At 36.7% G+C, this 144,179-nt stretch overlaps 1 long non-coding RNA gene and 1 other non-coding gene across 2 annotated transcripts; one reads left to right on the forward strand and one right to left on the reverse strand.

The window, feature by feature from the left end:
- Positions 1-54,890: 54,890 nt before the first annotated feature.
- LOC132012980 (uncharacterized) lies at positions 54,891-109,577 on the reverse strand. The gene is made up of 3 exons (XR_009402829.1): positions 109,500-109,577; positions 59,186-59,223; positions 54,891-55,358 (listed from the first exon to the last, which is right to left on the reverse strand). It is a non-coding gene; the product is annotated as an uncharacterized LOC132012980 (long non-coding RNA).
- An 18,263-nt stretch (positions 109,578-127,840) lies between these two features.
- On the forward strand, positions 127,841-127,969 carry LOC132014793 (small nucleolar RNA SNORA25). Its single transcript, XR_009403430.1, has one exon. It is a non-coding gene; the product is annotated as a small nucleolar RNA SNORA25 (small nucleolar RNA).
- Positions 127,970-144,179: the final 16,210 nt, after the last annotated feature.

Raw genomic sequence — 144,179 nt, forward strand, 5'->3', positions numbered from 1 at the left:
TCTAATTTTATCGGTATATAGACATCAAACTCTTCTAGCATCATTTATTGAGAAAGACTATGATTTTTCCATTGAATTGCCTTTGTTCTTGTTCAAATATCAGGTGAGTAGAATTGTGTGGATCTTCTTCTGAGCTGTCTATTCTGTTTCTTGGATCCACATGTCTGTTCTTTTGCTAATACCATGCTGTGTTGATTCCTGTACCTTTAGAGTAAGTTTTGAATTTTGGTCCTGTGAATCCTCCAACTTTGTTCTCCTTTGTCTTTGGTATTGTGCTGGATATTCTAGATCATTTGCTCTTCCATGTAAATTTTAGGATCATTTTTCTCAATATATGGAAAACAGCTTGCTGAGATTTTGATTAAAATTGTGTGGTCTGTAAATCAGTAGGGAAGAATTGCATCTTAATAATACTGAGTCTTATGATCCATGATCACACACTATCTTTCCTTTTCTTAGTTCTTTTGATTTCTTTATTTTAAAGTTCTGTTGCTTGACATATAGGTTTGTGTATATTTTGTTAGGTTTATTTTTAAACATTCATGGAAGCATTGGTGCTATTGTTAATGATCGTTTTAAAATTTCAAATTTTAATACTTCATTTATGGAATATTTGAAAGTAATTGACTTTTATATATTAACTTTTATATATTAATCCTGTGGCCCCAATATACTGCATATTCATTCCTGGAGGTTTTTTGGGATGCTCTATATAGACAATAATATCATCTGCAAATTAAGACAGTTTGATTAATTCCTTAGAGATTCATATAAAATTTATTTCCTTTTCTTGTCTTACTGCACTAGTAGGATTTCTAGTATGATGTTAAGTAGGAATATTAAAGAAGACATCCTTTCCTTATTACAACTCTTAGGAGGAAGCTACTTGTTTTCACCATTAAGCGTGATGTTAGCAGTGGGTTTTTCTTTATCACATTGAGGAAATTCCCTTCACTTCATTTGCTGAGACTTTTTTTTAATTGTGAATGGGTGATGAATTTTGTCAACTTCATTTTCTTCATCAATTGATATGATAATATTATTTTTTCCCTTAGCTTATTGAAACTGTCAATTACACAGATTGATTGAGTCAAATGTTGAACTAGCCTTGAATATCAGGATTAAATTCTGCTTGGTTATAGTTTCCTGATAATGAGTATCTTCATTATACAACATTGGATTTGATTTGCTCTTATCTTGCTGATAATTTTTGTATCTGTGGTCATGATATATATTGTTCTGTACTTTTACTTTCTCTAGTTCTGGTATAATGTTAGTCTACTGGAATAAATTAGGATATACTCCCTCTGCTTCTATTTTCCTGGAAGATTATAATGAATTGATATAATTTCTTGCTTAAATATTTGCTAGATATCCCAGTAAAGTGATCCTGGCCTGGTGCTATCTCTTTTGGAAAAATATAATTAAATATTGAATAGTCATATTTAGATCATCTATTTTTTTCTTATTTGATATTTGGTAGTTTATTCCTTAAGCATTGTTCCATTTCATCAAATTAATCAATTTGGTGAGCATAGAATTATTCATATTATTCCTTTATTATTCTTTAATGTTCATGGGATTCATAGTGATTACATCACTGTCATTTATGATATTGGTAAATTATGTCTACAATATGTCACCCTAACCCACAGGGAATATGTTCAAGACCACAAGTGGATGCCTGAAACTGTGGATATTTTCTCAAAATATCAATTATATTTCCTTAATTCTTTTAGTGATTGCCCTCAAATTCCAATACACATTTTTAAATAATTTAAATCTATCTTCAGATAAAACTGTACAATTCATGTGTAGTATGGGTACCTTGTCGCACAATATATGTAATACAGGTCCCTTATAACACAGCGTTTCTCATTCTGCCTCTCATTCAGTATAACATTCCTGTCAATTATTTCAATTTTCTCTATGCTATATAACCCAATATATTAAAACTATTATATTACTAAGTAAGTAATTACATATTAGACTAAGACTAAGAAAACTAAATTTTTTTACTACTTTTTTTATTCCTTCTCTGAGACATTCCTCTCTTTGTATAAATCTGAATTTCTGACTTACATAAATTTCTTTCTGCATAAAGAATTTCTTACAACATTTCTTGCAGAGCTGGTCTGCTGGTAATGAATTCTATCTGCTTTTGTCATCTCAAAAAGCCTCATATCAATTTTACTTTTGAAGTTTAATTTTATTGAATATGAAGTTCTAGGTTAGTGGGCTTTTTCTTTCAACACTTTAAATATTTCAGTTTACTATTTTTGTGGTTAAGAAATCCCCTATAATTATTATATTTGTTCTTCTACTTCTTTGTTTTGCTCTGACTTCTTTCAATATTTTCTGGTTTTGGTTTTCTGCAGTTTGAAAATAATATGTCCAGATGTGTTGTTGTAGTTGTTTATTTGTTTTGTTTTGGTTTGTTGTCCTTTAACCTGTCCTCTGAGCTTCCAGGATCTATAATTTCATGTGTATTATTAATTTTTGAAAAGTCTTGGTCATTATTCCTTTAAATATTTATTTTTTGCTCTTGTTTTCTTGTGTATTTAAATTACATGTATGTTATACTTTTTAATATTATTCTACAATTCTTGGAAGTTCTGTTCTTTTTCTTCTGCCATTCTATTTTCCTTCTGCATTTCAGATTTGAAAAGTTTCTATTGACCTATCTTTAAGTAGCCTTTCTTTGCTTCATTGTGTCTAGTCTACTGATAAGTCCATCAGAGAAAGGCATTCTTCATTTCTAAGAGTTTTTGTTTTTAGCATTTTTTAAATCTTTTTTAGAGATTCTATCTCACTTTCATCTCTGCTTTCATTACTCCACTGTTCTTGTATGTTTGTTTTTCCATTAACCACCTTAATGTGATAATAATTATTTTAAATATCTTGTCTGATGAAAATGTTGGTGTAGTTCTAGGTGCCAGTGACTCTAAATTCCTCTCCTATCTTTGCTTTCTGTCTCTTTTCTTGACTTTGGGCTTCCCTAAGTACTCTTCAGAGAACATCTGTTCTGTACAACACTTTTAACTGTAATACACTGTTATTACACTGGAAACTTGTTAGCATTGTGGTAAGATATGAGGAAAGGAGGGATATACCATAATGCTCTGGTTAAAACTCAGTTTTTTAGAGACCTGTGCATTAGGACTGTGACCTTCACAAGTGTTTCCCCAGGACTTCTTTTTCCTGACTGTATCATTCATTCCCAGTCTATTTCCTTATAGTCCTGGCATCTATTGGCTATGTTTTTTATTTTGTTTTGCTTTCTCCCTTAGTCAAGAAAAGGAAGATAATAATGGAGTCAAGTGTGAGAAATGCTTTTCCCCCACCTGTAATAATAATCCAATGAAATTTTCTTTCCTTGGAGATTTGGCCTTTGGCATGGAGGACCCTCAGGATATATTTCGCAATGATTACTCTTCCAGTCTTTTCAGTTCTTTCAGCTATAAACCATTGTTATTATACTATAGTCTTATTGATGAGGTGATAAGGTATAGGGAAGTGAAACCTTCTATAATCTTACGATTAAATTTCTGTGTTTTAATGGTACTTCACAAGTGCTTCTCCAGAGATACGGTTTTGTTTTTGTTTTTGTTTTTCCTTTCCATATAGGTGAGACAGGAAGGCTAAAGGAACTGGAGAAATGCCCTTTCCTAGCTGGAGTAAGCTTCTTATAAAGTCTTTTTCCCATGAAAGTGGGACTTTGTTTTGGTTGCATTTCACAATGATTAAAATTCCCTTGCCCCTACCATAGACTCAAAGGAACATTTCTCAGCTCTTTATCCTTAGAACCAGGAGGAGTTTTTAGAGGTAATAACTCTTGAAACTGTGCTCCCCTGCCCCAAGACTGTAGCCCCAAGGTGTTGCTCACTCTCATGCTTATTCATACTCATCTCCCAGCAACTTGTCATTTATTCATACCATTTAAGTGTTTCTAACAGTAATGGTTCCAGTATATTCTCCTTCAGGTAAACAGACCTTAGCTGTGACTCTACAGATTCCCTTGTCCCTTCAGATTTTGAGGTGGTAATTTGACCTGCAAACTTAGTTCTTTAGTGGATCCAAGAAAATAAATGGTTTTCAGTTTTTTCAGCTTTTTTTTTCCCTGGTAAGGATGGGAGCAATGCTTTCCAAACTCTTTTCATATTGGAACTGAAGTTAGAAGTCCATGGATATTATTCAGTTAACCATAAATAAATATGACCTCTAAACTCATGATTAACCTAACAAAAGAACATAGATCTTAAAAGGTACACACATTAATGTGTTAATTTAAAATGGTGACAAGTGCTATAAAAGTAAGGAATAGAGTACTACGAAGAAGAATAACAAAGGATAATTTAGATTGGTGTGCAGGGAAAGCTTTTGGGGGGCAGAAATTAAAAAACTAAGACCTGAAGAATTAAGAAGACTGGGGCACCTTAGTGACTCAGTTGGTAAAGTGTCACTAAGGTCATGGTCCCGGGGTCCTGGGATCAAGCCCCACATTAGTCTCCCTATTCAGCAGGAAGCCTGCTTCTCCCTCTCCTCAGACCTCACCTCTCTACCACCCTCTCGTGCTCTCTTTTACTTTTTCTCTCTCTCTCAAAAAAATTAATAAAATCTTTTTTAAAAAGAATTAACAAGATTTAGAGTGTGAGGGAATAGTGTGTAAGAAGGTTCAGAGATAGAAAAAAGCTGGACTCAATTATTTGTCTAATTTGTGACTAGAGCAAGAGCAGCAGTAGTTCCGAATGGGTTTAGAATAGTGGGCAGCAGTCTGAGCAGGTCTATTAGGCCGTGCATGTTAAACAGTGTTACTCTGTGTGCCATGTGCCTAAAAGAGCGATCAAAAAGCGTTAAGTATTTGTAGTGAAATGATGTCCTCATGTTAGATTTATTCTTGCTACAGTGTGAAAAACTGATTAAAGTGAGGACAACAGAAATGGAGGTACTAATTAAGAAGCCACAGTATTAGTTCAGGAAGTGGATGCTGGTGGCTTCACCCAAATTCACAACAGTAGAGAAGGAAAAATAAGTGAACTGCTTCTGGATGCATTTTTGGATATAAAACAATGAGACTGGTAATTGCCTTTTAAACAGATTATCAAGGGCCTGTTTTTACTTCCACATGTTAGAAGATTGGAAATCACAACTCCTTCCTACCAATAAATAAAAAGCTGAACAGACTGAAAAATCATCAACTCTTCCTGTATCTGTAAGGGAGAAGAGAGCATAGTGAAAGCCTCTGCTCTTAAGATTCAAGATGGAGACAGGAAAACAGAGGAAGTCATGGCTTACTGGAGCAGAGACTCATGAGTGGAAACCTCTGCAGAAACTAGTGCAGGGACAGGAAAACCTGAACTACAATTGATAAGCAGAAAACAGAATAGAACATCCAAGGACTGTGAGAGTGGACAATTCTGAGAGTTAAAATCTTCAGGGGAACCCATTGACAGAGTCTCTACATTATTGTGGGATGTACTTCTAGGAGCTAGACTTTAAGTTCACACAGTAAATATTGGAGAAACATCCCTCCAGGTTGCCTGTAGGGGAAAGGGAAAGGAGCCATTTTGATTTACACCAGAGCACTCTTTCCTTACAAGGCCAGCACTCGAGAGAAACCAATTAACCATAGCCTAACTTTCTGAGGGATTATTAGAGCCTAACTGACCTGAGAAAAGGGAAATACCCAACTCCTGCCCACTCTAGCCATTTCATGTCACCCAGGCCGGGGGGTGGGAGGAGAGGGACTGAGAAATATTTGTGAATTTTACAGTTCAAAGGCATAGACTCACTAAAAGGCTGGGACTCAACCATAAAACTACAAAATGTGTCCCCTCTTCCAACACCTTACCAACATATTACTAAAGGACTATAAAGTATTTCCTTTTACCTGGTACATTATGTTTAGCTTGTGAAAAAAATTCAAGGCCTACCAAAAGGCAAAAAAATACAGTGTGAAGAGAAGAGTAAGCATCAGAATCAGAGGAGGCAGGAATTATCAGATTAAGAATTTAAAATGATTATGATTAATATGCTAAGTGCTCTAATAAATAAAGTAGACAGCATGAAAGAACAGATGGGCAATGCAAGCAGAGAAATGTAAGTCCTAATAAAGAACCAAAAAGAAATGCTATAGATCAAAAACACTGTAACAGAAATGAGGAATGCCTTTGATGGGCTTACTAGTACACTGGACATGAGTGAGGAAAGAATCTCTGCACTTGAGGATATATAAATAGAAACCCTGGAAACTGAAAAGTAAAGAGAGCAAAGACAGAGAAAACAGAATAGAACATCCAAGGACTGTGAGAAAACTACAAAAAGTGTAACATATGCATAGTAGGAATGCCAGAAGAATAAGAAAGAGAAAAAGAGACAGAAGAAATATTTGACATAGTAACAACTGGGAAATCCCCCAAATTCATTTCAGACACCATACCACAGATCCAGGAAACTCAGAGAATATCAGTCAAGATAAATGCCCAAAAAACTACATCCAGGTATATCGTTTTAAAACTACTAAAAATCAAAGATAAAGAAAAATCCTGAAAGAACTCAAAATAATAATAGCAACAACATATTTGAATATATATGTGTGTGTATACACACACACATATAATGTTTAGGATGGTTATATCCAAGTAAAATGAATGACAGCAATGATACACAAGGGATGGGAGGAAGGAACTGTTATTATAATGTATTCAAAATACCCATTAAGTGGTATAGTGTTATTTGAAAGTAGACTTACATTAGTGGTGAATGTATATTATAAACTCTAGGAAAACCACTTTTTAAGAAGCATAACATATTCTAAGAAAGGAGAAAAAACAATCATATAAAATGTTCAATTAAAACCATAAAAGGAAGAAAAAGAATAGAAGACAAAGAGAAGAACAAAGACAAGGGCAATAAGTAGAAAACAGTAATGAATATGGTAGATAATAATCCAATAATACCAAAAGCACTGTGAACATCGATCATCTAAATTCATCAATTAAAACGCATAGCCAAGGATGATAAAAAACAAAAACAAAAAAAAACAAAAAACACAGCACTCAAGTATATGTTGTCTACAAGAAATATATAGTAAAATTTTTTTTTCCAAAATTTTAAGTCTGGAAATTAAGAGTAAATAGATGGAACACTTATCAAAAGACAACAAGAGTTACTGTATTAATTTCAGACAGAAAAGACCTCAACGCAAGGAAAATTATCATGGATAAAGAAAGAAATTACATAATGATAAAGTGGTCAATTCTCCAAGAAAACATAATACTTTTTAACATATATGCACCTAACAACAGAGCATCAAGCAATATGAGGAAAACACTGATAGAACTGCTAAGAAAAATAGATAAATTCACTATCACAGTTAAAACCTACAACACTCCTTTATCAGACATGGGCAGATCCAGCAGGAGGAAAATCAGTAAAGAAATAGTTGAACTTAACAGCATCAACAATCAACTGGATAAAGTTGAAATCTATAGATTACTTCATTCAAAAGCAGAATATTCATTCTTCTCAACCACATAGAACATTCACCAAGACAGAACACATTATAGGCCATAAAACACACCTTAAGGAATTTTAAAAATAGAAATCCTACAATGTCTGCCCACAGATCACATTAAACTTGAAATCAATAACAGATAGATAACTGGAAAAATCCCAAAATATGTGGAGACTAGAAAACATGCTTCTAAATAACATGGGCCAAAGAATAAACCTCAAGAGAAATTTTAAAATACTATAAACTAAATGAGAATTTTAAAAACCAACTAACCAAAATTTTTGGCATGCAGTGAAAGCAGTGCTTAGGGGGAAATTTATAGCATTTTCTGTATACATTAGGAAAGAAGAATAATCAAAAGTCAATCCTTTAAGTTTCACCTTAGGAAATCAGAAAGAGAAGAAGAAATTAAATTTAAAGTATGGAGAAAAGATGATAAGAAGTAGAACAGAAATCAATTAAATTGAAAATGGGAAATCAATTGAGAAAATCAATGAAAACCAAAAGTTTGCCCTTTGAAAAGATCAATAAAATTGACATGGCTCTATCAGAATATCTAAGGAAAAAAAGAGAGGGAACACAAATTACTAAGACCACAAGGGAAAGAGAGAACACCTCTATATATACCATAGACACTAAAAGACAATAAAAGGATATGAACAGCTCTATGCCTACAAATTTGATAAGTTAGATAAAAAATAATCAAATCCTTGAAAGACACAATATGCCAAAATTCACACAGGAAGAAATGCACATCTGACTGGTCCTATATCTAATAAAGAAATTGAATCCATAGTTAATAAGCAGGCCTAGATGGGTTCACTGATGGATTCTACCACACATCTAAGGATGAAATTATAATTATTCTCTATAATCACTTTCAGAGGACAAAAGCAACCTACCTCATTTTATGAAGAAGACATTGCCCTTATACATGAACCAGATGAAGACATTATCAAAAACAAAACTACAGACCAACATCTCTCATGAACATAGAGGAAAAAATTTACAACAAAATATTAACAAATTGAATCCAACAATGTATAAAAAAGAATTATACCCCACAACCAAGTGGGATTTATCCCCAATATGTAAGACTGGTTCTGAATTCAAAAATCAATTAATATAATCCACCAAATCAACAGACTGAGAAAGGAAAAATCACATGATCATATCAGTAGATGCAGAAAAAGTATTTGACAAAACCCAATACCCATTCATGATGAGAACTGTTTGTAAATTTGAAGTAAAGAAGAAATTTCTCAACTTGATAAAAATCACCTATCGAAAAAAAAAAAAAAGCAGCTAGCACCACACTTAAAAGTAAGAAACTCAAAGAATTCCACTAAGATCAGAAACAAAGAGATATCCCCTCTCACCACTCCTTTTCAACATCATATGAGAAATTTTAGCTTATCTTAAAAAAACAAGAAAAGGAAATTAAAGGTATATAGACTGGAAAGAAAAATGAATCTTTGTTCACAGACAACATGACTGCCAATGTAGAAAATCTGAACGAATCCACAAAGAAACTCCCAGGACTAATATGTAATTATAGCCATGTTGCAGGAGATGACATAATCATCTAGGTAAAAAATCTGAAAGAATCAACAAAAAACTTGCAGAATTAATAAGCAATTATAGCAAGGTTGCAGGATACAAGGTTAACATACAAAAATAAAAACTTTCCTCTATACCAGCAATGAATAAGTGGACTCTGACATTGAAAGCACTGTACCATTTACATTAGCACCCAAAGAAATGAAATATTTAAGTATAAATCTAAAAAAATATACAAGACCTATATAAAGAAAACTATAAAACCCTGGTGAACAAAATCAAAGAACTAAATAAATGGATAGATATTCCATGTTCATAAATAAGAGATTCAATATTATCAAGCTGTCATTTCTTCCCAACTTGATCTATAGATTCAATCAAATTCCAATAAAAATACCTGCAAGTTATTTTATGAATATCAAAAGCATGATTCTTAAGTGTGTATGATGCGACAAAAGACCCAGAATAGCCAATGTGATATTGAAAGAAGAACAAAGTTGGAGGACTGACACTACTCAACTTCAAGATATACTACAAAGCTAAATTAATCAAGACAGTGTGATATTAGTGAAAAAATAAACCCATTGATCAATAAAGCAGATATTAGAGTCCAGAAATAGAACCCTCATAAATACAGTCAACTGATCTTTGAGAAAGGAATGAAGATATTACAGTGGAGAAAAGATTTTCCTTTCAGCAAATGGTACTGACACAAACAGATTCCACATGCAAAGGACTAAATCTGGACATAATCTTTACATCCTTCACAAAAATTGACTCAAATGAATCATAGATGTAAATATAAACACATAGCTATAAAACCTCTTGAAGATAAGAAAAATATGAATGGACCAAATATGGTAATGACTTTTTAGCTATAACACCAAAGGCAGGATCTGTGAAAAAAGATAATAAGTTGGACTACATTAAAATTAAGAATTTCTGCTCTGTGAAAGACACTTACAAGGGAATAAAAAGACGAGCCATGGACTAGAAAAAAGTATGGGCAAAAGATACATCTGATAAAAGACTATTATCTAAAATATACAAAGGACTCTTAAAATTCAACAATAAGAAAACAAATGATTAAAAAATGGGCCAAAGACATTAACAGACACCCCACCAAGAAGATATACAGATGGCAAATAAGCATATGAAAAGATGCTCCACACCATATGTCATCAGAGAAATGCAAATTAAAACAACAAGATGTCTACTATACACCTATTAGAATGGAAAATCCAAAACACTGACAATACAAAATCCTGATGAGGCTGTGAAGCATCAGGTACCCTCATTCATTATTAGTAGGAAAACAAAATGGTACAGCCATTTGGAAGACAGTTCAGTGGTTTCTTAGAAAGGTAAACACACTCTTCCCAAATGATCCAGCAACCATATTTCTAGGTATTTACCCAAAAGAGTTGAAAATGTATGTTCACAAAAAAAAAGCAAAACAAAACAAAAAGAAAAACAACAACAAAAAAACTGCACATGGATGTCTGTAGCAGTTACACTAATTGCCAAACCTTGGGAGCAACCAAAATGTCTTTCAGTAGGAGAATGAATAAATAAATTGTGGAATTGTGGTACATCCAGACAATGGAATATTATTCAGTACTTAAAAAAAAAAACAACTAGCAAGCTATGGAAAGACATGGAGAAACCTTAAATGCATATTATCAAGTGAAAGAAATCAGTCTGAAAGATTACTAATTCATGATTCCAAATATACAACATTTTGGAAGAGGTAAAATTATAGAAAGAATAAAAAGATCCATTTTTGCCAGGGCTTGGGAGATAGGGAGGGACAAGTCCCTAAGTGGAACACAGAGGATTTTAAGGCAGTGAAATCTCTCTCTGTGATACTGTAATTTGTATATATATGTCATGGTACATTTGCCAAACCCAAAAAATGTACAATACTTTGGATGATCATAGTGGGTCACTGTAGGTCATCATTTTAACAATTGTACATTCTGATGGAGGATGTTGATAATGGTAATGCTATACAATTGTGAGGGCATATAAGAAATTTTCATAGTTTCTTCTTAATTTTTCTGTAAACCTAAAACTGCTCTAAAAAATAGTCTTTCATAAAAACAAAGGACTTTCTGACAGCTTGGTTGTGAAGGATTAGGAGAGAGAAAGGTGTTAAGGGTTACTCCCAGATTTCCACCTTCAGCAGCAAGGTGAACTGTGATGGTATTTTCTGAAATAAAGAACGTGAGGCAATGTATATGGAGGTAGGTAATTAGTGATGGAGATTGGGATCAACACATCAGTTTAAACATTAGTGTTAAGATACCAAGAAACTAGCAAAATAGAAGAGACAGTTGAAATTGCTGGCTTTTAAAATAGTGAGGTTGATGTATTTCCAGGGCTACAGAACATAGAGTAAGTAGAAAATACAAAGTAGTAAACAAGGCCCCCAAAAATCCATCATAGAGTCCTCTAGGAAAGAAACCTATTTTTTATTCCTGGTCTTAGTGATTCTCAGATTTTCACCCAGATCTAGTACTGTATATGTGCATCTAAATTCCTATTGTAATCTAGGTGCCAGATAAAATACTCTGATGCTACTTCTTTAGCTAGAGAAGATAGTTAAGGGAAACAAAATAACTGATGCACATCCACTATGAGCATCCACAGACAGTCACAAAACCCACGTCTTGGGAGTACCAGAGGAATGAGAAAGCAGTTTTGTTGTTTTGTTTTGTTTTGTTTTGTTTTGTTTTGTTTTGTTGTTTTTTAAGTACAAAAGCAGAAAACTGAAGAGAGAAGAGAGTAATAGAGAAAAAAGTAGAAGGAAAGCAGTCACTACAAAAAAAAAAAAAGGCGGAAAGCATGGGAGAGGGAAGGGGTGACTAGATATCCATGGATCTAGATCATTTTAATCATCGTCAAATCAAATAATTCTATTCTTTTTTTTTCCTGGTGTAGAATAAAACACTCTTGTCTGATTTCAATTATTGTCATTCTCAATTATCAACTATGTACCAAGATGTACAAGACAATTTTCTGACATTTAAGAGCCTATAATATCTACAACATTGACCTTTCCCTTTAAGCAATGCTCCTTAAGGGAGGTCCTGAACTAGAAGTAAACCGGTCTTTATACATGCAATATCAAGTATGTTATGAAGGTGATTTTATAGTGAGTTTATTAAAAAATAAAAGAAATATAGGGAAGAAGGGAGGGGAGGGAAGGGGAGGGGAGGGAAACTCATCCACAAGAAAGTACTGACAAACATATACAAAAATGGTAATAATGATCCTTGTGAATGGATGCTTTTCAAAAGCTGTCAGAGGGGCGCCTGGGTGGCTCAGTGGGTTAAAGCTTCTGCCTTCGGCTCAGGTCATGATCTCAGCGTCCTGGGATCGAGCCCCACTTCGGGCTCTCTGCTTAGCGGGGAGCCTGCTTCCTCTTCTCTCTCTGCCTGCCTCTTTGCCTACTTGTGATCTCTGTCTGTTCAAATAAATAAATAAAATCTTAAAAAAAAAAAAGCTGTCAGAGTCCTTTATACAAAATATACATTTGCTTTACAATTTATATATATATATAGTGATGCTCATAGTGGATGAGGGAAACACGAATTCTGCTTAAATTATTTGTTCATTTCATGTTCTGAATTATTTAGACGTGACTTTACTCTTCATTTTGTTAATATGGTGCTCACGGAAGCATTTGACAGTTAAGCCAAGTATAGAAGCTTGATACAATGTCAGAGGAAATGCTTCAATGAACAGTGTATTAATATAGATGTCATTGGTGCCTATACCTTTTTGTTGAGCAAATTAGTTTCAATTATGAACTTATATATGTAATGGTTATTACCACGTAAATCACAATTTACTCTGAAATATAAGAATTTCAGAAATTACAAACCTCTATGACTTTTTCACATGACAAGAAATGTTTGCTCTGTGAAGTCCTTTATGCTGCCCATGTGTATGTCTCTCTGTTGGTCCCCTGTTAGTGATAAGATCTGTTCTGGAAGGCTTTTCTAACAGGGTATGGCAAGAACTTACAGCTACCCTATTTCAACGACAGGCAGAAATTATTTTCTGTTACATAATTGTAAAGTCTATTCTCATACTCCATATTGACATGACAGCACAAGACAGATCGTCACGTGAAAGTTGTGGTCGAACCCATAAATGTAGTTTATAGGGTCCAAATAAGTTATGACCATGATAATGTCAGTGGTCTAAGCACTTTTCAAAGTTTTCTTTACATAAAATCTTCTAGAAACACACCTCTTGTCCAAAGTATATTGGGTTTCCCCTTCCCGTGTTATTTGTACAGGGAAGTACGGAAAGCTTTCACCCACATTTTAATCGTCTGGGTCAGGGCTCCACTTTTTACCTGGCTTCCCAGGGTTTATAGGAGCATTTTTGTTTCACCCATACATCCAGGCTCTTCGATGGTAGCTTTTAAGGAGTCCTTTTAGAAGAAGGCTAGAGAATAGTACATGACTTAGATATGAGACTGAAATCTTAAATTTTAAGCACTAATGGGAGAGCCCAATTTCTATTTCTCTTGCAAGTTTGCAAAAGAGTTAATAAGGGTCAGCTACTTTTTCAGAAAACATTTTGGGAGGGGATGAATTCTCAATATATTGCTTGAGTTATCTCAGATGTCAAACAGATTGTTATCAAGAGATGGTTTCCTAGAGCATTTTTACATACACCAACTGCTGTAGGATGAATTGCATCCCCAAAATTCCTGTGTTGAAGCTCTAACCCCCAGTACCTCAGAATGTGGCTGTATTTGGAAACAGGGCTTTTAAAGAGGTAATTAAGTTACAGTGAGGCCCTTAGAGTAGGTCTTATTCCAATTGGACTGGTGTCCTTATAAGAAGAGGAAATTTGGGTACACAGAAAGACACCAAGGATGCACAAACACAGAAGGAAGAAAATGTGAGGACACAGCAATAAGATAGCCATCTGAAAGTCAAGAAGAGAGGCCTCGGAAGAAATCAGCCCTGCTCGCACCTCCATCTCAAACTTTAAGCCTCCAGAATTGTGAACAAACACTCTTCTGTCATTTAAGCCTCCCAGCATATCGTATTGTTATTGTTTCTCTAGCAAACTAACACACTGAGTTTTTCTAGAATGATCTATATGTTAAAATATAGATTTCCAAGCCCTATTCTTGTGCCTAAATGCTGAACCTGGTATATAAGAATCTGTTCACCAGTTATCCCAAGAGTATTCTAATGCCAACTAAAGTTTAAGAAGCTCTGAGAGCAAGGTCACCTTATCATCTTTATAAATAAAAACTGATAAATACTCAGTCTTTTCTTTTTTAAAATAATGTTTTGTGATTACATTTTGGTAGTAGCAAGTTTTGAAAATGAAGATTCCAGAAAATTCACTCTCTTTCTCTTTCTTTAGCTCTGTATTAGCTGACACTTCTTATAATATCAGATTGTGTCATAATGGCCCCCAATCCTGCCTCTTACCTAGCTAGGGATGCCTGACAGGTGGCAGACAGGGAACTCTTCATTAACACAGATGGCTGATTTCATACCTACCACTTGCCAACACCTGCAGACTCAACCAAGACTTGCTCCTTTAAATAATTCTATCTTTACTCTTAAAATTCAAAAGAACATTAAATTAAAACCCAGCCACCAGATATAGAATATATGACATTTTTAAAATACAGCAATACTTGTTGAAGAAATCTTAGGGCCAAATCTTGCCCTCAGACACTCCCACTAATGTCATATGAAGGCCCTCTCACTATTTTCAACTAATTAAAGACAACAAATCTTATAAAGGTTGAAATGAACATTCTGATCAATTGTAGGGTATTTTTTTTCTCTGCTTCTACAAAAATAAGAATCCTAAATATATGCATATAAAGACATGTGAAAAGGGGGAAATGAGGGAGGAAAACATAAAATAAAATTTTTATAAAGCGTTAAAAATAGCCTAGCTCACGTCTCTAGCTCACTTTCTTGAAAAGGAGAAATTTCGTCTATCTGCTATTTTATGGCTCTGGGTTACTAGTTTCTGAAAATTATGTCTATTTTTTTTTCAGGTTTGCTTCTTGTTAGTTTACCTATACATTCTATCTTTGATACAAAATTAACAATTTGAATATTGCTTACTACTTCAGCTCCACTCAAAGACACTGATTTAATGCCTGTGTGTCAAACATTGTGTCAAGGTCTGTGATGGCACACATCTGACCCTACAGAGGGTCTTCTTTCACTGAAAATAGAACATTTCCAATGAGTGCGCCACATACAGTATATATGTGTACACGAAAATACCCGTGCATAGTGCATATTCTCCCTTCCTCCTCCCCCTCTTCTTCTCTCTCTTGTATAAATTGCAACCTCCTTGCTAGGACTGCCACTTTCTACCTGATCAATAAACGTAAAGTCAAGCAAATCCTTCTAAGTCATGGAGGAAATAGACAAGATTTTTATTCCTGTAGCCCAACCATATATTTCCATTTTCTGTTCTAACAACAATGATAATAACAATAAATTATAATATTTACTGATTGCTTATTTCTGAATTAAAAGCTATGCTGTATCATCTACATGGATTGTATGATATCACTATTGGCTCTGTTTTGCAGAGGAGACTTAGAAAGGACTGATTTTCTTAGGTTGCAAAGCTAGTAACTGGTGGGTCAAGGCATCTAACCTGGCTGTTCTGTCTCCAGAACCCATTTGTATAATGCAATATGCTACTTCTAGTTCCACTGAAACAAAAAGTCCCAATGTGGAATTCAAATGCTCTTAGATTCCACTAGGGTCATTACCAAAAACAGCCGTGTGAGGATGGATTTGCTGTCAAGAGTATTATTCTTGAAGTTACATGAAGAATGTGATAATTAATTGTTCTCAAAGTTCAGTCTCTTGTTTTTTCACATTTTATGTTGGCAAGCTATTTGGATTATGCATTTTTTGGTGCTTTTTTTTTTAGTTACTAGAACTTTCATTAATATTTTTATTTGTACCTATTATTTTAGAGAATCTAAAAGTGAGTTTTGTTTAATTTTACTCCTCATTCTTGGTTCTTTGTTCTGGGCTTGGATCTGAAGACAAAATATTCTTCTTCAGTTTTAGAAAATTATCTGAAACCATCTTTCAAATACTGTTTTTCTATTATTCTCACCTATCAAAAAGACATTATGAATATTTGACACTTAATGAAAGATCACCTTTTAATAAAACAGAAAAATCCTAGAAGCAGTACAAAAATGACAGGAAAATACAGTTAAACAATGGAAGAGGTAAAAAAATATATATGCATAGCTCAGGAAACAAATTAAAGTGACATAAATAGAAAGTCACATAGAAGTACAATAAAAGAAATAAACATACCTGAGAAAGCAGTAAGGTTCATGAAAGTTAAGGCCAAGAAAAATAAAATGGGTATGAAAAGAGTTTTTGTAATTGGCTGTTTAACTAAGGGCCCTTTTAACATAACTCCTAGATGTCTGGGTCATTGCCATTTGTTCTAGATATAAAGCTGCAAGTTCAGAATTTCATTTCACCAGGACTTGATGCCTGAGGAGTGAAGAGAGATAGGTGATAATTGAATTCATGCCTAAGTATGCTCTGTCACACTCTCATCTTATCATATATCCTATAATCCTAAAATTAGTAAGGTGTGCCTGGTTTAGATGAGATAGTTGCTAGTATATAGCCAAACTATTTTATACATAGCATTGTGTCTATAAGTCAGGGTTTGAAGGGGCCAGATGAACTAATTTAAGGACTAATATTACTCAACCTCACTCACTGAAAATGACCTTGATACTAAGTGCCAACTGATGATAAGTTGTACTCTTAGGTGGATGGATGAGAATCAAAAGGATACATCGCTTCCTGTTCATATTGTTGCTGAATTATCTGTAAGATATCATTATTCACTTAATTATTCCATATCCTTTAAAAATCAAATCATGCTTGATTTATTCAAATGATGTCTATGTCTGTTCTTTCCATCAATCTGAGATCAATTTAGAATATTTTCTTGCTGTAAAAGAGTGAAAGTGAAAATGATAGCTATGGGGGTGCCAGGGTGGCTCAGTCAGTTAAGTGTTGGGCTCTTGATTTCAGTTTAGGTCATGATCTCAGGGTCATAAGATTGAGCCCCATGTTGGGCTCAGCACTCAGCGGGGAGTCTGCTTGAGACTCTCTCTCCCTCTGACCCTCCCTGCCTGTGCTCTCTCTCTCTCTCACTCTTTCCTAAAATACATTACTAGATCTTTAAAAAAAAAAAAAAAAAAAAAAAAGGAAAGAGAGGAAAGAAAATGATAGCTATGGAGAGCAGACAATGGATAGCCTAAGCATATTTAATTGGTATCCCTGAAGAGGACAATCAAAACTATTTGATTTTAAAAATATATAAATTAAGAATACTTTTCAGGGATGCCTGGGTGACTCAGTCAGTTAAGTGGCTGACTCTTGGTTTTGGCTCAGGTCATGATTTCAGGGTCCTGGGATCAAGACCCACATCAGGCTCTGTGCTCAGAGGGGAGTCTGCTTGAGGATTCTCTCTCTCTCCCTCTCCCCTCCCCCTACTCACACACTCATGTGCCCTCTCTCTCAAATAAAATAAATAAATCTTAAAAAAGGAAAGAAAAAGAAAGAAAGAACACTTTTCAAATATAAGAAAAGATTGAACCTACTGATTGAAATCACTCATCATTATTCTAAGACAAATGTGAAGGGAAATCAATGCCAAGATATATCTTGTTCAAGTTATTGAATGTTGAATATATATAGAGAGAGGGAGAGTTACTTAGAAATCAAGGTTAAAAATAAGTTAAAAAATGATAGAGGGGAAAGCAAACTGGCTTCAGACTTTCTCATAGAAATAGTGCTAGAAATGAGTGAACATTACAAAACTCTCAAGAAAAGGGGTGATCACATAAATGCTATGGCTAGCCAAGGTGTGGTACAAGTATAAAGGTGAAAAATGACAAGTTTTAAATGTGCAAAAATTATGGTATTATAGTTTTCTTGGGCTTTTCATATATAAATGAATATAAAATCATTTAGGTCAATGCAATTATAGGAAAAAGGAGTGGGGGCAAGCATCAAATACATTTAAATGTAAGATTAAGACTTAAAAATAGGGCTCCTTCCTTCAGAACAGTCTGAAATATAAACAAATATCACCGAGGAAAAGACTATAAATGGTAGGTAAGTATGCCAATCTCTTTATCTCTTCAATCTCTTTAAAAGCTTAGATTAGTCGAAGGACATTTGGGCTCTTTCCATAATTTGGTTATTGTTGATAATGCTGCTATAAACATTGGGGTGCATGTGTCCATTTGAATCAGTGTTTTTTAATCCTTTGGATAAATAACTTGCAGTTCAATTTCTGACTTTCAGGGTAGTTCTTTCTAACTTTCTAAGGAAGCTCCATACTGTTTTTCACAGTGGCTGCACCAGTTTGAATTCCCACCAACAGATAAAGGGTTTCCCCTTTATCTACATCCTCACTAACATCTGTTGTTTCCTGTGTTGTTAATTTTAGCCATTCTGACAGGTGTGAGGTGGTAGCTCATTGTAGTTTTGATTTGTATTTCCCCAATAATGAATGACGTTGAACATCTTTTCTGTTAGCTATCTGGATTTCTTCTTTGAAAAAAAATGTTTATGCATGGCTTCTGCCCATTTCTTAACTGGCTTGTTTGTTGAATGATAAAGAAGTTGGGGTATTAGGCAAGATGGTGGAGGAGTAACAGACTGAAACAACATCAGATCCCAGGAGTTCAGCTAGGTAGGTATCAACCATTCTGAACACTTACAAATTCAACAGGACATAGAAAAGAAGAAGAGCGGCAATTCTAGGAACAGAAAATCGACCACTTTCTGAAAGGTAGGATGTTCAGAGAAATGATCTGAAGCAACGGAAAGATAGACCACGGCAGGAGGGGATGGCTTCTGCAAGTGGCAGAGCAGCAGAGCACAAAATAAGAACTTTTAGAAGTCTGCTCCACTGAGAGACATCACTCCAGAAGCTAAGCAGGAGTGGGGACCTCACAGGGACAGTGTGGCCTCAGGTACCACAGGGTCACAGAAAGTTCAGAGGTGTCTGAGAGAGGCAGAGCTGTCAGGTATCAGAGCAGGGAAGCCAGCTGCAGAGATGGAGCCAAAGAGTGAGCTTTCAGATCAGGGTTACTTAAACCATGATCCAAGGCACAGTCGGACCACTGCTCATTGAGCAGGGACCCCACAAATGGCAGATCCGGGGAGACTCGCCTTTCTGCACCAGGAGGAGCGAGTGCAGCAGGAATCTGCTGAGTTTGGAGACTCCAAATGGGGCCGAGTGCCAGAGATAGAAATGCTCAGTCACAGGCCGGGTGAGCTTGGAGCATGGCTGGAGACCAGGGGGATGGGAAGGATTGACTGCTTTTCTCTGAGGGCACACTGACGAGTGGGGCCCCAAGATCTCGGCTCCTCCAGGCCAGAGATTGGGAGGCCTCCATTTTCATTTCTGTCCTCCAAACCTCTACAGAAAATGTTCAGGGAACAAATGATCCCAGAGCGAACCTAAGCAGATTATTTAGCCCGGTACCTGGCAAGGGCAGTGCACTTCCACATCTGGCAAAGACAATTGAGAATCAGGGCAACAGGCCCCTCCCACAGAAGATCAGCAAGAACATCCAGCCAAGATCAAGCTCACTGATCAAGAACAGCTGAACACCAGAGCTAGGGGAAAGCAATGCATAGAATTCAGGGCTTTTCCCCCATGATCCTTTGGTCTTGCAAAGTTAATTTTTTTTCTTATTCTATGTTTTTAATTTTTCCTCTTTCATCTTCTAACGTTTTTAGTTTATCTTAACAATACCTTTCTTTAAAAAAAGAAATATTTTTAAACCTTCATTGTTATAGTCATATTTTATCCCTTCAATGTATTTAATCTTATTTTTTGTATGCCTATAGGTTTTTTTTTTTCTAAAAAATTTTGGGATACAATTTCTTCTAATAGATCAAAATATACCCTAATCTAGCACATGGCTTTGTTCTAGTCTTCATCCTGAGCACATTCCCTCCTCTTTTTTTCCTTTTTTTTTTTCTCATTTCCAACCAACTTATCTTATCATTTCTTTTTTTACACTTTTTTTAAAAATTTTCATCTTTAGAGTCATATTCCATCCCTTCATCATGTTTACCCTTATTTTTGTAAATATATAAGCTATTCATTCTTTAAAATTTGGGGAGGTAATTTCTTCTAAGAGACCAAAATATACCCAAAATCAAGTGGATGGCTGTTTTATTCACCAGTCTAGTTAATTTACTTATTTTTTTTTATTTTTTCCCCCTTTCTTCTCCCCCAGTTTTAGATCTCTTCTGATTTGGTTGGTGTACATTTTTCTGGGGCCTTTGCAACCCTTTTTAGTATTTTATTCTTTTGTTAATATATCATTATCTGGATAAAATGACAAGGCAGAAAAACTCATCATGAAATAAAGAAGAAGAGGCAGTACTGACAGCTAGGGACATAATCAATATGGATGTTGGTAATATGTCAGAACTATAGTTCAGAAGAACAATTCTCAAGGTGCTAGCTGGGCTCAAAAAAGTCATGGACAATATTAGAGAAACACTTTGTGGATAATAAAATCCTTTTCTGGAGAAATAAAAGAACTGAATCTAACCAAATTGAAATTTAAAAAGCTATTAATAAGGTGCAATCAATAAAAGAGGCTCTTACTGCTAGGATAAGTGAGGCAGAAGAGAGAATTAGTAATATAGAAGACCAAATGATGGAGAATAAAGAAGCTGAGCAAAAAAGGGACAAACAACTATTGGACCATGGAGGAAGAATTCAAGAGATAAATGATACCATAAGATGAAATAATATTAGAATAATTGGGATTCCAGAAGAACAAGAGATGGAGAGAGGGGCAGAAGGCATATTGGAGTGAATTATAGTAGAGACTTTCCCTAATATGGAAAAGGGATCAAACATCAAAATCCAGGAGGCACAGAGAACTTCCCTCAAAATCAATAAAAATAGGTCCATACCCCATTATTCAATAGTAAAAGTTGCAAGTCTTAATGACAAAGAGAAAATCCTAAAAGCAGCTTGGGACAAGAAGTATGTAATATACTATGATAAAAATGTTAGATTGGTAGCAGACTTATCCACAGAGACCTTGCAGGCCAGAAAGAACTGGCATGATAAATTCAGAGCACTAAATGAGAAAAATATGCAGCCAAGAATACTATATCCAGCTACATTATCACTGAAAATAGAAGGAGAGATAAAAAGCTTCTAGGACAAGCAAAAATTAAAATAACTTGCAAACACTAAACCACCTTTATAGGAAATATTGAAAGTGTTCTTTTAAGTAAAGAGAGGGCCTAAAAGTAGTAGAGCAAAAAGGAACAGAGACAATATACAGTAACAGTCACCTTACAGGCAATATAATGGCACTAAATTCATATCTCTCAATAGTTACCCTGAATGTAAATGGGCTAAATGCCCTAATAAAAAAAACACAGGGTATCAGAATGGATAAAAAAACAAAACCCATGTATATGTTGCCTACAAGAAACTCATTTTAGACCTGAAGACACCTCCAGATTTAAAGTGAGGGGATGGAAAACAATTTACCATGCTAATGGACATCAAAAGAAAACTGGGGTTGCAATCCCTATATGAGATAAATTAGATTTTAAGTCAAAGACTATAATAAGAGATGAGGAAAGACACTATATCGTACTTTAAGAGTTTGTCCAACAAGAAGATCTAATAATTTTAAATATCTATGCCCCTAACATGGAAGCGGCTAATTATATAAACCAATTAATAATAAAATCAAATAAACACATTGACAATAATGCAATAATAATAGGGGACTTTAACACGCCCCTCACTGAAATGGATGATAGTCCAAGAGAAAGATCAACAAGGAAATAAAGGCTTTAAATGAAAAACTGGACTAGATGGACATCACAGATATATTCAGAACATTCCATCCCAAAGCAACAGAATACACATTCTTCTTTTGTGCACATGGAACATTCTCCAGAATAGATCACATCCTGGGTAACAAATCAAGTCTCAACTGATACCAAAAAATTGGGATCATTCCCTGTGTATTTTCAGACCACAATGCTTGAATCTAGAACTCAATCATAAGAGGAAAGTTGGAAAGAACTCAAATACTTGGAGGACAAAAAACATCCTACTGAAGAATGGGTCAACCAGAAAATTAAAGAAGAATTGAAAAAATTCATGGAAACAAATGAAAATGAAAGCAAAACTGTTCAAAATCTTTGGGACACAACAAAGGCAGTCCTGAGAGGAAAGTATATAGCAGTACAAGCCTTTCTCAAGACACAAGAAAGGTTTCAAGTACACGATCTAACACTACACCTAAGGGAGCTGGAGTTAGAACAGCAAAGAAAGCCTAAACCCAGCAGGAGAAGAGAAATAATAAAGATCAGAGCAGAAATCAATGAAATAGAAACCAAAAGAACAGTAGAACGGATCAACAAAACTAGGAGATGGTTCTTTGAAAGAATTAATAAGATTGATAAAACCCTGGCCAGGCTTATCACAAAGAAAAGAGAAAGGACCCAAATTAATAAAATCATGTATGAAAGAGGAGAGATCACAACCAACACCAAAGAAATACAATTATAAGAACATATAGTGAGCAACTATCTGCCAGAAAATTTGACAATCTGGAAGGAATGTATAAACTACTAAATGTATAAACTACTAAAACTGGACCAGAAGAAATAGAAAACCTGAACAGACCCATAACCAGTAAAGAGATTAAGGAAGTCATCAAAAATCTCTCAACAAACAAGAGCCCAGGGCCAGACAACTTCCCAGGGGAATTCTACCAAATATTTAAAGAATTAATACCTATTCTCTTGAAATTGTTCCAAAAAACAGAAATGGAAGGAAAACTTCCAAACTCATTTTATGAGGCCAGCATCACCTTGATCCAAAAACCAGACAAAGACCCCACCAAAAAGGAGAATTAAAGACCAATATCCTTGATGAACATGGATGCAAAAATCCTCACCAAAATACTAGCCAATAGGGTCCAACAGTAATTTAAAAGGATTATTCACCACTACCAGGTGGGATTTATTCCTGGGCTGCAAGTTTGGTTCAACATCTGCAAGTCAATCAATGTGATACAATATATTAATAAAAGAAAGAACAAGAGACATATGATACTCTCAATAGATGCTGAAAAGCATTTGACAAAGTATAGCATCCTTTCGTGGTCAAAACTCTTCAAAGTACAGGGATAGAGGATACATACCTCAATATCATCAAAGCCACCTATGAAAAACCCACAGCAAATATCATTCTCAATGGGGAAAATCTGAGAGCTTTTCCACTAAGATCAGGAACACGGCAGCAATGTCCACTATCATCCCTGCTATTCAACAAAGTACTAGAAGTCTTAGCCTCAGCAATCAGACAAGAAAAAGAAATAAAAGGCATCTGAATTGCCAAAGAAGAAGTCAAACACTCACTCTTTGAAGATGATATGATAGTTTATGTGGAAAACCCAAAAGGCTCCACTCCAAAACTGCTAGAACTCATACAGGAATTCAGTAAAGCATCAGGATATAAAACCAATGCACAGAAATCAGTTGCATTTCTATACACCAACAGCAAGACAGAAGACAGAGAAATTAAGGAATCGATCCTATTTACAATTGCACCCAAAACCATAAGATACCTAGGAATAAACCTAACCAAAGAGGCAAAGAATCTGCACTCAGAAAACTATAAAGTACTCATGAAAGAAATTGAGGAAGATACAAAGAAATGGATAGCATTCCATGCTCATGGATTGGAAGAAAAATATTGCAAAACTGTCTATGCTACCTAAAGCAATCTACACATTTAACACAATCCCTATTAAAATACTGTCAACTTTTTTTTTTTTTCAAAGAAATGGAACAAATAATCCTAAATTTATACGGAACCAGAAAAGACCCAAAGGTCTTAGCCAGAGGAATGTTGAAAAAGAAAGCCAAAGTTGGTGACATCACAATTCCAGACTTCAAGCTCTATTACAAAGATAGTATGGTACTGGCACAAAAACAGACACATAGATCAATGGAACAGAATAGAGAGCCCAGACATAAACCCTCAACTCTACGGTCAACTAACCTTCGACAAAATAGGAAAGAATGTCCAATGGAAAAAAGACAGCCTCTTCAACAAATAGTGTTGGGAAAATTGGACAGCCACATGCAGAAGAATGAAACGTCCTTAAACCACATACGAAAATAGGCTCAAAATGGTTGAAAGGCCTCAATGTGAGATAGGAATCCATCAAAATCCTTGAGGAGAACACAGGCAGCAAACTCTTCGACCTCAGCCACAGTAACTTCTTCTAGAAACATTGCCGAAGGCAAGGGAGGCAAGGGCAAAAATGAACTACTGGGACTTCATCAAGATCAAAAGCTTTTACACAGCAAAGGAAACAGTCAACAAAACCAAAAGACAATCAACAGAATGGGAGAAGATATTTACAAATGACATATCAGATAAAGGGCTAGTATCCAAAATCTATAAAGAACTTATCAAACTCAACACACAAAGAACAAACAACCCAATGAAGATATGGGCAGAAAACATGAACAGACATTTCTGCAAAGAAGACATCCAGATGGCCAATAGACACATGAAAAGCTGCTCCACATCACTCAACATCAGGGAAATACAAATCAAAACCACAATGAGAAACCACCTCACACTGGTCAGAATGGCTAAAATTAACAAGTTAGGAAATGACAGACGCTGGTGAGGATGTGGAGAAAGGGGAACCCTCCTACACTGTTGGTGGGAATGCAAGCTGGCATTATCACTCTGGAAAACAGTATGGAGGTTTCTCAAAAAGATGAAAATAGAGCTACCCTATGACCCAGAAATTGCACTACCAGGTATTTACCCTAAAGATACAAATGTGGTGATCTAAAGGGGCATGTGCACCCAAATGTTTAGAGCAGCAATATCCACAAGAATTGTGGACATTGAAACAATTGAAAGAATCTAGATGTCCATCAACAGATGAATGGATAAAGAAGATGTGGTATATATATACAATGGGATACTATGCAGTCAACAAAAGAAATGAAATCTTGCTATTTGCAATGATGTGGATGGAACTAGAGGGTATTATGCTTAGTGAAATAAGTCAATCAGAGAAAGACAATTATCATATGATCTCCCTGATATGAGGAATTTGAGAGGCAGAGTAGGAGGTTTGGGGGGTGGGGAAGGAAAAAATGAAACAAAATGGGATGGGGAATGAGCAAACCATAAGAGACTCTTAATCTTACAAAACAGACTGAGGGTTGCTGGGGGAAGTTGGGGTATGGAGAGGGTAGTTGGTTTATGGACACTGGTGAGGGTATGTGATACAGTGAGTGCTGTGAAGTATGTAAACCTGATGATTCACAGACCTGTACCCATGGTGCAAATAAAACATTATGTGTTAATAAAAATAATTTTTAAAAAAGAAGTTGATATATATATACAATGGAATATCACTCAGCCATCATAAAGAATGAAATCTTGCAAATTGGAGTGATGGGGATGGAGTTAGAGTGTATTATATTAACTGAAACAACTTAGTCAGAGAAAGAAAAACACCATATAATTTCACTTATGTGCAGAATCTTAGAAATGAAAGAGAAGAACATTGAGGAAAATAAAAAGAGAGAGAGGCAAACCATAAACAGACTCTTAACAGAGAACAAAGGTGTTGCTAGAGGGAGGTCAGTGGGGATATGGGTTAAAAGGGTGATGGGGATTGAGGAGCTCACTTCTGATGAGCAGTGGGTACTGTATGTAAGTGATGAATCACTTAATTCTACTCCTGCACCTAATATTATACTATATGTTAACTCACTTGAATTTAAATAAAAACCTGAAACATAAATAAATAAATAAATAAATATTGAGATTACTTTAAAAAATGATAAATCAAGTAATAGAAGTTTAAATGTAAACTGTAGCAAACACCATTCTTTTCCTTATATGACTTTGTTTAGGCAAGAGAGATCCCTTTATCTAAGGAAGGACAGGGTCCTTTTTTTTTTTTTTTAAGATTTTATTTATTTATTTGACATACAGAGATCACAAGTAGGCAGAGAGTCAGGCAGAGAGACAGAGGGGGGAAGCAAACTCCCTGCTGAGCAGAGAGTCTGATGTGGGGCTCGATCTCAGGACCCTGGGATCAAAACCCAAGTGGAAGACAGAGGCTTTAACCCACTGAGCCACCCAGGTGCCCCAGGGAGGACAGGGTTCTAATCCAGGTATTGAGCTTAGTCTAAAATGGTTATGTCACACTTCATCCATTTGGTCATCAGTTGTCTATAAGAGCCATATAGCCAGTTCTGAACAATGATATAAGCACAAATCTGTTGAGGGAAGCTTCCAGGAAAATTTTTCTTATCCTGATTTTAAAATAAAGGACAGTGTAGCTAGAATGTGCAATTGCCCCTTCCTCTTCTTCCTTCTTTTGGCTGGACCAGAGAAATGGTAGCTGGAGCTGTAGTGACCTCCTTGTAATCACAGAGCAGCAAAAATGAAGAAAAGGATGAGAAAATTTTCACATTCATCCCGACATTGTGACACCACTAAACCCACAATGAGCAGCTTCTTGCCCACAGATGTTCTACTATATGAGACAAATAAACTTTGATTTATTTATTGTCTTATTTGGCCAAAATCATTATGCCATTACGGTGAGGCATTTTTCATTGCAAAAGATGGCATTCGACATAAGGCCATGTTTTCAAACTGTATTAAAAACAAGTAAATACCTACTTTACTCATTCAGAAAAAGAATACAAGATGAATTAGAAATAAATATTTTTAAAAAATCTTTACTACAAAACTGTGATCCCCAAAACAGCATGGTACTGGCATAAAAACAGACACATAGACCAGTGGAACAGAGTAGAGAGTCCAGATATGGACCCTCAACTCTATGTTCAAATCATCTTTGACAAAGCAGGAAAAAATATACAGTGGAAAAAAGATAGTCTCTTCAATAAATGGTGCTGGGAAAATTGGACACCTATATGTAGAAGAATGAAATCCGACCATTCTCTAACACCAAACACAAAGATAAACTCAAAATGGATAAAAGACCTCAATGTGAGACAAGAATCTAGCAGAATCCTAGAGGAGAACATAGGCAGTAACCTCTTTGATATCAGCCACAGCAACATCTTTCAAGATATGTCTCCAAAGGCAAAGGAAACAAAAGTGAAAATGAATTTTTGGGACTTCATCAAGATCAAAAGCTTCTGCACAGCAAAGGAAACAGTCAACAAAACAAAGAGGCAACCCACGGAGTGCGAGAAGATATTTGCAAATGACAGTATAGACAAAAGGTTGATATCCAGGATCTATAAAGAACTTCTCAAACTCAACACACACAAAACAGATAATCGTATCAAAAAATGGGCAGAAGATATGAACAGACACTTCTCCAATGAAGACATACAAATGGCTATCAGGCACATGAAAAAATGTTCATCATCACTAGCTTCATCACTACATTCCATCATCACTAGATTCAGATTAAAACCACATTGAGATACCACCTTACACCAGTTAGAATGGCCAAAATTAGCAAGACAGGAAACAACGTGTGTTGGAGAGGATGTGGAAAAAGGGGAACCCTCTTACACTGTTGGTGGGAATGCAAGTTGGTGCAGCCACTTCAGAGAACAGTGTGGAGATTCCTCAAGAAATTAAAAATAGAGATTCGCTATGACCCTGCAATTGCACTACTGGGTATTTACCCCAAAAATACAGATGTAGTGAAAAGAAGGGTCATCTGTACCCCAGTGTTTATAGCAGCAATGGCCACGGTCGCCAAACTGTGGAAAGAACCAAGATGCCCTTCAACAGATGAATGGATGAGGAAGATGTGGTCCATATACACTATGGAGAATTATGCCTTCATCAGAAAGGATGAATACCCAACTATTGTAGCAACATGGACGGGACTGAAAGAGATTATGCTGAGTGAAATAAGTCAAGCAGAGAGAGTCAATTATCATATGGTTTCACTTATTTGTGGAGCATAACAAATAGCATGGAGGACATGGGGAGATGGGAGAGGAGAAGAGAGTTGAGGGAAATTGGAAGGGGAGGTGAACCATGAGAGACTATGGACTCTGAAAAACAACCTGAGGATTTTGAAGCAGTGGGGGGTGGGAGGTTGGGGATGCCAGGTGGTGGGTATTATAGAGGGCACAGATTGCATGGAGAACTGGGTGTGGTGCAAAAACAATGAATACTGTTATGCTGAAAAGATATAAAAATAATTAATTAATTAATTTTAAAAAACAAATTTAGAAATCATTAGAAGAAAATGAAGATTCTATTACACACTAGAATGTACATTATTTTTATACCTCTGCACAGGCGCCGTAAACAGAGTTGAAAGACAAGTCAAAGACTGGGTATTATTCTCTAACACACACCAGATAAAGGATTAGTATTAGGAGTATAAAAAAAAACTCCTACAAACTATTATATTATCTTTTCTAATTATGTGTGTATAGGTATATATAATATGCACATACAGACCTGGATTCGAACATAGTATTCTTTTCAACTTTGACAAAGTTAAAATAAAACGTGCTGAGTAGATCTTGAGCTGTTTCTATCTCTCAAGCTCAATCTTAGAAAGATGTTGATTTACAAGTATACAAATCAACTCCAGTGAAGCAAAAACTCATTTCTAAACTTCAGTGGGATTTTTTTTTGCAGAAGGACAAAAGAAAGTAAAGAATTTTATGCAGTTAATGCAGTTCTATGTATTTGTGTGTTTGTAAAAATGTGTCATGCTGTATTTTGAAAAAAATACATAGGCTATAAAAGAAAAAGAATAGAATTCACTGGCAGTGGTATTTTTTATTAGCTGTGTAAACTTGGGTAAACAGGCTAACTTCTCCAAACCTCTGTTCTCTATCTTTGAAGTAGGTATAATGGTACCTAACTCATTTGCATGTTTTATCTAGCAAATTCATTACATAGTATGTCTGGTACAGAATTTAAGAAATATTCATTCTGTTTTCTTCCTATACTCACCTGTATAAACTGCCATTTTAAATCATTTTAAATTTATGATTTCCATGTGTTACTTTCATTCTTTAAATAAGTTCTTGTTTAAATTTTAGGTAGTTAACATACAGTGCAATATTGGTTTCTGAAGTAAAATTCAGTGATTCTTCACTTATATACGATACCTAGTACTCATTATAACAAGTCCCCTCCTTAATCCTTATCACCCATCTAACCTGTCCCCCACCCACCTCCTTCCATCAACTCTCAGCTTGTTCTCTATCATTAGGAGTTTCTTATGGCTTGTCTCCAAACATTACATACAAAAAAATAAAATAAAATACTCAAAAAGAAAACCAAATACTTTACTGCATAAATGCAATTTTAAAAGTTGAAAATTATATAGTTAACCTCATTTGTAAATGGAACATAACATTATTTCAAAACCTTGACTTTAACAGGTGATTTTTTAAATTTTACTACATCTATAAATAGAATAAGACATATAGATAGAACATAAAAGCACAAGAAAAACTATGTTTTAAAAATTATAACTAGGAGTGCCTGGGTGGCTCAGTGGGTTGAAGCCTCTGTCTTCAGCTCCGGTAATGATCCTGGGGTCCTGGGATTGAGCCCCACGTCAGGCTTTCTGCTTAGCTGGGAGCCTCTTCCCACTCTCTCTCTCTGCCTACCTCTCTGCCTACTTGTGATCTCTGTCTGTAAAATAAATAACAAAAGTCTTTTTAAAAAATTTTAAAATTATAACTAATAAAGTAAATATTAATTTTAAATCAAAACAAACAAAATAAATAAATAAGTTATTATATTTTGTATTCTTTAAAAAAACTTTTTGAGTATAGTTGACATGCAATGTTATAGGCATCATGTCAACTATAAGACATAGTTGACTAAAGCCAGATTTTTAATTTTGAGATTCAGCAATGAAGTGTAGTTCAAGAACTCTTAAAATATTTAAGACAAGACCTCTCAAAGTGCAATCAACTCACAGGAGTATTAGCAATGTATTAACAGTGTAAATTATTTCTCCTAATGTACCAGCAATCTTCATTCTACCTTACTATAAATTAACTAATTGTTAATGTTTTGATTTCTTTGTACTGAAAATATTCTTTTCCCTGTACTTTTATGTATGGCCATATTTGGATAAATTTTTCTCTCAAATTACATAGCCAATAATAATAAAATTTTAGGAAATCTACTCATATTGAGCTTCTTTTATTCTATTTATTTAAATTCACTTGATAATGAAAAGGTAACTTTTCTTTTTATCCATCCCTGGATTGGTAAATAATAATGAAACCAATAGCAACAATACCTTCCATAGTTCTTACTAGATTTTTCTGCTAAAAGCTTTACAATTTAAACTACTAAAAATGAATTTGGGATAATCAACCAGTTCTCTTTTTTTCTCAACTTCCAAGTTAAATGAAAACCAATTAATATCAATTTGACCACTTTTACCTCCTCCTCACCACCCAAACAGCTACACATTATTATTTTTTTTTTAAGATTTTATTTGTTTATTTGAAAGAGTGACAGAGACAGAGGAATGTAAGCAGGGCAGAGGGAGAGGGAGAAGCAGACTCCCCACTGAGCAGGGAGACCCCACCTGGGGCTGGATCCCAGGACCCTGGGATCATGACCTGAGCCAAAGGCAGATGCTTAAGTGACGACACCACCCCTCAAATTGAATTTCTGACTTAAGCACCGTATTGGTTAGAGTCATTAAGGCAGGAAGTTTGTCATTTTAGAGCCACGTAAGTTTATTTTTATGAAACTAAAATTTTTGGAAATGTACCATATGGTACTTCCAAGAAAAGTCTCTAAGCTGCAGACGGAATATAATGGATCAAAGAAATAACCACTTCTTCATAAACACAGTTTGGTGGGCTTACACTACACAATAAACAACAAAAAATAAAGTCCTTTTATAGCAGAAGAGTCACATGTCTTTTCCATTGATTTTGTCACTTCATCACACACAGCAAATCTCTGTCAACATGAGTGGGAAATCTCAGAGGGGAAAGAATGTACAAGTCAAGGCCATGAAAGCAGAAGATATACTTAGGAAATTGTCTATTGTGGGCATAATGAGAGGGCTTGTCTTTCAGAATAGAAGTCACAACACTCCGTATCCAAAGCCATGTTAAAGACTAGTCTTTAACTTAACACAGTTGTCTCTCAGTCAATATAAATGAATTTTTTAAGAAAGAAATATATATAACTATGTATGGTAGCCCTACTGATTAGGCATCATTGTTTCCCTAGAGTATTATTAGTTTCTTTTTGTATTAGTTACTGGGTAACAAAGTACCACAAACTGAGTAGCATAAACAGCAGAAATTGATTATCTCACAGTTCTGGAGACTTGAGGTCCAAGATCAAGGTGTCTCAGGACCATGTTCTCTCCAAAGGTGCTAGGCAAGGGATCTGTTTCAGCCTCTGTCTTAGCATCTGTGTTTCTCCATCCAAAATTTCCCTTTGTGTAAAGACATCGGTCATACTGGTTTAGCGGCCCAACCTACTCCAGTAAGCTAATCACATCGGCAATGACCCTATTCCCAAGTAAGGTCATGTTGTGAGGTATATGTATGGGTTCACAGCTGAGTGCTTAACACTTACTAATACTTGCTATTTGTTGAAACAGCTTGCAATTTTGGAAGGGAGATACACTGAAGATATACAAAGAGATGTCTAATAATCTAACACAGTAGTAAGTGATGTGGTCGAATGAATATTGCTAAGGACAAGAAATAATGGAGGTCTAGAGGATGTTTAAGCTGTACAAAAAAAGTTGTACACTGAGCAGAAATTTATGCATTAAAACATGAAAGTCGTGACTTATACAAGCATAGACACACATGTACACACAATCAGATTTTTTTAAAGGGGGAAAGTGGGTGCAAGGCTGAACTCATTTAGAGAGATCTTTATATGCTAAGCTAAAGAGTGGATTTTGTCACATAAACAATGGGAAGCCATAGAAGTGTTTAAGAGTGACATTCTAAAATGCTACTTCAGGAAAATTAATTAAGGCAGAGTTGTAAATGACTAAAGGAAGGAGTCATGGAAATAACTTACATTAAACCTCTTTAGAGAATAAACCAAAGAATGGACACTTTTCTTTCACATTTGAGAAATCCCCATCCCTCTTCCGAAAGAATTCATTTTGCCAGTCCTCTTCCTTCCCCGGCACTTCATCAATTATGAAGCAATGGAAGCCTGGAAAAACTGTAAGTGGACTTACAGCTGTACCTGATTATGGGATGCAGGATCATCGTGAAACAGAATGACAGAGTAATTTGAAAGCCCCCGCCTCAAAAAACTAGGGATCACGATTTCCCAAATCTACCAAATGAATGCAGTCACAAGACGGGAATTGAGTTGGTATTTCTGAAATATTTTAAATAGTATCGGAAGGTAATTATGAGCAGGTTCATACTGAAACTTGTTAAGAGAAGAAGGTCATTGTTATTCTGGACTGCATATGCAAAAGAAGAAAATTGTTATGGAACAGAGGAAGAGTCCCCTCTTTGTGATTCAGGAGAGACTGAAGCAGGAATATGCATTCAGTTTGGGGATCTCATTATAAGAAAAAGAGAGACAGACTGCAGAAAGTTCAGAAGAAATCAACAGGAATAATTAAGGAACCAGAGGTATTTACTCTAGAGGAAATATTAAAAGAATAAATAATATACATGCAGTTGGCTAACTAAGGGAAACATGAGAATTGTCTACAAATACCTAATGGGTGTAAACATTGAGCAGTGAAAGTCTATATAAAGCCTAGAGCAAGAAGGGAAAATTAAAAATAAGGCAATTAAATAAAAAAGAAAATTCTGGCAGAGTACAAGAGAAAGCAAGGCAAATTCTGTACAATAGTTGGCGTAACTTTTCCTAGAATATTTCAAAGCAAACTAGTCAAATAATATGTGTGTTCGGTGGGGTAAACCACCCACATAATAAATAAATAAATAAATAAATAAATAGTGTTGGCTTCTTTCCCTTTTTAAAAAAATTGAATGTTAATATTTGGTCACTAATAGAAAAATGTTATAGGGAAAGGGATTTTTGGATTAATTGGAAAATAAATACGCAAATTAACAATTTGAAATATTTGAAGATAGAATGTCATGTCTAGGAGTTCCAACCGATGTCCTCTCTTATCTGGAGCAAATTCTAAACTCCTGCAAATGTGGGCGATGAGCTGAACATTTGTGTTGTTTTATCCTTTTTCATCACCACCCCCCTTGGAAAAGAGCTGAGGGAAAAGGACTGTTTTATGAGGCTATACCGTTGCTCCCCACAATCTCCCAGGCTTCTCTTGGAACTGTTTGATCATCCCATCACCACCAAATCACACCTCCTTCTACACCTCCTTCCTGCATTTACTTAACCTGGAGTTTCTTTTATAATCCATCCAGTTTGAGGGCTCCTGCCAGTACTTCTTGAGCATGGAGCAAGACGACCAAGGGGAGACTGTCATTACCAGAAAAAAACCTCTGCTCATTATCCCCAATGACTAGTATAGTGCTGGTTTGGGATCACAGAAAATATTTGCAAGCTCAATGACTAGGTTGGGATCCCAATCCTTTCTTCATAGTGAGGAAGAAATGAGCCTCACCCTCCTTAATACTCTGCAAATGGAAAAAAAAAAAAAGTTTCTGATGATTTTGTGATCATTGCTATGGATTTGTCTTTTTCTTTGTTTTCTTTTTTTCTGAAGCATGATGACTATTTCCTCGTTATTATAGGTAGAATATTTCATTCAAAATAGTCTTCAGGAAAAGCACTCTCTGTTTTTATGCATATCTGTTTTTATGCAAAAGCACAGCTCAAACGTTTTTCTTTGTCTTAGACTTCAGGATGCTCAAAGGAGGTTAAATGGAGTGTTCTAGAACCAGGGACATATTCTGAAGTTGAACTTGCAGCTTTGTTTCTAAGTCTCAGTTTGCGTTATGTGTAAATAGGATCCACCCCTGCTTGACTTGTGTCATCAGAGATGCTGCACTTTTCCAAAGGAAGTCCCATTTAGGAAGGCAAACAGAAATGCCTTCAGAAGACCACTGCAAACTGAAGTAACTGCAAGATTTATTGACTACTTCTTTGTAGAAAGACTCAACCTTGGAAAACTGCCTCCTTACCCATCACCCCTCACAGAGTGGTTGGCATCCACTACTTTCAATTTTAATAGAGTTCCTGCTATAACCCCAGTAGTCTGGCATGTTTTCATTTCAAAATAACATCTTTATTAAACACCTAATAAAGACTTATTAATACTTTTATTTAAAAAAAAAAAACTTTAACCCAGTCTGAATTTCATCAACTCTCTATATAGAAACACTTTAACTTCAGGCCATTAAACAAAATCAAGTGACCAATATTCCGCACTTTTATACTTCAGCCAGTAAAAATGACCACTTATTCCCTGGCCTACACTAATAAAAAATTAACTCTATTAAAAACTTAAATATAAAAACACATATTCTTGTAACTTGAACTTTTATTGCTATGTAAGTTCCCTTCCACTTAAATTTTAAGAAAGTAACAGTGAGATCAGATGGGTAGTAAATTGACCAAAAGCCTATATCCCATGAATTTGAAGACATATGGAGTAACTTGGAGCTGGAGAGGGAATGTTCTCCTGGTCTAGCACAGTTCATGAAGTGAAGTGTCAAATAGGACACAAGTGACTTGGGTACAGTCATTTAGCATCTGTTCCAGTCATGTTAATTCAGGTTGGACATCATACGAAGGAAGGAACATAACATGATGCAGAAACACTTTAAAAACATAATTGCCAGTTTAATAGCTTGACGAGAAATGAATGTTTAACCTTTGCAGGCAGAAAACTGGATTTGTTTTAATAGTAAGAGTCTCTATTCCCCAGAAACCATGAAAACATACCATGAAATAGAGGTGTCCTTCACTCTAATAAAGGTAGTGGAGATCACTACTCAGTCATTTATTTATTCATTCCTTCTTTAAATCTCAGCTCAAATATGAGCTCTACTATAAAGAATGATTAGCTGTTGTAAATGGATAGATATTAGGAATAGAGATAATATCAAGTAGGAATGACTTCCCAGAATCAAAAGTAAGAAATTTCAATTTCAATAGATAGGGCATTGGTTTCTTATTAGAGAAGTACATAAGACAGTATGAGGAATAAAAACAAATTATGTGATATAAGGCATCTTGACAAAGGACTTGAAAAATATCATATATCTTAGCCAATCCTTTATATCCTGTAGCTGGGTAAAGGGAATTTTCTTCCAAATGGTTTTGCCTGGATAGGGAGAAATAAACTACACTTTCTCCACTTTATGGTGTTCTGAGACTACCATCAAAGTTCCCATTGAATTATTTTAAATGTAACAAATAAAGCAAAAAAAAAAAAAAAAGTCAATATGTTATATTCATTGACATCATATCCAATGTAAATTCAATAGTTTCATAACATTATATTAAAGAACAAGCTAAATGTGTGAAATGGAAACTTTACATAATTTTATACAGAGCTTAATAATAGGAAGGCGGCATGATTAGGGAGACAGAACTGGAGTCAGGAACTGTGGCTTCTAGTCATAGACAATAATGAATTACAAATGATTCAGTCACTATGGGCTTTAGTTTCTTCATCTATAAAATTAGTGAGGTGGACCAGATCCTTTCCATCTCTACAGTCTATTTTCAATCTGTGATCTATTATCATTAACAACAAAAAAAGTAATGGGTTTTCATTTCTAAATAAAGTTGATATTACTTAATAAACTTCAGTTTGCCCTGAGCTATACATACTGATAATGAGTCTCCATTATCACGATTACCATCCATTTCCAAGCTAGCTTGTTGAGAAGCAGCCTAAGGATAGAAAATAGAATGTTTCTCCAATTCATGCTTCTGAGTATTTTGGAAATAAGGCTCATCATTTTTGTCTCAATTACAGGCATACTTTGGAGACATTGAGGGCTTGTTTCAGACAACTACAATAAAGCAAGTATCATAATAATGCAAGTCAAATGAAATTTTTGGTTTCCCCATGCATATAAAAGTCATGTTTACACTGTACAGGAGTAGTCTATTAAGTGCACAATAATATTGTGTCTAAAAAGACAAGGTACATACCTTAATTAGAAACTACTTGAGGGGCTCCCATGTGGCCTAATCAGTTAAGTGTCTGACACTTGATTTCAGCTCAGGGCATGATCTCAGAGTCATGAGATGGAACCCCACATTGGGCTCCATGCTGGGCATGGATCCTGCTTGAGATTCTCTCTCTCCCTCCACCTCTGCCCCTACCCACCCACCAGCTCGTGTTCTCTCTCAAAAGACAAACAAATAAACAAAACAAAACAAAAAATCCTACTACTTTATTGCTAAAAAATGCTAGGCATCATCGGAACTTTCAGCAAGTTGTAATCTTTTTGGAGAAGAACCTTGTCTCAATGTTGATGGCTACACACTGATCAGGATGGTGGTTGCTGAAGTTTGGGGTAGCTGTGGATAACTTCTTAAAACAAGACAACCATGAAGTTTACCACATCAATCAACTCTTCCTTTCATGAGCAATTTCTCTGTAGCAGGAAAGGCTGTCTTCTAGCATTTTACCCACAATAGAACTTCTTTTTAAATTGGAGTCAATCCTCCCAAAATGTGCCGCTGCTTTACCAACAAGGTTCATATAAAATTCTAAATCCTTTGTTGTCATTTCAACAATCTTTACAGCATCTTTACCAGTAGATTCCATCCAAAGAAACCACTTTCTTTACTCCTCCATAAGAAGTAACCCCTCATCTGTTCAAGTTTTATCATGAGACCATAACAATTCAGTCCCATCTTCAGGCTCTACATCTAACTCTAGATCCTTGCTATTTCTACATCTGCAATTATTTCCTCCACTGTCTGGAACCCTCAGAGTCATCTATGAAGGTTGGAATCACCTTCTTTCAAACTCCTGCTAATGTTGATATTTTTACCTCTTCCCGTAAATCACAAATGCTCTTAATGGCATCTAAAATGGTGCAAGATGCTTTGCTTTTGGCCGCCTCAGCTTTTGACATTTAAATATGGAAGTGACTGTCTTGACAAGGGCACCATCATTCAAGAAGTGTCTGGAGTGGGGTGCTTGAGTGGCTCAGTCGGTTACGCCTCTGCCTTCAGCTCGGGTCCTGATCCTGGGGTGCTGGAATCGAGCCCCGTATGGAATTCCCTGCTAAGCGGGGAGTTGGCTTCTTCTTCTCCCTCCCCCTGCTCTGCTCTCTCTCTCAAATAAATAAATAAAATCTTAAAAAAAAAATAAAAAGAAGAAGAAGAAGAGGCTGGAGTGCAGCATGTTGGAAAGACTGTCCAGTAAATTCAAACACCCATCAAAAGGTCATATGTAATGTCTCTTCTGAATCTCACTTTCCATGATTCCATCGAGTCTCATGTAAATAGAAAACAAAAACAAAAAACAATCCTACAAATTTGAGTAAAATTCAAGCTGACAATGGAATTAAGGTGGCAAGTTATTTATCCCTCAATTTCTCCCACCAATTCTGGACTAGCTTGAGCCCTATGTATATTTCAGAAAGAAAAAGACAAGGAGCCTAGCTGAGTGTTTTATTTGCCAATAAACAAGCTTCCCTTATTTTCCCACTGCCATATGTTGGAAACAAACTTTTTAAAGTGATTCATATTTCCACATTCTCCAGCTGTGATTTTTCTCCTATGTAGCAGGCTTTTCCTGGCCCTAAACATAAAATACAACATTTTTCTTTTACAAGTAGAAATTAGTATTTTTATTAAATCGCATTTCAAAAGAACTTCAAAACTTCAGTGCAAGCAGAAACATACTCTTCTTTTCTTCTAAGGACTGGAGTGTGTGAAAAACACAAAGAAAATGTATATTGTTGCTTTAGTGACAGAACATTCCCTGTCAAAAGGTCTCTCCCCCCTCCCCACCTGACTGTTGTCTCCAGCATTCTCTGTCTCTCCATTATCCTTTGCTTGCTAAAGTAGCTTAGTCTGTAATAAAGGCAACCGAGTGCCGGCTTGAGACTGCCATGAAAACTCACATCCATATAAAGCGTTTTTCCACTTTTGTTAAGCTTCTTATCACACACACACAAAAGAAAGAACCCTCTCTCCTTCTCTCTCTACGCCTCTCTCTCCCTCTGCCCTTTTTAAATGATCGTTCTAATTTTATTGAGACTCTTTTGCTAGGGTACCACACTACAGTTCACTCACTATAGGAAAGTGAACCCCAAAGAGCCAGCTTGCAACTATGACAAACCATTTCCACTTCTTATGTTAACATTTCATCTCAGAGGACTCTTTTCTCTCTCTGGCAGCTCAAGGCACCTCTTTGTCTCTATTGCGCTTACTGTGTGAAGGTGCGTCATTGACTAGAGTGAAGTGAACTCGAAATTGCCAACTTGAAGCTGGCACGCTTTTTTTTTTTTTTTTTTTTTTTTTTTTGTTTAAGTTGACGCCCCCATGGGACTTGTGCTGCCCTAAGCAGCAGTTTATACTTTCATGACATTTCCCTTCTGAGACAGCCTTAGGTAGAGCCAATATGCCAACTTCTGGATCTGGGGGTTGGGAGAGTTGGTGATTTGATGGAACTCATTTGATCACACCTGCACCCCCCTCCCGTGTCCATCACAGGTGTCCTGCCTCATTGTTCTCTCTTCTCTCTTCTGAACTCACCTGGTGCTTTAAAGTAGAACAAGTTCTAAAATGCTAACTGTGGTGGCCCTCTCAACAGGAGAATTTCCCAGCAAGAGGAAACGCGAGGCATTGCGGCAGCGCGCTTACCAAAGCGCTAGACAAAATTCTCTTCTCGAGCTTACCAGCACATACTTCATAAAGAAAATTATGCAAAGAAGGTGCGGCTGTTTCTTTCTGAGGGAATATTAAGCATGCTGAATATCATTTAGACCAGTGGTTCTCAAAATGCAAAGTGTAGACCAGCACCAGCAGCACCTGGGAACGTGTTAGAAATGCAAATTTTTGGACCCCACCTCAGGCCTACAGAATCAGAAACTCTGAGGGTAGACACCATTAATCTGTTTTAACTAGACCTCCCAGTGATTTTGATACAGTGTAAAGTCTGAACTGTTTGAATAAACTAAACTGCTCAAGTACCATTGGATTTGACAAAAAGTCTGTAACAGGAGAAGAATCAAGGATGTGCACAATGATAACGGGAAATGAGGAAGACATATAATAAGGAAGTAGTAATTCGTGACGCCATAAACTGGATTTTGGCAAATTGCACTGATCAAAACAGGACCGCTTCAAAAACTGAGAGTTGATTTGAAAAATATCCTTAAGGACATGAATAAAAATCACACCCAAATACAAAGATTAGTTTCTTTACACTGGCAACTGCTGAAATAAATGTGAGGATCAGTTATTGCTGCAACAAATACATGCGAAGCACACGCTTTATGTGTTAAACTGTGCTCAAACCCAAGAACAGAGACAAAGATCTGAACCTTACATCTATGAGGGGAAGTAGGACGTTTCCGTGCGATGCTACAATACCAGGGAGAAAATAACTTCATAAAGCAAAGACAAAAAGCTCTGGACGTTCAGAAGAGGATGTGAAATTTTTACCTAGTGAATCAAGAAAAGCCTCATGAAAAAATACTCATTCAATTCACCCCAAAATACAAAGGCCAATAAGTTTGTGGAAAATATACTGATGGCATTAAACATAGAAAGTAAAAAGCAATAAGATATGATTTTTACCTGTTAAAGTTGCAGTGCTTTGTGAAACGAGGGTGTAGTGAATCAGAAACTTTAATCACTGTCTGGGGAGGCAAATTGATGTATTTCTGCAAGGAAATTTATGCATCGAAAGCCCTACAAGTGTTTATATTATTTTACCTAGTAATTCCATTTTAAGAATTTAATCAGAAAGAGTCACTGAAATGTGTACAATGTTTTAAACACAAGAATAATTATTGAGACAAAAAATATTTTTAAAATGCGTATTTAAACACAGTGTGAATAAATATGGGCACACATATAAAGGAATATTTTGCTTCCATTAACATCGTGTCATAAAACAATATGTATTGACATGGAAAAACGCTCATGGTGTAAAAACAAAAAAAGGCAAGTCACAAAACTACATCTACACTCCCAATCTTATTTTTTATATGGAATTCTTTACAGGCAGTAAAAAGTACTGAAGTAAAATGAGTTGATATTTTTGCTTATAGTTAGTGTTCACTATTGGACTCTTGGCTAATTTTTTCTTATGTTTCTGTATTTTATATACTTTAGGATACCCAGAATAAAATCTGTTCCTTATCATGGCCCTGGTTTCTGCCTCCTGTGACTTCATTTCATACTTCTCTATCCCTCACTCTCTGATCACAAGATACTCTGCTTTTTGTGTTTTGTCGAACAAACCAAACACAGTTTGCTCTTGGAGCCTTTGCAGCCCCTGTTCCCTCTGCCTGGAGTGCTCTGCCTTCACCCAGATCATTGTGTGACCAGCTCTTTCATACCACTCTGTTCCATGTATCACATCCTCAGAGAAGACCTCCAACTGAAGCCACCGCCCTAGCCCACACATTTGTCCTCACCTTGTCTTTACATCACTCAGCACCATCTAAAATTATCTTGTGCATGGGGCAGGAGATCAAGTTCAACCACATGGCCATGCTCTCTCCTCACTCTGAAATGCATCGGCTCTGGGAGTTCACTTATCTTGAATATCACTGTATCCAAGACCAGTGCCGGACATGAAGCAGAACCTCACTGTTCTAGAATTTGGATAAAAACTGATTATTTGGTACTCCCGATGTATCAAAATCACCCTGTAGCTAGAATTTTCCTTCACCCCACCCCACTTTAAAAGATTTATTTAGGGGCACCTGGTTGGCTCAAATAGTTAAGCAGCTGTCTTCAGCTGAGGTCATGATCTCTAGGTCCTAGGGCGGAGCCCCACCTCGGGCTCTCTGGTCAGTGGGAAGTCTGCTTCTCCCTTTCCCTCCGCTGCTCCCCCTGCTTGTGTTCTGTGTCCGTCTCTCCCTCTCTCAAGTGAATAAATAAAATCTTTAAAAATAAAAAGTAAAAAATAAAAATAAAATGAAAGATTTATTTATTTATTGGAGAAAGAAGAGAGAAAGAGAGCATAAGCAGGGGGAGGGGCAGAAGGAAAGAGAGAGAGGGAGAGAGGCAGACTCCTCGGAGCACAGAGCCCAACTCAGGCTCTATCCTGTGACTCCCAAGATCATGACCTGAGCTTAAATTAAGAGATGAACACTCGACTGACTTGGGTCACCCGGGCATCCCTATCCCAATCCACTTTAATTCTTTGCATCCCAATTTCTTGTCCAGTCTGAGCTGTCAGAAACCCAAATGTCCATAGGAAAAATTCAAGCAGTTAAATGATAATAATATGCATACATTGGTATATATCTTCATAAAGTTGGGATTGTTAAAAAAGAAAACCACTGGCCCAAAGTGCACAAAACAGAAAGTTTCCTTGGAAGAAGTGTACTGTGAGGTTATTGAGGAAGTGATGGGATCCAGCTTCATGAAGGCATGGTAGAGGATATTCCCATGCAGGGAGAGCATGAACTGGAATTAAGTAGGCACACTTGATGTGCTCCAGTAAGATGGCTTACACTGTTCCCATGAGTAGGACACTCTATGTTTATTTTTATTTTATATATTGCATAATATGTACACAAAAAATCCCCACAATCTCTAAAACTTAAATGTTGCATATTAAACAATTTGTCTCCTCTTTGTCCCCTTGTACCTGAGAGAGAGTCTAAATTTGGAATATCCTATGTGATAAAATAGTCGCTGTTATTCATGATGGGCCTCTCAGACCACACTGGACTGTATGCTAATGAGGTGACTTACAGAGGGTACCTAGATTGTTTCAAGATGGGGGCTGGCCTTACAAAAAAGACCAACCAAGTGATTAGGGGGTTCAGCTTTTGAGTCACATGATATCAGTTCAACTTCAGAGAGGGGAGAGGGGCAGGAGATCAAGTTCAGCCACATGGCCAAAGACTCAATCAGTTATGCCTACATAATAAAATTCCAATAAAACTCTATATGCTAGGAGCACCTGGGTGGCTCACTTGGGTAAGCCTCTGACTCTTGGTTTCAGTTCAGGTCATGATCTCATTGGTTGTGGGATCAAGCTCTGCATTGGGCTTCTTGTTCAGTGGGGGGTCTGCTGGAGATTCTCTCTCTCTCTCTCCTCCTTTTGCTCCTCCCCATTTTCTGTTTCTCTCTAAAGTAAATAAATAAAATCATGTTAAAAAACAAACAAACAAACAAATCCTCTACACATTGAAGCTCGGATGATCATTCTAGCTAGTGATACACATAGATCTACTGGGAGGGTGGTGGGTCTTGAGAACACAGAGGCTTCATACTTGAGACCCTTCCAGACATCACCCGATATGTCTCTTCATTGGGCTGCTCCTGATCTGTATCCTTTATAATAAAAATGTAACCAGAAGTACAGCACCTTCCTGAGTTCTTTGAGGCATTCTACTGAGTAACTGAACCTGAGAGGCAGTAGAAATTTGTCAGGTAACCTGGACGCCCCAGAGCTTGCGGCTGGTGTCTGAAGCGAGGGGAAGTCTGCACTAACCCCAGGTAGTTGGTGAGAGAAGTGCATTGCATTCAATACGGAAAATCTTGATTGTCTGTGAGCTTAGAGCAAGTTTTCTTACAACATATACCTGTGAGAATTTTATTTAATAATACTCCCATTTTCCAGATGTTAATCAATCAAAACTTAGCACCACACAGAGTTCCATCACTAACAGGATAGTATTATATCCATTAACTGGAGTTTAACCATGAGCAGATTTAACTTAGTCTTTCATTATTCAGAAGCAGATAAGTAGAACACACTTCTGGGCTTTTCCAAATGAAATTCAGCTATAGAAGTCCTACTCTACAGAGGCTCTATATGTCCTGGGCCCTTATTCTATAGAAGCAGAAATTTGGCCTGAAAAGTAATTTCTTCTCAATAGTTGTAGAAGTTGAGGAATAATATCACCTACATGACTCCTACTTGTGCTGAAGTGTAGACAAGATTGAAGGGAATTGGAAGCTATATGCAATATACTCTTGTTGCTTTTTTTTATATTGTAATACAAAAATTTAAGATTGATTTCCATATCTTCTGTACTCAAACAATAATTGTAAGATCAAATAGTTTGAAGTAGAGAGAAGAAGAAAAGAAGAGAAGCTTTAAAAAGACATCAATTGACCATGAAACTGTTTTGTATTTTTCATGTTGCTTATTTCAGGGAAGTAACTATAAATATTTCCTTGATATGGTAAAATTCAGGAATTGGCCTGAATCTTCTGAAGAGAGAAAGTTTTCATGTTCATATCAAAAAGTTCCTGCTTTTCTTGAAAATGCCACAATGGAACCTTTCAGAAAAAAAAAAAAAAAAAAAAAACCTCAATTTATTTTTACTTTTGCTTTGTGAAATACCAAAGTTGAGAAATATCTAGCTCAAAACCTAATTGTGGAATTAAACTATAACACGGCAGAGATGGTAGATATGCATACTAAGATCAAAGCTGAAGTTTTTGATCCTTAGAAGAACCCCTAAGGGAAATGGATCAAGTAATATAATCACCACTTCTCATTTAATGATGTGGAGTATTTATTTTTAATAGAGTAAAAATAGGTAGAGAATGAGCAAATTTTCAAAACATCCTAGGTCCTCTATAAACTATTATAGCATTTATCTATGGGATGTGAAGAAAGCAAACAATTGGAATTGAGCCAGTCAGTGTCTTCTGAAACAGAGAGCACCTTCTAATTACCAGCAAGGTACAGGCTGGCTCTCTATTATAAAAACGGTACCAAAGCAGAACTTCTCCCCTACCAGTTTCAGTGGCCAGGGAAGAGTTATTGCTTCTTTCACTTAACAACTTCTGTGAGTCTTTAGAAGTGCAAACTATGCCCACTGACTCCATAATCTCATTACTATGCCAAAGACTTCATCTTATCTCCAGATTTCATAACAATAACAATTAAAACAATTGATATTTATTAAGTGTCAAAACTGTATGGTAAGCACATATTTGTGCATATATATATGACATATGTGTGCATATATATGACATATATATGTCATATATACATATAATTTCACTTAATAGTAACTCTATCTGGCAAGTAGTATTAATTCTATTTCGAACCAAAGTAATTGAAGAAAGAGATTGTAGCTTGCACAAAATTGCTTGGTGTTGATGGCTTAATAGCTAGTTGGTAGTAGAGCAAAGATTTGAACCTACATCTGTGTGTTCTAAAGCCTCAAATCTTGTCTACTAAGGGATGCTGAAAAGAATGGCCCTGCAAGGGAAAAATAGTGGAAAATAGACCTTCAGCAATCTGTTTCTAAAAGGTATTCCGTTAAGCTTCTGGACCTGGCTAAGTCTGATTAAACAATCAGGTGTTGTTTTGGAGTCTTTAACGTCAGTACATTTGGCTTTTTTGGACTATAAGATATTCTTAAGTAAAGTTAATTTAAACTACACCCAGTTTCTTTCTTTTATACACAGTGAGTACCTGAAAAAAATGTGAAATATACAGTGTATGAACATCAAATCACTTAAATATAACAAAATTTAAAAATTTACAAACTACAAATACACACATTTTCAGAAGCAGATTTTCATACTCTTTCCAACATTTCACACGTATTCTATAATTATATATGTTTTCTTAACAATTAAACTCATGGTCAGCCAGCTTAAATCTACTGAGCTTCCAAATGAGACTGAAGATTCACTCTCTGAAGTGCTTAATTATTTCTATCTTTCTCACAATTGTTTTCTAATAGTCTACATGTCATGTATCTACCTAGCATAAGCATATTCATTTTCTTCTCTACACTCACTTTAATATATTAATAAGCAAAATTCAATAAAATTGTCATCAGGTGCTCAAACATTCGCCCAGAGTGGCAAAGCTCCAAAAAAGAACAATTCACTGGCAAACAACACCATGAAGGAATTTGGTTACTTTGAGAAGTTGATGTGGATCATACACAATTGCAGATTGTAAATATATAAAATTCCAGGGGGGCAATATGGCAGAAAGGTTTTTAAAGCAGAATATAGTTACAAATAGACCAGAATTTGAATGCTACTTCTAGGCGTGCTTTGGATTGTATGGTTTCCTCAACCACAACATAGGGGTCATATTAATCCCCATCTTAGTCCATTTGGGCTCTCTAACAAACTGGATGGCTTATACAACAAATATTTATTTCTCACCATTTTGGAGGCTGGCAGCCCACATCAGAATACCAGCATAACCAGGTTCTGGTAAGGGCCTTCTGGGTTGCAGGCTGATGATTCTTCCTTTTATCCTCACATGGTTGTAAGTGGGTAAGTCAGCTGTTTGGCCTCTTCATAGAATGGGGCTAAAGCCATTCATGAGGTCTCTACCCTCATGACCTAATATCCCCCAAGATCCCCACCTCCAAATACTATCATATTAGGTATTATATTTCAAAATATGAATTTGGGGGACACACACATTCTGCCTATAAAAATAACTATCTCCGATGTTTATCTTAAGGATCAAATGACATGATGTGGGTAAGGGACAATCTCTGATATACAGTAAGGACTCAATAAATATTAGTTATTATCACTGCTGTATTTTTAATTATTATATGTACTGTATGTTAGCATAACAGGAATTTGACAGGATCTATAGCACTAAGATTAACTTCATGCTTCCCTTTGGCATTCAGATAAAGCTTATGATCAATTCTTCTACCTCAATGGTGCACAGTAACCAGAAGTTGTCCAGTCTAATAATGAGAAATCTTGTGTGACTTTCGGTAAAATATCAGAGACTCAGGTGTCTCTTCAAAATAAAACATTCTTCCTAAGTGATATTTACCTGGTTTAAATTAACTGATTTGCCTCAGGTCAAAAAGATAAGTCAATGCTTATTCAGAAAAGAGCTTCAGCATCCTGAATCATTTTTTATTTTCTATTAATTGTAATTGTGGCATTGGTCAAAATTTAATAAATTAATACACTTAGTGAACCAGACTTTGTCACTGTATAGATTCTTACTAAAAATCAAGGTGAACCTTCTGAAAAGAATAATGTGCTATTTCTAGCCACTTGGACACCATTTGTGATGGCCAAGAGCAATTTACTGAATAGTATCAGGGAAATCTAGGTAAATAAATGTAAAACTGTATTAATTTATTTAATATACTTAGTACATTGCTAAATTTATTAAATAAATATTAACTAATATACCCCCAAGGATAAGAGGGTTGGGCTCCAGATTAATCACAATTTTAAATTGGAATGGAATATGCCAACAAAGGCTAGGCATAATGTGTAGAATCTAGTTGTATACTCTTGCTAGGGAAACCAACATGGAAAGTTTCCCTGAGATAAGAGGGAACAATAGTTTTGATCAAAACTTCTAAGTTTTCTATGTAAATTCCAATACTAAATCAGATTTAGAAACTAATGGGACCAGAACTGGATAGCTCTAGGTGCAGTGTTATTGAGAATCACTACTAAAAGAGACCTGTCTTATATCTGAAGACTTTTATAAAGGGAAGAACAAGGACATTTTAAATTTTCAAATAAAAACTCTGTTAAAAATAATCAGTCCAAAGTTTAAAATAAATTGCTCTAATCTTTAAATATGTCTTCACCAAACTGGAAGAGAGCTACAAGTGGACAATTCAATGAAGTTTCTTTGGCAAAAAAGAAATGAAAAATCATAACATGAACATTTTGTCAGGCCTCAGGAGTCATAGTGACTGTTCTATAAACAATGCTATTTCAGTATTATCCCCAATCACAATCAAACTAGATGTTATATTTTCAACCCTTACTCTCTGGTTTATAGGAAAAAGAAAAGGAAAACATTATCCTTCTAAATATGACAATAGGAATAAAAGGTAGGTATTTTATTGACTATCAATTCAAAGATGGTAGGCTGGATAGTTTTGACTTGAGCAGAACCGTAATTATAATGGCAAATAATAGCAGTGTGAATTTATGATATCTTGTTTTCTTGAAACTCAGCTAAACTTGAATTTTGCTCTATTCACAGTATTTCAGAGGAAAACTGAAAGAGGTATAACATCAGCAATAGTTAGTGGCAACTTTCTATGAGATTGGAAATGTATTCACTGTGAAAATATTGAGTCACTAAGCCTTCAGACTGCATTCCAAAAGTCTGCTAGGGACATATCAATCAAGGGTGCTAGAATGTGGCAGCCAGGCCATTTGAGCTAAAAAGCGTTGTACAGAATTATGTTGGTGAATCTAGTGCCCTCCAAATGACCTCATGTGTGGCCATGGTATTAAGTCACGGAGAAACCTATTCATAAGTTGAAATTTTTTTTTCCAAAAAGGAGAAAAAAGAAAGTCTTGAGTTCCCAGTAAGAATGCTAAATTACCCCATCTCCCAATGGGATGATTCACTTTCATTTCCAATAGCAGTAAAGCCTATTGACCCCCGTAGTGTTATCCTTCTCACTGCTCATGCAGTACTTTCTTTAATCTCTCGGATCAAAGACTGGTCAATAAAAATCATCTCTGCTTTTGTGGGGAGCAAACAAACTGCACTCAGTCCTATGGTAATTGTAAGTTTTCACAAAATTCTAGAGGAAAAAAATTCTCATGTGTTGTTATTAAATTGGCAAAGGAAAGAAACTTGTCTTCTATCTGGTGAGTCCATTTAGAATGCACTAGCTTTTCCAAGTAAGGTACATATTAACTCTCTTGGGGAGTTTTTGTTCTGTTTTTTCCTCTTCTTCCTAAAAATTTTAAATGAATTTTGAATCAGTGAAAGATCTCTTACCAATGACCCTGAACACAGAAGTCCAATTTTTCTGCAGAAAAAAATTACGTGGAGGTGTCATTTTGAAAAAAGAACATCAATATAAATGACAGCCTCAATATGAACTGCCCTTTGCAATAAAGGAAACATGCCTCAATCCCAAATGAAAAGGACAACTTCTTTGGTGAAAGAGTAGACCAGTTGTTTTCTCCATTAAATTTTGGTCCACTTTGCTAAGTGGTAGCAAGTTTCGAGAGGGGATGGAAATAATATCCAAGGTTTGTTGGTTTTGTGTTTTGTTTTGTTTTTTAAGTCTGTGATTAGTCAATTGAAACTAAACTCAGTTCATTGACTTATTTACTGATAGATCATCTAACAGTCACTCATGGGAGATTCAACTGAATTATTTCAAAGTTGACAAATTGATAATTTAGCAGGGCGCAGTTTGCCATTTCCAACCCCATTAAGCTTTTAAAATTTTATTTCAATTTCCTAATTGCTGGTCATAAGAATACATACTACCTTCTGAACTCTATTTCTTCCATCCTTGTTTAAATAAAAATTGATGGGAAATTAACACTTTGCAGAAGTGAACTCTGTAAGGGGTATTCTGATACCTTTGTCATCAAAAGGAAATAATGATCAATTTCAATGATATGCTGTGAAATACCAATATAGGAGATGGTTATTCTAAATATTTTATGTAATACACCAGGAAAGAAAGAAGTGACTGAAATATGAAAATCCAGGAGTATTAAATACAGAATAGAACTGATGGCCAGGGAGACAGAACATATTCCACTTTGGAGTTCGCATATTTTGGTCGGCATTAATATGGGTATTACTACTTATATTTTCTATATACACATGTTGTTAATAACTTTTGTATTATAGGAAACCCCAGTATTTACCTACTGTATATTTTACGGGGCTATTATAAAAACAAATGAAAGTATATGCTTTAAAATCATCAGAAAAATAAGAGTAAATAAATTTTAAAATTAGTTATTCACCACTAACATCACAAAATAATTCAATGAAACTTTCTTGTGTTTAAAAACATGTTTTCATGATTAAAAAAAATAGTAATTAGGAGCATTGGATTTGGAGTTAGAGACTTGAGTTAAAATTCCAGATTCGTGACTTATTCTTATAGAGTACTTTTATTTTATTTTATTTTATTTTATTTTATTTTAAAGATTTTATTTATTTATTTGACAAACAGGGATTACAAGTAGGCAGGGAGGCTGGCAGAGGGAGAGGAGGAAGCAGGATCCCCACTGAGCAGAGAGCCCAATGCGGGGCTCAATCCCAGGACCCTGGGATCATGGCCTGAGCCAAAGGCAGAGGCTGGTAGTGGATATTAAGGAGGGCCTGTATTGCATGGAGCACTGGGTGTGGTGCATAAACAATGAATCTTGGAACACGGGAAAAAAAATTAAATTTAATTAATTAAATAAAGCAGCTTGCATTAAAGCTGCCACTGGGAGGGGAAAAAGATTCTCTCTCTCCCTATCCCTCTGCCCCCCCAAAATTGCTTTGTGGCATGAATTTAATATAAATAGTCTTTTAAAAAATGCTTAGTGTTGCTCTTGGCTTGCTCTAAGTACCCTAAATAGCTAACATTCATTGAACATGTACTATTTCCAGGCCTTGTTTTTAGTATTTTTCTTATATTAATCATTTAAACTCCACCCTTCTCTATAAGGTGGAATCATAACAAACATGGTTTATAAATAAGGAAACAAGAGAACAAAGACATTCAGAAACTTGCATGAAGTCGGAGACCTAGTGAACAGTAGAGGAGATCTGAACCCAGGCAGTCTGACTTAAGAGCTTGAACTCTTAGGTGCCACATTGTACTGCCTCTCTAGCTAAACATAAGTACAGATTTGTCAACTGCTTATGTTAATGTGTATGCCAGGGTCTTGCATTGAAAATGTTGAGGTTTGCATTCTTTTAACTTGGGCTGAAAGCCTGGCTTTGACTCTAAGTGGTGATGTCAGCATGGATATCATGTTAGAGACATTGATGTCTCTAACTCTCTTCTTCACTAGCAATATGAGAAACTGACTTTCATTGCTACAGAGATCACAAAAGATGATTAATATACATATGCTGAATAAGCATGATATTTTAGTGGCCATTTTGTACCCTGGGAGAAAAAATTCTACCTTACCCCAGGGATCCAAATGCTTTTTGAGTCTATGGTTTTAGACTGCATTTCCTAAATCCAGGCTTCTAGGAACCCTCATTAAGAGTCAAACAAGAAACTGACCTCCCTCCACCCTCAAAAAAAAAAAAAAAAAAAAAAAAAAAAACCCAGAGAACTTCTTGTTTCTGCTTAATTTTCATGCTCCCACTAGGAATACAATGGGGGGGAGAAAGGATTCTAGAACTAAAATATTTAAAATATCTGAATTCAGTGGTCTGTACCTTCCAGCTAAAATTAAACTATCCCATTAACATTACCACTTATAACAAATGGTAAAGGGATTTGGAGATGCTAATTAATTTAAAAGTAAATTCCTTTTTAAGGAACTATATACCAAACAGTATGTTTCTAAGTTTCGGGAAAGTTTAGTTAAACCATTAAAAAATAAAAAGCCACCTAATTAAAGAGGCGAAGAATCTATAGTCAGAAAACTATAAAGTACCCATGAAAGAAATTGAGAAAGACACAAAGAAATGGAAAAATGTTCCATGCTCATGGACTGGAAGAACAAAATATTGTGAAAATGTCCATGCTACTTAAAGCAATCTACACATTTAATGCAATTCCTATCAAAACCCCATCCATTTTTTCAAAGAAATGGAACAAATAATCCTAAAAGTTATATGGAACCAGAAAAGACCTCAAATAGCCAAAGCAATATTGAAAAATAAAGCCAAAGTTGGTGACATCACAATTCCAGACTTCAAGCTCTATTACAAAACTGTCATCATCAAGACAGTATGGTACTGGCACAAAAACAGACACATAGCTCAATGGAACAGAATAGAGCCCCGAAATAGACCCTCAACTCTATGGTCAACTAATCTTCGACAAAACAGGAAAGAATGTCCAATGGAAAAAAGACAGCCTCTGCAACAAATGGTGTTGGGAAAATTTGACAGCCACATGCAAAAAAATTAAATTGGGCCATTTCCTTACACCACACATGAAAATAGACTCAAAATGAATAAAGGACCTCAATGTGAGAAAGGAATCCATCAATATCCTTGAGGAGAACACAGCAACCTCTTCAACCTCAACAGCTTCTCTTCGACCTCAGCCGCAGCAACATCTTCCTAGGAACATTGCCAAAGGCAAGGGAGGCAAGGGCAAAAATGAACTACTGGGACTTCATCAAGATCAAAAGCTTTTGCACAGCAAAGGAAACAGTCAACAAAACCAAAAGACAACTGACAGAATGGGAGAAGATATTTGCAAACAACATATCAGATAAAGGGCTAGTATCCAAAATCTATAAAGAACTCATCAAACTCAACACCCAAAGAACAAACAACCCAATGAAGAAATGGGCAGAGAACATGAACAGACATTTCTGCAAAGAAGATATCCTGATGGCCAACAGACATGAAAAAGTGTTCCACATCACTCGGCACCAGGGAAATACAAATCAAAACCACAAGGAGTTACCACCTTACACTAGTCAGAATAGCTAAAATTAACAAGTCAAGAAATGACAGATGCTGGCAAGGATGTGGAGAAAGGGGAACCCTCCTACACTGTTGGTGGGAATGCAAGCTGGTGCAACCACTCTGGAAAATAGCATGGAGGTTCCTCAAAAAGTTGAAAATAGAGGTACCCTATAATCCAGCAATTGCACTATTGGGTATTTACCCTAAAGATACAAACGTAGTGATCCAAAGGGGCACGTACACCTGAATGATTATAGCAGCAATGTCTACAATAGCCAAACTATGGAAAGAATCTAGATGTCCATCAACAGATGAATGGATAAAGAAGATGTGGTGTATATATATACAATGGAATACTATGCAGCCTTCAAAAGAAATGAAATCTTGCCATTTGCAACAACACAAAACAACAACTACTGATGAAGTCCCAGTAGTTCATAATAGAGGGTATTATGCTTAGTGAAATAAGTCAATCAGAGAAAGACAACTATTATATGATCTCCCTGATGTGAGGAAGTGGAGATGCAACGTAGGGGGTTTGGGGGGTAGGAAAAGAATAAATGAAACAAGATGGGATCAGGAGGAAGACAAACCATAAGAGACTCCTAATGTCACAAAACAAACTGAGGGTTGCCGGGGTGGGGAGGAGGGTAGGGAGAGGGTGGTTGGGTTATGGACATTGGGGAGGGTATGTGCTATGGTGAGTGATGTGAAGTGTGTAAACCTGGCGATTGACAGACCTGTACCCCTGGGGCTAATAATACATTAAATGTTTAAAAAGTCATGAAAAGAAATAGGAAAGGGGCACTGAATATGTACTTTTCTATCACTAATCTGACTTGACTGTGTACATACAAATTAACCAATATAATTCCATTTTAATGGATGATACTATCTGAAAATTTATAACACAAATACCTCACAGTTAACACTAGTTGGGGAGGAGTAAATTCTACAAATTCTACACCCATGCATTCATTCATTCAAAAAATACTTAATGAGACATTATTGAAACTCATGTGGCATCCTCAAAGAAGGAAAATATTTTGATATGGAAGCTAAAAATACCAAAAAATATAAAAAATATTTTGATGTACTTCCAGACTTTCTGCAGTTTTTCCATAGCTTCTTCTTATTCCATGAACAAACTTGTATAAATTAAGTTTTAAGTAACATTATTTTATGACTCTAAAACTAGGACATGCCTATTATGGCAATATTGGGATACACAGAAAATTAAAGTGAGGAAAAGAACTCATCTAGAATTCTAGGTGAAAATCGTCATTAGCAATTGGCATATTTTCTTACTATAACATCTCCTGTGCATTTTTTAAATAGTTGAAATTATTTTGTATGTTCCAATTTTTAGTGTACTTAACACAGCCATTTGGGTGGAGATCTTAGCTGGAAAGGAAGTTAAGATGGGGTGTGAATGATCCCTGACACTGGAGAGTCCTGTCACAGTAAAGCAAATGTCCTATCTCAGGTCATTTAATACCAGTTTCAATATGCAGAAATTAATTACTCAAGCACTCTGGAAATTGAAAATAGCAAAAAAGGCCATTTTATTGTTCTTTGCAACTCTGCTGTGGATAAGGAGGAAAAAAGACACCTTTCACTAGGTCTTTTAACTTCAAAGTTGTTAGCATGAACTCAAACGGAATACCATTAAGTTTAATGAAAATTCTCATCCTCAACACCTATCTCTATAATGTTTACTTCTTAATGCTGCCTGTCAGAAGATGGTCTCAAAGGTTTAAGCATTGCTTCCCAAACTCTCACGAATACACGAATCACCTGTAGATCTTGTTCAAGTAGGTCTAGACAGGACCTGATATCCTTCATTTCCCACAAGCTCCCAGAGGACGGAGATGCTGCTGGTCTCTCTCCAGGTCCCACAACCCACGGAAGGACGCAGAGGTGAGACGCCCCCAGTCTTCTGTGGATGCCGACCCTGGGCTTCTGACGAAGTCAGGGAGCACTTTGAAAGAAGAATCCACATGCCTCCTTTCAGGTCATTGAGACGGGTCTGCTTATTTTAAAACTACAGGATTGACTTTACAGACATCTGGATTCTCATTACTTCTTGTGTCTTCATAGGCATATTAGTGGGGAAATTAGGAGAAAACGCATCAGGGACAACTAATTCTAAGCACTGAAATCAGAAGTTAGTTTCAGATTACATTAAAAAGAATTTTTTTAAAGGAAAGAAAGACTGTAATGTCACATGAGTTGCTTCAACAGTCAGCAGTGAAGAAGTTGGCAAGGAGGAGCTGCCTAGCAAATTGTAAGAATAATGACTCTCCCACAGGACACAAAACTACCTTTTTATTCCTATTTCTTTCAATGCAAAGTGTTCAAATGATATTAGCAGCCTAAACCGGTGGTGCCGACAGGTGAGTGTAGACATATCCTAGGAGAGCCCATGCCTGGGGCCAGGCACAGATGGCTGTCAGTGATCCTGTTCGGCATTAAAAACCTCCTGCAGCATGAGAACCAGAGCAGAATATAATTTAGACCACATTGCGAACAAAATCAAGTGGGAGAGAATTTCCCTTTTAAATGTTCATTCGCCAAAAACAGAAATAAACAAAAACAACCTATCTGCATAGCATCATGTTCCCCTGAGGCAAATGATTGCATCTATGCATCAATTGGTTTCAGAGAGAGCTCTGTGAGCCAAGATAATTAAGTACTGTCCTGCCCAGAAGCAGGGGGATGGGCAAAATGACCTCTTGAAGTCCCAATCCTATAATTTAGGAATGCTAACTGACTCCTTCAGTATAGCCACAGAAGTAGTGGTAAAGGGCTTAGCAGGCACCAGGAGCCAACAGGCTTCATAATTTAACCCTCTGTCGGCCATGCCAGAATCTTCACAGAGAAAATGTCTCTACTGCCAATACCTGGAAACGTCCAGATCCTGTGGCCCTCTAATCCCAGAGGAAGCCATCATGTCATTTCCTACTGGCGTTGGGACATTCTCCAGGGAGTCCCGGGACCTTTATGGGTAGCTGTGCTGTTTGGTAAATAAGCATAGATTTAAAAAAAAAAAAAAAAACAAACTTGTAGTTTCACAGAGAAAGGTACAGAATCAAAGGCCTTAGACTGTCTTGAGAGACCATGCTGCCTTAATGATTCTAGACTAGTTAATTAATACTAATTTGGAGTAATCCTCAGTGACCCAGAATGGTGTGACTGGAAAGTTTTATTTTAAAAATACATGTATTAGATTTGATAAGTTGTACTCTGTGTGGATGATCAGCTTCCAAAGAATTAGAATATCTGCCCTAAACTCTGCTGCTAAGCCTAGCGGGCTGTCTTTGTCATGTGTGGCATTAGTGGAAGGGAAACCTCGACCAGAGACTGGATGACTTTACAATCTATTACCAACTACTAAAAACAACACCAAACAAAAAAGCCAAATCCAGCTACTGATGGGAGTTCAGAAGACAGAAGACGGAGGTCCCACTGTTGATGGAGGAGAGATGTTATTAGGGGGCATTCTGGGTTCTGGGATGCATTCCTCTGTGGTTTGGACCAGTCTGTCAATGTCAGGTTTAGAATCTGTAACACAGAAATGCAGCAGCTGCCAGGCCTCACCAGAATATCCTCATGCAGGCTCCACAGTCCTCCTTCGTGGGATTCAATGGCTTACAATACGGTAGACTTTGCAATCGTGCAACGGTTGATTGATGCATCTTCCTGCTCTTCTCCACTGGACTGCAATAACATGTTGGCAGAAACATTTTTTTTTTAAAGATTTCATTTATTTATTTGACAGAGAGAAATCACAAGTAGACAGAGAGGCAGGCAGAGAAAGAGAGAGAGAAGCAGGCTCCCTGCTGAGCAAAGAGCCCGATGCAGGACTCGATCCCAGGACCCCGAGATCATGACCTGAGCCAAAGGCAGCGGCTTAACCCACTGAGCCACCCAGGTGCCCAGGCAGAAACATTTTGTTTTCTTCCTCTTGAATCCACAGCTCTCCTAAGCTTCGTGTCTTGCCCGTAGTAGGCCCTCACGAAAGAGTCATAGGACAAATTTTAAATAAATATGGATTTTTAAACATAAATTTTTCTAGAGCTAACAAAGGTTCCCTGACCCTTTCATAAAAGCATTTTTTTTTTTTAAGGTAGAGTTCCTTTTAGACGTAGGAACAGTGTATTTAAATATTAATACTTTTCATAGGACTATTGACTTTATCTGTGGAACTGATTTCTCATTGTCCTGCTGTCTTAAACTAAACAAGGAAAGTGGTCCTCTGTTATGGATGATGAGAGGGAAAGACAAAGATTTCCGATTAGCAAAATTAATATCCCAGATAAAGAGAGAATTAAAAGCCAGATATGTAATCAGGTTCTTAAAATATTCTGTTACCTGTTCAACCACGAAGTGCAACTCCCTTCATTACTAATAGAGTTCATCCATTAGCTCAACAATTATATTAATGGAAGCACTATTTAAATCACATGAATGCCTAATGACTTATTTTTAAATTTACATGTATTTAAAAAGTAAATATACAGTATAGAAATGCATCTGCATGCAATTAATAAATAGCACTTAAAATTTTTATTTTCTTTTTCCATGGTATAACATACATTTTTCCTATAAGAAATAAAAGCAACTCATCAGAAAATATCAAGGTTTATTTTTTAAACAAAGCACTCAGACACTAAAAAACTGAATACTTCATAAAGAAAATAGGTTGCTCTCCCCTAAAATTGCCTCTAATGTTAGCTGAATATTAATAAAATCCATAAACCATTAGTACATTATGGCTGCTTTGTTCTGAATTACATAGACCTTTTATGTTTATTCCTCAGTGAAAATGCATAAAAAAATGAAATCCACTCTAATTGTACTCTCTGAAGATAGCTGGTAAAATCATTTCTAGCAGCTATAAATCAATTGTAGTATTAAAATGACCTGCCAGGTGCATCTTCTGGGTATCAGACTAATTAAGGGAATGTATTAATTGCAACTATTCATCAACACCACCAACGTTGTTAGGTAACCCTTACAATGAATCTTTTTTACCATATTATCTAGCAATAAAACTGCAGTTTTATAAAACGTGAAGAAAAAGAGAGAGCAAGAAAGCTGGGAAAATGGCTTGTTTCTGCTTCTACATTTCAGAATGGTCTTACAGAGTTGCCAGGTGTCTTGAATAACATTTGTTCCACAAAATCTTTAACTTGCCTTCCTGCTTGGTTTCTATAGTGTTGTATTTTTTATTTTATTTATTTTTTTACTGTTTTATTTTGTAAAACACCTTTAATATATCCTAATAAGTCAATTAAGAATTTTAAAACCCATTTATTTCATTGCCTTTATTTTAGCCTATTATGGATATACATGTGTATGTATGTGTGTATATATGTACACACACACAAATATATACATGTGTGTACAAAACAGCATTGCATGCTTATGTGTGCATGTGCAGGTGTGTATATAGGTACATATGTCATATGTATGTGTATATCAAGCACACACATATGATATATACACATGTGTGTGTGTATATACATATATATATATATCTCCTTTCCCAGATGGAAGTCAATTAAGCTACAGTGGTAATTAGTATTAAAAGAATGTCAGAAAATTGTAGACTTTGATCTTATGTAGTAAAGTGAGTAGGCTTTTGAAATTAATTTCAAATGACTGCCATATCAGTATTACATTCTCTATTCCTCAAAGGAGAAAAGAAATGTAAAATCTAGAAAGTTATTACAAAACAAGCTGTGTTTTTTCTTTCTTAACGAGCCAAATCTGAAAAGGCGTTAAGTGGCTCACTAGCTCTAAAACAAACATTAATTCATTTTGTCATGATGATAACATTTTTTGAGTTTGATTCCCTTTAGTACTCTAACTAATACAAGTGACAAAATGACAAATTCCAAATAGAAGAGACTGCTATTTTCTGCTCTTCGGTGTAAATCACTTGAAGACTCTGAATTGACCCTGAATATCCCTGAAAAACCAGTTCTAGAAGCTTGTTCCAAGTTTCTGAAAATTTAGTTCTTTTCAAATCAGGTCTTGGCAACCTGGTACTTCTTTGGAGTCTCTTTATAAGAAATACGTTCCATGTTTAGAGTACTCTAAATGGAAAGGGTTCTAAGGTGACCCTGTATTACACCAACATATCTGATCCCTGTCTAGTTCAAATGGAGAGAGTCGAAGTCACCAGATGCAATGCTCTCAGGAGCGTTGAGGGGGCAGTCACTAACGTCAATTGCTCCAACACGAGTTGCTTATTGGCATTAGGTCATGACCTCAAGTAATGGCCTCAGGTAATGGTGGCACCTAAGGCCTATGCTAAGAGAAAAAGAATTCTCCTCCTGCATGGCTGGAATTATAAAGTGGGACAAGAAATCTGTTTGTTTAACAATTGCCCTAAGTCTAAGAGGAATCTACTCCAACCCCCAAAATGAGTGCCCTGGAGATTTAAAAGAAATAAAAATAAAAAATTGGCAGGCACTATTTGGAACTTCTGCTCAGTTAAGTAAACTCTTCAGTCCACTCAGGGGGAGGCATAGTCACGTGCCCCGTATCAGTTCTAAGCTGACTCTTGCTCTCCATTTCTCAAGGAGCTAAGATAGAAGAGAGGAAAAACAAAACAAAACAAAACTGAAGGCTAATGGGGCAGACAAAGCCACACATGAAAGAGCTACCGGGACAGAGTCTCAGGCCAGACTGCTCAATAACTACCCAAAAAATGCCCAGGACAGGAAGTCCTGCCCTCAAGGAGAAGTCCTGGGTGTCTGAGTAGTCAGGACCAGCTTGTAGGGAGACAATCATCTGGAGTCTAGAAGGGAGTGGGCAGAACACTGCTATGAGTTGGCCAAAGGCAATGTCCAGGCCTATGTACTTCTCTAGTAGTATAAAAGAGGAGAACTGAGGAGCAATAAATTCTTCACCCACGAATACCTAACATGTTTCTTTTGCCTTGAACTCTCAAAGTTATCTCTGGAGAAAGAAATGTACAGTTCTAATGCCAGCATCATTTTTGGTCAATTACTACGTCAGGCACCATGCTGAGCACTTTGCAACATAATGTGTTTATCTTCACTTCGTCCTCATCCCCGTCCTAGAGGATGGAACTGAAACTCAGTGAAGATAAATAACTACACAATTCCAAAACTTGTTGGGAGACAGGATTTGAATTCAGTTCTGTTTGATGGTAAGTCCATGTTCTTAATCAGTAAACTAAACTATTCCTACCTATCCTCTTGGAATTTGGAGTGATCTCAATGTGCAAGTAACAAACGCGAATTTCCCAGGATTCTCTTTCACGACGCTGACCCTCAATTTTGTTACGCATCTCTGCCCTCAAGTAATGTCCACTTGGCCTATGTCTTCCAAATTTCCTATAAAAATTCATCTCAACAATTTAAAATTTTGATCTCTGTCATTAAGGCAAGTCTGGTAAAGACTGACACTAGTTACATGAAAGGTAAAATCTATTGTGCATACCATCCCCCTTCACTGAAAAAAAAATGTAGATTTTAAAACAAAGATTTCTCAGATCTTTGTTTACTCACCTGGGTTTTCACTTCGTGTTATTTCAGGAAGATTTTTCCTTCCAAGTAACAGGGGATAAAAAAAAATGATATATTAATAATTATCATATGTAACACCTAGGAAAACCAGAAAATTTGCACAACACAGAAAAGCAAATGTGACATGCTTTTCTTTATTCAAAAGTCAGAATGGAACATAGCAGAGAAGCACATATCAGACCACAGCTATGAAATCTATACTGTCAGGACGAGAGTAACAATCACCATGACTGTGGTGAAGATACATTATTTTCCATACAATTAAAACTACTTTCCTGTTTTCAAACATTCTTACTGAAAGAAACCAAAAAAAAGTGTTATTTTGAAGATTTACTGACAAAAAGAATGAGTTCACTTACTGATGCTAATCAATCAAGGAGAATGAAGCAGAGCATAATCCCAAAATCACTCTGAGCTCTGAAATAAGTGTGTGTGTGTATACATATATATATTATTTATTTTTAGTTGGTCCAAGGGTTGTGGGTTATTGTTAAGCTGTTTAACACACACACACACATATATATATATATATATAAAATATAAAATATATCAGGATGTTGTTATGAAATTCTTTTTATTTTTATTTCTCTGCTCTTGACAAGCTCAAAAAGGAGATGTATCCATTGTATCTTTGTGGTTTGTGGCCACTGTACAAAATGAAATAGACCTCATTCAGAAAATGCTTATATGCTATTCAATTTTCCCAGTAGCTCCATTGGTTGACACCTTCTTGAAATTTTCTCCATGCTAGATAATTAACTCCCACTCAAGCTGACATTTTGTATGGCTCTTCATCTTTCTGTGTGTATATCAAAGGCACGATTATCTCTGACAACGTTCAAGCTTGTAAATATAATCTCGTGTTTTCCAGTCTCTTCTTTTGCCTCTGACACTGAGTCCATGATCCATTAATTCTTCCAAATCCATCCATGGTCAGATTCTATCCTTTACGTATGTAATATAAAACAGCATTTTTTCAGATATTTCTGCCTCCTCACACTCTCTGCTCCATCCTATAGGTAAAGGAATGTTTTTTTGTCAAGGATTTTGATTGAGCCCTTTCACTACTCTGGTCAGCTCTTGAAGCCATACACCTGCTGAAATTCAAACTATAGTCCCAAAAGAAAGCATAATTTTAAGCAGCATCCTTTAGAAAAGACTTTCTCGGTCTTCTCACGAAAGTTAGCTTTTTCTTGCTCATTGCCATCACTATACCTTGTACACATCTCTTTTTTACAACACTTGCCATGTTCATTTTTTTAAATGAATGTGAGTAGTGGTTCATTTTTTGATGCCTCATTAAAGTACAAGCTCCTTGAATTCAGACATCATTGTTTATATAGCTTATAAGTCTAGTATATGGTATTTTGATTGACATAAAACAACAGTCATTAATGTTTTCTTGAATAACTGAATACTCTCTTATTGCCATCACCACCATTGCCCTGCCACGCATACCCCACTCCCCCTCTTGACTCTGTCCATTTCAGTCCTACTCGCTTGATGTTTTATGGGAGTGATGAATCACTAAATTTCACATCTGAAACTAATATTACATTGTATGTTAACTGACTGGACTTAAGGAAAGAAAAAAGGAGATCTTCCACAAAACTGAATTAAAATATTACTGCCTCCAAGTTATGGCAAAAATATTGCATCCAAACTTGAACAGTTTTTTCCCTACTCTTCCAGGTGTGGCCCTTTCAAAATGCTGATCGATATTAACCTCAGCCCCCTAAGAAAGGTGATTACCCTCCCTAACTCTACAAGTCACTTTGCAATTGGATGATGAAGATGATGGTGATGATGATGACAATGCTGAATACCATTAACTATCTTTAATGCATTAACTAAGAGCCTATATTAATTTCTGTATATCAATGATCTCTTTTCTTTACAAGAGTTTTGAAATGTATGCAATAAATATAACATTATTGCCATTTTACAGATGGAATAATTGAAGCTGAAAGCCGCATAAATACCCATGAACACCAACCTTTTGTCACTGACCAGGATGCAGTCCTGTATTAAATAATGAGGAAAAGCCTTAGAGTCTGGGAGATCTTCCAAATACCACATTGACCATTAACGACCTACAGGACTACTCAACGAATCTGACCTTCAGTTGACTAATTTATAAAAGTGGTTAAGGAGTCCAAGAATTGAGTTGCCTTTTTCTTATCCCCAGGCACTTTGTATTCTACATGCCACCATCAATAAAAAGCGGTGATGGCAATGACGTTCATAATAGCCTGGGTCTTCTACTCTCTACATGCACAATACAAAAGAAAAGAGTGAATTTTTTGTTTTCTTCATCACTGAAGAACACCTATCAAATAATCTAATATTTAGCACTATTCTGAGCAGGCATTGTATATTTAATATTTTTAAAAGTTGGAATTCCTAGTTTATCATACAGCAGCTATCTACGTAGCTATACATACTACTACCACAAAGGAAAAATAATAAGCTGAGAAAAATATATGTCCTATATTGCCAGATGAGAGAGTTTCCTGACAGAAAGTAAGAAAAAATAGCTTCAAAATCATAACATTATTTCCATTTCATTAGGGGAGGCTTTACCAGGGTAACGGCATTTAAAATAGTCTTCTAATGGAACCTTTTAGTATATACCTGGATGATCATTTCTCATCTTAAAATCACAAGGGGAGGTTTGACAACCTCAATTTCTTAACGTAGCTGTTTGAAACACTCTTTTGTAACACTCATATCTCTATGCTTAGTTAAAGCCCTCTGCAGCCTTAAAATGGGAACCAAATGTCTCCTGTCAAGAAAGAGCCTTAACACATAGTAATATAACCAAATGTTACAATTTATCTTTTGACTGCTCTGAAATTTTCCTGTCAGGGTGCTATTTCTAACTGGCCTAGTCCCATTCCTTGGTTTTGCTTCTGACACAGTCAGAAGGGGCTCCTGGAAATTATTGATCAGCTGTGGCCCTGCAGTGAGAGTCTGAATGCCATTTAGTCGCCTTGCTGCCAAGAAAGCGATATGCTGCAAGTTGTCGTGAAATTCCCACCATGCTGGTTTCCTTTAGGTTCATTGATGCCTCAAAAGGAAGTCTGAAAAGCAAAGAGGCGACTGATGTGGATGGCGAGAGAAGGAAACACAGGTGGGATTTGAGGGTAACATGAAGAAAACATTTGTTAAGAAACATAAAACTCTCGGGTGCTTGTAGGCACCCTCTCTAGTTTGCCATTTCGACAACACCCGCTCACTGCAGTCCTTTTTTCTCCAGTCTTCTCAAAGGGCTACTGAGCCATAAGCAATAACACAACAGGGAGTACTTATGTCAACCCCCACACACATTTCTGTGAACTGAAATATGAGGTGTGGCTAAGTAGAACTCACTATGGCCAGGGTCTACATATTTTATCTGTGCATTCACTCCCAGAATTGCTCTCCTATTACTGGCCTGATTGTAGCTAAAAACAATAAATGAAAATATGCTGAAAGATGAGAGTCGAAAGCCATAATAGAAATTACAGGCCCATAAGGAAGCACTGAGGTGCCTGGATGGCCATCTGACTAGGAGTACAGATATCCCGTTAGGACACAGCAGAGCAGCCCGCGTCCCCCCCCTCTCTGAGGCTACAAAATATACAATCTCGGCATGGGGAAACCTTAAAACTTGGAGAGTTGGTTTCCCTGGTGTTGACTTCTTGGCACCTCTTTTATTTGTATACCCCAAGTTCCTGGGGCACCATCTACTGCAAACAGAAGTCACAACAAACTAAAAGCACTACCCAAGCTAGCATGCTATAGATAGCTCAGTATTTCTTAGGTCAAACCAATAACATCACTGGGAATGCCAAATTCTCAGCTGTCTCTGAATAGAGCTACAGGTAGGCTGTTTCTGAACGTGTCCATGAAAACCCAGGGAAGGAATGACTATAATACTCTCAGCCAGAAGAGTTCTGTTCTAAAATGTAATGATTGGTATTCTGAGAAAAAAATGATTCCAAGGTCAATACATTTGGGGAACTCCCTTGGGAGACTCTCCCACCTGGAGACATAGAGTAACAAGGTCATGAAATACCTTTTTCATGGAGTTTCATTCCACCCAATATTCCATGAAACGCAGTTTGGAAATCATTATTTTATTCATTGAAGACAGTGGAAATTTTCATGCCATTCATTTTTATTTGAATTTTTTTTACTTTATTGTCATTTTCTAACAGAAATGCTCGTCCAATCCAACTCAGGTATGCCAAGTAATGTTAAGAAGCATGGTGTTCAAGAATGGCATTATTGTTTCTACAAAGCACTGCCCCTGGAGTTCATTATCTAGACACCAAATAACTCAAGGATCCCTTAGAACTAAATTCTTATGCTGGAGAAACCAAGACAAATCCACTTCATATTAGACTTTATTTTATTGTGAAACATACTGGATGCTGGAAAAAAAATTTTTTTTATTTGACTTCCATAGAGAAAGGAAACATGCAGCTACCACTATAACAGGACAAGCTATTACCAAAATGTATATCCCCAAATTGTGTCCAGCCTTCACCAGCAATGGTACCTCTGCTCAGACCCTCTGAAGCAAAAAGCATGTATTCAGCGAACTGCATTCAGCGAACTGCTCGCGGTAGGAGCAAAGTTTCACCTCACCCACTGATAGACCAAATCTCTGATTATGTTTACTTTTTAGTGCATTGCTTTCCAGCCACCTGGATTTAAAACTTTCTCTGCGTCTTTTAACAGCAATTGGTGAATTTAAAATGCCTGCAGAGTGTGGTTTCTCTACTGAAACTAAACAAGAAATTCTTCATTCTTTTCCTCTCTTATCACACCTTTTTTTTTTTTTTTACCTTCCTTTTGTCCTCTATCTCCTACTTATCCCTTTCACCTTTCTCCACTTGCCTCACTCTCTTGATCCATCAGACACAGCCCCGCCATCTGTTAGCTAGACTTTAAAGTAATTTTGGACAGAAGCAAAAGGCCTTGGAATCCTTAGTAATCCGCTTCAGATCCGGCTACTGAGCGCTGGTTAGGCTCCTGAACGGCCAACAGCCTTTTCAGGCAACTACCTTGGAAATTGAAAACCTGTTAGAGCACCCATAGAATAACGTCAGCCCCGAAACAAAAATCATACAAATAGAAAAGAAAATGTCCTTTCGGTGTTACGTTAAGGCACTCCTGAAACAATTGGAAGGAAGACCGGCTCCTGGTGATCCCTATTGATGGGCCTCAAAGTGGCTGGTGCTTAGAAGCAGACTGGTTATTTTGCCTGTGTTTCAGGTGTCATTAGGCCTCTGCCCAAAAGGCTGAGCGTTTACTCTACCGCACAAAGCTTCCTGTCCGAGTCAAAATGGCAAACCTGAGATAATGCATATCTGAGGGTTAATCACGGGGTAAGCACGCTGTACATGCACAGAGCCTTCCAGCCCAGCAATGCCTGGGTGTTTGAAGGAACCGCAGCTGTGCTGTTTTCATTTCAGCCAAAATGTTTGACAGTGATCTACAAATATGCCAAATCAAGATTTTGCTGAACCAAATTTAGGAGAATTTCTCTCTAGGCGCTGAGATCATCTCTGTAATTATTCCTGTGGTTCAACATTTTCATTCCTGCCTCACGCGAGGGGTACCTTTAAGCAGGTCATTTCATTCTTGTTGCCGGACTGCCACTATTCTGATGCGCCAGGCACAAGGCATTTCCAAGAGAGTCAAACCTCATCACGCATTGCATCCTCTTAACATCCTTCTCATGCTCCCTCCGTTCGTCCCTGAGCACCCTCCCATGCCTCCCTTCCCCTGCCCTGTATTTTCTTAAGCTCCCCTCTGTGCTGTTTTCTTCTGGTCTTCCCCAACAGAAATGAATTCCTCACCTGGACATTTCTGGTCACCCTGCTACCGTCCCCACAACGCATGCCACCTTTCTTTTTCCGCTCCCATCTTTATTCTTCACCCCAGCTCATCCCCTGGTCCCAGGACAACCAAGCTCTGTGAGATGGGGACAAGGATCAGGAGCAGGAAATTTAACAATGGCAGAGCTGTGACAAGTTAATTCAACTCCTGCTGTTAAATTAACCAGCGTTCCAGCCGAGTTAACGCGTCACCCAGTTTCAAAAGGTTAAGCTCCAAGCTTAATCTTATTCATCATTATGAACTCTTCAAATTGGCTGAAATATTTAAAATTCAGTGAAATGAAAGGACCGCAGGAAACATTTAAGAGCCAACTGCCCGGTCTTCAAAAAATGGAGAAATAATCTACAAAGATTAGGAAAAGAAGGCTTCAGAATGGGTGAATGAAGACACTCGAGAACCAGGTTAGAGTGAATAATAAAAGGACATGGAGGACAAGGGCATCTTATCTTCCCACTATCATAAAGAGATTCAGGCGTTAGGAAGAAATTTAATGGAGCACCCTGAAAATGCTTGTCCTATCTCATCATAAGCAACAGACCAAAACTGAATGCTAATGAAAAGGGCATGTACAATATACCTCCTGAGCTCTCCACTCCTCTTTGGACTTCGGACACAGATGGGAGGTGGGCCGCAGGGTGCCCACCACTTATCACTGACCAGGAGGGAGATCACAGCCCCCCGAGGGCTCTCTGCTTGGGCTTCTGTTACAGCAGAGCCCAGATGAATTTTGAGAGAAGGGACTGTGCCACAGAGAATCGCGCTAGAGGTGCTGAGCTTAGCATTTCTTACTTCTCAAAATGTTCAGTATACAGTAGGGCTTAATAAAGGTTAACTCAATCATTATTATTATTATTACTCTTATTATACACTTTCAATTACAGACCTCTGCAGACTTCTGAACAGTGTGACAAACTGGGATGGAGGGAACTATTCCTTCCACAGGCACTTCCTTCTTTAAAACGTCCTCCTGCCTATGCACGACCTCTTGCTACCGTCTGTGCCGCTCAGGCTTCTTTACACAAATAGCCACATTTTGCCCCAGCGGGCCTCATGCCTCAGTTTCCTTCCAAGTGCTTCTCAGTTCCTCCCCGCACGCGGTCGCCTACTTTTTGATGTTACGGGGTGGCCAGGACAGGCTGGAGATGGTTATTTCCCTTCTAGCAGGTCAGATAGGCTCTGAGGATACCCTAGCAGGTCAGGCTTTGGTTAACTAGATTCCCCTGAGGGCAGGCTTTGTTCAGAAGGAGGGAGTGCTCTGGTGCATTTCAAAATGGCTCCTTTTCCTTCCCCCTGAGGGCAGCCTGAGGGGATTTGTCTCTCATATTTACCAGGCAAACTTGATCAGCTCCCAGAGGTAAATCTCACAATAATGTGCCTCTCCTCTTCCACCCCATGACTAGATCTTCCTGGAGTTTGTAAGCCTCAGAATTCATGCTGAGCCCTCAGCAGTTCACCCATTACCCGCCAGGTTTTCCTGGCCGGGCCCTAGTCTCTACAGGTCTTTCTACTCTTGAGTGGAAGCAGTGGCCCGGTAGGGTGGGTTCACCTACCTATCTTTCCAACTGGTGGGTGGGGGGGGCAGTAGTGTTTCCTGCAACCTCTCCTCTCTTACTGATACAAGAGATGGTGATTTTTCAAACTGTGCAGCTTTTTACTTGTGAGGACAGAGAAGCAACTTTCAAAACTCCTATGTCAATGGGAAACCACGAGCCCTTGGCTTTCATTTTTATTGACCTAATTATTTAATTCCTCTGATCATTCCTTTACTGATATCCCAGAGAATCTGGGAATCTGTTATGTAGTATTTCTGTTATTATGGTTTTGGGGTGTTTATGCTCACCCCTTTGACCCAAGATTTGCTTAATAGGGAGTTTATAAATTTCTGGATAAGATGAGCCTTTTAAAAACTTTTGTCATTAAATGCCTATATTTACTGCATTTGACCACATATTCTTTTTCTTTGTGGCATTTAGTGAATGGTTTTTCTTTCTTTGGTATGTAGTCGGAGTTGGTATATAGTCGAGATTCTTGTGCACTTGAAAAGATGGTGTTTTCTCAATCTCCAGGTTCCCAACTTTAACATATATTCTTAAAATTAAATTAGTTTTAAAAGTTCATTGCCTTACTAATTTCATACTTTAAGTCTTCTGTAGGTTTATGTATTTTTTTACACTTAAATGGGCTACGAGTGGCACCTATAAAAACGGATATTGGTACAGTGTCTCTCTGCACATTCTGTAAGAGCCTGTCTCATTTGGCACACATATATCTATAATGGTTACCTATGTATTATGAAAGCTCCTATGTCCTCTATATGTATTATGTAGCTTCTAGTTCTATAAAAAGCCTGTCATGCCTCGTTTATTACTTTGAATCTTGAGCTCAAGCTTGTCAGATACAAAAACTGGAATCCCTGCTTTGCTCTGTTTTTGTTTGTATTTGACGGGTAGCTTAGACCACAACCTTATCCTATGGGGACCACTCCCAAAGAGCTGAAGCCAGGGGTGGGTGAAATAAGGAAGGAGGGAAATAAAGCCAATAAAATCAAATTACTGGGGCTTACCAGACTGGCTGTAGTCACAAACACCTGAGTCCGAACCCTGCAGCACTATCTGTGCAGCCCTATGAAATGCATCTCATAACCATTCACTGATCCAAGGGATGAAAGGCAGAATCATTTAGCCACAGACACCCACTCTTCTTTATTCAAGGGTAGCTCCATGGGTACTATTTTTTTTTTTTTTTTTTTTTTTTTTACATTTCTTGGTTGTCCATGACTGCTGAGCAGGTTTCCTTGAGTCATCACTGCCATGGCATCACATCATATCAGCCCTCCTGCTAAAAGTGAGGTAGATGGCATAGGTTCAAGTTGAGGCACTGTCAAGTTCATACAATTGCAAAGTCTACTTGGAACCAGTAGCCACAGCAATGTCTGAAGTCAGAAGAGAACTTAAAAATTAGAACAGTGCACAGAAGTGTGGAATACACATGGTATAGCTTCACCAACACTATTTATTTTTAGTCTTTCGGAGTCACCTGTTTCATGTATTAACTTGCACATAGCGTTAGTTGGGTTTTTCTTTGCAAGCCAGTTTTAAAAAGGCTTCTTTTTAAGTAAGCAATTAATCTTGTTTAGATATGTTGATATGACTGATATATTTGGTCTCAGCTCTGTCGGATATAGATTGATATACAGACATATGCATAATTAATTACATTATAATTATGGTGTTTTTCACCATGTTTTCTATTTTCCTTGCTCATTTTTCCACTGTTTTGATAGGAAGATATATAATTTTCCTAATGATTACTTTTATACTAATACTTTTGTATATTCTCCTTAGCCCTCCTTTTCCTTACTTAAGTGTCTCTGATTCATTTTCTCAGCTTAAAGTAATATTTTTTTAGTCCAAAATGATAATTACATGACATTTCATTGGCTTTTCCTTTATGACACTTTCTCCCTTCTTTCCTTTTTAGTTGCATTGTTTCAGCTTTGTCACAAACATATAAAAATCACATGCTCTTATTCCATACTTAAATCTACCTAAATGTTTTCAATTTTCATTATCAGTCTATCTGTCAAAAATTCCCCTAGCACCAAGAGATGAGATAATATTTGCTCCACAGTAGTTTTTTGGAGGAGAGCTTGAAGGTATAGAGGTTTTGAGTTCTTACAGTGTTAAACTGTTTTTGTTGTAGCCTAATTTTTAGAAGAACAGCTTGACTGGATTTAAAGTCCTTGTCATTCTATCCTTGAGTTTCTTAAAAACATTTCTCCACTATTCTTGATTTATACGTTGCCATCAAGAATTCCAATGCCAAGTTAGTTTCCTTTCCTTTTTAAGTAGCTTGCTTCTTCTTTTTTTCAATCTTAAAGCCTGGAGGATTTTTTTTTTTTTTATCATTAAAGTCCAGTATTTTTACTAGAATATATTTCAAAGTAAATTGTTGCCAGTAGATGGAGAACTTTTTCTCTATATAAAATCAAGTCTTCCTTTATTTCAGGAAAGTTTTCTTAGATTGTCATTTTAGATATCAGTTCTGTTCTGTTGTCTTGTTTTTGTTTTTCTTGGACTCCAATTATATTAATACTTTTTTCTCTAATCTTATCCTGTATTTATTGTTTTATTCTTATGGCTTTTTTTATGGTTACTTTCTATATCTTTTATTATTAACAATATGTATAATTTCCCATGGGCAATTTAATTTACCACCTTACTACTTAGATGACTGTCTTTTTCTTCCATTTTTTTTAGTTCAGTCAGCACTCTTAAGATTCTGATGTTTCTATTTCGAATTTCATTGCCTTTTATATTTGCAATTATTCTAATTCATACTAGAACATTTCCTTGTTTCCTTGGCTCTTTTTCTTCAAATGCTTTTTCTTCTTTTACAACCAAGCCTCAAATGGATACTTCCCACATCTATACTGCTGCCCTTACTCTTGAATGTAGTATCTTCCTAAGATTGCTGTTTCCTCTGGCATATGCTTTCCCAGTGCCTCCCTTTAATTTAATCTACCAGTAACCAGACTTCTTCACATTTCCCTCTCTTCTACAAAGGTTAGACCCTACTTGATGTGATCAGAGTATTGTCCCCTCGAAGATCACTTCTCACTCGTCTTTCTTCTCTTCCATCGTTATTAATTTCTTATTTTCTTGAAACGTCAAGAGTCTGCTTCTGCTTTTTTTAACCCACTGAACCACACAGACGCCCCAACTTCTGCTTTTTTTAAACATTTATTTCCTCATTCAGTGTGAATTGTAGTTTGTGGAATCGTTGTCTACTAGTTATTATTAGGCATAGGCTACAGGTAATGTTATTTTTGTTTATCTGTGTGGTTTTGGAAGCTGTTTGGAGAGATATCATTTCTGAATGCAGCCATTAACTTACAAGAATTATGACATATCAAGTAATATAATATGAATACTGAACTAAAATATGTCACTTAAAAATTTTTGAGAGAAATTGTTGAATATTAATTATTTACAGTTGGATTATTTAAGACAAAGTACATTACCTACTGTTTCGAAGTACATTGAAAAAATTTTGAGCACCAAATTAGCTTAACATGATTACTTTTTCCATTAGGCACCGGACAAATTCATATGTAAAAAAATTGTGAAAGGTGGAAGTAATGATATTTTAATCGCATTAAAACGAATATATTAAAATAGTACATAGTTTTGCTCTCATCTAATGGATTATCCATAGTTTCTATTAATGAGTTTGCTCTGAGAATAAGATACTAAAGAGATATTAAAAATTCCCATATTATGTAAAAAAATACCTTTGACTTATATATAAACAAAAACCACAAATTCTTTCAAGTCTTGGTTGTATAAACAGCAGATTCACATTTTTAAAAAAAAAGTCCAGCATAGAAAATGTAATTATTATTAAATGTGCTATTAATCCATTGAGTATATATCCTATTTTATTTTTTGAGTATGAGTTATATTTTAGATAAGGTATCTAAATGTAAAATATGTGATATCTGAGTATAAGATTATATTGAGGAAAGTTACACTGTTTTTTTTTATATCTTTCCTAAGACATTTGCCACTGATGGATTATTGACATTTCCTAGTTAATGTTGCTAAATACTTGACACTCAATTTCCAGCCCCATGATCTGTCTCTCTCCCATTCTCCAACTTTTTAGTATCACATACCATGACCGCACTCTGCCCTCATTTCCCAGCCTTTGCTCAAATAATTCTTCCTTCCTTGGAATATCATTTCATTATTTTCCTGGTAAGGCCTCACTCATTCACAACATTTTTTTTTTAATATTATATGTTCCCTGTCTTGTCCCCAGGCATTCTAGGGTTCTGTGTCTCTACAAGACTCTTGAGACTACTTAAAGTATGGTAAAATGCTATTGAATGTAGTTCTACTCAACAATATACACTTTGCTGAAAAGTACTATTTAGGCAAAATGTTACATGTAAACATAACACAAATTTCAATTGATGTATTCATGCAAAATATTAAGTGCTAAGATCTATTTATAATACCCAATACCCTTTCCTTAAGTAACATTGAGTACACACAAACACAAAAGACCTAATTTTTTTTAAAAAGTGAGGATTACATGGATATCAATGAAACTCTTAAGAATTTCACATGTATAAAGTATAGTTGATAGGAAGTCACAGAGACACCATCAGTGGTTCCCTGTGAACCAACAGTTTAGGGCACCATGTTCTACAGTGGTCAGCACTAATCATTAATTTATCAATTATTTTAAAATATTATCTGTACAATGGAATAAAAGATAATCTTTAATATTCTGGACAAGATTCCTTAGAGCAGGTATTATTACCTTCTGCACCTCCCCCTCTTTCCCACCAAATAATTCAAGGAAGCAGGCTAAGGGTTGAGAGAGTTGATTCCAATTTAAAGAAATTTTTTTCTGATAGTGTCATAGATCTAACATACTTTCAAACCTCCTCATTTAATATGTGCCTCATAGGTTCTTCTCTTTGTATTGTTTTGACCCTCTGCTCATACATGGTTTCCTTGTTTTCTCTTCTTTTTTTGCAATGATTCCTGACCACATCCCAACAATTTTACCTCAAGTGTAATATAAACATGCCATAAACACAAACAGCACTAGAAACAATAGAGACCAATGACCAAACTTTTCGAGATAAAGATTAGCTACCAAAAGGCTTATAGGCATAATCTTGAGTCTACCAATAAGCACTAAGAATCCAAATGCTCCAAACCAAGAAGGAAATCAATAATCATGGAATCTGAGATCTTGGAATAAGAATATGGCTTGAGTGGGTGGAAGTGGGGGGAGAATGTACCTCAAGAGAATTTCTTTCTTTCACGCAGATAAATATTAGTTTCCTCATTCTAAAAATATATCCACTAAACCTCAGACATATTAAATAAAATGCCCAAAGTCCCACAGATAATATTAGTAGTAGAGAAGGAAAATGGTCCTTTTACTCTTGTGTCCTTTTACTATCCTATGCTCTGACTACTCTATCCCAATGGACATCTTAGTTTTACAGAGGAGTATTTTAACAAATTTGTAAAATAGTAGCATTAACTCTGCATTGTAACTGATATAATGGGTAAAATTAAAATTGGTCAAATATAAGCCATTTTATCTAGACATACGTTAATGGAGAAATAATAATGTTCATAATAATGGAGACAATTTTAAAATAAAAACTGGTTAAATAAAAAGTACAAATATTATGGATGAATATGGACTATGCAGTCCATTAAGAGAAAAGCAAAGGGTGGATAAAATTCAACAGTGTGGTCAAGAAAACAAGAATTTGATCTAAAGCATACTGAAGTGTATGATAACTAACAACTTTAGTTAAAATTGATGTAGTTAGTAACTCAATACTTCAAATGTAAAGCATTTTAACTCATGATATAAGTATCTAAAAAACTAAAAATTTAGGACTTTTTTATCTTGAGGCATAGTAAGATAGTTTTCAAGGAAAGATAAGAGGGTTGGAAGATCGTTAGAAGACTACTCGGTCAGCTTATAGTATAGTCAATCCAAATATAGCTTTAAAACAATAGTTTTATCTTGATGAAATCTCAAAAGTTCATTTTCACTTTTGTTTCCTTTACCTTTGGAGACAGGTCTTGAAATAAGTTGCCGTGGCCAATGTCAAAGAGGTTACTGCCTATGTCCTCCTCTAGGATTTTGATAGATTCCTGCCTCACATTGAGGTCTTTTATCCATTTTGAGTTTATATTTGTGTACGGTGTAAGAGAATGGTTGAGTTTCATTCTTCTACATATAGCTGTCCAATTTTCCCAGCACCATTTATTGAAAAGACTGTCTTTTTTTTTTCCTGCTTTGTCGAAGATTATTTGACCATAGAGTTACGGGTCCATATATAGACTCTCTACTCTGTTCCACTGGTCTATGTGTCTGTTCATCAAGATAAAAAGCTTCTGCACAGCAAAGGAAACAGTCAACAAAATAATGAGGCAACCCATTAGTGGGGTCTGTAGTCTGACACTACAGACAAAGGGCTGATATCCAAGATCTATAAAGAACTCCTCAAACTCAACACACACAAAACAGATAATCACATCAAAAAAAGGGCAGAAGACATGAACAGACACTTTTCCAAGGAAGACATACAAATGTCTAACAGGCACATGAAAAAAATGTTCATCATCATTAGCTATCAGGGAGATTCAAATCAAAACAATATTGAGATACCACCTTACACCAGTTAGAATGGCCAAAATTAACAAGACAGTAAGCAACAAGTAAACAAGTTGGAGGTGATGTGGAGAAAGGGGATCCCTCTTACACTGTTGGTGGGAATACAAGTTGGTGCAGCCACTTTGGAAAACAGTGTGGAGATTCCTTAAGAAATTAAAAATAGAACTATCCCATGACCCTGCAATTGCACTATGGGGTATTTACCCCAAAGATACAGATGCAGTGAAAAGAAGGGCCATCTCTACCCCCATGTTCATAGCAGCAATGTACACAATAGCCAAACTGTGGAAAGAGCCAAGATACCCTTCAACAGACAAATGGTAAGAAGGATATGGTCCATAGATATGATGGAAAATTACGCAGCCATCAGAAAGGATGAATACCCAACTTTTGTATCAACATGGACAAGACTGGAAGAGATTATGCTGAGTGAAATACGTCCAGCAGAGAGAGCCAATTATCATATGGCTTCATTTACTTGTGGAGCATAAGGAATAACATGGAAGACATTAGAAGAAGGGATGGAAAAGTGAATTGGAGCAAATCAGAGTGGGGGGATGAACCATCAGAGACCATAGACTCTGAGAAGCAAACTGAGGGTTTTGGAAGGGAGGTGGGTGGGAGAATGGATAAGCCTGGTGGTGGGTATTAAGAAGGGCACATATTGCATGGAGCACTAGGTGTGGTGCACAATGAACTTTGGAACACTGAAAAAATAAAATAAAATTTAAAAAAATAAAAATAATAGTTATTGTCCTTAATGTGCAATAAGCAAAAAGCCTTTTATAATTGGCACTAACTCAAGTATAATGTATAATTTTAATGAAGGGAACATTGTTGCTGCAATAACATTGACTTTATTATCTCCAAACTAAATGTTAAATGACATTATATTTAAAGAAGAAAATATATTTAATTCAACTCAACAAATACTATTGTTTTGAATCATGTTCTTAATGCCAAAGATTACCAGCTAGAATTTTTAAAGTATTATTTTAAAAACTTTTGAATACTTTGAATTTTCATTTTATCATCTTTGAATAGTCTACATAATAAAAAAAGTAGCGATATACAAATTTACTGCAGACATAAAATAATCTAATGACAAGGAAATGCAGAAAGAGAAAGTCTATTTTATTTCCTATAATGCAACCTCTACAAAATGAAAACAATGAACTCTGTCTTATGACTATTACAATCACTTTTAAATAAGTGATTCTCATAATCAGAGTTACTGGTAAAGAATTTATCAAAACAAGTGACTCTTTACTGAATATAGCCATGAAACCATGCGCTGTCGAGTGTTTCTTTAATTATTGTTTCTTTTTAAAAAATGTAATGACATACTTTAAAAAAGAGGAAAAGAGAGTGCTCATAATTCTCTTTCTTAACACAATAGTGGAACTCGCATTTCATAGCATTATTAAGTCTATTGTTGACACTATGTGCAAGGTTGGCACTTCTTCCATTTAGATTGATGTCACTTAATCAAGCACCACTGGTGCTTTGTCATAATGTGCAAGAAAATATTTGAGATGTACAGCAAGATAAAAGCCTACTATAGAAGTAGAGGAAATATGCAATAAATTAAATAACATCTCTAAGCATTTCTAATCCAGAGAATGTTCAACTAATATGGCATTAAATTTAAAATGACATGGATGTATCAAACCCTGAAAAAATAGGGTTTATGTTATGATTTTAAAATATCATCTTGAAGCAGTTTTCTAGTATCACCTATGTATATATTTCAGGCTTAAATATGATAGCATTTCCTGAACTTCATTAATCTGCTAATTCACTGGGACCCTTCCATCCATGTTTCAAGACTTCAAGTTTTCCAAATATATGTTGAAAGAAAAGTTTTCCCATACCTCAAGAGTCTTGATTTGTTATAGTTCACTGAAAATAGAAGTAGGAGGTGTAGCAAATTTAAGATGACTAAAACTTCCTTGAAACTATTTCCATGTACACACACTAACTAAACACTCTGATAGACATGTTACCTGCTCTGGACGTGGACATAACTCCAACAGGCTAACTCACCCTTTCTCATCGCTGTTCTTATTTAATTTTGTAAGTAATCATTTCTTTCTACTGCACAACTGGCAAGTTTGACCACACTTCAAATTGTATTTCATTGTGTTTTTGTTTTGTTTGTTTTTTCTTAAGATTTTATTTATTAATTTGACAGAGAGAGAGAGAGAGAGACAGCGAGAGAGGTAATACAAGCAGGGGATGTGGGGGATGGGGAAGTAGTCTTCCTGTAGAGCAGGGAGTCCCATGCAGGGCTTGATCCTTGGACCCTGGGATCATGATCTGAGCCAAAAGCAGATGCTTAACAACTGAGCCACCCAGGCACCCCTATTTCATTGTTTTTGAATGAAGAGATTGCAACTCTTTTTTTCATGTGATAAGGCTCTTTACAAATCCAAACCAAAGTCTGATCTTGGACTTATGGGATGAGAATATAAAGATTCATGGGTTAACTCCCTGAATGGCTGATTGAGTCAAAGCTGCTGCTAAGAATGATCTAATCTTGTTCCTTAGTTCTCCTATAACTGAGTTCTAGCCAGTGATTATGCTTCTATCTGTTACCTCAGCTTTCACAGGGAAAAAAATTCCCTGTCTTTGAAGACCTGTTTTATTTTGGAGAAAATTCTATTTTGGACGTTACTCAGAGTTTATCTTCCAGATTCCTACTACCCTGGATTACCAAGTATAACAAGACCCTCAACCTGTAACTATACCTAGTGTTAGGTAAGAATTCATAAGACATAAACCCAAAGTGTTTATGTGGGCCTGGAAGCTCAGGGTGAATATTGAAATTGTCTAAGACAAACCATTCTAAACTAGTGTATTTTAGAGTGATTTCAATGTGTATGTGCTATACCAAAAGATTTTCATTATATTTAAGTAAAAAGATAACTTTATTTAATAGGTGATCAGCTTGAAAACTATCCTAAGATTTATAATTCAAAACCATGAAGGAGCAACTATCATGAATATCAAACTATGTTAACAAGATGAAACATAGGACATAAAGGACCTTGTATTACTTAGTCTGAAAAATGTCCAACTAAAAGGATACAGAAGTAGCTGTAATAGGTGGGGAAGGTTCCTGTTCAAAGCTGGGTAGTGATCAACTCTCTTCAGAATTCCCTGGGAATTAAATAAAAAGAAGTTCTTTTAAAATATATCATGCCGGTTCTGCAATTAGGGCAAAGCCGCATACATTCAGTGTTGTTAAATACTGGAGGTGATTCAAACAGATTTAGAAACAATTTTACAAGTCTAAATAGAAGATTTCACTAATAACCCCCAAAGCACTTGAAGTAATACCACTATCTTACTTCCATTTCACATTTTATAATTTGAATGCTTGCTAATATACAGTTTCCTTTGATCATCATAAGAACCTTGAGAAATAGAAAGGCAAATGGGTTCTCATTTACCCAAGATAGCCTCAGATTTGAGCTTTTTGCCAAGAAGACATGGCCTCTTCATTTTTAGTACTGCCCAAAGTGCCACTAGTTTAGACAAAATTGTATGTATACCATAGATATAGCTCCCTATACCCTATTTTGCAATTTAGAAAATCAAGACACTCAGCTGGGATAATAAAACTAATAAGGGGTAGAACTGAGATTTAATGGGAAGCTTCTGCTTCTTTAATGTTAAAGGCATGGTCTAAACAGGACTAGATCATTTTTAGTGTATACTTTAATTCTTTAAAAAGGAGTTTTTTCCTAATAGAATAATGGCTAACTGATAACAAGTTTCAAGACTTCAAGTTTTCCAAATATATGTTGAAAGAAAAGTTTTCCCATACCTCAAGAGTCTTGATTTATTATAGTTCACTGAAAATAGAAATAGGAGGTGTAGCAAATTTAAGATGACTAAAACTTCCTTGAAACTATTCCCATAGAGAAATGACTCTGAATGTATCTATAACCAGAGAGAGTTCTGTAGCTGCTTTGACTACTAGAATACAGTTGAAATATACTTGAGTCAGTTTCTAATCAGGGTCTTAAAATACACCATCTTGAACTTGTCTCTTGGAACATTCTCTCTCTGTGAGCCTTGGGCTGCTGCTATGTAAAACAATCCATCTACCTTGAGACGTCCATGCTAAAGTGGCCAGATATAGGTAATGTGTTCAAAAATCCAAGATGAACTCAGTCATCCACCCATCCCTGTTTAGGCATCAGAAATGTGTGCAAAGCCAACCTGACTCTCCAGACCATCCCATCCAGCAGCTGAATACTACCAAGTGGCATCACTGAATATTGTATAAAGCAGAAGCATGAACCAACTGAGCCCTATCCAAATTACTGACTCACAAAATCATGAGATATAATAAATCATTTCTTGTTTTAAGCCTCCAAGTTTTGGGGTAATTTGTTCTAAGTAATGGATAACTGGGACAGAATTTGGTACCTGAAAGTGAGATGTTATGATAACATATGAACAAAACATACAAAATTGTAAGATTGGCTGGAACTGGGTGGTGGGCAGGAGCTGGAAGGAACTCTTGGTGAAACAACCAAGACTGGCCTTAGGGAGACTATTAGGGCTTCAAGGACAATGAGGGAAATGTTATTGAAGGCCAGTGAAAAGGGCAGCTGAGTTATATACAGACAGAACAGTTAGCAAACTGTTGCCTCCAGCAATATGGAAAATAGAATAGCAACCTAATGATCTCAGAAATCTTGCTACAGAGATTTGCAGGCACAGATTCTTCTAGCTACCCACAACAAAATGAAAAATGAGAGACAAACTTAGGAAAATTTTCTTGAGTTTTCTAGCATAATATGAAAGAAATACTAAAGAACTCAGGGCAGTATTTCCAAACCAAAAAATCTACAAAAACTGCTAACGTAGGAAATAACCTCAGAGGCAGGATCCAATTCAGGTTCCTATTTAATGAAGTAAGGCCAAAGGTGAAATTGTAAAATCTTTTTTTTTTTTCACCCCCCAGAGAGACTTAAGATGGTGTTGCATAGACCATCTTGCAGCTAGACAAAATGACTTCTAAGGACAAAAAATCCTTCTTTGGCAAGACCTGTAGACATTCTCCTTTTCAATATTGGGGTTCTGAGAGTCTTGAGAGCTCAGGTAGAGAAGAGCCTATTTTGGAGATATTTAAAGATGCGGTGTTGTCTGTTGGAATGGATTGTAGACTGAAATATATGAAGTCTACAAAACATAAAAGGATTATATCACCTAAACTGAAAAAGAGAGTGATTTTACAGAATGAAAACAGGCCTTAGGATCCCCAATTTCCTACAGACAAAAAGAAGTATGAGAAAACTACTTAGCTACAAACATGGGCTATTTCTTATAGAAGGAAGGGTGAATCCAACATTGGACAAAAAGCTGAGAGGACAAAGCCCACAGGCATAGGGAATCATTTCTATGGAACAGTACTGGGCTCTAATTTTTTTAAAAAATGGCAACATATGCCTGATTGAATTTCAGAATTCCTATGGACTGGAGATTGCCATAACCTCATGTTTTCTCCCCTTTTGACAGGATCTGTTGCCGGTATCCTATCCCTACCTCACTGTTGTAAATTGGGTATGGGGAACACATACAAAATCACTTTTGTCTCCAGATTAAGATCAAGAGAAACCATACATGAAATACTGCACACAAGGAGCCTAATGTACACCTGGATTTGATTTAGAGAGATGAGATCTTGGACTTTGAGATAATACTGAAATAGAATAAGAGTGTGTGGGATTTGGAGAAAGTGAGTTTATTTTCCATGGGGAAGAAATAGAATTTGTGGTTCAGAGTAGATTGTGGTTGGACTAAAATTGGCTGCATATTCTTTGAAATGCTTCTCACTGAAAACTGGCCCATCATTCTTCTCTTTGAATTAAGTGAGTCTACTATTGCTTTGACTGATTAGAATTCAGCAGAGGTGACCCTCTGCCATTTCAATTCAGTAAACCTCTCCAATTCAATATCTAACATTTACAAAAAGCCTACAACTAGCCACATACATAATGGTGAAAGACTAGACATTTTTCTCCCAAGATGGGGAACAAAACAATAATGTCCTCTCTTACCACTCCTATTCAACATTAAACTAAAAATTCTAACTATTGCAATCAAACAAGAAAAAGAAATGAAAGGTGTATAGGTTGGAAAGAAATAAACTGATGACACAATTTCTTTGTAGAAAACCCCCAAAACCTGCAAAATAAATAAATGAGTTCTTGACTCTAATAAGCAAGTACACAAAGTTCATAGGATACAAGGTCAATATACGGAGCAATTACTTTCATATAACCAACAATGAGCAATTGGAATTAGAAGTTAAAAAACAATATTTATAATAGTATCAAAAAATGAAACAAGGACAAATGATAAATGACATGCAGGGTTGGTATGTGGAAAACCATAACACACCAATCAAAGGAATAAAATATCTTTAAAAAATTGAATGATGCTCCATACTTATGTATTAGAAGCTATAAGGTTTTTGCAGATATTCTTTTCTCTTTTTTATTGAAGTACTGACATTCAATATTATATTAGTTTTTGGTATATAACATAGCAATCTGACATTTGTATACTTTGCGAAATGGTCACCACAATAATTCTGGCCACCTTACAAAGTTAATACAATGTTATTGACTATATTCTCCATGCTGTACATACATCATCATGACTTATTTATTTTATAATTGAAAGCTTATACTTCTTAATGCCATTCACCCATTTCTACCTCCTCAAAACCCCCAACTCTGGAAACCACTGTTCTGTTCTCTGTACCTATGAGTCTGAGTTTTGTTTTGTTTGTTTTATTTTTTAGATTCCACATATAAGTGAAATCATATAGCATTTGTCTTTCTCTCTCTGAACTCACTTAACATAATACCCACAAATACCCATTTATGTTGTCACAAATGGCAAAATTTCATACTTTTTATGGCTGACTAGTAGTATGTGTGTGTACATGTATATAATTTTCTTTTTGATAGATACCCAGTAATGTAATTGCTGGATCGTATGGTAGCTCTATTTATGATTTTTAATGAAACTCCATACTGTTGTCCATAGTAGCTATACCAATTTACATTCCCACAACAGTGCCAAAAATTTCCCTTTTCCATATCTTCACCAACCCTTGTTATTTCCTGTTTTTGTTTATAATATACCTTCTGACAGGTGTAAGGCAATATCTCATTGTGGTGTTGATTTCCCTTCTGACTAATGATGAACGTGTTTTCATATGCCTATTGGTTATCTGCATGTCTTCTTCAAAAAAATGTCTATTCAGATCCTCCACCCATTTTTTAAATGCACTATTTTAAATTGTTATTGAGTTGTATGAGTTCCTTATATATTGTATATATATATGATACTTCATAAACATTTTAACAATATTAATTCTTCTAACCCATGAGAATGGAATATCTTTCCATTTGTTTGTGACTTTTTTAGTTTTTTTCACAAAAAAACAAATTTCATCTCTTTAGTTAAATTTATTTCTAGTTATTTTATTCTTTTGATATGTGTAAATGATATTATTTTCTTGATTTCTCTTTCTGATAGCTTGTTATTACTGTATAGAAACACAAGATATTTTATATATTAACTTTGTATCCTGCAACTTTACTGAACTTATTTATTAGTTCTAGTAGTATTTTGGTGAAGCTTTAGGGATTTTTGTATATATTATCATGTCATCCACAAATAGTAAGGTTTGATTTTTTCTTTCCAATTTGTATGTCTTTTATTTCTTTTTCTTGGCTAATTGCTATGACTAGGTCTTCCAATGTGATATTCAATAAAAGCTGGGATAGTGGATATACTTATCTTGTTCTTGATCTTAGAGGAAAAGCTTTCAGCTTTTCACCATTGAGTATAATATTAGTTGTGGGTCTCTTATATATACCCTTTATTATGTTGGGTTCCATTCCTTCTATATCCAGTTTGTTGTGAGTTTTTATCTTATTAAAAGTTGAATGTTGTCAAGTACTTTTCCTACATCTATTCAGATAATCATATGAATTTTATCTTTCATTTTGATAAAGTGGTGTCACAACTGATTTATTGATGTTGAACAATCCTCTCATCCCTGGAATAAATCGTACTTGATCATGTGGATGATAATACTTGTGTATCATGGAACTTAATTTGCTAATATTTTGCTGAGGATTTTTGCATCTATGTTCACCAGGGATATTAACCTGTAATATGTGTGTGTGGTGTTCTTGTCTGGTTTTTGTATCAGGGTAATGCTGGACTCATAGATGAGTTTTAAAGCCATCACTCCTTCCAACTTTTTGGAAGAGTTTGAGGATAAAATAGTCCCTTAATATTTTTTTTATAAGGTCAGTTTAGTAATGACAAACTCCTTTAGCTTTTCTTATATTTAAAACTCTTTACCTCTCCATCAAATATGAATGACAACCTTGCCAAGTAGGGTGTTCTTGTTTAAAAGGTTTTTTTTTTTTTTTTTCTTTAAGTACTTTGTATGTATCATGCCACTTTCTTCTAGTTTGCAAAGTTTCGGCTGAGAAATCTGTTGATAGCCTTCTGGGGTTTCCCTTGTACATAACTAGTTGTTTTTCTCTTGCTGCTTTTAAGATCCTGTCTTTTCAAGTTTTGACATCTTATTTATTTTGTGCCTTGGTGTGGCTCTTTCATGTTCATTTTATTTGGAACACTTATGACCTATATGTCTGTTTCTATTCCCAGGTCAGAGAAATTCTCAGCCATTATTTCTTCATAATTGTTCTTCCCCTTTGTCTCTCTTTTCTCCTTCTGGGACACCTATTATGTAAAAATTATTCCATTTTATGTTGTTTTAGAAGTCTCTTACCTTTTTTTCTTTTATTCTTTTTGATGTACTGTCTGGGTGAATTCCATTGCTCTGTCTCTGTCCCAGCTTACTAATTCATTCTTCCACTGCATTCATTGTGCTGTTAGACCCTATAGTATATTTTATAGTTCAGTTATTGTAATCTTTAGCTTTGTGACTTCTTTTTTTTTTTTTTTTTTGCATTTATTTATTTATTTTTGAGGGAAGCTTGGATGGCTATGTATTTCCCCCTTAGGACTGCCTTTGCTGTATCCCATAGGTTTTGGACCGAAGTGTCTTCATTCTCATTGGTTTCCATAAATTGTTTCAGTTCTTCTTTGATCTCCTGGTTGATCCAAGCATTCTTAAGCAAGGTGGTCTTTAGCTTCCAGGTGTTTGAGTTCCTTCTGAACTTTTCCTTGTGATTGAGCTCCAGTTTCAAAGCGTTGTGATATGAGAATATGCAGGGAATAATCTCAGTCTTTTGGTATCGGTTGAGTCCTGATTTGTGAAACAGTATGTGGTCTATTCTGGAGAAGGTTCCATGTGCACTTGAGAAGAATGAGTATTCTGTTGTTTTAAGGTGGAATGTTCTGTATATATCTATGAGGTCCATCTGGTCCAATGTGTCATTCAATGCTCTTGTTTCTTTATTGATTTTCTGCTTCGATGATCTATTTCTGAGAGAGGTGTGTTAAGATCTCCTATGATTAGTGTATTCATATCAATATGACTCTTTATCTTGATTAACAGTTTTTTTTAAGTAATTGGCTGCTCCCATATTGAGAGCATAGATATTTACAATTGTTAGATCATCTTGGTGGATAGTCCCTTTAAGGATTATGTAGTGTCCTTCTGTATCTCTGACTACAGTCTTTAGTTTGAAGTCTAATTTATCTGATATGAGAATTGCTACACCAGCCTTCTTTTGAGGCCCATTGGCATGAAAGATGCTTCTCCATCCCTTCACTTTCAGTCTGGGTGTGTCTTTAGGTTCAAAATGGGTCTCTTGTAGGCAACATATGGATGGGTCCTGTCGTTTTATCCAATCTGCAACCCTGTGTCATTTTATGAGTGCATTTAGGCCATTCACATTGAGAGTGATTATTGATAGATACGTTTTTATTGACATCGAGTTACCTTTGAAGTCTTTCTTTCTGGAGACTCTCTCTATATTTCTGTTCAATGCTATTCTTGGGATTTTTCCTCTTTTATAGAACCCCCCCCTTAATATTTCCTGCAGTTTCGGCTTGGTGGTTGCATAGTCTTTTAAGTCTTGCTGGTCTTGGAAACTCTTTATCTCTCCATCCATTTTGAATGTCAGTCTTGCTGGATAAAGTATTCTTGGCTACATGTTCTTCTCATTTAGTGCCCTGAATATATCTTGCCAGCCTCTTCTGGCTTGCCAGGTCTCTGTGGACAGGTCTGACGTTATTCTGATGGGCTTCCCTCTGTAAATAAGGAGCATCTTTGCCCTTGCGGCTTTCAAGAGATTATACCTACAATTATAATTCCTCAATTTGGCTATCAGGTGTCGTGATGTTTTTTTGGAATGTATAATCTCGGGTGGAAACCGTTCAGCCTCTAGTATTTTTTTAATTTATTTTTTATTTTCAGCATAACAGTATCCATTATTTTTTGCACCACACCCAGTGCTCCATGCAATCCGTGCCCTCTATAATACCCACCACCTGGTACCCCGACCTCCCACCCCCCGCCCCTTCAAAATGCTCAGATTGTTTTTCAGAGTCCATAGTCTCTCATGGTTCACCTCCCCTTCCAATTTCCCCCAACTCCCTTCTCCTCTCTATCTCCCCATGTCCTCCATGCTATTTGTTATGCTCCACAAATAAGTGAACCCATATGATAATTGACTCTCTCTGCTTGACTTATTTCACTCAGAATAATCTCTTCCAGTACTTCCATTGGGTATTTTCTTATGTTTTCTATATCTGTGTTGAAGTTCTCGCTGTGTTCACCCATTTTTCTACTGAGTTTGGTGAACATCTTTATGACCATTACTTTGAGTTCTTTATCAGGTAGATTATTATCTCCATATCATTAATATCTGTTCCTGAGCTTTTGTCTTATTCTTTTTTTTTTTATATATTTCTGGTTCCTCATTTTGCTTAACATTCTTTTTGTTTCTGTGTACCAGATACAACAGTTACCTTTCTCTGGCTTGAAGAAGTGGCCTTGTGTAGGTCATATTCTTTTTTATTTTAATAATTTTTTTAATAAACATATAATGTATTATTAGCCCCAGGGGTACAGGTCTGTGAATCACGGTCATATCCTTTCTATTCAACCCTGCCGTAGATTTTCTTTGTCATTCAAACCTTTGTGATTGTCTAAACTGCTTGATTTATTCTTGTTATGCCCCCATTGTTTTAGGGCATGCTAAGACCTGTCAGTGTTCTGAAGGGAGGAATCTCATTTAGCACCTAGTTTCATGGTGACTGGAAGCCAAACCCTTAGGCAACAGCTTTTAAAATACATCAGTATATCAGTATATACAGTCCTATGGGGCCATAATTATAATCCCTGCTGGCCTCCAGACCAGGAGATCTGAAAATACTTTCAGGCTCATAGTTGCAAAAATTGGGGCTCCAGGTCAGTATATAAGCTCCTTTCTGAGAAGTTCCATCAAGCTTCAATGAGGACAAAAGGTTATGTAAAGATGGTCTCTCCCTGTTCGTGTTCCCTGGGAACAATTCCTTAGTCTCTGATGTGTGGGAAACCTGAAGTCTCTCCCTTAGGCTGTTGCTCTAGGCTAAGTAAGTTGGCCTTTTTCACAGGAATACTGGGACATACCTGGGATAAATGCCTGTGATGTATAATTTGTTTTATGCATTTTTGGATTTGATTTGCTAATATTTTGTTGAGGATTCTTGCATCCACGTTCATAAGAGATATTGGTCTGTACATTTATTTTCTTGTAATGTCCTTGTCTGATTTTGGTATTAATGTAATGTGAACCTCATAGAGTGATTTAGGAGTATTCTTTCTGCTTCTATATTCTAAAAGAGATTGAAGATAAGTAGTAAAACTTCTTCCTTAAATGTTTCATAGAACTCATCAGTAAACCCTTCTGGGCCTGGTGCTTTTTGTTTGGGAGATTATCAATCATTGATTCAGTTTACTTAATTGATATAGGCCTATTCAGATTGTGTATTTCTTCTTGTGTGAGTTTTGGCAGAATGTGGGTTTCAAGGAATTGGTACATTTCATTTAAATTATTAAATTTGTGGGCATAGAGTTGCTCATAGTATTCTTCTATTATCTTTTTAAGGTTCATGGTATCTGTAATGATGTCCCACCTTTCATTTGTGATGTTAGTAATTTTTGTCCTCTTTCTTTTTTTCTTAGTTATCCTAGCTAGCGGTTTATAAATTTCATTAATAAAGAACCAGCTTTAACCTCATTGATTTTTCTCTATTGATTTTTTTGTTTTCAATCTCATTAATCTGCTCTAATTTTTATTATATCTTCTGTTTATTTAGCTTTACTCTGCTCTTCTCTTTCTGATTTGTCGGACTCCGGTAGGTTTTGCGGGCCGACAGGCACGAGGAGAGCGTCCGGGCCAGCCAGTAGCTCCCCTTGGGGCTGAGCGGGATGGCGAGTGTCGCGAGTCCAGGCGCATTAACGAACCACACCAGACTCGGGGGATCTGTCGAAGCAGGATCTCACTTTATTGGGCGGGGTTGCAGCTTATATTGGGTAGGGGATGGGAAATGAGGTCAGCGGGGAGAGAGCCTATGGGGTTTGGTTACGTAGTCAGTAACTGGGTAGGGTGTGTTGGGCGAGAGGAGGAAATATCAGAGATATGCGGAACCAAATCCGCCACGTTGGCGCCTTTTCTAGCCGGAAGAGAAGGCAGGCCAGCGCCATCTTTGCTGTGCCCAACACTGATTTTCTAAGGTGGAAGTTTAAATGATTGATTTTAGATTTTTCTTCTGTTGTAATGAAAGCTTTCACTGCCATATATTTCCCTATAGGCACTGTTCTCGTTGTATCCCCCAAATTCTGACAAGTATGTTTCCATTTTCATTTATTCAAAATATTTTTTAAATTTGTCTTGATATTTCTCCTCTGATCCATGTTTTCAAAGTTCATTTCTGTACATTTGGATATTCAATTTTCCATCACTGTTAGTTAAAAAATTATTTTTTTCTTCCTTACCACCACTGTTGAAAATAATTTGACCATATTGGTCTGAGTATATTTCTCGATACTCTATTTTGTTTATTTGCTTTATGTGTCTATCTTAATGCCAATTAAGACTGTGTTGGTTAATATAGATTTATAGTTCACATTAACGTCAGTTCACATGCTCTAAATTCTCAAATCTTGCTCTTTTTTGAAATAAGCTTTTTATTTTAATGTGGTTTTAGATTTACAAAATTATTGAGAACATAGTATAGAGACATCCTTCATATTTCATACTCAGTTTCCTCCATTATTAACATCAGACATTAACATGGTATATTTGTTGTAATTAATAAAATGATATTGAAACTTTATTATTAAATAATGTTTCTATTTTAGGGAGAAACTAAGAATAAATTTCTCAGTTTCTCTTAATAACTTTTTTTATATTATAGGATCTAGCCCAGGGCATCACATTACATTAGTAGCCATGTCTCCTATAGCTAACATCATATTTAATGGTGAGAAAATTTAAAACTTTCCTACTAAGTTTCAGAACAAGGCAAAGGTGTCCCCTCTCAGCCCTGCTTTACAACATTGTTCTGAAAGTCCTACATAATGCAATAAGATAAGATAAGGAAATAAAAGGTATACTAGTTAGGAAATAAAAAATAAAATTCTTTGTTCACAGATAATGTGATTATCTATGTAGAAAATCCAAAGGAATCAAAAAAGGAAAAATTCTGGGACTAATATGTGATTATAGCAAGGGTGCAGAACACAAAATAATATATAAAAATCAGTCGCTTTCCTATACAAGTACAACCAAGGTCCAAATGCAAAACTCTGATGAATGAAATCATAGAAAAACTAATAAATGAAGAGATATTATATATTCACAGATAGGAAGACAATATTGTCAAGATGTTAGCTCTTTCCAATTGATCTACGTATTCAATGAAATCCCAACCTAAAACCCAGCAAGTTATTTTTTGGATATCAACACATTGATTTTAAAGTTTATATGGAGAGGCAATTTATACAGAATAGCCAAGACTATATTAAAGGAGAAGAGCAAATTTAGACACTGACACCACCCAATGTCAAATGTAATATGAAGCTATCATAATCAAAACAATAAGGTACTGGTGAGAGAATAAACAAACAGATCGATGGGACAGAATGAAGAGCCCATAAATACATACACATACATGTAGCCAATTGATCTTTGACTATAGGCAGCATAATAAAGAAAAGGTAGCCTTTTCAACAAATGATGCTGGAACAAAATAATAGCCACATGCAAAAAAAAATGAATATAGACATAGGTTTTACACCCCTCACAAATATTAATTCAAAATGGATCACATATCTAAATGTAAAACAATAAACTGTAAAATTCTTAGGAAAAAAACATAGGAGAAAATATAGGTGACCTTGGGTTTGGCTATCACTTTTAGATAGGATATCAAAGGCACAGTTCATGAAAGAAAAACTCGATAAGCTGGATTTTATTAAATTAAATTTTCTGCTATACAAGAGACAGTATCAAGAGACCTTGAAAAGACAATCCATAAACTAGAAGAAAATATATGCGAAAGACAAGTCTGATAAAGGACTATTATCCAAAGTGTATCAAGAACTCTTAAAATTCAACAAAAATAAAACAAGTGACCAAATTTAAAAATGGACAAAAGAACCTTAACAGGTACTTCACCAAAGAACATATACAGATGGCAAATGAGCATATGAAAAAATGCTCCACTTCATGTGTTACCAATAATGAAATGCAAACTAAAACAAACACTATTCACCTATTAGAATGGCCAAAATCCAGAACATTGACATCACCAAATGCGATTAAGCATGTGAAGCAACAAGAATTCTCATTCATTACTGACTGGAATGCAAAAACATATAGCTACTTTGGGAGACAATTTGGTAGTTTCTTTCAAAACTAAACATACTCTTACCATACGAACCAGCAATCGCACTCCTTAGTATTTACCCAAAGGAATATAAAATGTATGTCCACACAGAAATCTGCACATGGATGTTTATAACAGCTTTATTCATAATTGCCAAATCTTGGAAGCAACCAAGATGTCTTTCAGCAAGTGACTGAATAAATAAATTCTGGTATATTTAGACAATGGAATATTATTCAGTGTTAAAAAGAAATGAGCTATCAAGCTAGCTATAAACAGACATGGAGGAAACTTAAATATACATTACTAAATGAAAGAAGCCAATCTGACAAGGCCACATCTTATATGATTCCAAATATATGACATTCTGGAAAAAGCTAAGACAGTAAAAAAATTAGTGATTGTCAGGGGTTAGGGGGAGGGAAGGATTAATAGGCAGATCACAGAGGATTTTTAGGGCAGTGAAACCCTCTGTATGATATCATAAAGGTTGATATATTTCATTACACATTTGCCCAAATCCATAAAATAAAAATACCAAGAGTAAACTCTAATGTAAATTATGGTCTTTGGGTGATAATGATGTATCAGTATAGATTTATTATACCACTCTGGTGGAAGATATTAGTAATAGGGCAGGCTATGCATATATGAGGGCATGGTATATATGGGAAATCTCATACCTTCCTCTCCATTTTGCTGTGAACCTAAAACTGCCCTTTAAAAAGAAAAAAAGTCTGTTAAAAAAATCTTAGAAAAAAACAAGAAACTCAACCCTTACCTCACAGCTCACACAAAGTTAACTTGAAATTGATCCTAGCCCTAAACATACAAGCTTAAATTATTAATATTCTAAGATATAATGTAGAGAAAATATATGGCTTAAGCCTGTATAGAAATATAGAATGATATTGACCTCTATAGAGACACAATTAGAGAGGGAAAAATCAAATTTGGCAAATTGTTATCAACTAAATAATCAGAGTGAAGGGTATGTGGGTCTTCTTTTCACTCTTCTTGAAACTTTCCTATAGGTTTGAAAGTTTTAAAAATTAAAGTTTGGGGGAGAAGACAATAACAGAAACTGAAACTGAAAAATGGAAAACACTGCATTATACTCTAGGACTGTTCCACATGCCTTGGAAATAATTAAATTTGACCCTATTAAATATTTCAGCTTTAGCAACAAATGACTTTAAAATAAAACAAGAGAAAGTGGCAATCAATGACAAATACACAAGAGACTAGAGTCAGATGAGGACAGAATAATAATTCATTGAATTTAGCAACATGAAGGACATTGGTGGCTTTGCCAAAAGTAGTTTCAATTGGGTAGCAGGAGGGAAAACCAAATTTAAGGCAGGAGGAGGAGGCTGTAAATATCTGTTAGAGAAATAAAAACAGCCTTGTAATAAACTCTTTTATAAGATAGATAGAGGGAACTGCTTCCTTTTTTAACAGGAGAAAAATAAGAGGAAATGGACTCGGTGCTTTAGACTGTGGTGAGAACATGATGGATTTTGCATCTGTGGGTTTCTATTTATTTTTCAATGAGAAATGAAGTAAGGTCTTCTTTGGAAATTTATTCCAGGGAAATTGTGAGGCTTAAAGATTTGGAAAGTAAGCTTCTAGAACATCATAGTAAGGTTTCCGTGTATAGTGGAAGTCCATTTAATAATGAATTTGTGTTCATACAATATTCATGGCTATATATGAATCATTGTTAATTAGGTAGCACCACTCTTTTCTGTGCATTTATCAAAGAGAAATGAAAGCTGTGTTCACACGAAAAGTTGTACACAAATCTTTACAGCAGCCTTATTCCTAATTACTGAAACTCAGATACAACTCATGGTCCTTTAGCTAGCCATTGTGTGAGATATATCCATATAATGATATATCCATATAATGGAATACTACCTAACCATAAGGAGAAGGGAACAAAGTACTGATTGATACATGTCACAATGTGGATGTATCTCAAGCACATTATGCTAAGTGGAAGAAGCCAGATGCAAAGGATTCACAATGTCTGATTCCATGTATCTGATATTCTGGAAAGGCAAAATTACAGGATACAGAAAACAGACCAGTAGTTGCTTAGGGTCTGGAGTAAGGGAGGACAGATGACAAAGGGTCCAAGGGAATTCTTTGGAGTGATAAAATTGCCCCAAATCTTGATTGCATTGGTAGCTACATGACTGTAGGTGTTTGTCAAATCTCATGAAACTGTACACTAAAATGGAAGAATTTTACTGTATGTAAATTATAGTTCAATAACCTTAAAACATTAGTTGGTAACAGGTGTGGAGGCTTGGACTTCTGACATTATCTGAGGTAAACAATTGCAGAAAGCATGATGAAAGTGGCTTTGACAATCTCTCAGAGTAGAAATTCCCAACTGATGTACCAAGAATAGGCTTCAGATATACCAGGAACCCTACTCTCTTAGCTGCTCTGAGGGCAGCTGAGCAGGACCTGTGCTCCAAAGCTCCTAAACTAGACATTACAACTAGAAGCAGCCTCAACTGTTTACCCTATTCAGCTGTATCTTTATATTATTATTGTCTGTGTTCCCTATGCTGTGAAGAATTATGGGAATCACAGTCATTGAGGAAGATGGCCGCCCTTACAGGGAAATGGTGGTGTAGTTCTGATTACTTCAGTCAGTGGTATGATGGCTTCTAAGAGATTAGCACCTTGGTGATTAGGAAGCACTTCCCACACCAGTATCCTTATAGAAGTCTGGTCTGACATCCTTCTCTCTGACATCCAGAGAGAAGAAAACACCACTGCTATTACAGACTATACACAAAATAACATCATGAGAAATACTACATTACAAAACTTAGAGGAAGCAGTCAAATCTGTGGTTAGAATAAATGACTCTAAAATGTTCTTATCATTTAATAAGAAAGAATAAATCTCAATGAGCTTACCATTTAATTCAATAATTTGGGGTGGGAGGTTGAGGAACAAAATAAACTTAAGTTAACAATAAACAAAAGAAGGTCATATAATAAAGCAGAAACTAATACATTTGAAAAAAAAAACCTTGACATTGAATACCTTGCATAAACAAATGAATATGCAAATAAAAGAAAAATATTCCAAGTACAAATCAAAATAAATTAGCTACAGTTATAACAACAAATAAAAATATGACATTTTCAATAAGAAGGATGAGTTCCTAAGAAGATTTAAAAAACTACTAAAATCTACCTAAGAACACAAACCTAAACAAATCTGTAACCTCTAAAGAAATGAGAAAAGGTGTTGGGCACCTGGGTGGCTCAGTTGATTAAGTTTCTGCCTTCAGCTCAGGTCATGATCCCAAGATTCTGGGGTCCTGGGACTGAGCTCTGCGTCCTATCTCCCTGCTCAGCAGAGAGTCTGCTTCTCCCTCTGCCTCTTCCCCTCTGCATCTGTCCTCCCCCCACCATCTCCCCTCTCTCTCTCTCTCAAATAAATAAAGAAAATCTTTTTTAAAAAATGAGAAAAGACGTGAAAAATTAGACTCAACTTTCTCATATTATATAAACTTTTTAAAAACATAGAAAAATTCTATCAGAAACTAAAACTGAAAAATGGAAAACACTGCATTATACTCTAGGACTGTTCCACATGCCTTGAAATAGCAAGGGCGGCCATCTTCCTTAATAGTGATAAGTGGAAATCTTCCTCTTCTTTTCTATATTTCCCAAATGCAGCCATCATGCATTACTACTGTAATCAGAAATTAAACACTGAATTTTATATTTTAAAAGTAATAGTCCAAACTAACCTCTTGTTACTTAAACAAATTAATTCCTTTTGGATTTAGATTTGGTAATCCTAACACCTCAATAAATTAAAATGAAAGCACAAGTTTTTAAAACTTCATCCTCATCCCCCCCCTTTTTTGTAATTTCAGTGAAAAGATGTATAATTTGTTAAACAAGTATACTTGGTTGGGAGTAGAGAAATAGTTTAAAAACATTTGAAACTAAAGGAACTTCAGAGATTTGAATGACCACATGTGAGCATAAACTGCAGGAATTCTCAAATAGATCCAACCAAAAAACCAGTCTCCAAGTTCTCCCACCATCACTGAACAGCTGTATGAAAGAAGAAATGTGAGATGACTCGAGGTGTTGAATTATAAATTTCTATGAAATCTAAGTTGTACTTTTGTCAGAATAAAAGAGCTTCTGACAAAGTAATGGGAAATTTATTTTTTCTTTAAACATAGTAAAAGTATTATAGAAAGATACTGGAACATTTGCTTATATATGTTGACAGACAAGCTTCTAGTTGTCATCAACAGGGAACACAGAGACATTATATAACAATACCCATATGCCATTTACTGAATAAGTATTCATCATATGTTCTTTATGTCAACTAAATTCTTTCTTATGTGTAAAAGTAGTGCCAGGAGGATGTCAGTTCATGGCTGTTCACATTTCAGATAGTTCTAGAGTTTCAGGGTTGGGTCATAATTAGGGAAATCAGTAAAAACAAAAACAAAAACAAAAACAAAAACCACATACCTAACCTTGTTTCTGAAAGTCAATATGAGCAAACTGACACGGACTTAAAGCTATGGAACTTGATTTTTAGCACACACTATGTTAAATTATTTCATATATATATGCTATATAAATATGTACATATTTTTATATAGCTTTAAAAACATTGAAAAAAATGTTAGAATCATATGGGAAAGGGAAAAAAAACAGCACAAGGGTGGTCAGCCATCACACATAAGAGGAGATCATTTAAATATAAGATTGATCAGTTTTAATGAAATTCACCCTCACAAAATGAAGTGAAACTTCACCCTCACAAAATGAACAAGAAATTCAGAAAGACTCTTGCAAAGGAGCCACAGATCAAAGGCAGTTCTACTAACACAACTAAACAATTAAAAAATGGCAATACTAAGTTTTCTTCTCCCCCTTGGGCATATTTCTTATCAGCCATTTATGTGTTAAAAGTCAATGATAATCCCATCAGATCTAACACAATCAGGTTACTAAACTATCACTAAACTATTATAATTAACAGTATTAAAGTTGGCTATAATATAATTATTAAGCTAAATGAGAAAAAATTTTCACACTGAAAAAAAAGGAAATAATAAATAAATAAATAAAAATTGTATTCAATTTCATTATTTTTCTTTCTTTTTTAAAAGATTTTATTTATTTATTTATTTGGTAGAAAGAGATCACAAGTAGGGAGAACGGCAGGCAGAGAGGGGGGGGGAGGCAGGCTCCCTGCTGAGCAGAGAGCCTGATGCAGGGTTCAATCCCAAGACCCCAGGACCATGACCCGAGCCAAAGGCAGAGGCTTTAACCCATTGAGCCAAGCAGGGGCCCTTACTTCATTCTTTTTCAATCCCTATAATTGGCCAAGTTTTGTAACATAGTTATATTTGCATTTGATTATATTTATATTTTAACATAAGAACATAATTTATGCACAATTAAACATTTATTTGGATTCAGAGTCATAAAAATATTTTACTGCAAGGGTTGTACTATCAAAAACATTTGGAAGCCATCAATCTGAAGGATATAAATTCTATAAATAATAGATCTGTAAGGCTAATGTCAATAATCAGGAACATTCTAAAAGAGATATTTTGTCAACATTTGAAAAGAAATGTAAATATAATGAAAAGCATGTAGTGATCATTAGGAACCAAGAATGACTTCTGTAAAAATAACTAGCACAACTGACTTGATTTGTCTTTTTAATAATGCCACTCTGACATTAAGAGTATGGAGTAAAAACTATCTTGACTTGAGCAAAGTACTTAGAAAAAAATCAAGATGTGAATAAAACACTAGAATTAGATGACGCAGGCTAGGAGGAAAGCTAATATGATAACCAGAATAATCTTTCAGCTCACTTTTTCTAGTATCACAAATCCAGAGTCTTTTCATTGCTCTGAGAATGAGATCTATAATCCATCGATCCGACCACCTTCCCCTGCCCCTTCCTCCCCTGGTGCCCTCACTTCTTTCCTTAGCTAGTTTAAATTCCATGACTCAGTCATTACAACCATTCTTTGGCATAAACTTTGCTCTCTTGCCTCTCCCTGGCTTTCTTGACTACACTTCCACCCTCTACACATAAACCTATGCCTGAATTGAAATGTGACAGCAGCTAAACTAGTCTCGGCCATGCTATTCTAGTCTCACTTTAAATTCATGAGCAAGTAGTCCTTAATACCACCCAGGATTATATTTCCCTTGTCATTTCCTATTCTCAACTCTCCTCAACAACTATTTTACAGTGTTTTCTCTTTTCATAAATCAATGTTTTCTCTTCCATCCTCACTAGGACTCTGCTTTCAATTTCATTGAGGCTTCCCAGCCACCTACATGTGTCCAAGCCCATCAGTTCTATCTACCCTGCTGTTAACGTGGAGAATGGCCCAAGTTCTAACTGTAGCCTATCAAGATTTACAAAAGGTGTGAGATTATACTCTACCTGCAACCTAAGAAGTTAGTATGCCACAGCTTCATGGGTGATACCAAAAGATATCAGTCCTGGGTTGGACACAAAGGATTATTTATTGCTCATCGAAATCACAGTAGTAAGAGTATGGTCCTTTTTCTGTAATGTTTCCTGTGACGTGATTTTATGCATCAACCTGGATGAGCCATGGGTTGTCCAGGTGCTATGGATGTATGCTTGTGTACCCCCAAAATGCATATGTAGAAATCCTAAGTCCCAATGTAATGGTATTTATATGTGAGACCTTTGGGAGGTAATCAGTGTTAGATTAGATCATTAGTGGGGAGGTCCTCATGATAGAATTAATGCACTCATAAAAAGGCAAGGAGATACAGGATCTCCCCACCACCAACACACACACAAACACACACACACCCCTCTCTAGGTACCTATCAAGGAAAGCCATGTGCAGACAAAACCAAGAAGAGGGCCCTCAAAGAATTTGATTATCCTTGCACACTAAGATTTCCAGCCTCAAGAACTGTCAGAAATTAATGGCTGCTATTTAAGCCAGACAGTCTGTGGTATTCTGTTATAGCAGCCTGAACTGGCACCAGGTATTTGGTTATGTATTATTTCTGGGTTAGTCTGTGAGAGCATTCCTTTATGAGATTAACATTCAAATTCATAAATTGACCAAGGCAGAATGCTCTTCCTCCACCCCAAGGGAAGAATGCCCTCCCCAAAGTGAGTGGGCTTCATTCAATCCATTGAAGACCTGAATAGAATAAAAGGGTTGAGTAGTAAAGAATTTTCTCTCTCTGCCTAACTTTGAGAGTAGACATTGGCCTTCTACCTTCAGACTCAGGCTTACACTGGAACTTACACCATCAGTTCTTCTGGTCTTCAGGTCTTCAGACTCAGGCTAGAACTATATGTAATTCTCCTATGTCTCCAGCTTGCTAACTGCTGATCTTGAACTTCTCAACCTCCATCAACCACATGAGCTGATTTATTATAGTAAATCTTTACATTCTATACACAAAATCTCTTTGGTTCTGTTTCCTGGAAAACTCAAACTAATACTGTTCCTCAATTCCCACAAGCAATGTTATGAGGACCAAGTGATATCTGCCCACGCAGTGGGTTGCATTACAGAAAATGAAATCTGAGCTTAGGAAACCCAAATATTTTATAATGGGATGAGACATTATGTCCATTGTACTAGACAGAAGCAAACCCATTTTCTCTCTAGAGGGAGATAGATTTTATCTCTAATTTCCAAGGTTATTGGCCAAACAAACATACTTGAAAAGATAGTTCAGAACAAAGAGGTAGGAAGTGCCTTTGCTAACAAGATGCACAGACATGTGGGAGACACATGAAAATTGTCTCCTAACATGACCACCCCCTCTACTTCCTTATCCATTTGAGTCTATCCCCTTGTGCCTACTTAAAAATGTTGTTCTGGCAATTTCCACATTTCTCTCCTAGGGAACTATTTTTTTTTCTTTTTCTATCAGCTCATTCCCCTTTACATAAGTTTTTTTCCATCTTCAAAAAAAATTGAGTCATTTTCAATTCATTTACCATTCCCATTTCTCTCCTTTCTTATCTAGCAGATCTCATGGGGGGGTAATAACTGTTTAGATTCACTGCCCCCAAGTGATCTTCTATTGTCTCCCAAACTCATTCTTTTTTTTTTTTTTTAATGTTATGTTAGTCACCACACAGTACATCGTTGGTTTTTGATGCAGTGTTCCAAGATTCATTGTTTGCATATAACACCCAGAGCTCCACACAATACGTGCCCTCCTTAATATCCATCACCGAGCCAACCATCCCCCTCCTTTAAAACTCTCAGTTTGTTTTCTCAGAGTCCACAGTCTCTCATGGTTTGTCTCCCCCCAAATACCTCCCTTCATTTCCCCTTCCTTCTCCTAATGTCCTCCATGCTACCCCTTATGTTCCATGAGGAAGTGAAACAATATAATTGACTTTCTCTGCTTGACTTATTTCATTCAGCATAATCTCCAAAAAACAAATAATCAAGTCAAAAAATGGGCAGAAGACATTAACAGATACTTCTCCAAAGGAGACATACAAATGGCATCCAAGCCCATTCTAATTTAACTCTCCCTCCCACCACTACACTAACCCTCCTCTTGTCAAGAGCAATAATGACTTTCATATTGTTCAGTTTAATGGTTGGTTATCAGTTCTCATCTTGTACCATGAGCAGCATTTGAAAGAATTGTGTCCCCTCTTCCTTTCTGAACACAGTCTCCACTAAGTTTCCAGGAAACTACTCACACCACTTTTTCACCATTCTTTGACCACTCCTCACTCTCCTTTGCTGGTTGCACAACACCTCTCCAAACTCGAAATGGACTCAATCCTTGGATCTCTTCTATATTCTACTACATTCATTCTCTTGATAATTCATCTGGTTCATTGGTTTTAAATAGTATTTCCTATATACTATTGACTCTGGAAGTTATATTTCTGGCCCATATCTTCTCCCAGAACTCCAGACTTATATGTCCAACTGCCTGGGTAACGTTTTTTCTTGAATATTCACTAAGTTTCTAAAATTTTTACTCCTAATATTTTCTCCTTAACTTGTCCCTCTTCCCCATTTAAGTAAATGGCAACCATTTTTTCAGTTGCTCAGGCCCAAAGTCCTAAAGTTACCTGTGATTTTCTCTCCTAGTCTGCATTTAAACCTTCAGCTAATCTTGCCTGTTCTACTTTCAAAATTATCCAGAAGGGAAGTGACTTTCACCACTTCCTTTGCTGCCATCCCAGTACAAGCCACCAATATCTGCAATAGCAACCCTCCCTCCTTCAAAACAACAACAATTTAAAAAAAACAAAAACAAAAACAAAAACACCTGGCCTCTTTCCTCTTGTCCATGGCCAGCTTTGGTCTAGTCTCAATACAGCAACCAAAATGACCCTGTAATAAGTCATTCATATCATTCCTCTTCTCAAAATCCTCCAGGAGCTTTTCAAAGTAAGAGCTCAAGCATGTTACAGTGATACAGAAAGCTACCATTTTTTCTCTGGTCTCATCCTAATCTCCTCCTTGATAATTCCATTCAGCCACACTGTCTTTTTCTTGCTCCTTAAATACACCAGGCCTACTTTGCCTCCAGAAATCTCTCATACCTCCCAGCTCTTCTCCCAATGGCCCAAATCATTCAGCATCTGTTTCTTCTTGGTGAGATTTATTTGATCACCCTATCTAATTTTATAACACCTTTCCTCTTCCCCCAGATTTCCTGTCTCCCTTTCCTTTACATGGTTTCCTTAACATTGAATTATTAACATTCTGCATATCTCATATATTTGTCCCATTCATTGTATACCACCCCCCACTAGAATGTCAGTCTCATAAGAGCAGAGATTTGTGCCAGTTTTCTTCATTCCTCTCTGCTTAGCACTTACAAAGGTGTTTATAACATGGATGACACCCAATAGCTATTTGAAGAATGGATTAAAAAGTCATTCCAAGAGATAGAATTCAACAACCAGAGATGAGTTAGGTTCAAATGCAAAAGCATAAGTGAAGCTGGAACACACTATGCTAAGTGAAACAAGCCAGTCACAAATGGACAAATACTGCATGTTTCCACTGATGTGAGGTATCTAATATAGTCAAACCCATATAAGTAGACAATAGAATGGTGAAAATCTCAGTTATACAAGATGAGAAAGTTCTAGAAACCTCCTGGACAACAAAATGCCTATCTTAACAATACTATGATATGCACGTAAAAATTCAAGAGTAGGTCTCATGTTAAGAGTTCTTACTACAAAAACAAAAGTGAAAAAAACAAGGGACATGAGAGAATTTTGCAGGTGATGCTGTTTATTATCTTGATTGTGGTGATATTTTATTAGATGTATGCATATGCCTGAACTTATTAAATTATAAACATTGAATATATAGAGAGTTTTTCTGTATATCAAATATGTCTTAATAAAGCTGTTAAGAAAATCAATCATAAAAAAAAAGGGGACAGGAACATTTAATATGGCCCCTGTCTTACAATTTCCCCCATATTATGTTATTTGGACCTCAGTAACTAGGCATGCGGTTTTTCTTCAACTTTACATTTCTTTCCTCCTCACTATTCATTTCAGTTATCCATTGCTCAGTGAAGCCTCTCCCATTATAAAATACCTCCTCCTAACCTATTAAATCTCCTTCTGTACCTCCTCTGTAGTATGTTCATACTTCTGTTGTTGTTCTTGTTACACCATGTCATAACTCTTTGAGTCTTGCTCTTTATAACCTCTGAGCTACTAGGCATTCAGATCCATGTCCGTGATTTGTTTTATTTGACATCCCCAAGTCCATGTGATACAACTGATTTTCAAATGTAACTGAACATGTTTCCCAAAAAGTCTAGGATGTTCTAATTTTCCAAAAGCTTGAGTATAAAGCAAACTTGTCCTTAGTAGATACCCACTATCCAGATTATGAAAAGTGGATCTCAAATATTGTGACAAAAACATGGCCACATGAGACAGTGAGCCTCCCATCACTCGGTATGTCTGGGCAAAGCTTAGATGGTTCATGCTCAAGGACCCTTGCGTAGGAGATTGCCCAGTCATACCAGAAGTCAGACTAGAAAAGACCTTAGAACCTGAGAAAAATTGTTCTCTGATCCGAGAAAGTCATTTGCTGGTTTTTCTGCATTTTTGTGTAATTTGTAGCAGTCTTTGAGGTTTTAGCATACTGTGTTGTCCTGTCTAATTTAGTACAGTTTGGATATAATTTAAAGATTAAATTCAAAGTCAAATATAAATCTGTAGTGAACACATGTGTTCAAGTAATCTGAAGCATTTTATACTCAAAATATATTTTCAATTTAAAGGCCTTTATCTATTTTCATATACTTTTTCTATTAATAAGCTTAGCTTTTAAATAACATAAAAATAGTTTGCCATTCTAAAATGTTATTACTAGTGATATTTTTCCTTCACTGCTTAATCCTTGTTTCCTCTTCTCTCCCCTTCACTTTTTTTAAAATTTTAAGTTTAATTAGTTGTATTTCTGTGCAAATTTTTAATGATTTTAAGGTATTTGGAATTTAGAAGCATCTGCATTTATACTGAATTTTATTTTTTAAAGGTGTATTTATTTAATCCTTACAGTGTTAATGTTTCATGAGTAACAACTGTATCTCAAAATACCTCAGTGACTACCAAACACACAAAAATCATCCCTCTACTGATACTTTTATCATACATCATATTTCACAAAGTAGTTGTATTTTTTCACTTTATCCTAAAAACAAAACCCAACCTCAAAGAGATAGATGTTATCTTCACTCCATAACAAGTGTTCTAGCCCAGAAAATTTTAAAAGACTTGTTCATGATCACATGGCAAGTCATGGCAAATTCAGAAGTAGAATTTTCTCCTGATTTTAACCTACAGTTCAGTATATTTCAAGAGGACATGTCTAAATTTCAGAGTCTGTTTGGTGGCTAGATAATTTTTAATTATCTTTTAATTTCTTCAAAGCAGAAAAGGTCCATTTGCTCTTGCTTTGTTAAGCAAAGAAAATATGCTTCATATTTCTTAAATTTATTATTTATTCATAATTTACTATATATCTAAAAAACCAGAATCGATTCTTAGAATACAGTATTTAATACTTGAATTGCAGTTACCCCACTAATATTTTTTCCTTCAAATCTGCCTTCCCCTGGCCCTCATATCCAGAATCATGTCATCACGTATGAATTCCCATCCGGCAGGAGACCTCTTCTGCTCTTGATTTTAAAGGAATCTGACATAATTTAAAATCATTCAAATTCCAAAAAGCACATTTGGGTTTTTGGCTAAGATTTTCTCTGCTCCTTATTATATAAAAGTTTGATATCTTATTTCTTTTACTATAAAATAAGTCCAGTTACTCTCTGTACATCTGTCAGTATTAGCAAGAAAGTCACAAAAATGTGCCATGACTATAAGTTGCTAGCACAATAAGTCTTCTCTGAGGGATGACTTTTGAAGTCTAGAAACCTGCAGAAACCGAGAAAATATTTCTTCAAAGTACATCTTATGATTTCAAATTCCTTTTGCTATGCTTATGATAAATCCATACTTTTTCCTACCCGTATGTGCATCACACTAATAATAGATTTTCTTTGTTAATCTCACAGTAGAAATAAAGACAGTGACAATAAAAGTAAAAACCTAAAATCTGTATATATTATCATTCAGTAAATTGAAATCTCCCAGGGTATACGAATAATTATTTGGGAAAGTAATATAGAAAAATGTGAATTAGCCTCAGTAATTTTGCAAGGATATAGAAAAATGTGAATTAGCCTCAGTAATTTTGCAAGGACCATATAGCAATGGATTTTATATATATATATCTATATCTATAGATTTATATATATACTGATATACTGATATATAAATATATATATGTATACATAGATAGATAGATACTGATATACTGGTAGGGAGAAATTTCTCCCTATCAGTATATATATATATCTAAATTCTCCCTATCAATATATTTAGATAGATAGATAAAGTCTCCCTATCGATAAATGTTGTGCACTGTCTAGGACAGTCACATGATCTCCCTCAGCTTTTTCCTCACTTCAGGTGCACAGAATACCTGAGAAAAGGGAAACTCTCCGGAAAGGAGAGAATAGTTTCCAAGGGAACAAAAATGGTAGATGGTAAGATACCTAACCATTTGGTAGGAATCTTAATCCTTGCCATGTTAGCCTTCAGCCTCTGAGAGAGAAATACAGAGAGAGATGGAGGTACATTGAAAAGAGGCCTCTATCTACTGAGTAACGTTCTACTAACATAGTCAATAGTTTTAAGCCTTCAGCCAGCTTCCCAAGGGGAATCAACCCTTCAAGACCAGTGAAGTTGGAGCATATTACAGAAATTGTCAAGACATTATATAAATGATTCAAAGACTTCTGATACTGAACAGAAGGGGACAGATATCTATACTACGTGGCTAGATCTGCTTTAATGATACAAATTACTAAGCATTCTAGAGCACCACCAAAGATTATTTCAAGGAAATCATATCCTTATCCCTCTAGCCCATAAAGTTACAATTCATATTCATATTATAATTCGCATTTAGAATAATATCCAATCCATCCAATGGGAAATCCATCCAAACAGGCCTTTTATATCCATAGAAAAGGGAAGGATGCATGAGAAGAAGGAAATGACTGGCAAAAATCTCATACTTCCATCTGTCTGTCTAGAAAGATTATACAACTGAGCAGAATCCAGCTCACGCATTCATCTAAACTGAAATGCAATTGACAACAAACTAGAAAGCATAATCATCTAAGTAAGGTCTTCACATGGGAAATGCGGCTTGTAAGCTTATTTATATAAACTTATTATAATATCAAGTTTAGAAAAAATACACAGTTCTCTCAAAATCTTTTTTAAAAATTCATCTTCCTTTCCCATTTAAAAAATTATTGAGTTCGGAGCACCTGCGTGGCTCAGTGGGTTAAGCCTCTGCCTTCGGCTCAGGTAATGATCCCAGGGTCCTGGGATCAAGTCTCACATCGGGCTCTCTGCTTGGCAGGGAACCTGCTTCCTCCTCTCTCTCTGCCTGCCTCTCTGCCTACTTGTGATCTCTCTGTTAAATAAATAAGTAAAATCTTTAAAAAAGTTATTAAGTTCAAAAATCTTGGAGCTTAAAAGAATTCTCAAAATGTTCTCTGAACATAGAATATGCATAAACCATGTACACGATGCATCATCCCCAGTTATAAAGTATATAGAAATAGACGTATGGCCATTTCACGTAACTGATACTACATAATACGTCGATAGCACATAGCTTTCAATTCCTCAGGTAACTACATAGAAGAAATCTAGATTACCAAAGTGACGTTTATATGTTGTTTGTGTCTCAAGAATGATGATGGACACTAGGCAAGAAATGATGCATTTGGATGTTTAAATCACCCGAAACATTCCATTCTCATGGTGCACTGTAGCGTGAGCGAGGAGAGATTGATCCTTAGCTCTGACCATGTTTACTAATTTCTCTAGATTCATTACTTTCTGTTTCTTTCAGACACTTGCTTTGCACTCTTGCTCCCTCTCCCTCTCCCCCTCTCTTCTAATTAGGCCACCTCTTTTCTTCCTCTCCTTCTTGCTCTAAATATACTTGCTAAGTCCATGGCTGCAATCGCCTCTTTTCCACGTTATCTTTTTTTAGGCACAATGCCAGTGCCATTTTCCTTGTGATTTGTGAAAGTCTTTCTTTCCTCTGTCCCTGCCCAGGCCTCCTACCCCCTGCCTAAGCTTTTCCTTTTTCCTTTATTATCTACTATACTCTCTGTTATATTTCTAGCCCTTAAAGTTCACAGGGCTCGTGAGAAAAGAAAACTACAGCTGTGGTGAAACAACAGAGGTTTGTCCAAACACTACCCTTGGTTATTTGAATCCAGTTTATAACGTTGCTTCCAGACAACAGCTTAATTACAGGAATATCGGAGAGAAGAGAAAGAAAGAAGGGAAGAAAGAAAGAAAGAAAGAAAGAAACCTACAAAAATCAAGCCAAAGCCTTGGAAAAAGCATTTGTCATCTGTTTGTTCTCAAGTCTTAGGGCCCTCAAACTTGCCCTGCCCCTGCATAAGATGAAACAAGTTATAGCTACATTTTCCCCCTGTGTATGGGCGAATTGGACCAAAAATCTTCTCTTCACCCAACTGCAATGATCTCTCAGTACTACTACATGACACAGAATAGAAGCCATCATAACCTGTAAGTGGTAAGCTAAAGAATATATATTTAATTGGAATGAGAGGTTTGCAGTCTTATCCAGAACACTGAGGAAGGCAATCAAGACCCAGATGCCTGAGCTCTTAGCCACATGCAGAGAATCTCATGAGCTAAAGCAATCCCCAAAGAACTCTGGACTAGAGTGGCCAGTTTGGGATTCTACGTTTGAATCACTCCTTCCCTTAGTTATGCGATGAGGCTGAAGTCCTTAATTTCACCAGTGCTGTAATATATTTTCTTTTTCTCTAATAGCCTTTTATGTTTATTTTCATGGCGAGTTGAGTTGCCTAAAATCCCTGCCCTGACCCTATAGGCACAAGATGCCAGGTGAATTTACCCCCGTACTGATCAGCATGTTTGTTTTCAGTTCACAAATAAATACGGTTTTGTATGCATTGAGAACAGAATAAATATATGTAAAGTTTTATAGGGAAATTGATCATTATAAATATAATTGGATCGCTTTTCTGCCTCTCTTACTCCACATGCATCTAAAATAGGTTTACTGAGCCACTGACCTAAAGAGAAAAAAAAAATTCTGATTATAACTGGAAACATTAAGAAAATCCTATATTTGCAAAATTAAAATTATCAAAAATGATAGTACTAGAAACACCAAATTAAGTTCCCTGTAAACTACAGCCAGAAGTCAACAGGACAGAGACAGGTGACGGAACTGAACTTCTACACTAAACCCTCTCACAAAACCACACCTGAATTAGTCTTGGGGGAAAGAAGAGCAAAATTACACAGATTCCAAACAGACCATTAGGAAATTAAAGATGAACAGAAGAGAGAAAAAATAAAGAGAAGAAAAGCAAAAAGCAGGGACGCTGCTATTTAATTAACATTGATGTATAGCCACGAATACAGTGTAGATAGAAATTCATACTCTAAGAATCTTTTAAAGAGAAATACTGCTGTGATAAGAGAAAAGGAAGCATTAACACTGACCAGCTTTTGAGCAGTGATATTTCTCCCTATGAAGGTCTGTGAAAATTGCACTGTACTAGTAATATTTAATTGTAGCATAAAAATTAAACACCATTTACTTGATATAAAATAGGGATAGTATGTAAATTAAGTAAGTTTCAATTCATGTCTTCTTACTCACATCTGTTGGCAGTTTAAATAGTTTTAGTGTCATTAATTGTTATAAAAGTGCAAGATTTGCTGTATGCTTGCCACTTAGGACCAAAGGCACAAAAGTCTAATTGAACTAAGTAATTAGTAATTTGTCATTTCCTATTGTCAGCAATTACTTTCCATTAGAAATCCTCACTGAAAATTCTAATTTGAAGTGAGGTTTGCATTTTATTGCTGTCCATCCAAATTAGTTTAAAATTGACAGCTACATTTTCATTTAAAATTTTAAAGATATTAAATATGCTTGAAGAAACTGATGCATACTCAGCTCCACACAAGCCCCTGCGTGTGGGTGTGTATGCATGTGTGCGCACATGCGTGCACACACAGACGCGCACACCACGCACACAAAAGAGAAGACAGCAACACGGAAGGAGGCACCTTTGATTTCCCCAAACGAGGGTTGCTGTGCCAATATCACATCATTCTTGCTTCTGCAGAATTCCTGGTTTCTGATTCTTGTCTTCCCATGCAGACCCCTGCTGTGGTGCTCTCCCCTGCCCGCACATGGACCAGGAAACAACACACTATTAGACTTCTTTCTGGGGTTCTGAGCTCCCTCTGGGATATGGCTGCTGGAGGGTTTTCCATTTGTTCTGTCTTCATGCTCCACAAGCCAATCAACACCTTCCCTGCCCCATGTTCTGAGCACTGTATAAAGCCAAAGGCAAACCTAACCCTCAAAAATACTACTAAGGAGGTAATATATAATTAGCATGGGTCCGCTGGTGTACTTTAAACTGAGGGCAAACTGGGGAGTCAAAGCTCATCTTTGGTTTCCTTTGTAAAAGTTTGAACACCACATGTCATTCATCCAACCAGATAGTCTTCCTGTATTAATATTTAACGAGTCTGTTTCCCTAGGGTACAGCTGGATTTCTTTAACAAATTGACTAGATTTCCAACTGTTAAAATTAAAAACAAAGAAATAAATTCAAGATTTTTCTCTCTGCCCCAATACTAAAGTCCTAACACCGTGCAACAAATCTTTAACTAGAAGACTTGTGTTGATACAACTACACACAAAGGCCCAGTGTCTTAGATGAGGCTACCAAAAGTTGCTTGGAGAAAAGCAAATTCATATATTTATTATGATTAAAGACAGCTATATCCACAAAGAACAGATTTGAATTATTACCCTAAAGTTAGAATTGCATTAAAGGGCAAAAGACAATGAAATTTCACAATTACATGTCTAATAATTTAATAGCTAATAAGGGTGGTGTTGAATGCATCTCTATATTAATTAACTGAAGTGTACGGTTTACTAATTTCTTTTTTCCTAAGGTACATACAGGCTAAAAATTGACTTGCAACACTGGAAATGGTAATGAATTTCTCTCCGTTTTAAAAATGACATTCTAATCATTACTCTAAATTCATATACTTCCACGGAACAAATTTTCTACTGTTACCCCTTTGGTGACTAACTAGATATATCACACATCTGTAACACTTAAGTGAACATTAATTAGTGTTAATTTACAATCAAATTCCAATGGAGAAGCAAATTATGCTTTCGTGAACAGCAAAAGTCTTTATCACGACCATCATGATGAAGAATGCCAGAACATCTTAATTATTTCTGCTTATAAATAATGTTTTCCACAAATCTTCAAAATGCACAGGAGTGCTCTAGAAAGCAGGGGAATAAAAAAAAAACGAGTCTCATTATAATTTGGTTTTAACTTAGTGCTGATGCAATTCATTCCACTGTATATCTTGTCCTCCTTTCTTTCTTCATCATAATGGAAAAAGAGATTGAAAGTTCAAGAGCAAATTTTTTTCCATTGGGCAAATTGTTTGAGATCTATTGAAATAGATTTAAGAAATTTGACTGCACTGCCACAAGATTTTGTTACATAAATCCAAGGTTATCTATAACATCCCAGTTTTATGGGAACCAAAAATTATTTTAAACTGTGAAATATTTGCCTCCCTGCATGTATTATATATCATTATCTCAATAGATCCGCATAGGTGCAAAGCAATATGCTTCACAGAAGAAAAATAAGCCACACACCCTTACACACTCTTAGTTGGCTCATTCTAAAATTGTGTATAATTGCCAATCAGGCACTGAAGAAAAGAGAGAATTAAATTAAAAGTTCAATAAACACTGATCAATATGCTTGTAAATACCAAGTCTATAAAATGATCTTCCCTTTAAATGTAGTTATACCACGGCTACATGGTCTGTATTTTGGAAATCAGCCGACCGTTTTTAAGTCTAGTTAAATTTATTTCTAATAGAAATGTGCCAGAAATCTAAGGCTGCCCGAGAGGGTTTAAAAAAAAAAAAAGAAAGAAAGAAAGAAAGAAAGAAAGAAAACAGCAGCCTGGATTCTTAAACTCTCGCTGTCTCCTGGTTTAGCATTAGCTCACAATCAGCTGAATAAAGAAGTCATCTCTGTCTAAGATGTAAATAAATCACAAGCCTCAGTTACTTTACCACTAGCTGTTTGTCATTCAGGAAAATAATGGTTAATCAATGTCTAATCAATGAAGATGTGTAACATATTAGTTTGCAGTCCTTCATCATCCTATTTTCTTCAATTGCCTGGGGGTTTGTGTTCAGTACTTACAGAATCGATTACAATTGAGAGTGATCATTCAGCTCATGTTGAGAGCTGTCAGCTGTGCTTTCCACGAGGCAGCTTTACTCTCGTGTTTAATATGAGATGCTAATACGTAGCTGCATCTGACAAACTGGGTTCCATGGTGAAACATTTTATGAGAAGTGCTTAAGTAACTAATTGTATCACTACATGTCACTTGATGAAACTAAACTTTTCCTGACTTCACAATAATCATAAGCATTACTGGCTTGCTGGGGAAAATTAAAGAGAAATAGCTGCCTGCTTGAGTCTGATCATGCCTGCAGGAAAGGTCTAGAAAGGCAGCTACCAATGACGCCTTTGTAAATCACTCCAGGGAGGGGGTGAGGAAGGGGAGGTGAGTCTTCAATTTTCATATAAAGCAAGGTTTTCTGACATAAAGACGGTGTAGCCTCATGTACAAGCATTCTCGTAGGGCCACAGTTTCCTGCAAATACCAGGACAAAACTTGGACTTGCAGGCTCTTGACACATTTGTTTTAAGAAACAGCCTTTTGTGGCTATGTGCATTTAAAGTCCAAAGAAAATGTTAATTGCCTGACAGACCCGTTTTCCTTGCCATTTATAACAATGTATCACCAACCTATACATCCTGAAGAAAGACTGGGAGAGTATTACAAAGTGTGGGAGAGGAGAATCTTGATTTCCTTTCAACAACAACAGGTAATTGTCAAGTTAGGGAGCTTTTTGCTTTAATTATGCTTTTGTGATTTGCTTTGCAAGTTGGGCTGATGACATTCACAGAGCACAATGTTAAAAACTAATAACGATAGAGTATTTCATTAGAAAACATTTTGGAATCCTGATAGGACTGATTCAAAGAGGAAGTTCAGGCATCTTCATGTTAGTATCAGTTACAACAGCTCCCTCTAGTGCCCATAGCTTTGAAGCACCTCGTGGAAAGCAGAAAAACCATGTAGTTCAAGCTCATTGACACTTGCTTTATAGCCATTATTAAGAAACTTTAAAAAGTATATCCATCATCACAAGTGACCTAAATGTGCTCTTAAACTTAAAAATGTTTTAACATAATCCTGTGATCAAGCATACCGGAGAAATTTAAAATGATCTAAGATTTTTTTAAGTTATAATAGTGCATTAACTTTATTAGAGTATTGCTTCAGTGATACATTGTCAAGTTTTATGGATATTTCGGGATATGTTTTAATTGTTTAAATTGCTGGGATAACTCACTTAACTAATGACAACACCTTAAAGAGAAGGGTTGTTTCACACTCAATGCCAGAAATGTTCAATGAAATATGGAACTTACATTGTTTCCAGTAACAGTGGGAAGAAAAAAAAACTTTCAATTTCTTTGAATCCAAATTTTTAAATGAATCTGGCTTGTTTTTAAAAATAACTAATTTTAAAGGTGTGCAATAAAGATCTCATTAATGATTAAATAATCATTTTGTTTCCTCTTAGTTGTAACTCCCTTCATTTTGCAAATAAATTCCATTACAGTTATGAGAACATTGGACGGCTGGAAAGATGAAAAGATATCTGCAAAACAATGGTTTCTATTTTGAAATAGAATTTCATGATTGTGAAGAGCAGATACAGGGATAATGTGTGTATTCAATTTTAAATAATGAATGTATCTTTCTGGGTTGATAAGTTAAATATATAGAGAAGGAATTAGAATTCATGAATTTATACTAAATATTTTATGCAGGCATAAACTGTATTCTTATAAACAAGTCACTTAGCTAACCCGACCTGAAAAAACCAACACACGAATATCTCATTTCCTAAATGAATCAAAACTCTGGGTGTGTGCGTGTGTGTGCGTGTGTGCGCGCACGCGCTTGGAGATATGATAAGGAGAGATTGAAGACAAAATTGCTAGAAGCACTCAATCCTGGAAAGAGTACCAAACACAAACATACTAGAATTTTATCAGAATATACATGAAGATGTTTTCTCCTTTATATCCAAATTTTTTATTAAGAAACAGTTCATACATTTCCATCCTGTGGTACTTCAGCAAACTCGACAAGATTATTTCTTATACATATTTCTAATAACAATTACAACATTTCAGAAGAAAAAAAACAACTACTCTTTATTTGATACCTAATATACATCAGTCTCCAGGCTGGGCACAAACAGATGTGTTATCACATAGGGTCACATCAGGCTCAGCAAATAAACTTGGTCAACATTTTCTAAAAGTTACTCTTTTTTCCTATCATTCATATTACTCAGAAATACGAGAAACCTTGTTAGCAGGGTGTCTTATAAACTGGGCTCACATACCTGTGCAAATATTTGTAGTCTTCTTAAATTACATTTTGCCATCAGCAGTTCCTAAATCGAGCACATACGCTATAAAAGGCAAACCAACAAAGTATGTAAAAGATCTTCATCTATCTCTTTGCACAGCTACCAGGGGAGGTGAGGCAGCCCCACGAATGTCTGCACTTTGATACGAGAGCTGTGATAATGATGAAAAGTTAATAGATTTTTATCTGTATCAATCTGATGATCATAGACCTTGTTATTTTTATTATTTTTTAAGAAGGGGATTGGTGCTGCATGAATATGAAGGCATATATTCACAGCATTTCTTAGACTTGTAGGTACAGGGGCTACAAAGCCTTCTCTCCTTTCTGAGGTAGATAAATTGAGTTCCATGCAGTTTACTATGTAGGGGTCTTTCAAATGAGACCACAAAATCTTAAATCCTTACTCTCCTGTGTGGACATTAAAGATCCCATAACACTTTTCATAAGAGTAGGGGCTTGTCACCATGTCACTGGGCAAATTCCTGGGACCTACCTTAAAGTCCAACAGCCAGGTTCTCTCCACAGGGTATTAGTGTATTACCCTGGAAAAGTTCAGTATATTTATTCAATTTTATTAGAAATGTTATCCTAATGGTTCTGAAAATATCTTTTTCCGCTTTTTTTTTTTTTAGTAAAAAGGAATCAAAGGTCTCCTTAGGCAGAGTTACAGTAATGTTTGTTACATGAAATCAAACTTCCTTCCAAAATATTTGATTAGTCCCTTTCGAACACAAATGCCTGTGGTATTAATTTTATTTAAAAAACAAAAACAACCAATATAAAATAAAAAAGATCTTATAATCTATGATCCATGCTTTCTGATACAGGTAATGTAAAATAAATGATATAATCTACAAAACAATGACAAATGAAAAACTTGGAAAAGGTTATGGTTTGACAAGGTAACATTTTTGAAATCCGGACACCAATCAAATTGATATAACTATCGGTGATGCAACCCTTTCTGACACTAAAGTCTTTACCACTGTCTAAAACATATAGAAGAGCCTATTGTGATTGCTTAACGTCAGCTTTTGTTCATAAGCTCCTTCATAAAACCGAAACCAGGAAAATGATTTAAAGCAGTTCAATTTGTCTATTTACCTTAATCTTTAACTATTCCCATATGTCTGGCTACATGATGTATGACTCTTCATAAACCAATTTTTCAAAGATATACACGACAGAAAAAAGTCAGGCTCCTAACCTTTTATGGGCTGAACTTTTATAGAGCTCTGGAAAACAAAATGCTTTTAGGTTTCAGAACAGGGGAAAAACAGGGGTGGAAGACTGCTGTTTTCTTCCTCTCTCTCCTCAGGAAATATTTGCATCAGTGAAAGTACAGCAGGCATTAATTTCTAGGTATGAGAAAAACCTTTTTGATGGCCCCACCCACAAACATAATGGTAAAGGTCTGAGATAACAAAAGAAGTTGTTTAAAACATGATGATCTATAAATAAGATCATTAAGCTCTTATAAATTTCTCAGCTGAGGCCGGATTATTGTGCTAGGTATAATACCATTTAGCAGGGTGGGTAGAAAATCAGAAATGAAAATTAGAAATCCCTCAGTATAAAAAGGCTGAATTATGATCTGGATGGAACTGCTCTAGCTTCAATCTTAGGACAAATAGTAATTGGAAGAATGAGCCAGTGTTGAAACAGAATGTTCTGATTATTTTTTTAAACATCGCAAGGTCATTAAATCAATTTTAATTAATTTACATGCACTTATAAAGATGGAAATAAAGAAAAATTGTAGCTTCTTGCTCATCTGTGTAAACAATATTTACTGAGCACCTACTGTATGCCTAGAGCTGAACAAACACCATCGAAGGGACCAGTGCAGAGCCCTGTCCTCTTGCAGCCTATGGTTTTCAACTAGAAAACCAGCTTCGGGATCATTACTATTAGGTTATGATTGTGAGTCAGTGTGAGAGTGAAGTTCTTCTGGTACTTTCAGTTCTTAACCCTCTTGAGCTCAGTCCTTATGCAAATTTTGTTCTATAGCCTGTGTTATTTTCAAGGTACACTATAATTTCCCAGCTGATTTGCCCAAATTAGAAAATATAGTCTTCTTTCACAAAAAGGCACAAAACATTAGAATTCTTGTGATGAATACAGAATACAGAACAGAATACAGAAAGTTAGCATTTGTAACACATCGAACTGTGCACCCAGCCCAATTCTGGGAACTTTGCCTATTTTTGCCACCAACATTCACATCATTCCTAAACAGGCTAAGATCAGGTAAGTCTTTTTCTTGAAACAGAAGGAAATTAAATAGAAAAACCAAGGAATCATTAAAGTTAACTCTTAGTTCAGTATGTGCAATAATCAGATTGTATTATAACACAATTTCATCATCAATAATTAGAGAAATAACAATTTTCTTAAACAGAATTTGTACTAATTGATGAGCCATATGATTTAAAGCAAGTTCCTTAGAAAGTAGCTTACAGACTGGAAGAAGTAATACCTGTCGATGTGGGGAAAATGAATATTTGAATTATTGTTCCCACCATCAAAGCACAATTGAAATCTAACCTACAGAATCTGCATGACAAAAATCAGTTAGATGCTGTTTAAAGTTCGTCAAAACATTTTATTCTCAGCCACATTGCAGGATGAGTCTCCGATTGTTCATGCCATTTGACCAAATAGCCATAATGTCAAACTAAGATTTTAGTACCAGCTTCTACAGCACATGGAATTGATGTCTTCTTTGTACATTTACTAACCCCCAGTGAAATACTGAAAGTATGTGTTTATGCATATGTTTATATGTACACAGACATTATTTACATATATGTAATATATACAAGTTGGCAGTTCTTAAAATAAAAATATAGCTATTCTAATTTTGAAAATGAGAAGTCTAAAACTTACAAAATGGGTGCTAGGATGTGTGTTAACACAAGAATGCACATTCTCCATTTATTCACACTCTGAGAAGGAACTCAGCAAGAAATACAAGCAATTTCTATATTCTAAAGTAAGTGTATGCCAAAACACTTAGGATTAGGATTAGGAATTAGGAGAGGTAGGAATCCTAATTCCTAATCTCATTCTGATTTCAGAATGACGAAGGTGACAACTCAAAGCAATCTAGGAGAACTACACAAGTGAAAGCCCCTAATAATTAGAGAAAGTGAAGTTGATATATGTTTTAATGAACGTATAATGGCAATTCTCAGGGTGTAGGAAAAAGCAAATATATCATTATATTTGGTAAAAGACTCTGGTCTGTTTACTTAGAAATCTTGCCACTTGTTCTGAATCCACTGATAAAGGAAAAATGATTTCATAAGGCAATCAGACAGACATCATAAGGTGTGTATTCACATATGGCTGTTTGTCGTTTGACAATCAGGAAATTTTAGAAGAATGAAATAGAAAGACCACTTAACAGGACTCGTGCAAATAGGCATCCTAGTATGTAACTTTAAATTTTTAAGTTATTTTTAAATTTTTTAAATATTTTTAATTTATAAAATATTTAAAGTATTTTATTAAATTATTTTTAAATAAAATAATTTTAGACATGTTTAGCCGAAAATGAAAATGATTAGATTTCCTACTGAGCTCATTTGAACTAATACATTTAAGATCAACTACAAAAAACTCATTTAAAATAGTTTTTTTACTTCCAGCTTTTTTTTTTAATGGTTCTTTTTAAAACTTCAAGTATGCTTGAGAAACTGACTGTGGATCATGTATACAATGTAGGGTCAATGCTGTATTGAATTTCCAGACCATTTTCAGACTACCTTCTGGCAATGGAAGCATTTTGACCACTGACACTCCCTATGGGTATATCTGACTATCCTGGTACAATGCACCATTCCCCATTATTGAATCTACAACAAACTGCTGTAGGTTATTCATTGATTGAGTGTTTAAGTATATTCTTTAGGAGCAAATAGAGAACTAATCTGTAAGCAATCACATAAAATAAAAAATCAGCAGAATTCCTGCTTCAAAGATGCTTTGAGCTTGAGTACTTAATTATGTGCATTCTTTGATTATATTGTGTCACATTCAATAAGGACATATTGGAATTCTATTTCTTTATATCACTGTGGATTCTTCTCAGGCCTTTGTTGTACCATGCAAGGAAACTGAGAAAGCGCCTTCCCAACCAACCGGACCGAGTTAAAGCGCATCTACTCTCTCTTTTTACTATTTTTTCTCCTGGATCAATCACAATATGCACCAGGCTGTTTATTTAACCCATAAAGATGCTAACAGTGATGATATAATTTTCTAATACATGTTCACCTAAATATCAGGTAACAGCCTCAAGACATACATGTAGATAAGCACATGAGTCTATATTCATCTTAGCTAGACTGCATTTTCAAAATAAGTTTCAGGACTCTGCACAATTCAGAACTTGCGAGTGTGTGGGGTGGCTTGTGAGTGGGAGCAGACAGCTCTGTGTCCATTCACACGGTCCCTCTGTCAGTGTGTATTTAGGACAGCTTTCTAACATGAAATCAGCTCAGCCGCAGAGTGGATTTCAGGGGCTTTGAAAGAGACAGAGAGAAAGAATACCTCAACTCCTTAAAATTCATGTGCTATTTCTCTTCTCTGAAAACCTGAATGTGTTTTCCTATTTCTCAGAGAAATGACTTTTTGAGGATACATCTGCCACACCAAACTAATTTCTTTTTGTTGGAATTAGCTCTGTAGGCTTTTAATATTTTAACAAACATTTAGAAATGTTTCAGAATAGAGGATAGATGCTTTCAAAAAACAACAGAGAAATCGGCATACTTTAACACCTGGCTTTAAAACAAAAGTAGTGAGAAAATGCAGTGGAAATATTTTTTTTACAGTCATATATTGTGCAAAGTTTTGTTTTGTTCTTTTGTAAAATATACTTTTGGTTGGTTAGGTTTTATTTGTTTTGTTCTGTTGCCAGCAAAGCTCTCATTGAAGCCACCATCTGCATAACAGAGGGAAGAGAAGCTCAAAGTATTAATATCAATAAACAAAAAAATCACAATTTCATCTCATTCTTCTTCTGAAATACAATAGCAGCGGAGCCTTGATGTTGTTGGTGCTTTCTTACTTAAATATTCCACTTGGGCTGTCACTTTATTGCCTTACAAATAAGAATTGAGTAAAACCTAGAGTTTGTTCCAAGTAAGGAAATGCCTGGGCATTTTGAGAGATTACTAAATGTGGAAGTCACCTATTTTAATAAAATATTTCAATAATATTGCTTTCAAGTGGGAAATAACCAGGGGATAAAAACAATTTTAAAATGCAAGCAAACAAACAACAAAAAAAGAAAATGCCAGTTTCTATGGTCAATGTCACATTACTACTGACTTCTCTGCTCAAGTAGATAGAGTTCTTCAATGTAATAATTAACAATCCAGGTCATTTAATCCATGTGATCATGCTGCATGGACCTGTAGTGTAAGGGGAATGTGGCCCATTCACAAAGAACTTTGCACTTTGGAACAAGGACATAGAAATGAAAGCCGGTTGCTTATAAAATAGTAAAGAAAATGTGCCAATGATGGGGAAAAAAACAAAGATTCCTCTCCCCTAGAGTTATTTCCCTTAAGTTATGAACAATTTTAAAAGGTTTTTTTTTTTTAAGTGGAGAGGAAATGCAAAGCAGATTTTTCTTACAATCTTTTTACAATATCATGTGAAGTTTTATTTTATTCTCTTGTAAATTATAATTTTAATAAAATATTGCAATAACAATGATAATACTACCAACTTGAGGCGAAGCTGTTACTTTTATCTATAATACTTTTATTGTATAGAATTTATCCACTACATATTTTATATTCTTGAAAATGCATATTTCTAACCAAAATATGCAAAGGGATGTTGGGGAACTTTTTAAAAAATAATTCTTAATAGAATCATTTTGATTTTTGCAGGGAAGTGGCTTTCTTCAATTTAAGAGAGACTCTTGCTACTGCTAATGGTTGACCAGTGTAGAAATATCCATATCAAACAAATAAAAAAAATCCATGTCACCAGTGAGTGAATCCCAATGAATATCATCTTAGAAGATTTGAACTCTATTTCATTCAAAGCCAAATTCATGTAGCAAATTTGCAATGAGTTTTTGTGGAATTGGAGAATAGGGAAAAACAAAATAAAATATAGAAAAGGAAAATAAAAGAAGGATGGACAGGCTTGAATAAGAAAGCTAAAGAGGAGGAAAACACAAAAGAAAATGAATGGTATAAAATATGCAATAAGTTAAACAGCCTCTGTTACCAGATATGGAACAGCATCAATCTTACAATTAAGTAATACAGATAAATAAATAGGGTTGCTGGGCTGACAATCCATTATTGAGAATTTCAACAAGGATTTTTTTCGTATGTAAATTCACCTCACTTCCTTATAATTCTCCAAGGACACATTTTATGAAGGTGAGTTTATGTTTTTGTCTCAAATAAAGAGACCACATTCCACCCATGGCTGTCTTGTTTCTGAATCACACTGTCATAACTAAGTTGTCCTCTGTGATAACCACCCAAGAATACCCAAAGGTGTGCTAATGAACTATCAACAAATGGCCTCCTTAGAAGCCACTGGACAGCTGCAGTGGCTAGGCACACACACCTGAGCTGAGTCCTGCTACCTGGGATGATTCAGCTAGCAAATCTCAGACCAGCCTCAAGTCTGGGGGAGGACTGCAAACATGGCCAGTTTCTGCAAACAGAGACTACAGCACTCTCTCCAAGAACAGTCTTCATGGATAGACACTACAGAAAAGATTATGCGTCTGTTCGTTCAGCGAGTGAAGTCTTCCTCGGGCATACATTTTTGAACTACAAAGAATGGCAGGTTCTTCCTAAGTACTTTTGAAATTTTAAAACTCTTATATTTCCCTTCCAGAAAATTCTATGTGCCGCCCTTTTCTGGTAATAAGCAATACATTCTCTTCCCAGAGTTAACATGGGTTCCATTTCTACCCACCATAGTACGTGGTTTACATTATGGTCTAGAACAGCCATCATTCATTCTGCATGGGGTCTGAAAACATTGCCTAAAATTATATGACATATCTGTTTTAAGTTTTAAGAGCTGATAACAATAAGTTCCGGTGTCCTATTATACAACCAATTGACTATTATAATAAAAAGTGAAGACACTACAAAAATAAAAAATACGTTAAAGTTTTGGAAAACAATTTTGGAATAATCTTAGTAACCCAGGCAAGGAAGAAAAGACATGAAACTTGCTGAATGCTATGACAGAAGAGCAGAGTCATGTTTAACTGTATGTCTGAGAAGAGGATGAGGAATATATTTAATTTCTTTTCAATTTGCTAGGTATAGGAACTTCTAGATGGCTTGGATAATTTATAAAATGAAATAATTTATTAAATACTACTATTTATGTAGGTCAGTTATATGTGACTTGAGAACTGAGCATATCCTGTCTTATTTAGTATAAAGACGTAATGTTATGCAGACACTACGTATCTTGTTGAATATGTTGACTTTATTTGAATTGAAGGGGCTTTATGGAGCTTTCCTCTAGTTCATAGATGATGGTGATACAAGCCAAAACCAGTGAACAATATGTTGAGCATTTGTGAAGAGAGAGAGAAACTGAGAGGAAAAGGACTAGCCAGAGAAAATTTAAGCTCAAGTGAGGGAACCGTACGGAAAGATTTCGTGAAGATTTATTTGGTATTGACAGATACATGTATTTCCCTTCTCAGCTGGAATGACTCCAAAAGGGCTGTCATGGTTGGTCGAGTAAATAATACATGCTTTAAAAACAATTATAAATCTGCATTCACCTGATGGACTTTGTATTCATTCCAGTCAATTGGGCATATAATACTCGTTTAAAAAATAAGTACATATAATGCATTAAAAACTGCTTAAACGCCCATTTAACTGGAGGGGCCAAAACAGTTCTAAAATGGAGCATGTGATTAACACTAATGGAAGCTATGCATATGTAATGAAAGGAGAACCCCAAACCCTTTTAGAAAGGGTATGACAGGAGAATGACAGCTGGGAAACACTCAGATCTCAGGCTGCTATGGCTTCGGAAAGCGACTCTGCTCTTAAAGCAGCCAGTAACACTCAGTGCAGTGAGTCTTCGGCTCCAAGGCAATATGTGCACTGATATTTTTGGCAAAATAACGCCGAGAGGAATGACGGTACTAGCCTGATGGTAAATATCGTAGCACTACCCCTGGGTTGCATCTCTGTGCTTACACAGCTGTTCACTGATCCCACCCCATTTCAAGATCTTACCTGAGATTCCTTCTTCATAATGTCAAACACAAGAAAGACCTCTAGAAGTTCTTAATGAGCATGATGTGGAAATAATCCCATCATATTTTAGGTTCACAATGTTTTCTTTTCTCAAAGAAGGAAGGACAAGTGCAACAGTTGGCATTAAAAACAGAAAAGACTCTGACTTGTTTCCCTTTGCCCCCCAAGGGAAAGGTTTTAAGAGATGATTTACCAACGGGCCACGTAGATAGTGAGATGTGGGATGCAATTAAAGTTTTGCCTGTCAGCCGGTTGCTTTCCCATTTGCCTGGCGGTGGGGGCGGATATGTTTGGAATTATCTTGAGGTGGTTTTTAGGGGGGTAAAGATGATAGAAACTTCCTGTGAAATTCCAACACAATATCTGGACAGAGTACCCATTAACTCATGAGCTTTCTATAGCCCTTACATTCACTTTGTAAACTTCTGGTGGCCTAGGGAATGCAGGGTTCTACATGACAGTGGGACACATGAGGGCACAGTCTGATGGGAGAAGAAGTACAAGGTATGTATTGTGTTCTTAGAGGTTAGACAAAAGAGAAGGCTCTTGGCACTGAATGGACAGAAGGAAAGCATGTAGTTGCCTTAAGGAGCCCTGAAAACAAGACTTCCATGTCCTCATCCCTTACTTCACTGATCACTTGGAACCTATTGTCTCCCTGGTAATACCTGGGAATCTGCCTCAACCTCAGTCTCTTCTCCAACTCTAATATTAAATTGTGATCGTTTGAATGTTGCTAGAATATAAGTATCTTGAGGCCAGGGACTATATGTCTATAGTATCTAGGCATTTTCAAGAGTAAAAAGAGTGCCTAACATACAGGAGATGCTCATTGAATATCTGTTGAACAAATTAACTGAATGAATAAAGGAGGAAACACAAGTAATGCTTACAAAGACACTGGATCAGAAATTAAGTTTGAAGTCAAATAATGAGCTGGTTTCTTATGTAGTCTTATCATCCAAGTATAATAAAAACAATTTCAGCTATGAATAGATGTTTTGAATAGATAAAAGCTATGACAAAAGGACACAGAGTAGTAAGTAAAACAGCTAGCAACAAGGGGAGACGGGAGAAGAGAAAACAAAAACAAAAACAACCTTGGGAATGGCTTGGGAGTGCCATTAATAGAAGAACACAAAAGTGAAGACGCATAAGACAAGGTTCTTAGAGATTCCTGAATCTAGTTCTAGTCTCCGCAAAGGCTGGCATGTTACATTTACGTTTACTGTTCCATTTACTGTTCTCTACTCCCCAGAGATAAACGCTGCCTTCCTTACTGCCAGGTGTCATCTCACAATAAATCCCTATAACCTCAGCCTGGCAAACTCAAGGTCCCAATCCTCTGAGAGTCACAAAGCACTGGGTCCCATGCAAGAGAGCAAAAGGGGCTCCTTCCAAACTGTGTGCCCATTTTGTTACCTAAAAAGAATACAGAGGAGTCCCACCATTTCTGCTTCTTTCTATATTGTTGCCTAAACCCAGTCCCAGGTGGGTGAGTCAGCAAAAGGACTGGAAATTTGACTCCATCTCGTTTCCCATCTTCTTCTATCCTCTGTACATTCCGCAGCAAATCTCTCCTTTACCGGTGAGAAAATAAAGCTCTCAAATGAAAAGAAACAAATACTAAGGAAGTAAATGGAGAAGGGAAATACAAAAAAACAATAGCCTGCCCATAAGTCCTCTTACACAACTATCGTCATGCAGTCTCACCACCCCCTCCTATGAAGTTAGCCTCATCTTTGCTACATGCAAACTGAGGCTAACTTGAAAGAATGAGTAATTGCCCAAGAAGGTATTTTATTTATTTATTTACTTACTTACTTACTTATTTATCGGAGAGAAAGAAAGAGAACAAACAAGGGGAGCAGCAGGCAGAGGGAGAAGGAGACTCCCCACTGAGCAAGGATGGACTGGGTTCCAGGACTCTCAGATCTGACTGGAGCTGAAGGCAGACGCTTAACCAACTGAGTTACCCAGGCATCCCCCAAGAATATACTGAATGCTTATACTGCATTAGTACTAGAAGCCCAGGTATAAACCAAAAAATATGGCCCTCTCCTTCATAGAGCTGTTGTGAAAAGAAGAAGAAACAAATACAAAATTAAATACAGTGTGGGGAGTGCTACCAAGACACTTCAGAAATCTTCTAATGCAGATCCAGGGTTTAAAAAAACTGGTGGATAATTTGAAATTGAAATGATGAACTGGATTCAGCCAACTAAAGAGGCAGTGAAGACAGACCACATAAAGGAACCAATATGTACACAAGACCAGAGACAAGATGAGCAAAATTGCAAGGGGAGGAAAGCTGCAAAAAATGATGTAAGAGAAATCAGTAGAGACTGGCTCATGAAGGACATTGTAGGTCATGGAAAGGAATTTGGGAATTATCGTGGGAACAATGGAAACCCATTCAAGGAGATTAACAAGTATGATATATAATCAGATCTGTGTTTCTGAAAGAGTTCTCTACTGCAGTGGAAACCAAGGAGTTGTGGGGGGGGAATTATTTAGGTTGAAATACATAAATTATGAATATATATGGGTTTTTTGGTCTGACAAAAATATCAATTTCATATGGTTCAGCCTAATGGTTAGGCAGCTGTTACTTGTACTAAAACAATAAGAGGGAGAATAAAATGATTTCAATGCTTTCCTTACCTTCTGTAGCTGTTTTTGAGAGGATATATACAGCATTCAGAGATTGACTGGATATGGCAAAAGGGGAGGAAAAAAGTCATTGTGAGCGACTCTCCCCCAGAGTTTCTAAATATAGGAAGTGGGTAGATAGTGATGGCACACTGACCTACCTAGGAAAAGGGGTAAACAAAACAGGAAGAGAGAGAAAAAGAAATGGACTGGTTGGAGGAGTTTACTTATTCCCAAACTCACCATACATAGAGTAGGAGAGATGCCTTTAAAATAAAAATTCTAGGGCGCCTGGGTGGCTCAGTGGTTAAGCCGCTGCCTTTGGCTCAGGTCATGATCTCAGGGTCCTGGGATCGAGTCCCGCATCGGGCTCTCTGCTGAGCAGGGAGCCTGCTTCCTCCTCTCTCTCTCTCTGCCTGCCTCTCTGCCTGCTTGTGATTTCTCTCTGTCAAATAAATAAATAAATAAATCTTTTAAAAAGATAAATAAATAAATAAATAAAAATTCTAATTCTAACAAAATAAAATGAATTTTAAAAAGAATGATATTGTGAACGAATCTCCGATCTTTATATTTAAAAAACTAAAACCTTAATCTAACTTACCAATCCCTATTGTTCTGTAAAATAGATATCGCTCTCAACCCATTAAAAACATAGGCTCTTATTTTTGCATAGATTCATAATCTGACCTTCTCCAGGTTGCCAAAGCCTAAGAAATAGCTCCAAGACTGTAGATTAACCTTTATAGGGTGTACTTGACATGAATTTTTAAGAGATATAGTGTCTTCAAATAAATGATCCCAACACAAATTCAAGATTCAATCAACATTAATGGTGGTATTAGAAATGATAACTTCAATTATAAGCATAATGCATTTTCCTTTGGGAGATCAATTTATGTAGAGTAGGTACTTGGAGTTTGCCCTGGTACAGCCATATTTCAAATCTGCTTGTGACCAAGAAAAGACATTTGTGCTAGTTTGATTTTAGATAATAGCAAATGCTTTAAAAAATTAATAGTATGTAACACATTTTCCAGAAAGTTATTTTTTTCCAATCATTTGAGAAAAGGGGTGTGGGTTGAAATTAAAACAGGTAAGATATGAAATTAAAATAAGAAATGTACAGTTTTGTCCTCATGTGAATTTTATATTCAACCTATGGTTTTAAAAGAAGAAGCTATAAAATATTGTGCCATATAAAACTAAAACAAGCAATTTATCTCAGTAGTATTTTACATCATTTCACTTTTTGAAAGAAAAAGCTAGTTCTGCAAGGAGATATAGACTAAAACTATTAAGTAATTTTAAAATGTTGACAGCTATTTTTAAAATGAAGATCATGAGAGTTCTCCTAAAAATGAAAACAAAAGTACCTATAGTGGCAAAATTACCTAAACTGAAAACTCAGAAGAATTTCTTTCTCAAGGAAATTTAGAGAAAACTATAATTAGGAAAAATTTTCCCAGAGATACTAACAAAGTAGCATAGAAAGATACACATTTCTAAAAGTGTACTATAAAATATATGGATTGATATCCATATGTAAATCTATAAAGCACATTAAATAAATATAATTGGAAATTCCTTTTAAATTATATAGCCCAAAAGTATCAACAATTGTAGGAACAATCACTAATAGCTTTTTATATGCCATGCAAACTATATCAGATGTGTTTGGTACTTTGAAATTCATAAAACTATTAGTCCCATTTTACAGATGAATAATGAAGCTTGGAAGTTTAAGTTTCTCAACTGAGTTCTTTGGGCTAAGGAGTGGCAGAGCCAGTCCTTGATCTACAACCTGTATGCTTGTCTGAAGCATGAGCTTAACTGCAGCATGCTCTATGTTGCCTATTAGCAAAGGGCAAGGTAACCTGACACCATTATATATACATATATATTTTTTTTAAAGATTTATTTATTTATTTGAGAGGGAGAGAGACAGAGACCACATGTACAAGAGGCGGGGGGAGCACATAGAGAGAGGGAAAGAAATTCTTTTTTTTTTTTTAAACGATTGTTATTTATTTATTTATTTATTTGACAGAGATCACAAGTAGGCAGTGAGGCAGGCAGAGAGAGAGAGGGAAGCAGGCTCCCCGCTGAGCAGAGAGCCCAACACAGGGCTCGATCCCAAGACCCTGCAATCGTGACCCTATCATGACCAAGCCAAAGGCAGAGGCTTTACTGACTGAGCCACCCAGGTGCCCTTAAGTCAATGTTTCTAACTCAAAAGACTGCCTCTGGGCCAGGCATGTAGCTCCTGCACTATAGCCAATAACTATTTTCTGAACATTCCCACGCTCTGTATTGTCTTCTCCTCTGTCCCAGCCCATCCTAGGACCCAGTCATTCTGCTCAGTTTTTAGAGCTCTGCAAGACTGGGGCGGTCTGTCTTCTAAACCATAAGCAACCACCAGACAACATTCCAGATTGTCCCTACACAAATGTCACTCATTTACTCTGTTTAGATATGCCATCCTGAGTAGGAGATGGAGTGAGAAGTGGCCTCTTTTTTTTTTTTAATTTATTTTCAGCATAACAGTATTCATTATTTTTGCACCACACCCAGTGCTCCATGCAATCCGTGCTCTCTATAATGCCCACCACCTGGTACCCCGACCTCCCACCCCCCGCCCCTTCAAAACGCTCAGATTGTTTTTCAGAGTCCATAGTCTCTCATGGTTCACCTCCCCTTCCAATTTCCCCCAACTCCCTTCTCCTCTCTATCTCCCCATGTCCTCCATGCTATTTGTTATGCTCCACAAATAAGTGAAACCATATGATAATTGACTCTCTCTGCTTGACTTATTTCTCTCAGCATAATCTCTTCCAGTCCCGTCCATGTTGCTACAAAAGTTGGGTATTCGTCCTTTCTGATGGAGGCATAATACTCCATAGTGTATATGGACCACATCTTCCTTATCCATTCGTCAGCTGAAGGGAGGGAAAGAAATTCTAAAGCAGAATTCCCTCCGAGTGCCAAGCTCAACATGGGGCTCCATCTCCGGAACGTGAGATCACGACCTGAGTTGAAATCAAGAGTTGGACACTTAACCGACTCAGTCCCTCAGGAGCGCCACCCCCCCATATTTGTTTTAGATCAATGTGCCTTTCCACTGGCAATATTTAACTAATGGCACTTAGAGGTGAAAACTGGGGGCTGTGGGTGGGAATATCTTTCTGGTAGGATCACTGAGTTTATACCAATTGAGTCATTTGTGCTTTCAGTATCTCTATCTGTAAAATGAAGATTAGACTAGATTAAACTAGTACATCATTCTGATTAACTGGTATTTATGATGTTGTTATTGGTTATTAAATAGATTCATCATATAATGTTAAGCATTTAAATAAGAGGCCCTCCATAAAACTCGTTTTTAAATAGTTCAGTACAGCATTCATTAATTCATCCAACACATACTTATGATATTTTCAAAACACCTTGATGGTAGTTTGAGAAAAATAAAAGTCACAGACAGTCTATGTTTTCCATGATACAACAATCTACTTGGAAAGATAAGAAACATAGGTAACCAGCACAAAATTGCTAAGCGATATAAAAACCAGTGCAAAATAATATAGTAAAAATCATCCACGTAAGTAATGAGGAGATGTGGAATAAAGGCATGTATCAGTGTACCCAGGTGTAACTAGAAAAGACAATTGAAAGGACGGGCTTTGACCCAAAACACCAAAGAAGTAATGAAGATGGATGTCCAAAGAGAAATCATAAGAGAGCAGGAGAATGTATATTTGAGGCTGATAAAGTTACAGTAGAAACAAGAGCCAGAAAGTTGAGGGAGGGTGTTTGACAGATGGACTCAGATCATGCAACACAGATTTAAATTAAAATAAAAAACAATTTGTTTTGATTTGGTTCTTCACATTACTTTCACACACTGGAAAATAATATCTAATTCTTGCGTGTGTGTATGTGCTTACTTTTTTTTATTTAAATCCAATTAGCCAACATATAGTACCTCATTGCTTTCAGAGGTAGTGTTCAATAATTTATCAGTTATATAACACCCAGTGCCCATTGCAACACGTGCCCTCCATAATGCTTATCACCCAATTACCCCATTCCTGCACCTACCTCCCCTCCAGCGACGCTCAGTTCGTTTCCTATAGTTTACAAAAATCTAATTCCAAGATACTCTTTGTCCAAAGTGTTTGCCCAAAGTATCTGTCAAATCACTATTCCATAAGTTACTCCATGAATTTCACTCTAAACAAATTAAATGAGAAAATCAAACTCAAATATTTCCAATGCAAGTTGAAAGGTGGTCATTCCTAGCCCCAAGTTTTCTTTAATAAATTCATATATGCATATATATTCTTTAGCTTTTCCTCCACCCTCTTTAATGTCTTAATGGCAACTGTGTCCTTCGTTTCAATGTAATCTCCCTTGTGTAACTTGTAATGCCTTCTGCAAAATTCAACAATTCAATCTGGAGCCAAAGAAATAAAACCTTGATGACTTTCGAAGAGTTTAAGATTAATGCAGGAAGAAATTGCCTTAGTTACTCATGTCTATTCTTACGAGCCCACTGAAGTTTGCTTTTGCCGAGAAAATTGTGGGAGTTTGATGTGAAACCAAGACTCATTGGCTTATCCTATATGGTTTGTTTTTAATCACTGAATTCAAGAAGAAGCTAGAATTTCATTTTGACTGATTATATTGTTGTACATGCTATCAAATAATAGCCAAACAAGATGGGATGAAATGAATATCATCCTTCTTCTTCAGATTATGTCAACAAAACAAGTGAATATTCCATGGTTCAGAAACAATATAAACACATTTTTAATAGAAACCTGCATATAACTGTCACGAATGTCTTTCCAAATAAGAATATCGTGGTCAGCTACTCAACATCGAGATGTGTATTACATTGGAGAACTTGTAATTGTTCCCTCAGAATATGCTATGAACACTGCAATGTTTAATCAATTAATCATGCAGCTACAGTTTTGCAAAGCCTCTACCAGGTGAGCTGTGAGTGTATCTGCACAGCGTACATGAACTGAGAATGTGAACGTAGGGAAAAAAAATGCCTTTCCTTAACCCTGCTTTCCCTCATTCAAAGCAACAACAGCAAGGCCAGTTCAAACTCTGGAACTGGATAGTTCCAGAATAGTCACACATGGTCTGAGAGAGTAAATAGTATCCCCTAATAATGGTGTTATTTAGTATCTAATAAAAAAAAAAAAAACCTGCTCACATTTTCATCAATGGGTAAAATTAATACCTAATATCTATTGAGCAATTTTTACATGCCAGATGCCAATGCCAAGGGCTTTACTAGAATTTCATTATTCCCATTATCACTCTATTGCCATGGTTCTCAGCTAGAACTATTTTGACCCCATGGGACATTTTGCAATGTCTGGAGTCAGTTTGGGTTGCCAGCACTTGAAGGGGAGGGATTTTGATATTAGCATCTAGTGGGTAGAGGCCAGGAATACTGTTCAACAGCCTTCAGTGCCGGACAGCCCACACAACAAAGAATTATCCAGTCCCGCATGTCAATAGGGCCAAAGTTGAGAAACACTGTCCTACTTTTACCTCCCTTTGACAGATAAAGAAAAGGAGTCTTAAAGAGGTTAAATAAATTGCCAAAAGTCACACAGCCAGTAAGTGGCCAAGGTGGAACTCAAACCCAGCACTGTTTGACACCAAAATCCACACCATCACCACCACATCACACTCTCGCTGCACTGTCGCCCATTTGAAGAACATCTACCTCATTGGACACAACCTCCCAGTGCAGCAAACGAGGGCTTTGAATCCAAGGTCCTCAGTTTTGGTGTAAGTAGGGCTGCTCTCGACCTCTTTGATTTTCACCAGTCATTCCGATTCTTATCTGTCCTCTGGGAGCCCACATCTAGAGTAGTCCTAAATGTTTCCCCTAACTTTCTATGAATCTAGCCTTGAGCCTTCCAGCAAGGTGAGCTGATTGCCCACCTCTCCACTGGGTGCTAGATTCGCCTCCATTAGGCTCTGCCCTTGTTCTGTTCTCTGCTTCTCTGCAACCTGAATTTCCCGGAGTGACCCTCTGCTGACTTTGCCGTCTTCTCTGTGGAGAGAATCTTGCCTTCACTGATGCCATGGATGACTTTTTCCTCCTTCCACGGAACGACCCAAACGCCACTGGGAAGGGAAGCAGGATCCGGCAACTTCCTTTCCTGCCAACTGTCTGTGGAGTATCAGAGATTCCTCAGGGAAGCCACGAAGAGTTGACTCTCTCCCACTGTGAAGTAGTAAAGATTCCTAGGGGAGAGAATCTGCAGCCCGACCTCCAAACCAAACTGCTGAAGACCCAATGTATTTTCCTCGCTTACCTGCAAACACCCTGGGGACCAGTCTAAAGCAGCCCACACAAAGCTAGCAGACAGCAGGCAGCTAGATTCTCCACACCCTGGGTCATTGTATTTTTATACCCATCACAGAAGTAACACACATGCCCCCCAGACAGCAGCTTTACCAAACTACAGTATTAGGAGCTATAATTTGTCTCTAAATATAGATTTGAAATTTTTAAAAAATGCTTCCTATTCTGTGCCCTTTTATTTTTTTTAATTAAACAAAATTTAATTGACATATAATGTATTATTTGCCCCAGAGGTACAGGTCTGTGAATCGTCAGGCTTACACACTTCACAGCACTCACCATAACACATACCCTCCCCAATGTCCTTAACCCAGCCATCCTATCCTTACCCCCCCCAACCCCCAGCAACCCTCAGTTTGTTTTGTCAGATTAAGAATCTCTTGTGGTTTGTCTCCCTCCCAATCCCATCTTATTTCATCTTTTCCCTACCTAACCCACGAACCCTAGCCCTGCCTCTCAAATTCCTCATATCAGAGAGATCATATGATAATTGTCTTTCTCTGATTAACTTATTTCACTTAACATGATACCCTCTAGTTTCATCCATGTCGTTGCAAATGGCAAGATTTTGTTTCTTTTGATGGCTGCATAGTATTCCGTTGTAGATATACACCACGTCTTCTTTATCCATTCTGTTGATGGACATCTAGGTTCTTTCCATAGTTTGGCTTATTGTGGACATTGCTGCTATAAACATTTGGGTGCATGTGCCCCTTTGGATCACTACATTTGCTTCTTTAGGGTAAATACCCAGTAGTCTATTCTGTGCCTTTTTAAAGGACTAGATTCGTTTCTGCAGAAAATGAGATCTGGAAGAATACGTAAGAACGCACTAAGATATCAAGCAGAACTACCCACTGAAGTGGATTTCATTCCACAGCGGTTACAGATGTGACTGCCAAAAGGAGTTCTGGTTCTCAAAATCTGCCTATGTCATGCAGAGGTGAAGGGACTCTCTGCTCCAGTTTAAACATATATGGATCATTTCAAAGAGAGCTTCTGGGGCTGTGAAGCCAGGAGCTCTTAGATCTATAACCAAAGATTGAAGTTCTCCATAGGATGCCACAGTCACGCAACAGTGCTAGGCTTTTCTGAGGAAATATAAGATGTGGCCACTCCTAATAATCACAATAGTTCATAAAAGTCCACTCATAATAACCCATGATTGGTGATCTGGGAAAGCAAAAACACGTTTCAAAGTTCAATAAAATATTATCACTATTGGGGCACCTGGGTGGCTCAATCATTTAAGTGTCTGTCTTCAGCTCTGGGCATGATCTCAGGGTCCTGGGCTCAAGCCCTGCGTTGGGCTCCCTGCTCAGCATGGAGTTTGCTTCTCCCTTTCCCTCTGCCCTTCCCCGCACTTGTGCTCACACACTCTCTCTGTCTCTCAAGTAAATAAATGAAATCTTAAAATATTATATTCTCACTCACACCCTGTTGCATGTACCAATAGTACATAGGTAGACTATGGATGGATTTTTCATCAGAGCTAGATAATTGGGATTCACATTAGAACCAAAACATTTAACAGATTTTTTATTCTTCCCTCTAAGTCACTTCTCAGATGTAATTCTCCAATGTGGATTACATTTTCCTGCTGGAGGAGATCACTGAGAGAACTTGAGCCCCCCCCCCCACTGACATTTGGACTGTGTCCAGGCAATCAGAGCAGAGGCTCCTTACCCCCCACCCACCATTCCCACACTAGGAGCCACTACAAGGACACAGCCCTGAGAGTAACGTGTTGCTGAGACTGTCTGGACTGGGTACATGGCTGAACCCCATTAAGTCCTATAAACTACGATTCTGCAAGGTGGGTACAGAAATCTCATTTTTGCACAGCTTCCTCGTATGGAGGCGCCCTTACTTACGAAGACTGCCCTCTTCCACCTGGAGTGGCCTGTCCCCTTCCTCCTTCTTTCCTTGCTTTCCGCATGCAGGGGCCAGTTCTGAATGTCACCCATGGGGAATTCCTGAGGTTGAGAACCAGCGTTCCACTCTCCCCACCAAACCAGCTTCTCCCTGCTCATGGTTCTAATGACAATTAAAGTCCAAGTAGCAGAGAGAGAGAGCAACAGGAACCCCCCAATATCCAGACACTATCCACCATCCCCAATATCCAGAAAATGTCCAGTGAACAAGTACACAGGAGCTGCCTCTTAATTACCCATGCCATGAAATCCCCCTCCGCACCCCCAAACTGCCTGGCTTGGCAGAGTTTCTGTTTTATCCCTTTCCAGGGGAGCCCAGGACTGCCAGCACCCTGGAAAGCCAGCGCAGTTCTGAAGCACAGGCACAGCTCCCATCAGAAACACCATCTAGGCAGTTAAGAAGCTCATCTCCGGCCATGTGGCTGCTGGTGCTCAGGTCAGCCCACTCCCTTGCCTCCCACAGACCACATGGAGTTTGGTGGGGGCCAGTGCAGAATGTAGTGCCTACTGGTTAGACTCTAAGTGGCCTTCCCATTGTCTGAAAAGTTCGTCGAATGCCTTAGAAATAAAGCACAGTACCTTTCCACTCTTTGAGCTTCGGATCCTGCCGAAAGGGAATCAGCTGCTTCTAATGGAGACCTAGGCTAATTTGATTCTAACTAATCATTATTTTGTGGCCATCTCATTCCTGTGCCCCCACCCCTAGCTAATATCTTACCTGAACACACACACACACACACACACACACCCCTTTCTTTTGACTCCATCTATTTCCGAGTGTTTAAGTGGGGATTCAAGCATGCTGGCTTAAAGCAGGCTAGAGCCAGGACAGCTGAGGCTGTCACGGAGCTCTCTCCCCCTGACATATAAGTTGGTCAAATTGTCACAGCCAAGTAGCAATCATTTGTCTTTTCCCTTGTCTCCTCAGAGCAGAGGCTGATGTTCAGGGTGGTTTTAGAATATGGACAGGGGTCTCCACAGCCAGGAAAAGACAGCTGACACCATTCCCTCCCATCCCCCATGCCGGGCTCTGTGATGGTGACTCTTCTAAGACTTGAATGCGGGTCTCCAGAGGTGAAGAGAGCAGGGATTAGCCCACTGTGCTGCCTTGCCCACAGCATAGTATAATATTAATTAGTCACCTTCCTTATTATTCAGTCAAAATATCCCAGACTGAAATAAATTACATTCTTAGCACATATTTCACACCCCTGGATCAAGTCTTGCAAGGGTTTTCTTTTATTATTTATAAGATCATGTGCTGTCTTCCTGCGGAAAATGAGATGGTCTGCATGAGGAAAAAGGTAAAAGAAATGCAGAGAAATGAAACAATCAGATATTCCCTAATGATATTTAAAAATAGAAAATTTGCTACTGTTACATACAGCATGTTCCATCTTTTGAGATTTAATGGCTCTCTTGTGGTTTAATGGAGAATTACTTTCAGTAATTGATTATTAAAATTTAAAATTGCTAACCATCTTCATTATTAGATGAGCGAACATGTTATCCTTGTAATTAAAAAAGCCCGAGACTCACTTTCATCCTGTTGACAGAGCGGGCAGACCGTCTCCGCACTCAGACTTGATGGTTTCAGGCTTCTTGTTTGACAAAAATAGCCAGCCAGTCATTTGATGATGAAAATGCAGAACATCCACAGAGACTGAGCAGAAAATATAATGAACAAAAAATAAAATAATAAAAAGCCCTACAAGCTAATTAAAGTTTTCAGTCCCGACTCATTAAATGCTCTGCATCGCTTATGTGATATTTCAGTGTGCTGTGCGCAGGTAGCACGGGGCGCTGTCTCCTTCTTGCTGCCTCCCTCGACATGCCTTCAGAAAGCCTAAAGACCTTGCCTCCTCCACCTGCGGCAGTACCTGCCCTCTCACACCTAACCCCAAGATGTTGCCATTGCAAAATGCTGGTTTCGGCAACACACTGCACCGAGGGGTCCTGGGAAAGTACACTGTGATTTCCTGCTGTCTTCGGTGTGTTCAGAGATTTCTAGACTGGCATGGAGCTCTCTGACGATCCTACGCCCTGCTGAGTCCAGGTCCTACATCCTAAAAGCCAAAAAAGCTTTATCACACAGTTATCCACACACTGGGGTGAGGAATTTGCCTTTTAGTGGGAGCCTGCATCGCCTTCCACGTTTTCGTCCTATTGGAGTGCTCATTTTGAGAAGGCAGTCCCCAGTGATCGCCACAAGGAAATTTTGTAGCTGTCAACAGAAGACTCTATCAAAGGGGATTTTTTCACAACTTAAGTATTAGATAGATGTCAGTCTTTGGGAGAGGAAAATGCAACAGGCTTGCAAAGCACATATATGAGTAAAGCAAAGATTTTCGTACATGAAGATTTATTCTGAAAATCATGGAAAGCCATCTGAATATCAGCATTCCTATAAAGGCTCAGTTGCTTAGCTCATAAAATCCATGCTCAAATGTCAGGTTTTTTTAATTGACTAATCAATGACTTGCCAATATTTTCTTAAGAGTCAGACCCTCAAGGATGTCCTCTCTGCTTCAACCCGGCCAACCTCGCTTATTCCTCGACACAAATTACCACCCTACCTTTTGTCCACTCTCAGACTATGATATCACCGGTCAATATTTAGACTGTGCTATAAAGCTGTTCTCATGTACTTGTCCTTGTGTTTGTCTTCCCAATTAGATTATGTGAGCCTCAAGGATAAGAGCAATTTCTTTTCTTTCTATTGCCATTTTCACTTATCTCTACAGCCTCTTACCTGATGTTGAGCTCAGCAGACATCAGGTGTGTACCACTCATCTTATTTGCTTTCTGGGTTAGATATGAAAGTTTGACCAGAAGATGAGATATACTATACTCGTTAAATAGAACTTTGAATTTAGGACCCGTATAGACTAGATCAGACTTTTTTCAACCACAGAACAAATTTTCTCAATTCTCCCACCGGTGGTAGTTAGTTAGTTGCATTCTAGATGCATGTGAGATAAGTAAATTAATTACATACAACGAGCCTTAGAGCTTAATTCCCAAAACCTCTTAAGAAAGACTGGTCAAGCCGAAGACTGGTCAAGATTATTCTCCCAGATTACCTGCAGTAAATTTGCAAAAGTCAAATAAGAAAATTCCTTTCCCCTTCAATAGTCTTTCTGGAGTCGATGATATAAAGACCTTCCCTTCTGGAATATAAAGGCCAACCTCTTTTTAAAGCTATCTCACGTGTGAACACCTCAAAATCACTTTGGTGTATGCAAACACCATGACACCTTACTTGTGCCAATGACACATACTTCCATCTTCGATTAGGTTATATGAATGCTGATAGTATAGTTCTCATGTAAACATTTTCCTGTCTCTCACAGCACTTAGTACCTAGCTTCTAATGTGTAAGAGATTAGAGTACATATCGACTAGCTATCTAAATAATTTGAACAAATAAAACCAAGAGAATGGGCTAAACCTAGATTTTTTTTCGATCTCCTAAACTTCTCTCTTGAATTTAAATATGAATGAAAATAGCTACCCAGTACAAGTGTACTGATTAAGGGCTAAGAGAAATTTCTTTCTTGCGTGGGTGTCAAAAACTTTGGTCCACAAATTCCTGATCCTTTCATCTCTGTTGATAGCCATTCCATAGTTTGTTTCTCAGGCCATCACCTCTGAGTCATCTGGGACTTCTCCCTTTCGCTCTTACCCCTGATTTTATCCATCAACAGAATATGTCAGCTCTCCTGTCAGAATTAATCCAGACTACTGTTCACCATCTCCTCCACTACCACCTGTTCCAAGATACCCTCACCCATCACCTAGATTATTGTAATTGCCTCCTAAGAGCACTGTTGACTGCCAGAGATGCACTGATCGACATCACTTGGTTCAAGTCATTCTTCTGCCCACATCCTCCAATGAGTCCCGATTTCGGGACAATGGCCTACCAAGTCCTACTGTCTTCACCCTTCACGTCATCCACTACCCTCTACTCCCTCGCTGTGACGAGGCATTTTGGTATTCTTGCTCTTTCTCCAGCCAGGCACTCTCTGGCCTCAAGAAATGCTCCAAGGCCTTTGCACTTAATCCTCCCTCAGCCTGGATTGCTTTTCACCAACATAGATGTGAAGGGGACCTTGTTCTTTCACTGGCTTCAGATTGTTGATGAAATATCACTGTAATATTAAGACCTTCAGAGATGTTTGCATCTGTTTTTCCATAACTAGTTTAATCCAGTTAATTTATCAATGCAGTTAAAATTAAAATGGAGAAATTACAAAGGCTGCAAACTGTTTACAGAATGTCACCATATCAGAGGAAAATCAAACATTGGCAGAGTTTGGGTGCAGAATATGGGCACTTAATGGAGGAATGCTGTGGCTTTCTGCCAGGAGATCACTGAAGATGGGTTTCCTGCTGTAATTTCTTTCTATCTCCTCCCTTTATCTTCTTCAAAAGATGAGAATGCCTAAGAAAGGTTCCCAAAAGTTTATTGACAACCCATTGAAACGGCCCATACCATCCAAATTAGCTACAAACATTGATTCTATTGACCTGTTTTTTCTGTATGGAGCAGGGCTCTAGAAGGAAGGAAGGAAAGGTAGGAATAAAGTAAAAGAAAACAATTTTCCTTGACTACTTCTTTGTAGTCAGACAAATCAGATAGACACTAAAAATTCAAATCAGCAAAAGATTTCACCCACGCTTTTGTATTTGTTTATGTTCTTATCTTTTTTTTAAGAAAACTGGTTCAGCTCACACATTATAATGTCCTGGCAGCAATACAGCTGATTATAGTCTCTTGGCATGAAAATAATTTCTGGAAAATATTTCAGTTTTGCCAAATTCTTACAACCTAACCTGTTGTGGGACTTGGACCAAAGCTAATTATTGTGGTAGGAGGAAAGACTTTGTAACTTTCCCTGTTGAGATGTTTCCTGCGTTGTTTTTTATCTTTTTCTTTTTTTTTTTTTTAAGGTTAACCAAGGATCCTGAAAATTGAATCTGGATGGGATATTGGCTGAGCTACCCCTTCATTTTAAAGATAAGGATGCAAAGACTTGGTGAGGTTAAATGATTTGCCCGAGGCCTAAGATTTGTTCCCAGCAAGCTGGGAATAAAACTCAATCTCCTTGGCATTCATTGTTCCTTCTGCGTCACTGTGTTTGTACCTTTTTGATGATTGTGCCATGTCTGGCACTCACTGTGAAAATCCATGAACGTCAGCTGTGCCACCTAGGAAGTCATAATCCAGAACTTGAAACCAAATTGTTAACATGAAAATATAGTCATATTTATGCTGAAACATTGTCATAATTATGATGAAATATATTTTTCAGTTTACAATTTATGATCTTGAAGATCATATCTATTTTCATATCTATTGTTTTATTTTATCCTCAAAGGAATACTCTACAAATTATATAATAGGAAACATTGCATAAATATTAATAGGTAACATTTGAATACTCCAGTGTGCTCTTCAGGGAATGATCAGGGAAAAAAAGTCACTGTGGTTTCTTACATGTATGAATGAGACAGTGCTTTCATCATACATGCTGCATGCCACTAAACTGATTTTGTGCATCAACCTTTATGTCTATATATAGCTATTGATACATCTATATCTATCTACAGATACACATATATGCATATATGTATATATCCATATACTGATATGTATGTGTGTATATATATGTGTGTGTGTGTATATTATAGATCTACATATACATACTCATACAATTTCTCTTCTCTGTTCTCATAGTCATATTTGGAATCCACTAATGCTCTTTGCTGTATTCCATGTGTCAGCACAGACGAAAGTCATCTCAGGGCTCTGGAAATGGCAGAGAGTGAATAATTAAGATCAGGCATCAAGACATTGACATGTCATTCACTGGTAACACAGAGGGACGGGATGCCAATAGTACTTTCTAAATATGCCACCAAGGGAGGGATTTCCTAGATCCTTAATAAAATTGGCCCCCATACATAATGGATACTACCAGCCAGTACCTGCTTTCCCCTGCATAGTTTATGTCAAAATTATGAAAGGAAAAAAGGAAGAAAAGAATATTGTTCATTTGCTTATGGAGAGACAACTGTCTGTTTTGTGAAATTTGAATGGAGTCAGGCAGGGCCTCTGGCCAAAAGTCTATCCCTCAATGCTTGTCATGCTGCCTGAAATCCCACCATTATCGACTCAGTCTTTTGTGTCTTGAATCTTTTTCGGGCCTTAAGCAAATCCATTAAAATGCATATACTCTTAAAAGGGCCACAATATTCTCACAGATTAGGCCCTTAATTAATGGAGCTCGGGATAAACCAGGGATAAGGAGAGTGACAGCGGAGAGGTGTTTTTTAAAATGATACAACACAAGTGTATTTTCACATACGGAAAACTTGCCTGGGGCCATTATACATATCAGAATGTTGAGTGGGGCTTTTCTGTTTGCCTCCAAATGGGCAGTGGGGTCCAGAGTTCAAAATAACAGACACCAAAAAAAAAAAAAAAAAAAAAAAATGCTCAAATTATAAAGGGAATCACCAACAATCGGGGCCAGGCAGTCTGATCCCAGCACGGCAGGAGTTTGGCATATGCTTAACAAATAACTGGGACCTGGCTTTTAGACGGGGACCCAGAGCAGATTCTTTATAAAATGTTAAGCCTGTTTACCTTGCTGGTGGGGGGAAAGTCCCAATTTTGTTTAAACCTCTCTGAGGCCCTCTCTGAGATATTGCCTACCGACCAACAAGCTTTAAGAGCTGCTTACACAATGACATAGCCCACCCTTTTTTTCCTCATGAAAGTCAATGTCATGATAGGTTCACCACCAGGGAAGACCGAATTCTAACTGACTCAGTATCATTAATGCTCAGTTCCCTAAAACCTACTAGGTCTAACTGACATGTGAGAGCTTAGAGGATAGTCAATTTAATCATTTTGAGTGAGATGAAGAAGATACAGTGGAAAACCATTATGAAAACCCCATGAAGGGGAGCTAGCAGCAACATGCTCATGCAAGAGGCCATGACCACCAGCCATCCTGCGCTGCCCCCCACATGTCAGCCCACTGTGTGTTCCAGGACAAGCTGAAAATCAGTGTCCTGACATTTTTATGGCGTCTATTCATTTGAGTACTGTTAAGTAGAGTGGAAAAGGTCATCCAGAACCTCTGTAGGAGCTTATGATTGGATAGCACCTCATCTGAGTTTGAAGCAACTCATAGTATCCTAGAGAAAAAGATAGAGAAAATCCAAAATGCAATGGAACCTAACATTATCCTCTTTCTGGCAGAACCCCCTCTGTCAGACCAAAGTGTGACACATCCTGAGAAGCAGCAGCTTGTTTGAAAAGAAGAGGTTCTATGACCCCCAAGGGGACAATATTGCCACCAGGGACAGATTCTACAAACCTAGATAGAAGGAGTGGGGAAAGGCTCTATTGGCTTGCTGGAATTTCCTGACACAAACGTCAATAAACAATGAGTCGAAGGAGTATATGATGTTACAATATATTTTGTTATAAAAGTTGTAACCGGAAAAATAAAATAAAATAAGCGAAGTAAAATAAAATACACGAGGGAAATGGGGAAGTCTGTTGAGGAAGACCAGACCATGCTCAAAGGCAGCATGTAACTGCAGAGGGAACTTGAATCCCCCAGAGTCCATCAAATAATCTGTTTCATTGACACAATTATTAAATCATTGATTAGGGTGCTGAGTGGTCGTCTTGCTTGTCTTTATTACAGGTGAATTGTGGCCATTGCCAGCTGTTTCCAAGGCAAGTTCTTCAGCTGCAGAAAAGCTGGCATTGTGCCCAGACGCAGCCTGGAAGCCCCACCACTTCAAAGTGTTTTTTCTTTCCCCCAGCCAGTGCTTCCCCTTGTCATTACATGGCTTCCCTGTGCTCTCATCAGCCCAACAATAGAATCCATAAAACCAAACACAGAAACAAAGAGGCAACTTATTGGCAACTAATGAAACACGGAGAGATTGTTCAAGCAGGGTAAATGCGAAAAGGCTTTGAACCAGTTTAAACGATCTGCTTGTGTTCCTTCGCCCCCTTGGTTAACACAGGCGTGAAGGCAAATGTCTCAGGCTCGTAAAAATTACCCCTGTGTTGCTTTAAAGAGCTGCTCTCTTGTTGCTTCACATCTCAAACTCTTTTTGGAGTACTGGTTTGCTCTCTGTCCACTTGTCCAAATTCCTCCCAACTGTCAAGGCTGGCTGGTCTCCCAGATTTCTAAGAAATTTTCCCTGAACATGCACACTCAGTGGAGTTTTCTTTTCATTCCTCCATTAATTGAGGTGCATCCTAGCAGATGCAAGGGCAAATATGAGAAATTTCGAGAATCCATTCTGCACCACAAATAAGCCACGACTCTTCTTCCCTCTGATGGCAGATGTCCTTTCAGAAACTTTCTAAGTCAACACTTTAATTAACTCCATCAATTACTAAGCATTAGCAGGTGAAAGGAAAGCTGTTTGCTGTCCGTGGTGCTGAGAAAATAAGGCAGGCTTTGTGTCAGATGAACCAGGATTCAAACTTCTGATCGAAGTTTACCAGATATGCAACCACAGTATCTTTCTTTAATCCCCTGAGACTCAATGTTTTAATCCATAGAACATAAATAATAGGATCTCACAGTGAGAATGCTGTACAGTACCTGGTACACAGTAAGCACCTGAAACATGAACATTTCCTATATCCTATCCCCATGCCCTCCACCAAGGGTACTGGCTGTCACTCACTAACTAGATCTTCCCTTCCCTCTCTGAGTAGATTGTAAATTCCTTGAGAACCAAGCTACTGAAGTTTCTCCATGCTGAGACTAACATTGTATACATAAACTGTAAAGTTTGGGCCTTTTTCCTACTGGTATGTGGACTAGAAGAAATTTAGATGATTTTCTGAATGAAGATTGGGGATTAATGAGCTAACACTTTCAGGTAGTTGATTCTAGCATTATGATCATTCTCTATAAATTCTATGCTATGAAAAGGCTATAGAGTTCAATAAAGTCCTAACTGTTTTTGGCCCAGATATATAACAACTTGAGCAATCTGCCTATGGATTCCTGTCTGAAAGAATCCTAATGCATTCTTTTAATGTCTCCATAGGGTCTGCTCGAGGCCAGAGATGAGCATCCTGGCTCGATCAGGCCCAGCTTTGACAAGTGGTAAGTGAGGACACATCTACTATATTTAGCTTGATGCATTCTGCCAAATTGTGTTCGAGAATCATTTTGAAAGAGGATCGGAGTTAGTACAAATATCAGGTTATTCTCCTTGAGAGGAGAACAAACTTTTCATGAATTTGAAATTGCACAGGGCCAGCGAGGTTTTTTTGTTTTTTTTTTTTTTAGGACTTTCCTGCCAACCCCCCACCATGTGTCATCAAGTGGGCAGGTGACTATATGTGGTCCAAAATAAATTAGAGATCAACTCCTTTCATTAAAACTCTGTCTTTTGAAATCCAGCTTGTGATACAAATAAAATTTCAAACTTCCCAATTGAAAAGTCCCCTTTGTTTCTACACATAGTGAATGCAAAACCTCCAGTCACTGAGAAACAAATAGATGAAATAATCATAGAATCATAGAATTTCCAGTGCCGGCAGGGACCTCAGAGATCACCCAGTCCCACCCCCTCATTTTAACAGATGAGGAGACTGATGTTAGTGGAGGATTATAGCCTCAGGGGTAAAACAGAGTTCATTAACTTATCCTAGAAAGGACCTGTTTTTGTTGTTAGAATAAATGATTAAATGATTCCAGTTTCATGTTGTCTCCTTTATTCAGAAAGTTTACCATTCGCCTTCTCCTTTTGTCCGTGTAACCATGACAATTGCTGGGAATAATATAGCCATCAGGGTAAAAATAGCTTCATTAGCATCAACAAGGAGCTCGCCAATCAGCTTGGACCTCTGAAAGGGCTGATAACCACCTTCCCTGCCTCACAGTGTGCAACACACATGCTCTCCTCACTCCTCCCTGAGGCTTGGCTCTTCCCTCTTCTGAGGCTCTGTTCATCACAGTTTGACAGCTGAGATTTACAAGTGGAATCCTACCTGAGAAAGCCCTGTTCTCAAGCAGGCTCAACTGGATCTGGCCCTGGGATTTCTGGCCTGCCTCTGCTTTCAAGAACCCCTAATGTCAGGTCTAAAGCAGGGAGAAAAAAAAAAAGGGAACATTTCCCTCTGTGTATACAACAGAGCACAGAGAAAAATTAGATATAATTTAGAAATGGACACAGTCATTAGCAGGAATCCTTTAGAGAGGGTTTGGTGTTTGTTTTGGATTCTTTGTTTCATTTTCCCATTGTTACTCCCCACCCTACCATGAGCAGTTTGATGATTGATGCTAATTTCTATAGGTTTGTATGCAATAGAAAACAGTCTGTCAAGATATTTTCATCACACATCCCCTCTGAAAACCACAAACCAAATAAAAATGAAAACTAGAAAACAAAATTAACAAAGGGTCGAGAGAAGCTTTAGACCCATTTTAGATCACAGGCTAAATTCATTTTGACTAAATTTCACTAAGAGAAAATTAAACTGAGTTGTCCAGTTGAACTACCTGGAAGAAGGGGAGACTGATGGAATGGTGTGCAGCAGAGTGCTTAGAGAGTAAAAAGCTACAAAATATACCATGGCTTTAAAAATACATGAACAGATCAATGGAGCAGAATGGAGAGTCCAGAAATAGATCCATACACATATGATCAATTGATTTTTGACAAAGTCACAAAGGCAGTTCAGTGCAGAAAACAATAGTGTTTTCAACAAATGGTGCTGGGCCAACTGAATATTCACATCCAGAAAGATGAACATTGATCTGAATCTCTCACCACATAAATTTTTTTACTCAAAAGGATCATAGATCTAAGTGTAGAACCTAAACCTATAAAATTTCTAGAAGGAAGCATAGGGAACAATTTGCAAACTTGAGTTAGGCAAAGATCGATAAAAGATAAAATTGATAAATTGGACTTCATTACAATTCAGAACTTTCCTTTAAGACAGCATAAAGAGAATGAAAAGACAGCCAAAGACAGGGAGGAAACATTTGCAAATCACATCTTTGATACAAGGTTTGTTTCCAAAATATGTAAGTAACTCTCAAGATTCAATAAGAAGAAAATAATTTGATATAAAAAGGGAAGTGAAATATCTAAGTAACCACTTCACCAAAAAGATTATAAGATGTACATGATAGTCAATAGAGAATTTGAAATCAGAATGAGATACCATGATATCACTCTTTAAAGGACTGAAATCAAAAAAGATTGACCATATCCAGTGCTGGTGAAAATAGAGCAACTGAAACTCTCCTATACTGATAAAAAAAAAATCATATAAAATGGTACAACCATTTAAGAAAACTACTTGGCAATTACTTTAAAAGTTGAACATACACTTACCATAGGATCTAACCATTTCACTCCTAGCTATTTCCCCAAGAGAAATGAAAGCATTTGTTCATTCAAAGACTTATACTTTCATGTTCATAACAAATGTCTTTGTAATAGTGCAAACTGGAAATAATCCAAGTGTTCATCAACAGGTGAATGGATAAAAAAGTTGTGTTATATCTATAAAAAAGAATATTTACTCAGCAAGAAAAAAGAATAAATTATTGATATGTACAATGATATGGATATTATTCAGGGAGGAAAAAAATGACTTTGTTGGGGTCAAAATGCTTACCTTGAAAACAAGACTTAAAATAATTAGGTTGAGTGGAAGAAACCGGATCAAAACAACACCAAAAAAGAAAGAGTACATATTATTTGATTCTGTTTATATAAAATTCTGGAAAATACAAATTAATCTATAGTGACAAATAGCAGATCAGTGGCTGTTTGAGGATGGGAAGCAAGTTTGGTGAGGGTAGATGATGGGAGGGTAATGAGAGGAACTACAGAAGTGCACCAGGAAACTTGGGAGTGATTGATATACTTATCATTTTGATGGTGGTGAAGGTTCTAAGTATAAATAAATGTCGGACTACATCTATTTTTACAGTTGTTAGAAAATGGAGGGGCAATAAAAATAAACATATCATGGACAAATGTATTGAAATGATTGTTTCAGCAATATTTCTAATTGTCTCTTTCTTCAATTTTGCCTCACCACTTTAAGTACTACCCTTTAGTTGCATCCTACCAGGTACTGTACATGCATTTTCTTATTTAATCCTCCCAGCAAGTGTTACTGTACCCTTTTCACAGAGGAGGAAACCGGGGTCTGAATAGTCAAGTAACATGCTCAGTCATACAAAAAACAAATGGTAGGTGGAACCAGGATTCAGAAGCAGATCTGACGGTAAAACCCTGTGCCCTAAAATTTGCTACTTGTTCAGAAGATAGACGAATATGTCTGGTGTGAAAATAGCATTTTCACATAGCATAAATAGCATAAAATAGTTACTTTGACTTAATTAACCTATCCCCTTGAAGGGGCTGCCCTGCTCAAGTTCATGAGTTCTTCTTCATAGAGTTCAACAAAATACATCCTACTACCAAATCTTTAGCGACGTTGACACTTCAGGGCAGAGGTAGACTAGGGAAGAGCTTGCTTCTTCCTGATAACAGAATTTAAAGATAGGTTAAATCGTGCATGAGGATAAGTAGAGATAAGCAAATATAGATAAGTAAGATAGAAACAGGAGACCTAGCACCACTAAAGGATTTCATGTACAGCTGTGCAATTTGTTCACTGTGCAAGAGCATGCGACTAAAGAGGTAAGTGGGGATTTGCACTCTGACTTCATTCACTGAGCCTGGGCTTGTGTCCTCACTCAGGGCTTAACTGACAAAGCAAAATGAACTTAAAAAAAAAAAAAATTGCACAAAGCTGCGACATGAGTTAGGGGTGGCCTTGATAAAGAGATTCCCTTTGTTTGTCTTTTGTTCTTTTACTCCCTTCCAAATTCTTGGCATTACATTACTGCTCTGGATTTTGCATTATTCATGTCAAGTAATCTGCTAAATAGTATGTCCTAGAAGGCACAATATGAGCCAAGGTGGCCCACATAAAAAAGAAAAAATAATGGCATAAATGATAAATGAAATAAAGATTTTTAAAGAAATTTTATGGTATTTAATTAATCTACCAGTTTTACTAAGTTGCTTTCAAGTGAAATGGCTCTTTACCAGCGCTTTTTGAAAAGGTTAGAAGTGAATTCCCTGAGCTACAATCATTAGCATATAGATGTCTCTAAGTGTTAATTTCTGTTTTCACTGAATGAATGTAATTTAAAATGAGGCCCTTTCAAATCAGTTAACTTCGGCCATTTAAGAAAGATAAGAAAAATGGACTCAAGCATGAACCCCCAGCAGAACCTGCTTCTTTGGGATAAGTACTATAAGCCACAGCCACGCTCTACTTTGGGAAATTACAGATCTGTTCAAAAAGAGCATGAGGGTTTGAGGTGAGCAGGTTAAAAGGACCCCAAACATTTGCTTTCGATTTAGCTAATCAGGAAAAGGAAATTGAAAATGAATGAAGAAATCAATTTTGAAAAATATGGCAGTTGTGTCCCTATAGAAAAACCTAGTAATATTGTTGAAAGAATCCAGCAACACTAACTTTTTATTTCTGCACAGTGCTTGGCACATGGAGGTTATGCAACATACTTTTGCTGGGTTAAGTTGTGTTATCATAAATGGAAATATATGTCTACTAGTGGTCTCAAAGACCATTAAGTCCTATATTTTACTCATGCTCCCCTTACAACCTCTTCTTTTTACAGCAATAACCCTTTAAAAATATAAATCAGATCCTGTCAATCCTGCATTTAACAACACTTCAATGACTCCCCTTGCTCTTTCTTAGAATAAAATTCAAACTCTTATGCACAGCCCATAAGACCCTACATGATCTGTCTTCGTCGCCTTCCCTCTCTCTCACCCTCCCTGGGCCCAGCCACACTGGCTTTCCTCAGTCTCACACACACAACTCTGTCCTACCTGGAGCCCTACTCTTGCCCCTCTCTGAATGGAAGGCTCTCCCCCTAGCTCTTTCCGGGGCAGCTCCCGGTCATTCCTCCAGCCTCAGGTCAAATGTCACATGCTTAGGGAAGCCTCTCTTCATCAGCAGACCTGAAGCTACCCAGCCCCAGCCCCCAGTGGTCCTACGGCTCATCACCGTCCTTCCATCATTATGCTTTTCAAAATCTGACATAGTAGTTCTTATTTAATGTCTTTCTCACATGAATGTAAGGGCTTTGTGAGAGAAGGGAGTTTGTCTTTCTTATTCAAAGCAATATCCCTGGGCCAGCACACTGAGCACAGTGCCTGGTTCTTTGTAGCAGATCAAAGAACACTTCCTGACTTAATCACTAAGTGAAGAGCAGACTGGTGGATTTACCAGCCCTACTCTAGACTTTTGTAATGGCATGTAGACCCAAAGTTACATAAAGCCCACTGTTTATACAGAACAGGTTAAATTAGAAAGACAATAGCATCACTGCCTTCAAAGCGCTGTCGTAAAAGGCGAAGTATTACCTATATTTCCACGTAGCACTCAGCACACAGCAGTACAATTGCCCACCGTGCCAATGTGACTGCCACATTTACACTAGAGGTACCTATTAAAGGACACTCCCAAACCCTGAACTGTAAAATGTGACAGGAAAGAGATCATATCTGGCTCACATCTATATCCCCCAGATAAACAAATACACATTAAACATTCAATTACTCCCCACCCTTCACCAGAATTCAGAGACATTGTCACTTGGAGCCCTTCTCTGAGTTGGCTTCCAACACTCACTATTCTGCCTTAGCAAGGAGAAAAAAGTGAGTCTGAGGTTGAAAGACCCTGATAAACATATGAAGTTCTTGGCCTGGGGCTCCACTTGGTGACAGAGTGACCTAATAGATCCCTAAGAGGCTAGAGCAGAGCTGTTGACTCATTCAGTCCCTCATTCTTCACTCAACAAGTGCTGCTGAAGACCTACCAGACAATGTGTTCTAGACAGCCAGAATGTGGTGGCTCTATAGTGATGCATGAGGTAGATTAAGGTCCCTCTTGGAGTTTTTTTCTCAGAGAAGATGGTGGGGAAGTCCTCTCTGAGAAGCCATTTGAAAAGATGACTCCAAGATGCGAAGAAAGCATTCCTGCATACATCTGGAGGAAGAGCATTCTGGGCAGAGACAACAGCACACGTGTCAGCCCTGATGTGGGAAAACTGCGACTGCTGAGCAACTGAAAGAGGCCCCTGGGTCTGGGAATACACTTAAAAGAGGAGTGGAAGACATTGCAAAGAGAAGCAGGGTCTGGATCATGGAGGACCTTGTGGGTCATAGCAATAACTTCCACAATGCAACGGACAATGGAAAGCTGTGGGAGGGGTTCAAAGAGCGGCATGATCAGCTGTATTCTCATTTTAAAA

This window comes from Mustela nigripes, chromosome 3, assembly GCF_022355385.1.
Source record: "Mustela nigripes isolate SB6536 chromosome 3, MUSNIG.SB6536, whole genome shotgun sequence".
NCBI classification, from domain to species: Eukaryota; Metazoa; Chordata; class Mammalia; order Carnivora; family Mustelidae; genus Mustela; species Mustela nigripes.